The 117,548-nt window shown below is 36.6% G+C and overlaps 1 protein-coding gene across 1 annotated transcript; it reads right to left on the reverse strand.

Moving 5' to 3' along the window:
* Positions 1 to 49,055: 49,055 nt before the first annotated feature.
* Positions 49,056 to 114,788, reverse strand: LOC108364517 (protein rhomboid-like). The gene is made up of 4 exons (XM_017618219.1): positions 114,653 to 114,788; positions 60,672 to 61,634; positions 49,860 to 50,319; positions 49,056 to 49,594 (listed from the first exon to the last, which is right to left on the reverse strand). Exons 2-4 carry the CDS (start codon positions 61,377 to 61,379, stop codon positions 49,257 to 49,259), a joined length of 1,506 nt encoding a protein of 501 aa, XP_017473708.1. The 5' UTR covers positions 61,380 to 61,634; positions 114,653 to 114,788; the 3' UTR covers positions 49,056 to 49,256.
* Between the last annotated feature and the right edge of the window lie 2,760 nt (positions 114,789 to 117,548).

Consider the following 117,548-nt stretch of genomic DNA (forward strand, 5'->3'; position numbering starts at 1 on the left):
TCATCCGCATCACTACACCCATCAGATACGGTTTTTGTAAAGAATTTTAAACTACATGGCACCTAGCTTTAAATGGGAACGAAAGTTTCGCACAACAATTGAGGACACGGACGGATGTAAAATGGTAACGGGTGTGGGGGCCAGGATTTACTGCCGGGAACTGAATGTCAGGCGGGCAGTAAGTTAGCTGACCATTGCAGCATATTTCAAGAAGTAGTTTTTGCAATGAGGCTAGCAGCAGAGCTAGCCTACACCGAAACGACAATCAACTCAAAAGTAGACCTATACGTAGACAGATGTAGTTTTGGTTTAACGTGGGAACCTACTGCAATTTAATGCAGTCTTAGCTCCACGGAGTCCAAAACTCAACAGATTAATTTTTGCCTTAATCATTGCCCTGAAATGCAAGCATCTCAGTTCCAATGGCAGTGTGGGGTGACACACTTACCGCCTTGGTGAAGCCGAAGCTTACCTAAAGCCGCTGCCAATCTTTGGGTCATGGCACCCGGTTGCAATGCAACTCCACATCGAACTCTTTTGAGTTCTCCAGCATTTTGGTATTAAACCACAACCACCACGTTACTCCCCGAAGGGCCGCAACCAAAGAGTAGGCCATAGTAAATATAGGATACTATGGGGGCCCCTACTCCCCGTGGTACCTTTTTAAAGTCTTAAGTATGACTTCGAAAGCCGCAGCTCTTCTACCAATTGAGCCTCATGCCCGACTCAGGATTGGTAGCCTTTAACTGGGGTACCCGGGATTGTGACACCCGTAGCCTCGCAATGCGAAACCCCCCTGGGCTCGTTGGTACGGCAATCTTCACATCGGAAACTGCGTAAGCACATGTCCTACACAGGTTCCCATGCGAAGCATCCCTGTTAGTTCATGCCGACATGGAAACCCCTTAGGGCAACCATGTCACCACTTAAGATCTAGCCCCGCGTCAAGGACACCAACGTTCCGCTAGATAGCTATACGTAGACAGTAGGGCGGCATTAAGGCAGTTACCTCATGTGGTATTTCATCCATAAATGTCCTTCGCTGCCGTGAAACCATTGACAAGCTTGCCGCCGACAAAAGGCTGCATATCTATTAGGTGCCCGGCCACAAGGGAATAGAGGGTAATGAAATAGCAGATGAGACTGCCAAGAACTATACCATTCTAACTCTCGAACAGACAAACTATATTCGTAGACCACTTCAATAGTTGTACAACGAATGTAATGAGTTAATCATTTGCAAACACCAAAAATTGTGTGCTTCTTGTTATGGGTACAAAAGAAAAATTGCAGAGCTATTAGCAGATTGCTTATGAAGCATATCCTGGTGGCTGTTCATTCACCAAAAATGGGTATCACTAAAGTGCGCAGCTGCAGGAAGTGTCGTGAGCGGGAGACTAGGGAAACCTTGGAGCATCTTCTCTGCCGATGTCCTGCACTATAGAAAACGCGACTAAAACGCTTGCGAGCCTACCAATTCGAGAAGTTAGAGTACATCTCAAAAATAGAGCTGAAATCTCCATTTGGAAGCGCTGAGGACCTACCGTTCTATGCGCCAAAGGCCAAAAAGGAGTTCTCATCCGAGGCTTTTTTTTTGCTTAATTCCTTATCAACAGAGGCGAGACTTCTAATTAACTTCCTGTGGATTAATAATGGTTTTTCATTTTCACTTCTTCTTCAACCTGCATACATTTTATACAGAGCGTAAATAATGTCTTTGTGCCGCATGTGATTTTCTACCTCGCTCAAAAGCTAACAAAGAAAGAATCAGTCAAACAACGGAATAATCAACAATCAGCCGGCAACAAACGGCTGCGCTTTTGACTTGAGCGTGGACACGGCCTTGACTCGGTCGCGTTAACTCGTAGGCAAGACATGTCACCACTATATTTGCCATTTTATTTTTTTTCTACATTTTATTATTTTTTGTACCTACATACATAGAATGTATCCACAGCTACAATGTAGCCTAGCAAAAGTTCTGAATTGTCGAGTATTTAATAAATAATTTGCATAAAATTTTTTGCGTGTTGGCTTGCCGTTTGGTTTACTTTTGCTTTGTTTGGCGGTCATTGGTGGATAGTTCGCCCAATTGTGTTGGCGTCGTTGTTGTGTTTGCTGCTGCTGTTGCTAACGACAAATTTGGTAATTGCTCAAGCGTACAACTAATAAGAAATTCAAAAAGTAGAAAATATGACTTTTAATAAAATTTATGGTAGCACCATGATTGCACCGAAAATGGAATGATTTGAATAATAATGCTTCGTCCACGTTCTTTAACGTATACATACATATGTATGTATGTATGTATGTACATTAGGGTGTTCCTAAATAAGTTAAGGCGGAATTTTAATGCTCTCACCCCCTAGGATGGTTCTATATCGAAAAAAGTATAACAAAGTTTTCCGATCGAATTATATTGCGTTTCGAGAATTTTATACCATTTCTACGAAAAGTGGGTTTTCCCCATTAAAAATACATCGGAAACTTTGAGCGCTTTGAGTGACCTCTAAATATTTTTTGATTTCAAAGTAAAAAATAGGAGTATATTTTCTTCGGTATAGAACAATCCTAGGTGCTGAGAGCATAAAAATTCCGACTTTACTTTTTCACATGCATTTTTGAACCACCCTATGAAAAATTGTCGCGTAAAATTTGGTAGGTCAAGTGGATAGAAGACGAAAGGGTGTTGAAGTGTAGTTAAAAATAAATTTGGTGAAATAAATTTGCTGATGTGGGTCTTGTGACGCTTTCATTATGTATTGATTAAAAAATTATGGAAATATGGGCAATATGCTTACACTTGTACTTACATACGTATGTATATTGGGGTGGTCCAAAAGAAGTAAAGTGGGAATTTTCATGCTATCACCACCTGGGATTGTTCTATATCGAAAAAAGTATACCCCTTTATTTGCAAATCAAAAAAGTATTTAGAGGTATCTCAAAGCGCTCAAAGTTGTCCACGTATTTTATGTGGGAAAAAACAATGTTTCGTAGAAATTGTATCGAATTCTTGAAAATCAATATTTTTAGTTCGGAAAACTCTGGTTCGCTTCTGGAGACTTACAATAGCAATACCCAATTAATTATTTTACCAATTTTTAATACTAACGATTTTTTTTATCTATCCCACCATTGCATTTTCTGGGATTTTCTGGGGCTTTTGGCGGACTTATAATATATAGTTACTATGAAAAATTTATTAAATAAATAATAGGGTATTATTATTCGGAATCTCCTGAAGAGAAACAAAGTTTTTCGATAGAATTGTATTGCTTTTCGAGTATTATATACCATTTCTACGAAAAGTGGTTTTTCCCCATATAAAAATACATGGAAAACTTTGAGCGCTTTGAGCGACCTCTAAATATTTTTTGATTTCAAAATAAAAAAATAGGGGTATAGTTTTTTCGATATAGAACAATCCTAGGGGGTCATAGCGTAAACATTCTGACTTTACTTTTTCACATGCATTTTTGGCCCATCCTAATGAATATCCATGTGTGCTTGTTACACGTTGAAATTCGCAAGCTTGGATTTTTGAATTTTGCGTCATGTGGGTTTCAAATGTATGTTGTAGACCTTATAAATAATTTCTCACTCCTTATTTCGTTCAAAAGTAACGGCTATTTGCGCGTACTCTAATGATGGTACTTATACAATTTTAATTTTACAGCTCTTATAAAATATATTTACACATTTTTGTGGCTGCGTTCTAAATAAAAATAAACTTGACGTTGATATATTTTCTTGGATGATAAGAGTGCGACCTGACGATCTATAGACCTCTCAACGCTTTGTCTATTCATATATTTTCCAGAAAGTATTTGCGCGCATCCTTAGCTTAACACTCAAGGAATGGTTGCATTGAGCTGATCTGTAAACATGATAAAGATTCTTGAATCGTATTGCTATTTATGAAGATGGCTTCTTTCGTAAGGCTGCCCGTGAAAATCCTGAAAGCCCAGTTAGTATAGACTTGACTTAACTTTATTTAACTTACCGTAAGAAATCATCAATGATTAGGTACTCAACACGTCAACTTAAGCCAGGAGCGTAAATATTTTATTTTTGTATTTTGTTTTTGAGTTATTTAACAGTTTTCCGCCTAAAATGCCACATCAAACAAGTAAGAAAGTCTAAGTTCGGGCGGAGCCGAACATTAAATACCTGGCGCAAGTATTAAATATATGTTTTTTCACCTTTCCGAAACCTACCGCTAGATGGTAAGCCGGGGTGTATCAATTTTGAGTAAATTAGCGTCCTTAAATTTCGAAGTATTGCAGTTTCAAGCATTTCTGAAATTTACCGTTATATGAAAAGCGGCCGTAATTTTAGTCCGATTCCAGTAATTTTCAACGTTTTGCTCTTATGTGGCACGGACAATAAAAATACCGAGTTTGGTACAAATTAGTAGAACGGTTACCGAGATACATATATGTGATCATAAGTAGGCAGTGCCCCGCCCATTTTCCAAAATTTTACCATAAACGTATTTCTTGGTAAAGAATTGTTGCAAGCATCAATTTTGAATAAATTAGCTTCAATATTTAATGATTTATCGAAGATTTTGTATTTCTCTAAATTACCGTTATATGGGATGTGGGCGTGGTTATTGTCCGATTTTAAAAAGTTTCGGCGGTTTTTTATGCTGTACCAAGGCCAACAACTGTGCCAAGTTTGGAAGAAATTGGTGCAGCGGTTACCAAGATATACACATGTAACCATAAGTGGGCGTGGCTACGCCCATTTTCCAAAAATTTATAATATTCTTATTTTTCGTCTAAAAATTATTGTAAATATCAATTTTGAGTGAATTATCTTCAGTAGTTACTAAAATATCGCAGTTTTCGTATTTCTGGAAATTACCGTTATATGGGAAGTGGGCGTGGTTACAGTCCGATTTCGCCCATTTTCAATACCAACCTACCTTGGATTGAGGGAAACCTACATACCAAATTTCGTTGAGATAACTCAATTTTTGCTCGAGTTATCGTGTACACGGACGGACGGACAGACGGACAGACGGACGGACAGACGGACAGACGGACGGACAGACAGACATGGCTTAATCGACTTCTCTATTCATTCTGAGCATTTATGTATACATTTGTCTATATCTATCTCGATTCGTTTTGGCTGTTACAAACAAGTGCGCTCGGGTATAAAAAATGCATGCAAAAAAAATGTTTGTGTTCACTTATTTCGGAGAAATACCAAAAACGAAAATCTGGCAAGCCTGATTCTCTCACTGCTCTCAATTTCCATAAGGTAGTAACTTAAGAATCTAAAATCTCCAGGTTCTTAAGCTGCTTCTATTAAGTTTTTAAGTTTTTACTAACCGGCAACACAGTTTATCTTAAAACAGGTTGGCCAAAATCTTAAGTTAAATTAAGTTACGGAAATTAAGTCTAGACCAACTGAGATTTTAGCTTCTAAGCTCTCCTCTGATCTCGTTTGGTCTTACTGCAAGGTATAGCTCAGACACTGTGTTTAGGCCGTCAGCCTAAAGATTTTCATTTTTTTATGACCTGCCCTAGTGTTGGCATATAGGCGTATGCACACACATATACATATGCACACCAATTATGATTAACTCGCGCCGTTAACTGACGTTTCCCGCCGGATAATAGCCTATCGTTAAGTTTCCCCTCAATATCGGTTGTTGTCCGGCGGTCCCGATTTAAAATCCCGCAAATCCTAAAGATCACTTCGGTTCAGAAGATCAACGCGAGCAGACCAGCAGCTACCAGGCCACTGTCACTAAGGTAACACCATTGTTGTTTGTACCAATATTTATTGAAATCTGACTCTGAATATTTAAATTAAACAATTACTAAAAAACAAATATTTCGCTTTGGTTTTTTTTTATTTCCATCCACTATCACCTGCACCGGAGCGTTATTCCCGATACGCGCCCCCGTGCAACTTCACACTGTTTGCCGTCATATGCAATTTTGTTCCGCCTGAAAAAATTTCGAGAATTTCCCCATAGACTGATATAGCCTCATCCTGAGGCCATGGAAGTTTGCTGCAATACCTTCAAGCTTTCCCATAATACTAGTTCATGAGATGCTTCCTTTGCCAACGTCGTCAGTTGCAACGTTTAAGACAGGAGTACACAAAGTTGCCTGCTCTAAGGTAAGATGTAGTGACTCGAGCTCGAACATAAATGTTTGGTCGAGTTCCTTCTACGGTGCTATGTGCGTTTTTGCTTTCATTTACCTTTAATAATTGAAACGTTAGGATATAACTTTAACCGGCGAAATATTAAAATATGTATCATCACATAACTGTTAGGGAGCAACTTTTTTACGAAAAAGCTTATAACTGTCTATATATACTGTCCCTATAGTCTACTCTCGACCATTACCATACATTATACTAGTGAACCCGCATGGCGTTAAAACGACCAAAACTTAATTTGAACAACTTAAAAAATATTCCAAATGTCAGTCAGAGTTATAAGAGATCCGAGTGCCAGTGAAGAGCAGTCCGCCAATTTCATGTTTTTAATTTCATTAAATTTCAAATCGTCCTGTACCGATGAAAAAAGTTCTTAATTAAAAACAATAAAAACTCTACCACACATCTGCAGGTAAGGTCTTTATTTTTACCTCTCGTTTTTGAAATTCCCTTTCAAAAGTACAGATCTTTTATCCTAAACAAAAAATCTCTTCGCGTGTTACACACATATATAGATTCTATCATGTATTAGATATAGTGGCAGAATTTTAATTTTTTTATTTAATTCTTTTTCGCATTTATTTTAATTTGTTTGAAAAACTTTGATACCAGTGATTAATTTTTTTTTTATTTGGTACACACCAACATCTTTAAATTCCTACAATCATATGTTTAATATTTCACAGTTTTAGTTTTTTTGGTTTTCAACTGCAATTATTTAAGTTGTTTTCACTTATGTACATATCGTCGTTTAAAGTGCAAAACCGCGTATCAACAAAATGCAAAACCGCGTATGTGAAGTTGTAGAAATTATTTTCTAGAGCATAAAAACACTCATATTTCAAACTGGTTTTCTCTTTTATAAAGCAATCGCATTTCTGGATAGTATATTTCAGGACGAATGGATATGGATTAAGCCAAGAGCTTGTGTGAGCAAATCCAATTTTTTGCAGCCAATGTCAGTTACGATACGCGGTTTTGTACTTTAAACGACGATATGTACATACATTCCGAGGCATCATTCTAAATTTGCATTTTTATAAAAACAATTATTTTTTCTAGTTAAATTTAAGTTTGCCTTGCTGCATATATACATATCTATATAACATTTAACTGCAAGCTGATTCATTCATTTAATTATTTAAAATAAGTATTGTCTGCATGCAAATTTTGCTCGGCTAACTTTTATTATTTTCTGCAATTTAAGCAACTTCAGATAAATGTAAAAAGAAATTAAAAAAATAAATAGTTTTAACTGTAAATGTGAGCTCAATGTTTAAATATGCGTCGGCATTTAAAAATATGCATGCATGATGCGGCAGACTGTGATAAGAATAATACATACATACATATGTATGTATTGAATCATGATGCAAATGCATAGAAAAATTTTTTAAACTATAAGTGCATACATAATGAAAATACATACATAAGTGCATGTTTTTTAAGGGTTAGTCTTTTGTGATTTGTAAATTATATTTCGCATATAAACACAAACAAAATAAACGGTTGAGTAACTCCACATGCGCGACGTACATGGGGCGTATGAGCAATATTTTTTAAAATGGTGAATGAGGGAGAGTTTCAGGATCCACACACAGCCATATTAAATTTATTACTTAAAAATTTATTCCATGTGTTTATTTTTTTTTTTGTTTTTTAAATAATAGTGGAATCGCTTGGAACACAATTATTTTATAGCAGAATTGTTAAGACTAAGACAGTTATTAATCTTTAATTTTAAACTAACTTAAGGAGATGCATTTGCAAGTATACAGCTATCGACAAAAGTAAGAAAGTTTATTTTTTTTATGTATCACAATTATAGCGCATAGTGCGGCCTTCAAATTTAAAATATCTTCTGTGTGAGGAAAAACTATTATTTTTATACGGGAGCATACATATTAAAATTGCTTAACACACTAAACTTTGCAAAAGTAAAGTCAACACCGTTGATAAGTGTCTAAATATTTAATTTAATTTCTTGCTAACATCTTTTGATATTTATTTTATAAGTTTTCTGAAAGGTCTTCTATCTAAAACTTTTGATTTGGATTTGTATTTAACCGTTTCAAATTTTTGGCATAGAAAAATACGACTCTTATGTGTGACTCGGCCTCGGAGGGGGCTGCTCTAGGAAGGTACACTCCGGGCCACCCCGGACGGGCCCAGGCAGAGATCCAATGGCACGTAAACAGAAACGGAGGAAGAAACCCTGGAGCTACTAATGGATACACACATTCCTGGTGCTACCACTGATAAGCCAGAGGCTCTATGAAATGCAGAGGAGATGAACAGAATAGCCCTTATACAGGAAATCCCTCCAAGGAGAAGATATCCTGGGCTACTGAAAATTTCAAGCCATAAAAAACCACAGGACCAGACGAGCTCACTCCTACTCAGCAGGAAAAAAACATTAGAATGCCGTAAAAGGTGGCTGCATACTATAAAATAAGGAGTTCTCACTCTCAAGCACATACCGATCAACTAGAGGGAATCAAAAGTCATATTTTTTCCCAAGTCAGGGAACACATCCCACGCTAAGCCAAAGAACTTAAGAAACAACGGAACGGCTTTTAGAGCTCCATATTAGGGGGAAGGTAACGGACAAGGTGATGGCAACACTGCACGTCTATACCAAGGTTAAGTGCACAGAAACAGCGCCCCATGAGAACGTGGTGCATATAGAAAAATCACTATCCCTCAAGAAATACTGTCTTTTAGCATGCCTCGACATAGAGGGTGCTTTCGAAAATATCTTACCCTCATCAATAACAACAGCGCTGGCGGATCTGGGTGTCGATTCGCTACGGGTGACACCTGAATACCAATTGCTAAGATACAGAGTAGTTCAGGCCGAACTGGTAGAGATATAGATGAGTAGATTTGTCAGTAAGGGTACGACACAAGGTTGTGTGCTATCTCCACTCCTATGGGTCTTTGCAGCAAACCAACTGCTCAGAGACATGGAGGAGGAGCGGCGCTGCAATGTTATTGCGTATGCTGACGACCTCGCATTAGTCGTAAGTGGAAAATTTTGGCAAACATTATGTGAAGTTTTGCAGGAAATACTAAGGAGGCATGCGAGAACTAGCGGATTCTATTCAATTCTACACTGATAGATACCAATTGGATAGCAAGGTCGGGTGGAGTATACTCGGAACAATTAGTAGTAGAAAAGACATTCCGCCTTCCGGACCACTGTAGCGTCTTTCAAGCAGTCATAGAAGAGGCTACCGAGTGCTTAAGGACAGGAGCATTAGGGTACAACAACATGTACATATGTACATCTTTTAAGACCGCCAAGCGGTTTTAAAACTCTGGATGCTGTCACATGCAAGCTGGAAAGTGTAGTGAGCTTACGTGATGGCAGACAGTTCTCTCTTCACCTGGTATGGTTGCCGGAACACAGATGCATACCAGGCAAAGAGATGGCGGATGAGCTCCTAAAATATTTTTAAGTTAAAAAAGAAAAATGTGAAAATCTTTTATGCTTTTGGCTTCGTCTAAGTATGTTGTATTTTATTGAAATAGATTACATCTAGTGTACCATGCAAAAATTGTATACACTCAACGAAGCGGGCGAGGGAAAATTAGTATGGTTATAAAAGAGAGGTCTCATATTGGCAGCCAATACACAGAGAAACATATATAGGTATATATCCATTTATTGATACAAAAAAATCGTTGGATTATCAGCGGCATTAAGCAGCTTTTCACATACAGTACGTGTTGCATGCATCACTCTTGAGTCGGCACGTTCTCACTTGCAGAAAGCAACAAAGTAGCTGTTAAGTGAACTTTCAAATATATATATATATATATATATATATATATACATAAATAGATACATATATGCTACATACAGCATTTTTAACTTGACTTATATTGAGTGATTGCTGCAGTTGTGCCGACCACAAAGTAAGACGTGCGACAGTGTGATGGACGTGTTGCTGCTGCATTTGCTGTAGCGGCTGCTGTTGGAGCCGTTGCTGCAGACGAGCTTGACGTTTAGGAGGAGGCAAGTAGCTACTGCTTTCATAAGTGTATACTAGATACATTGTATACATATGGATGTAACGTTTTTACTATAGAAATATATATGTATGTATGTGTGTGTGCATGTACATAAGTAAGTTTAGCGCACGTTCGTGGCACGCACGCAACCAACACCTCTGTTGGCAACAATTTATGCGGCACGAAGCAGTCTATTAAATATTTCTTATAAATTTTTGAAAATTTCTTATTTCACCACGCCAACTTTCAGCTGCTGCATTCCTTTTATTTATGAAATGTTTTTGTTAGTTTTTTTTTTTTGTACGCAGCATCATTGAACTCGCATGTGCATCTGCATTTGCTATGCATTGTTGCTATTTTAGTGTGTTTACATCGTTGTTGTTGTTTGAGTTGCATTGTTGCTGTAATAAGTTCAAAAAATTTCTACTTGAATGCGTATGCATTGTTCTTGTGTTTGTTGTTGCTATTCAACTTGTAATGGCTGTTATTGCCTAAACAATTTGTTGATATTAAACATTGACTGTGGCAATAACCGCAGGCAGCAGCATTGAAAACAAAAAACAACAAAAAAAAATGTAGCAAATGCACTGGTATTGTTTGAAAAACACTTTCCAATGAATTTTTCGTGCTTATCGCGAAGTCAACACATCTGTTGCATTCCACAAAGAATGTGTTGAAAAAATATGTAAACATAATATTTCTTTAAAACATAGATATGTAGGTTTAAACGTTATGGTGATCCAAAAATGCATGCGAAAAAGGAAAGTCGTAATTTTAATGTTCTCACACCCTAGGATTGTTCTATACTGAAAAAGTAGACCCCTGTTTATCTTTTATTATTAAATCAAAAAGTACTTAGAGGTCGCTCAAAACTTTCCACCCAATTTTCGTGGAAACGGTATAGAATTTTTGAAAATCAATAGTTTTCGAAGAGAAATTTTTTTTTCTCTTCAGAAAACTTTCACTAATAATACGCAGTTATTTACTTAGAGCTACAAGGAAGCGCAATAAAAAAATCAGAAAATTAAAAAATTACAGAATATTGAAATTAAACAAAAAAAAGTGAAACAAATTTTTTTTTATTTTTGACCACCCTAATATACATATGTACATAGTACATATACGTTTCATATGGGTCAATCCATATCAAATCGAGCATTTTTTATTTGGATGCATTTTGGTCAGGTCTTTTATCATATAACCAATTTATGCAAAAGAAAGAAATCAAAAGTTCATAATTTCACAATTTTCGGATTTTGCAATTTTACTATGTATTCCCAAAACCTATTTAAATTTCAAAGCTGATTCCGTTCTCGTTTTAAAGGTGGCATTAGGGGCTAGATATATAAAAAATATATTTAAAAAATTTCAAAAAATAAAAAAATAATATATAAATTCGAAATATAAATATAATTTCGAAATTTAAAAAATCGTAAAGACAAAAAAATTTAAACATTGTTGACAAAATTTTTTTATACAATACCTCAAACTGATCTTAAAAACTACTGGAATTTTCAAGCAGGCGTGGTTTTAAAGAAGTTAATTTTTGAATTAAAAAAAAATTTTGCAAACTCTAAACTAAATTTTAAAATTAGCAAAAAGCTATTTTTTCGAATTTAAAAAATGTATGTCTTTAAGCAAATAACCGTCTTGAAAAAATTCAGCATTTTTTAGATCAGTTGGAGGTATTCGTAATTTTTTTATTTTGTGATTTTTTTTTTATTGCGCTTTCTCTGTGGCTCTAAATATCACCTGTAAAACGCGACCGGAACTATTTTTTTTTAAGTACAACAGTTTTTAAGCTATTCAAAAAATTAACCTTGCAAATTCCCGGAAATTGTAAAATTTAGAATTTTGCATAACTTTGAGAAAAAAGGGATTTTCGAAGTTCGAATCAAAATTCATCCACATCAACAATTAGTCGATTTGGCATGGACTGACCCATATATGTACATACTTACATACATATTTATATATCAGAAGATAAATATGTACTTATAAAAAATGACAGATTTTTATTTTTGAATTAATATGAATTCTTTTTTTATGTTAATAGCTAAGATAATATTCATTCAAAACAAAAACGCTTCTTTTTCCAATTAATTGCAAACGCACTGATGTGAACCAATTTATCACTTGTACATACAAAACTTCCCTTTGCTTGCAAGCAGTTTCTTTATTGCAATTGCTTTGGCATTTACCTCATTGTTTATTATTGTTTACACACATACATAGTGCCATGCATATTGCCATGTGTGCGGGCAATGCGCCAATAATGGCCACAAATCCAATATTAACTATTTATCGTCAAATGCTTGCAGCATCCAGTTTAAACAACAACAACAACAATAACAATAACAATAACAATATCAAGAATAATCAAAACATGCAAACGAAGAAACAGTATTGAACTCAACTCAGCGCAACTCAACACAAATTAACTGCAACACTCAGCGTAGCGCAACGAAGTGATAATAAACATAGACATCAACCCGGCTATATGCACTTGCCACGCCATGTGGCTGCATCAATGCAATATAAATATAATACGATCAGAAGATACAAGACTAGCACAACACCGCAGCATGGTAAACATTCGTTGTTTGTTGTTGTTGCATCATCCACATCATCCAAATTGTGGCACTTGTGGCAGTATGCCCCAAGGTGGTCGTCGTATTTGCCAAATCAAAAATTTCAAAAAATTCAAAATAAACTTGCCACACTTGAGATTGGCATCTGTGTGTTGTTGAGTTAATTTAGCGGAGATAGCAGCAAAATTTTGATGGAACAATGCAAAAGCAATGCAGTGCAGTTTGTGGCAATGAGGAACATTTTTTAATTATGAAATTTACCTTATTAAGAATAGAAAGAAAGAAAATTTGTTACACATATACATATATGTATTTAAACAACCTTCGTAGTTTGTTCCCATACATTTTACAACTAGGGAAGATTGGGAAGGCTGCCTAGCGTCGGTAAGTAGTCGGCGGCAGATGGCTCAGAAAAAAGGAGTCGACTTGCTACTTGCTGCCTACTGGTAGGGGCTTGGCTTATGTAATTGATACTCGAGGTAAGGAATTAGATTTTTGCTTTCCAACGCACACTATCAAAAAGCTTGGCTGGTAGCACTGCTAGAAGCATTTTCCGTCAAGGATAGCGGTACGACCGAATATATCAATATGGATCCCACCACTGATTCGATGATCGAAGAACCTACTTAGGCGAGGCCCAGGTTTCCGTTTGTTAACCCCCGAATGGCTGAATGTGAAGTAAGAACCGGGATACTGCCTGAGAATAGCACTAATAACTTATCTATTTTCGCCCCAGTTAACCCTGAAAATCTTAACTTGTGGCCGTGCGATCAAAGGCGTGCGGCATAAATGGAACCATAAGCTCTGGAAATGTTCCGATACCAACGTGAGGCGTGAGTCTCTCTGCCAAGAAGGGGCCACAGAATCGACTCCTTTCAGGATTATTAAATGGATGGTATCAAACACTTGACGTGAGCAGCGTTGGGAAAGCCAGGGGACTAAAGAAGTCGTATATGGCCCGCAAAGCACATTGCACACAATAAATAAACCATCAAGCAAAATACTGTCTAAATCCGATTAGGCAATAGAAATTATCAGAAAACCAGATTGCTCATGTACCGATTCTAGCCAGGAATTCTTGAAAATCTTTATGTTTTAGAATGCAGCAAAATTTTGATTCACTTAACCCTTACCTACTGTGCTTGAAAAAATACTCATAACTACTGATGTTGGTCTGTGAGACCACACAAATTTTATTGTTAAGTAAGAAATGTATAATATAGAGTGTTTCACCAAAACGGTTTTTAGTGAAATATTTACCCTTTTGACTTTACAAAAAAAAAATAAAAGTTTCGAACTTATTTTTTTAATTCACTCAAATTTAATTTAAATTTTATTAGCAATATTTTCAAACAATATGTTAAGAAAAAATACAAAATAGCAAAAAATTTATTCATACATATATTTAAAACGAAAAATACAGTTTTAATATAAAAATACATACTTCAATTTTACAGAAGTAAATAATAAGGAATTTTTCTGGGCTTTTGTTATGCATATCGTGTAAATTCAAATACAGTTAAAATTAATTTTTTAATAAATTTTCTTTTAAGTTATAGAAATTATTTCAAATATTAGTACTGCTCGAAATTCCTGGCAAATTCCTGACATATTTGATTTGATAGGTAGGAGATATAAAAAAGACAATTGAAAAATAGCCGGTCTCACAGACCACGAGCAAGTAATTGAAATGCGATTACTACCGCACTTCCCGCCGCAAACGTTTGCTCGCTACCGGAATTAACTCATTACTGTCTTGGTAAAAGCTATTCGTAGTAAGAAAACTTTTTTAATCTAAAAATTTTGTCTTGGTCTGATGGACCAACAACAGTACTTGAGGGTTAAAGGCGATAATTTTCGAGACCGGATATGTTACGATCCACCCTCAAAAAAATCGTGCGAGTCATATTCATAGAAGGATTCACTTTTCAATGCTTTTGAATTGGTAATTTTTTATCACGATTACATTTTAATTACGATTGATTAGGTTAGAACAGGAATACTGAGGCTTAAAAACAACAATGCCCCAGCAGCCGGTAATATAACGCCTGCGCTGTTATTGAAGCATACGACTAAAACCGGTTTGACGCCTATACATACCAGATGTTAAACGAAATTCTGTCCGAAGATTGGCACCTTGGCCTAACCGACAAGAACGGCTATCCTGCTGTTCGCGCGATTTACCGCTTGATGCGCCCTCCTGAACGACTTCATGAACCAAGGTATTGCGCCTTATTCGTGACTGACTACATTGACCAAATTTTCGCCGTGCGCTAAATCCTACAATAGAACTTTCTTAAGACGTTCAACATCTTTTTGTAAGTTTTGTAGGAGCCTTTGACAGCACGGAGGCAAGCTAATTATACGAAGGCTTGTCGAAATTTTGGAACCTGAGAAACTAATACGGATATGGCAAGCGAAGTACAGCAATAGTTTTAGGAAGCACCTCTCCGAGACCTTTGAAACTAAAAAGTGAATGTTTGTTTGTTATACGATTTCAGGGAATAGATATATTCTCTTTCAGAGAAAATGTGTCAAAGATTCTCTGGAAATGTTTCGCAAATATGACTCTACGATTTTTATATTGTCCATTTATTAAATTTTTTGGCTCAGCGTTAAGTGGGAATTAGCAGAGCTTACATAAATGTATTAGTTGCAACCACTTGAAACCGCTGTGACTTAGGGATTTGTATTTAAGTATTGCGGAAGCAATAAGCGGCTATGCAAATTAATGTCACTTAAGTAGCAGAATACGCTGTGCAGATGAGTGCGATAGCGGCTACCTAGACGCATTACATCATTTTAATTATTTATATCAAGTAATGGCAACATTTAACTAAGGCGAATATCCAGCTAATGCATCCCACTCAACGAAAGTGGCCGGAAGTTAGTTAAGTTCATATTACAATGCATGCATATATACACACATACATACGTACATGCTCGTACATATGAATATATGTGTGTATGGTGGTATAATACTTGCATAAATATGCCCTGCGAGCAGAAAAACGTAAAAGTTTCCGGACAGTGGGGTCTCTAACATTTTCCTTATTCGGAAACGTACTGAAAACGATTGCAATTATCATTCATTTTCGTATCCGAAAACGTTCAGAAAACAGTGCACTTTGGTACCCGGAAACGTAGGGAAAACGACATCTTAATTACGTATTCGGATATTCTTATATTCAAGCTGAACATTTGACAGCTGAACATAGTCGGCAGTGGCTGATCGTGCAGAGGAGCGAGCCTTTATTTGTTAGCTTTCAGAAGGTATCGGGTTCGAATGCCGTCAAGAGCTTCCTAAGCTTTTTTCGAGCTATGAAAAAACATCTGTGAAGTGCAGAAGGAAAGCGAACGAAGAATTAAAACAGAAAAATTTGTAGATGTTTTTGCCGCACACTTTAGTGGTAAAATGGATCGATCGTCAAACACACAAAAAACCCGCATTTTATATACCCATTCCATTTTTGGTTTATTTGCTGGCTGGGTATTTATCAAATACATATTTACATACTTATGCTTCGTAGCAGCAATTCGCTTAATATAAAATAGCCGACATCATAGCCTCTACTTTAGAAATTCACTTTCAGTCTCCATCCATCAGCTGAGCTTATCTTAAACTTAAGCTTAGCTTAATAATTGCAATTGTTGTTTTCCTTACAATCGCACAGATTTCTTGCGTTGGTCTATTTTCATTTACGTGCATACATACAAATGTACATCTTGACAACTTTAAATAAAACTATGTGGAGAATAATATCCGCTTAAAAGATTCTGTTTCAAATGCTTTGCTGCTAAGCTAAGCTTAATGTAGCTTCAACTACGCCCACACAATTTCCCAGGACGTTAGTGCAGCAAAGTGTGGTAGGTAGAGAGAAAGAGAAGAAATGATGATGTAACTGGTAAGGCAAAAAAATTTAACTTAAGGCAAAGCGCGCTGATGAGCAATTCAGGTTCTTTCAACATGCATTTGTATATACATAAGTATGTATGTGTGTACGCATTTGTACGTAGGCGCAGATCTCGTGACAGGCCTTTGCTGCCTTCGGTCCAAGTTGAATGAGTGTAAATATATATGGTACATATTTATGCCATTACATAGAAAGTAAGAGCAAATCATAGTGGTTTGTTTAAAACTGAAATTATATTTGCCATTTCTTTAATAAATTCAACAGCGCTTCAAATATTTTGGAATGTATTCCTGAACCCTTCTCAAAAATTGGCTATTGACCAATTCTATCTGAAATCATGCAAGCCGACTGCATGAAAATCTCTTAAAAAACAAAAATAACCTAACTTCCTTATATATCGAGATATAGGAATATAGAATTATGTGACATTTGGCCTCGAATAAATTTTTTTGTAGATGTAGAGTCGATGGGATCTTTTAAAATTTAATTTATAATGGCATGTTATCAAATTTCAGCTCAATGCGAATTATTTATTTTTATTTCTCTTAAAACTCTTAAAAAACAAAAATATCCTAAATGCCATATATACCGAATGCCGCGATACCTGTGGCAAGCTATCTTCAAAAAAAATATTTAGCCAAAAAAATATGGTTTTTTTTTTAGTTCATTTTTAACTTTTTATGAAAAGTGCAAAAAAGCGGCAGATCGAAAGAATATGACCCATAACATCGAATAGATATACAATTATTTTCAAATGCCAGTAAAAATACGAATTATAACCAAAAAAAAATTCGATTTTTGAGAATGGAAATTTGATGACATCGACAAATAAAAAGTACGTAAGCGCTTATTTTCCGAGTAGATTAATATACTAAAATTTCAAGTGATTCGGAGAGATTGGTGCAGTCGGCTTGGAACTAGTCCATGAACCTTCCAAACACAGATCCTGCGAGTAATAAAATGTTTTTGAGAAAAATAAGCTGTCGACACCCACTTATGACCAAGTAGGTATAACGCGGTAACTGTTCGATCAATTTGTACCAAACTTGGTACGATTATTTCGCTTGCCACACGAAAGCAGAACTTGGAAAATTATTGAAATCGGACTAAAATTATTCCCACTTTTCATATAACGGTAAATTTCAGAGATTCTTGAAACTTCAATATATCGAAATTTAAGGACGCTAATTTACTCAAAATTGATACTAGCAACGAATCATTGAAAAGAAGCAACATTATTATAAAATTTTGGAATGTGAGCGTGTTTCCGCCCACATCTAACTATACAAGTTTATCTCATTAAGTGTAACTGAACATACTATCGAAAGTGATGGAAATAGTGGTAAAGCCACTCTTCTTACCATATAGCGGTAGTTTTCAGAAAGGTCAAAAACTATATTTAATACTTGCGCCGGGTATTTAATGTTCGGCTCCACCCGAACTTAGGCCTTTTTTACTTGTTTTTTTTTTTAATAATTAATAATTTTTTTTTGTGAATATCTAACTTTATCAGCTTAAAGAATTACCTATTCCTAGTAGTGAATCCAAAAAATTTTATTTTTTTTTTTTTAATTCCAAAAAAAATTTCCAATTCAACAAACTTTCGTACAATATTTCAAGCTTTTTTAAAAATTCAAAAAAATCAATAATAGTTGTCTTACAAAGAAAATACGGGCAGGAATTTCATTCAACCCTGTTTGTGCGAAATATTTTATTTTTATCAGTATTTTTCTTTTAATCAATCTATGTTGAAATAAAAGTTGAGAAAAAATTTGTGACGATAAAATAAATATAAAATATAAAAAATAAATAAAAAATAAAATTTAACTCAGTTCATACGACATACCTTCATAACCAACAGTACCGATACAAGTAGCCATCGATACTTTAGGCCCGATATTTTTCAAGAATCGATACTACTTCCAAGTAAAAGTATCGATACCTGCACGGCATTTATGCAATATCGCTACGGCCAGCAACCCATACGAGCTTATTTCGCTAAGTATTCTGATGTTTTAGAGAGGGATGTCACACGCTTCCCCAGCAATTTTCAAGCATATCATGACAGACAAAAGGACCTTAATCGCCACCTAACTTTCGGCTTATACATACATACATATGTAAACAAACATAGCGATCGTACATATTTTGCATAAAAAGTAGAGATACAGAAGGCCACTTCAACGCCGTTGAAACCCAGCAAAGTAGTCAGAACAACATATCAAATTAAATTCTTGTATAAAAAGACAAGTGACAAACCCTGAACCATGAGATTCAATCGGAAGCCCCTAAAACTCAGGGTTAAAAATCCAACCAAAAAATATAGAGTTTGACGGCATGACCAAGCAATATACGATTTGCATAGCGACAAATTATTGCCAATGAGAAATGCATCAAAATTTCGTCAAAATGCGCAAATTGTATCCTAGTCAGCTACCAGGGGGCGCTGCATCTTAGTAGCACTTCAATTCTTTAGTATTTCTTTTCACTTTTCTCTGCATTCATAATACGGAAAGATATGATGGAATTCCTCTTTAGACGTATGTAGGTACCTCTGAGTGCAATTGTACATATTCCTAGCACCTACCGCCTTGGCAACATTTATTTGTTTTTAATTTCTTAAGCCAAAAAAAAGGTGCCAGCGTCGCCACATCTAATACAATGGACCAGCCGCTGCTGTGGTGGGTGCTACCTATTAAGCATAACAAATTGGCTGTAAACACTTAAAAGTCCATTTAAGAAGTTAATTCAAACAAGCAATGCAAAGAGGATTACTGTATAAATAAGTGTGCATACATACAATGAGCAGACAAAGGCAGGATGCCGCGCTTGCCATGCACCACCAGCAGCACGTCACTTCGTCACAGTGGCGCCTCTAACTCAATGCTCTATGTATGATTTTTTGGTCGATGCGGTAGTTGTTGGCTAATTAATAGACTCTTGACGTGCAACAGGGACAAAGTCAATAATTGAGGAACAAAGTCAAAAGATTGCACATGTGTTTCCAGAGACACACGGTTGCGAAAAGTCAATGGCGAAGCGACGCTTCCAGACGTACAGAAATGCAATTGAACATATGTACATACATATTTACACACAGTAATACACGTAGCGGAGTGCATTTCAGTGGCCACGACCACTTAATCTTAAGCGTAACTAAAGCGTTTAAAAGGTTGCCAAGTTGCAATTGGCAGTGATGTGCATTACTTACTTATACATACATATGTATGTATGTACACTGCCGGAAAGAAGTATTGGCACAGCGAATTTTGCACAATATATGCACCTATTTCTATTCTAATATTTTTGCGCAAATTTTTTTTTTTTAATATGGTTCGTTCTACAACAAAAAATATGAAAATATAATTTCTAAACTTTGTGCAAACCTCGCGAAAATTCAATAAATTTTCATACAAAATTTCAACTTTTTAATCAGATTTCTTCGAATTTTCTTGAGTATGCATCCCATTAAATTCTAGTATAAAAAATGCAAGCTCGGAGTTAGTCAAAAATCACATTGATCTTTGAGAATTTTTTTTGTTGAAGGTGTTTTGCATTTTTTCCATATAAAGTATTTTCGAAACATTTTTTTCTATGGAGGAGACTGCTTGAAAAAAATGCCAAAAATTAAATACTAAAAAATCTGCTTAAAAAGTTGAACATTTGCATGAAAATTTGCTGAGTTTTCGTGAGTTTTGCACAAAGTTTAAAAATTATATTTTCATTTTTTTGTTGTAGAACAAGCCATATTTAAAAAAAAATATTGGCGGAAAAATATTACGAAAAAAATGTTTGCATATATTATAAAAAAGCAGCTGTGCCAATACTTTTTGCCGACAGTGTACATGTTAGCTGTGATGTTTGCCAATTTAAGGATCATATCAAAATGCAACATACAATTAAGGATTTGTGCAGCTAAGTACAAATCTATGTACAATCGTCTTTCTCACCTTTTCTTGCTTGTAATTGTTAATATTTTTTAGTAGAAAGGTGTAATTAATCTGCACAGAGTCACTTTGCTTGACCATAACTAAATTTCATATACATATGTATCTATGTATGTACCTACTCAAATTGTTGTTGGTTTAAGCGATATCATCAGAACATTTAGAAATGATCTGACTTAGTGACTTAACATGCAACATCAGTGGCATACATACATCTTGGGACACACCGCGTCTTATATATATACAAATATGTAATAGCATCAGCAAGAAACATCAGCTCCTCGTCCGGACACCACTGCCAATAGCAATGACATGAACAACGACGACTTACATAGCAGCTAAATGCAGTGGTGCGACACTGACTAGGGGCAGCACTTGCTTTTGGCAGTGCTGAGTGCGTTGGAGGAGGAAAATCACAAGCTCACTTAATTGCCGCATCAAGACTTAAATTACACATATTCACAAGGTATGAACATTTGCAATCCAAGTGAATCTCTGCTCTAATCCTCGCTTCTCTTCATTATTTGAAATTCGTGTTGTTTTTCTTTTGCTTTGCCACGCTTTCATTTGCGTTAGCCAATTACCAATTTTCTTTTATGTATTTTCATTACTTCTTTTTCTACACTGATTTTTAGACTTGTTTCGCCACTGATGGCGTTAATTGGCTTTGAGGTGTAATGCGACGGACATTAGGAACAGCGCCTCTTTGATGCCACGATGGTGATATATTTAGTTACAGGTAGACTGACATTGGCATACGCACTGTAATGGGCATGAAATTTGCAAGTGTACTCACTATACATATGCGTGTACTTATAAAGGATATTTTATTGAGAAAATATTCGGAAGTCTTCGTAAATCTATTTTCTGGACGGAATAATCGAAAATTCTCGCGATAGCTAATAAAATCTATGAGGCTAAGATATTGAAAATGGCCTACATATGAACCTACCTATCTACAGGTGAACAGTCGCACAAGTTGACTGTAGTCCAATTCTCGAAGCCTCCCAGTAATTTTTTAGCGAAATATTTACCCAGTTTCTGGTTAGGGACCGAGGAATACCTGATTCTATCCCTCTCTCGCAAAATGGCCATATGCCTCATTATCAGATACTCCCGAGGGAACAAGTTTATTATGCTTTCCGAACAGGAGATGGTTTAGCCGCGAGGGATTTAAATTTTATTGGTTCTGACGACCGCTGAGGCCAATAAAGACTTTTGTCTGTCGGCAACACTTTTACGTGGGACACTTGTTTTAAAAGGTCTGGGTCCTAAGTCACAAATTCGTTAAATTTTGGCGAATTTAAAATTTGGCGAAAAAATCAAACTTAAAGCTTTAAAGCAGCATTTTATGCTCAAATACCTACTTTTTTTTTGAACAAGTTAAATAAAATGGAAAGTTAATGTGATTAGTATAATCTTTCAAAAACGCTTAATAACTGTACCGAAATTCTTTCCACATGATCTAACTTAACAAAATTTCATTTACGAATGAACTCGTACATAAAGCGCATAAGCACTTAAGTGAGCAAAACTTCTACTAAATAGTAGACCACACAAGATAGAAGTTTCCGAAAGTAGAGTAAGTAGATAAATTGAATGCACTACGGAATAGAAAATGTTACAAATGGAGCAATTTAAGTACGTCAAGCACCACATAAGTATGCACATATGTGTGTGTACAAGTACGTGCATAAGAATGTTTAACCAGCTAACAGCACAACGCATGAAGGATGCTTGAAAGATTGACTAGCGTGTAGGAGCCAACCAACGTTATTGGCATATATGTATGTAGTCGTATTGACCGAAGTCAATGAGTTTGTTCAAATTGAAAAGTCAAACAAAGAAAAATACGTCAATCAGTGTTGTGAGGCAATCAGGCAGTTAAGCAGTCACTCAGTAGTAGTAGGTGAGGCATAGTACGAGTATGAAAGCATGGTAGACAACGTGAGGCTATAACGAAGGAAGGAAGGAACTTGTAGGGAATTCAGCATAATTCAGCGAAGCATTTGCGGATCCTCATAAGTATCAACCGCACACTAGCGCTTTTATTTTCCCAGTAAAGAAAATGGTTTACACTTTTACAATATGGAATCTATAAGTATAGACAGTGTACCAATTACTTCTTGTCGCTATTTGGAAAGATGCTTTATAATAATAATAATGGATTGGCACTTACACAATATTTTAGTGTTTGGCCGAGCTTCTACTCCGAATTTGTGCCGTGCGCCTTGATGTTGACACACAAAGGGCAGGGAACTACAGTTTCGTGTCGCCTCCAAACGGCGTTTTTTTATTATTTTTTTTTTTGTTGGTCGGAAGCTTTACTTGATCCCAGGTCCTGTGCAAAGCTGCTTTACTTCCTCTAAAATAGCTAAACGAGCTGGCATTCAACTATACAACAAAGATGATTTGGATTCCGGGACATGGATATATACCCGATTATTACGAGGCGGATGAATTGACCAGACGGACATTGAATAACTCAGTGGGAGGGGATATATTAATAAAAAAAAAATATTTATTGGTGCAAAAAACATGGGTAGGCACTGTGTCCAAAAGTAAAGTTCATTTACCACCTCTGCATGATTGTAAGGCTCCGGATGCATTGTTCGGAGGATGCATTAGACTAGGCCGAGCACCCTTTGTAGTGCCATCAAATTATAACTTAAGAAAGTTTTATTACATTGCAACTGAGAAGTTTATGTACAAAAATTTCACATGCGGTGTTAGCAGCCGCGCGTGTAAACAGACATGCTTCTCACTGGTTCAAATACCTCACATAAAGTGGGTGTATATGTATACCGATGATGGGCACCACCTTGCCCCCGGCCAAAGCTCTTTTAAGCTTTCTATACATTTCGTATAGGCGCGTGCAGAGTAAAAGTTCTCTCTGCCCATCGCTGATGTATGCGCTTTTATCTAACAAAATATGACTTAAAACCTACTACATCGAACTGACAAACAGAAGATATAATGTCATACCAACATGTGGGGTAGCACGTCAGATCTGGCACAGACTCGACAAAAATAAGTTCAGCGCCCTGGTTTTCTTGGAGCGACTTCAACTCAGAACAGTTTTTGGCCATTGCCTTATGAGAACAAACGTAGGAAGAGTGAACTTTCAAACAAAGTATCTGTGTTGAAGCTGTGGAGATGAAGAATGGATCGAAAGTGTTAAGCACTCTCTTTGCCACTGTACGGGAATAACGAATCCTTTCCCACTGGCTTCCAGACAAAAATAGCAAACCGACAAAATCTATGATATTTATATTTAATTTAATTTTTATTTTGTACCAAAATTCTAAACCTCATATACTCATTTTCAATAATTTCGATTCAATATTTACTGAAATATCTTAGTTTTTGCATTTTTTCTAGAATACCATTATATGTGAAGTGGGCGTGGTTACAGTCCGATTTCCCCCGTTTTCAATATTAAGCTACCTTGGGTAACCTACACACCAAATTTCGTAGAGATTTCTCAATTTTTTCTCTAGTTATCGTATACACAAACAGACGGACAGACAGGCATGCCTTAATCGACTTCTCTATTCATTCTGAGCATTTATATACACATTTGTCTATATCTATCTCGATTCGTTTTGGTTGCTACAAACAACTGGTACGCGCTCGCTTATAAAAGTTGCCATGATTGCGAAAAATTACCAATCAATTTTCGTCTCGAATTTTCTCCATGAAAACTCAGAGCACCATCGGATAGGCCGTACAAAATTCTATAGAAATCGCAGTTTTCGATTTTTTTTTCACCATTTTTTGTCTGCTTCCCAGCTTGTCGAAAAGTAGCTTGTTTTGCCCCGCTCAGCGCCTTGGGACATTTGACGTGAACTCACCCATATGTAATTGTTTGGCTGAGGAAGAGCGGGAGACCAGGTTTAGAATTTATGTATCGGGTTAGAGAAGTAGAGGAGGTAGGGATTACCCACGATTGAGAGAATACAAAGGTTGCGCCGATCTCAGACCGCTATTCCTCTCTTAACGAATTTGACAGAATCGTTGTTAGCATGACGTCACACTGGTGCAACTTCTTTACATTTTTCTTGCAACATTTTTTCTTCTTCTTCCATTTTTGCCCACGTTTTGGCATTTCTCTCTCACAATTGCACCAGTGTGACGTCACACAAAAGTTATTCTCAAAAATCCTCTCTGATCGGCGCAATCTTGTATTCTATCATTCTTGGGGATTACCCTTGCTACGAGTATTTATGTATCGAGCTCAATGAGCCCATATGGTTTATATGTGCACATCAAGTCAACCACGCACTCCATATGCCTAAAATAAGAGAGAGGGATAGAGAGAGATATGGGGACAGGCCGATGCGGCCGTACCGAAAGATGTCACCCTTTTACCATGTATCAATTGGGGGAGTCCATTGGAGGAGTCATCATACTCTAGCTGCCGTAGACTGCTGTGCAATGTGCTGTGATTTATTCAGGGATGCACTCATGCAGAGCCCCTGTGTGGTTTGTAAACTGTAGCTTGCTACCATGGCAAAAATTACTGCGGTAGAGGAGTTTAGGCGATGCTTAAAGCACCGTGTGATAGCCAAGCTGGAAATGCTAGCGAGTTATCACTTCATTAAAATGAGCGACGAGATATTTGAGAATTGCATCAATTTTAGAACGAGCGAATTGCTTTTAAACACATGTGTGTGTGTTTGTTCGCTTTTTTCATGGCATAAATGTAGTCGGCGATTTGCCATTGCCTGCCGAAGAGTTTATAATTTAGACGTTGCTTGGACTAGTGACCGAACCCTGAACCTACCGAATGGAAGTTGTAGTACTGCGCTAATTTAAGCAGTGAGCAGAGGTGGACAAAATTAGCGATCAGTGAGAACATTGTCTAAGGCTATTATGTGCTGGCAGCAGCTTCTGCTGAATCATTATCGAAAGGCTCTGCCCTTAGTCGACATTCATCGACAGTCAATTCATACATACCCTAAAACATTAAAAAACATTTTCTATTCAAACTTTTTGACTCTCTTCAAATTCTCGGTTCACTGGGTGTGCGCATACAAGTAGATATGTACCTATGTATGTATATCTAAAACTTATTGACGTTTTAATGCAAGCATGTATGTAAACACTGCTTTTGAATGATATTAAGTTGTAGGTACTTCAAGGTTAAGTTGGGAGGCAACATCTACTACAGCCATTTGATGATTGGGAAGCCCTTTGAGGACAAGACATTGCAATTTTGCACGTTTGATGCGACATTGATGATTTAATCCAGACAATTTACCAAGATGCGATAGTTACTTTTAGTATGTTGCAAGTTGCTATGCATGTATGTACGTAAGTAAAAATATACATATGTATAAAATGTGCCCACACTTAGCTCGCGCTGGCAGCCGAGCTCTACGCCTAACGAAAGCGAAATAAAGTGGAATGCAGCTTTTATTGTAATCGCTTAAATCCTCGTTAAATCATCATTAAGACAGCGTAAACGACTAGCAGTAGCATAAGTATACATATATGTATGAATGTGCGTATGTGAGACCTACAAGTAGGTCCGTGGATTGGAAACATTGTGCTGCACCACATTTGACAATATTTCGCGTGTGACACTAAAAGCGGCAATCAAGCGCACCACAGCCTAAATTCTTCGACTTTCCTTCAAGTCATTCATTGGATTACCTCACCCTTTTCAGTGGATCAGTTCCTTAGCCGTTTTGGTATCGTTTAATCATGGGTAGCACAGTGCGTGCACTCTCTGTTGGCGGTGGTGGTGGTGGTGGTGATGGCGGTAGCTCGCTCGTTGAATGACTACTTCAGTGGCTGACTAACTACTTGCAGTTCTTCAATGGCTCTAAATGATTGAATTTAGTGGCAGTTATCGTTGTACATAGTTTGCCTTGTCCTTTTTTCACATGTTCGAGTGCGCAGTTGTTGTATCCAAAACGAAACACAATAACCGCCTTCGAAGCCATTAATTTAATGAAGACTTTTGTCCGCCACTGATGCTGCCCAAATGCTGAATGCTGATGGTAAGAGCCGAGCCGATTTTTTATTTTTATTTGGCCGTTTTTTTTCTGCATGATGATGAACTACAGCTTGAAAAGTGCGTACTCAGGCGCAAGCGTAGTGGCGTACAAAAAATGTGGCACACACACAATTGAGTTCATATATTTCATGGGCAAATTGTCCTGTAAATCTACGTATAATGCGACGCAGTATTGCAAATACTACTCCTGCTCAGTAGGGGCGACCATGTCTTCGGAGAGCACAAAAATAATTTGAAGATAAATTTTGGACAACGTTTTAGGTAATTATTTGTTATATTTTCATATGGCACAGAATCACGATGTCGAACAAAGAATAGAAATATTGGGGGGCTTTCGAAAGAACTATTCTCCGCAAGATCTGTGACCCTGTTCGCGTGTGCGACGAGTACCGAAAAGATGCATTGACAAACTGTGGGAGTTGTTTAATGACATGGACATAATCAAAACCGCATAAAAATTCAAACGGTTTGCGCTGGCTAGAACTTGTTTTACGCATGCATGACGACGCTGCGGTAAAAGGATCCTTGGATTCGGCGCTCATGGATGGACAACGAGATAAAAGGCGCCCACGAACACAATGGAAGGACCAAAGTGCAGAAGGACCTGTCTGCACTCTGAGTACGCCAAAATTGTCTCTCCACAATGGGCTGTTAATTTTTAGAGACATTTTAAGTATCATACTGAGCAAGTTATCTAAAATATAAACTCTGATCGATGCTTTTATATTCTCTTTCAAAAGCGATAGACCGTTGTGATTTTCTAATTCGCTTGGCTATCTAAATTTGTTTACTAAGTGGTGAATACATCGTCAGAAAAATGTATAAGTTCCACTCCGTAAGGTATACCGAAAACCCTGTGGTACGTGTAACGTTCCGAATTATTCGCCCCCACTAAACAGGAACTGACATATTTCGAAGGTCTAACATAATTTAGTTTCAGCTTACGAATACGTACCTGATGACCGGCCTGAAGACAGCACAGCTTTTGTTTTGACCCACCTTTTGTCCTCCATTGCTTACCAAGCCATCCATACGTCTAGATGCTATGAAACTCGTCCTGACATTAATTAGATTGTTTAGTAGTTTTATGATGGTATAGTAGATTGCCAATTGCATAAGCCTGTTAAATGTTAGAACTTATCCAAGTGGAAGCTACAAATCTCATCAAACTTTTTGCATCATTGGTCACGTAAAGGGACTTTCGAGAACGAATTTTTAACCTGCAGCAATAAAAATGATCAGACACCAGCAACGAGATAAAGCCAGCGTTCCCCCAGTGGACAGCCATCCCGATGTGTTTGACTCCCATTCAGACAGCTTGATAATGAGCACATTTGAATCCCTAGTGTGGGTAAGAGAAATGCTATTACCTGATTCATGTTTATTTCACACAATATTGCCTGCTAGGCTTAAAGGTTTCCTAGAGTGGGAAGTTAAGCTGATTTGGCTCCATCTTTGATACGGACAAGGTACCGTGGACGGTAGAGTCCTTCGAACTCTTCAGAGCAGCGTATTGTGTTGGGATTTTTCCAGAACTACTATAAAGAATATCGAGACACAATCGATTGAAACTGCGCGCTTACACTCCCTTTTGTCACACGCAATATGCTTATATCAAAGGGAATTCAACGGATTCGATCTTACAGTATCTGGTAAATAAGATCCCAAGCGCTTTCGAGGCCTAGGATATCGCTCTGTGTACCTTACTGGATATCGAGGCGGCTTTCGAAGTCTTACCAGAGACTTAAACTTGGTTTTGGAAGTCTTACCAGAGACTTAAACTTGGTACCATGGAGAGCTGGATGAGCAAGGCGCGCAAGACAAGCACAATGTACGCCGGCAAAACGAAGAGAAATAAGTTTAATGAAAAGAAAAAAAATAGTGAAATGGTGTATAATGGTGAAATATTGAAGAAAAATGCAATGAAACTGTGAAAATTCCTCCAGTTTGGAGACATCAGGTGTGCATTAGAACAAGTTTTGTAAGTCTGCCCTGTGCGAGTTGTGTACGTTGAGCGAGTCTAGCTGGTCGAGCAAGTCTGGCTGATGAGCATTACCCTAGTCTGTTCATGGTGCGGCCCTTCGGGGAGTCTCCCTTGACTTGACTTGACTAGACTTGATCCCAGATAAGTACACAGGTAGACAGATGGTATACGGATGGATAACAGAGAAGGTGAAGGTCGCTATGATGACGATGAGTTCACACTCATCCTTACCTTATACCTTAGATATACCTTAGATACCTTAGAGCCTTTTGGGACCTGAACTCACAGTTACTGAGGGGACGTAGATAGGCCAGGCTGTTTAGATACCCTTTAAGCATAAAGTATATCGTCACCTAAAATTCAAAATAACGTAACAAAAGCGTCACTGAAATGGAAAAAGTCGTGACTAATTATATTTTTTTCATAAAACGATGTGAGGAGTGTAATTAGTTGAAATCCATCATAGAAATCAAAAAGTGAATTTTGAATTTTTTATAAGTTACGACTTTTTGCATTTCAGTGATGCTGTTGTTACGTTATTTGGCATTTCAGGTGACGATATTATTTTTGTAAATAGAAATCACTTCAGGTTACTTTCGGAGTACCTCACTGGTTACAACCGGCTGCGATTTGACATGTACCGAATAGGTGTGTTCACAGAGTCGGAATGCAGGCTGACGATGACGATGAGACTTGAGAACACATTCTCCGTTACCGTCCGAGTTTGGACAGACAGAGACTGATCCATTCTATAGCTCCAATAGACGAACCCTTTGTAATAAAGAATTCGTCTACCAAGTAACAGTTTCTTTTGTACTGTTGTAAATAAATAAAATGTTTTGAACAGTAACTGCTAAGCTAACGAAAAAATCAGCATCATACTTCCTCTTCCGAAGCGTTATTGAAAGGTTGAGGATGTCTTTATCTATTCTACCAACCTAGTCACAGCTGTTACTTAACCACTATTAATCCAACCTCTGTCCAATAATTGACTTGAGTGTACATCTTTAGCAGCATATTTTTAAATTTATTTCATTTTCAATCATGAAGGGTATAACATGTATGAATGTACATTTCTCTACTACTACATACGTCAATAATTTGTGGTCGCTCAAAATAATTGACCACCACCAAAGTTAGTTGGTGCAGCAGCAATAGCCACAGCATCAATACGCCCAGCATCCGATTCATCAGCTAACCGTCAAACCAGCCATCTGCTGCTGATGCCTGGTGCTTGCAAAAAGTTTATCTCCAACCATTTTGGTGCGCAATTTCGCTCTCATTTGATTTGTGGCTGCATTTGTTTGCCATTTAATTGACTCTTCAAGCGAATGCAAATGCCGCAAACGAGTTTAGGGCTTGAAAGGGCACTTACATTCTATGTAGACTGGCAATAAGTAGAAGCCGGAGAAATAATGCTAACGCAAAAATTTTTTTGCTTTCAAAAAGTTTTGAAAAAAAAATACAATGCGCTGCATACAAACTCACGAATATAACGATAACCCGATGTACGTGTATTTTAGTTTTTACATATTCGATGTAAATTCTTTTAACTCGCATAGACAGAAACATACATACTCGTACATATGCATGTACATACATGTCCTCTGAAATAATCTAAAGTGTGTAGAGAAAAGTGAAACACATTTAGGACTCATAATTTCGTATCCAAAAAAAATGGAAATAGCGGAGCTTCATGAAGCTTTGATGGACCAAAGGCGGAAGTTTACCCAAAAGGGCGCACGAGAATATTCTGTCATGTCCCGGACCACTCACAGGAAACCGATTCGGACACTGTTTAAGATCAGTCAACACAAAGCAGACGAACCGTGCTAAGATGTAGTCAGTCACGCTACTAATTAATGAAAATCGCGAAGATTTTTGAAATTCGGTAATTGTGTGAACTAATGGGAAAATCACCTGAGAGACTAATAAAACTCCGGTACGGAAGCTCTTATCAGTCCGGACGGTACTTTAGGCTCGGTAGGCAATTGAAAAGCCGTCTCTGTAAACTCATGAAAATCACGGCTCTAAAAATCTCTCATTATGCTCGTGTATTTACATGACACCTTGGTTTGCTTTAGAGAGAACGATTCTGCGCAAACACCAATCAAGTGTTCGATGGCGAACACCCTAATCCCAGAGAGTCCTCATTAAAATGCATTTGCCATTGGCACCTTAAGTAACGCCAGCATCCCCGATATTACCCCTGAGGAAATACGTGAGGCAGCTGGAAATATCGCCGTGAAAAAATCATCAGGATCTGATGCTATCTAGCGCTCAAAACCGCAATGCTCCACTATCCACGAGCTTTTGCTACAGTTTATAACTCCTACATCAAGCAAAGCTTATTCCCAGCATGCTGGAAGTTCCAGCTTTTAGTTCTACTGCTAAAAGCCAACAAGCCCCAGATGATCCCTCTGCGTAACAGCCACTCTACATGATCGGCACAGCGGGTAAAGTATCAGAGCGCATAGCTAAGGTCAAGGATATCGGAACGAGGTCAATAGAAGGAAAGCGGTGGAAGGGCGGCAGCATAGGGTATTGCCTAATAATTACACTGTATGTTAAAAATGCATTCAACGCCGGTAAAATGTAGAACGATGTGCGAAAGTAATTGTTGCTGCCATCGCTGATTGGCTTACATCGATGTCACGCGTTGGCTAAGCAGAAAACAGAGCTTCTTTTTAATAAACAAACAGAGCAGACACTTAAGTGCCTAGCCCGTATCTAATCAAGGAACGCTCTCAAGAGTTAGGGTAAACACATAGTGGAGCGACGAGAAAAGCTTCAAATACAAACGTGTATGTACGCTTTGCTCTTCACTATGCGCTCACCAATTGAGGCATATACGTTTAAAATCGTCGCTTTGTTCGATGCTCTTTGCTCCCCGCTCCACTATGTTTTTAGCCTTATGCTCAATACAAGAGGGCCAAGGTGGTGCATATACGTAAAATGCAAGTAACGAGATTATTATTATGAGTAACGATTCGGTACTTCGAGTCATGGGTTATATCCGTAACTCAGTAACGAATACGTACAATTAGCAACAGCTCTATTAAGCAATACGTTTTCTAAAAATTAAACAGAATTCAAATACATATATATTTTTATTTTAAAACAATAAAAACTAAAAATTAAAAGAAAGAATTGACAAAAGAGGTTTCCACAAATTAAGTGACGACTGAAAGAATATTAATTTAAAAAAATTAAATAAATAATGATTAAAAACATGAATAAAATGACTTACTAAAAATTAAATGAAATAAGGAAGTGAGGTTGCTTAATGAACCTCTGGACTTCGACCGTCAATTCGTAGAGATGCCTCCTGACGTGCCTCCTCTGCAAGCAGCTGTCTGTTTAGGTGACCACGTCTGTGGCTCCCAACCAGAAATTGCTTGCAGATCATTGTGTTATGCAGGTGGTGTTCTGGCGACATCAGAAGGCATCCAGTCGCTGTCCTGAGTGCAGTATTTTGAGTCGTCGCTAATTTAATTATAAAAATGTGGTTGATTCCGCAACAAAAATCCCCAAAAATCAGAGTTTCAAACCTTATACAAAAGTAAAGAAAATTCTGCAAATTTTCAACCAAAAATTGTACTTTTTATTTACACTCTTTACAGAAAAGTTGAGTACGCAGTTTTTTAGTAGATTCAGTTTCAGTATAACAAAGTGCAAGTTTGAGGTAGCTAGGACTTAACATTGATTTTTAGCAATTTTTTTTTATTTTTTGTTAAAGGGGGTAAATAGTGCAATATTTGATTGAAATTTAGCAGAATTTTTATAAAAAATTAGCGAAAAATAAAATATTTTAAAAATAGTTGCCCGTGTTGTAAAAAATTAGCTGTACCTAAACTTTATTGACTGACTGTATATTTTTTTAATAATAAAATATAAAAATTAAAAGAAAATTTAATTTAAAAAGAAAACAATTTATGAAAAAAGAAAAAAATTCGCTGCCGGAGGCCTCGAGCTCGGATCTCTCGAATAGCGTGCCACTGATTTGCTCAATCGTCGTGGCGGCCGTTAGAGCGGCGCGTGAGCAAAATGATGTACAAGGCATTCTGCCAAAAAATCTTTCCACCATGAAAGTTTTCAAGGAATTTTTTTGAAGACTTTCGTGCCAGAATAAGCAAAATCTTTCAAAAAATCTTGCCTACTGTCTTTCAGTAGTCTTACAAAAGACTTTCAACTATCTTAGCGAAAATTGCATCACATGACCATTACAGACGTTGGTTGTAAGCGACAGCTGCTCAAATTAGTTGACTTCACCAACCGGTTTAGAGAGTAGAGTACTCCTAGTAAGCCCACTATATAGAAGAGAACTAGTGACTGGATATTCTTCCGATGCCTGTGTATTGTCACTTGTTGCAAAATTGTTTGCGTCATTTTTTATTAGCGTGAGTCTATTTCAGTGACTGCAACTGTACTCCCTTTCTGCTTTTCAAGTTTTTTCGCACATTTTTTCCGCACTGAATTAATTTTTTCACTTGAAATACGCAACGGCTGCTGCCGCTTAAGTACATACGAGTACATTACGTATGCTGTTGCATGCCACAGGATCAAACCGATAATTTGGCTAATTCAGTGCTGAGCTGAAAATGGTAGCGATCTTCGCCGCAAAACTTCACTCTTCAACACCAAATTCATGGCAGATAACTGCGGTTTGCTTAATTTTCTTTTAAGTTTTTTTTCTGGTTTTTGTTTCGGCTGCTTTCTGAAGTTCGCTTAGCACGCGGCTGGCAGACGTTTCGCCCAACACTCCTAATAATGGTTTAAGCGTACAATGCACTTATTTTTTTGTTGCTCCATATGCATTTCATTCTGCAAATGAATGCGGTCGATCGAATTTTGGGGTACGCAATCAGCCTCATTTCATTATCTGCGCGAGCTTTTTTTTTTTTGGGGCAGCTTTAGTTTATTTGTTACCATACAAATTGGACGATTATGTTTATGTATGCACACATGGCCCCAGCATGGATGCAATATTCATTATACAGATATTCAATTTCATATAGTACATACATCCATACAAATATATTTGTGTTTCAGTGCAATAAAATTATGCAACATTATTTCAAATTAAATTGCGATTTTATTTCAGCGCTGCAACTTGAAACTTTTTCAATATACATAAATGCAAGTAATGCAAGTGTACCTATCTTCATTGTTGGTAAAGCGTGCATATGTACATACATATGTACTAATAGCATAAACAGACCGCAATATTTATCCGGTTTAGCGACGCAGTTGATTTGATCAAATGTATACCCTGACAGACGACAGTATTGCAGACTAAGCGAGCCGCGAGGTCGTGGGCTCCAATCCGACGGCCAGCAACATTTTTATTAAATTTTTTTTGGTTCCTTCAACTATCCTTTCGTTTTTTTTTGTAATTTTTAATAAAATTAAACTTCAAATAATTAAATTGACTTATAAAAATAATTAAGTAAAATAACATAAAGAATTAAATTAAAGTAAAAGCGTAAAATAAAATAAAATTAAATTATAAATACTAAAACAGAACTAGTGCTCAAAGTAGCCATCACATCTGATTTCTACTGAGTTACTGAACACATTTCTGAAGACTCAGTTTCAGGGACGCAAAACTCATTTGCTAACTAACAGCGGACAACAGCCGGCCGTCTTGGCAGTGCTGTCATCGAAAATAGCCCTGATCCTCACTAAGTTTGATTAGTAGTTGTAAAACTTAATCCGGAACAACTGAAGTTAATTCCCTAGGTACTTAATTCCGAATTAACGAGTTGATTCGGTTCAACGCTGCCGTCTGTCTATGTTATAATATGTCATGTTTACATGGAGATAAGTTTGCATATTTATTAAACCCATTATCGAATATTTAATTTTCATTTTTCATTTTCGTTAACAACCAGCGTTGCCGCTTTTGTAATTTTTAACCAAAATTGGTTTTTTTTCTTTATTTATCAAATTTGGTAATTTATTTTTCAATTTATTAACTTTTTCGATTCGGTGCTTCATGTCACATAAGTCAATACAAGTGATTCCACGTTAAATATGTTCTCGTTCAAAAAGCTCCAGCATTCAGTGGGGGACTTCACGCCATCTATGTGTAAGTCGAAAACTTTCAGGTCTGCCTTCAAGCGTTAAAATTTTTAGATATTTTCGGCCACTTGTTTACATACAGTGTTCGAAAAAATTAAAGCCGCACCATATTTTGACAAGTTTTAACATATTATTTTTTTTTTGTAATCTAATTTTGGTTATTTTTTTTATAAAAATTTATTTATTTTTTTTTTAAGAACCAGTGTAAGTCCAATTTTAAAATTTTGTTCAATATTTAATAAAATTCAACAAACTTTCATAAAAATTGCGAGCTTTTTTTAATTAGATTCCCTAGAAAAATTCAGGGTATGCAATTTTGTAGCCGATTGAACTCTAGAAGAATAAAGTACAAGTCGCTAAAAATTACCGCTGGTTTTTTTAGAAAAGCCTCATAAAAAAGTCCAAGTCGGTTGATCTCAGTGGTCAAATGACATCCTCACTACGAGAAATTATGTTCCTGATAATCCTCTGTTGCAATGAACAGTATCCATCACACTGCATGATCAGATGCATTAGGTTTGAAATCCTTTCCAAGCGTTTCTGGTGTTGTGGCTTTCAGCGTAAACTCAGTTGTAAAAATTTTAGCTGAATGGAGCGCTGATTGCCTGAAAAGATTGGTGTCTTTGGATATATGTTTGTACAGACATATGTATGTTTGTACTGTTCTGCTCATAAAATTATTTGGTAATTTTTGGTTGAATTTGGTAACTTTTTCTGGTAATTTTATTAAACAAGAATTCAAAAAAACGTTGTGGCAACACTGTTTACAACCAGGAAATAATACAAATCATGATAAAAACATAGTAAGGTAAAACCGTTCTCTCAACTCGTCGGCCATGATTTTTTTGTTTGAAGTTTGTCAACATTTTAAAATCATATAAAACTGGGAGTAAAAAAAAAATTGATCAAAGTTATTGTTGTTTGTATTTGTGTGTAAAATTTTAAAATTAAATTGCTTGCAAACGTCAAGAATTTGAAAAATTCCTCTCAGCGGTTCTACCTTCCCATTTTTTTATCATGTTAAAAATGACAAAAAATAGCATTTACGCATTTGCTAGTACTTGCACAAGCTTCTCCTCCAATTTTTGGGTCACAGAGGGGGAGCGACCTTAAAATGAATGTTTTCTTACACTTATTTGAAACGGACAATTAATATGACACACGCCCTTAAAAGAAAAGTCCCCAATAAAATTTTTACCCTCTTATGTTCTTGAAAAACTAAAAACTTATATTTTTAATACGCTTCCGCTTCAGCGTGTGTGCACTGCGTGATCATCCCAATACAAGTTCTGAACCAAAGGAAAAAAATCTGAGGGTTTGCGTATCGAACTTCTGAGAAAAAAATCACTTCTTATTTTCTGGAATACCCTAATGTACATGCAAACATTCTGATATATGCAACAGGTATTTGTGCATCAAAAACTAAAGCCTTATGTTCCATTTATATAAAATACCACGCAAATTGTTATGCAAAAATTACGCAAATTAATTTAATTTATTTGAATATTATCACAACTTTTGTGGTTGAAATGCGAGTGTTTTATTGGCGCACTTAACGCGTTTGTACATAAATTTGATAAATATTTCATTTAAGTTTGCATTATCAGCGAAAACGTAAATAACGTGAAATGAAATAAAACAAAATATTTGTTTTGCACAAAAAAATAACCAAATTCCACACATAAGGCAAATAAGCGTAACTACGATAAATTTTTTTATTTAACGCACAAATAAACGAGTTTATTTTAAATTTTTCATTTATACTTACATACATATGCGGGGGACCTAAACTCTTAAGCTGGACCCAGTTAATTTATGCTGCACCTGTCTGGTGGAAGAAAGCAGAAGTGAAGTCTACGCAGACTAAGCTCGGTAAGCTACACCGACCGCGGCTCTCGAGGTGCTTCTTGACCTTCCTCCCCTACTCATTTTAATCAAAAAAGAGGCTCTACTGCTCACAGAAGGACACAATGGTGAGAAATAAGTTAAAATAAATGAAGGAAAATGGTGACAAAGAAGTCAAAATAAATGAAGGTAAATGTTGAGAGAAGTAGTGAGAAAAGAAGTATGCAAGTTGAGTAAATCGAGCCGTTGCGAAAATTGAGAGAGCGAGCAACCACTTCTGGTTCGAAGAGGGTGCTCACGTGCGAGTAAGATCTGTGAGACGAGCATGATGGTATCAAGTGTGTATGTTGAGGAGAAGTTGTTTCTGGTGAGGGAGACAGCAAGTGCGTTGAAAGGGAGATGAATGTGTAGTGAAGTAGTGGGACTCGGCCACTAGGGGAGTATCGTGGTGGCTATGGGTTAAACCGAAATGTGAGTAGAACCAGCAATGGTTCAAGAGTGGAGTAGCATTGTAAGGCAGAGGTTTAGATGGGCATCGAGCCCTACCAAGACGGTTAGTGTGTCCACCACACACTGCCAATTGGTACTGAAGTGCTTGCACTTAAGGGCGCTGATCAAGGCATTTGAATTGCTCCGTCGTGAAAATTAGCACCGTTTTCGCTCATTATTAACAGAAATTTTACAGTAAAATTAACAAAGATCAGGTCACTATAACCTATTTATTGCCTCCATACAACTGATTGTTCATATATGGGGTTTTACTGTGAAAATGCTTCATTTGGACAACCGATAAATTACGCAAGCTTTTAGCTGCTTTTTTTTTGTAAGCGAGCGACAAACGAACGCTCAACTCGGGTAAAATTTCCTTTTAGATTCCTAAGCACCTGTGCTCATGATACAAAAAAGAAAGTAGTTCCATAGTCACTTTTTCGTCGCCATATTAACAACCTGACAATTAAGCAGATTGTGACATTTCGTACTACCATATCCAATGCCTAAAATCCTTAGAATTGTATTATTAATTTTTTGTTTATTTAAAGCATTTTCTTCTTGGAATCGATATTTGAACATGCAAAAGGTCTTTTGTTGGGTATGGTTCGGTTATTTGTACAATGATTTTGCGTTATTGTGTCCACGCCAGCAATGAAAGGATTAAATTTGGTTCGTTAATAAATTCGGTGTGAAATATGCACTTTTTTGTAAAAAATACTGTGTAGTCGGAGTTGGGCAGATAAGGGTTATTTTTTCTAAGCCCGGCCGAAGACCTCCAACGCGAAAAGGTATTCTGCGCGTAAATCCTGTGGTTGGCGTAACCCGAGTTTATATTTTCTGGCAAAATGCTAATTTTATCCCACTTTCAAATGGGTCCCCAGCGGTCAGAGAGGTGAAGGGTGATTTGCCTTAAAGTTTGGACCGTTCTCTTTCTAATGGGTGGAGTCATATTGAAAAGTAAACTATATTTAAGAGATTCGCAAGCCACCATAGTAACTATTATGAAATTTTACACCATATTTGGTTGTGGTTTCAAGTCCTCTAAACATTTGTTAACCGTTCAAAACTTTACGACACGCGACAATACGACACTTACGACACCTTGTGAACCACCTAAATATGCATTAAATTCACACCGAAATGTGTATATCAGAAACAATTGCCTTCGGTATAGAAAACGGTAATAGTCCTGGCTAGATACATTGTAAAATAATCAAGTGACAAAGAGGCACTAACAAATTTTTAAATACTTACATATACATATGTACATATGTTCACCAAAATTTAATTATTCTAAGAATAAAGTCTTTGGGAAGTGATCATCGTATTTAGTGTAAAATTTAAACATTTTTAAGATAAGATTTTAATTACTTTTAAACAGTAAATGTTATTAAAACTATTTTATACATAATCCCAAATTTATGATATAAAAAAATCCCCTCTACCAAAAAACTTAAATTGGGTAACACCGCTTCGAATTTTTAACAATTGAGCAATTGTCAAAAATCTGCTTTTTAGTCAAAAAGTTGTTTATTGAAACTACCTTCTTTTTTGTGACATGCCTCTGATGGTAGGTGGCAAGAAACATGTGATTAGTTATTATTATTATTATTATTATTATTAGTTCAACGGGATTTAGACACAAAAAACAATACAAATTAGTAATCATGCGAGGTATTTGCGTAATATATATACTTATTTAAAATATAAATCATGCATATACGAAAACAAAAATTTCCCTCTCCACTTTCGCATTAACAATTCACAATAGAGCAGTTTTTTCACTAAACAACACTACTTTTCAGGTCGCGTATATTTTAACCGACCTGGCTGAACCCGGATACATAGCCGAGTTTGTCTTGTTGCTTTGCGTGTATTTCGTCATTTAAGCGAGTATTCTCCCTGCAAACCATTTTTTCAGAGTATTCTGAGTTGTAGAGAAATTTTGAAGAATTCATAAAGATCACATCCGATTTTTTGCCGAATTTTCTAAAATGAAATAAACTGTGCACACTTCGATTCGTTTACGACCACTTCATATAATTTTCTTTGAAGATTCGTAAAAAAATCGTTAAAGATATGAGATTCTCCTAAAGATTTCGTTAAGATTTTGGGAACTTTGGTTTGCAGGGCTTTTGTAGCTCGGTTGCAAAAGAATGAACCTATTTTATAAATAATAATATAAAGTCTTCTGAGAAATTCGTCAAAAACTATGCTGTCTAAACTTTATCTCTTATACGACTGATTGTTCAGATACCAGTTTTTGCGATATACATATCTCCTTTATGTAGGAATCTATAACCCATTAAATTGTATTAACGGTTTACATAGCGATCACACAGCAGTGAAAATCACTTAGATTGGTGCTATATAAGGATATACCTTCCATACCTCTGATTGTATAGATATGATTATATATATATATATATATACAGATTACTGCATTTGAAAAAATGTATATGTATATTCACAGCATACATAGATAGAGGAGATATATATATATATATATATAAGTAAAATTTTCAGATGCGCATGAAAGGTATGAAGCCTTCGGCATAGCCGAAGACAGCGCTGCTCTTACTTGTTTATTTTGACTTCAGCGCTACGTAGCGGTTTCATATTTTGCAAATCTATGCCGTACTAGGACTTTCCGCTGGTAAAGTGCATATGTTTATACTTTGGAATTTATATGTAAAGCAATATGGATATAGTTGGGGTTAAAAGAACTTAGGTTGGCATGTGGCGGGATTTCAACCCGCGCCTTCGGTGATGTCATTTAACACACTTACCTCTACATAAGCAACCCGTTATTTAAGTACAAAGTGTTCATTATTTATCAAAAAAATTACATCAATAATCAGATTGAATTTTGTGAATCGGTATCGATATTTGGAATATCGAGTCTTTTTATCCCGATATTAAGGGGTACCCGATATTTTTACAGCGATACTTTAAATGAGTACTATATCGATACTTTCGATTCGATATCGTGCCCCTATCAACGATATTTCAGACAAGGTGTACATGTCTCTTAACGAACTGTATTTAAGTTACTTTGACCATGCTCGAAAAGATTTCTCTGTACTCGGTTCAACTAAATGAGGGAACTTAGAGAAGGAGATAGAATAAGAAAGGGTTTCTTGAAAAGTTATTTGGCTACATTTCAAATGTACCTTAAATGACGTGCTTGTGCCGAGTGTAACTTAAAATTTAAAAAGTGCAGAAAAAAGTAAAATTTAACCACATCCATCACTGATCTCCAATGTTTAATAAACTGCACTCTTATCTATTGAATTGCATGACATTCATGGCGTTAATTTTATAGATGAATTATCGTTAATTTCGAATCATATTTGCATTTTTACCATATTCAGTTGATAACACATTAAACTAAATGCATATGCACAAAAAATTGTATTAAGAAAAAATGTCGTTTATCATTTATTAAAATTCAGTCAGGAACACACATTTAAATAAACATTTCTTTCCACTGGCTTATGACTATTTGCATTCATTACAAGTTTTTATTTAATATTTATTTAATCCATTTCACAGCTAGTAGCATAAAGAAATCACGTATATGTACTTAAATATGTATATAAATACATACTTATGTATGTACACAAAAATGGCGTTTCATTAACTACATTTGTATAATATGTTTGTTTAATTTATCGCGATTTTGTTGAATCGAATTTATGTCTGCCATAGATGGTAGAGCAAGAATTCTCTTTGAAATCGTCTTATTCTTGATTGGCGCTGTGACTGCCTATACACTTCTAGCTGAGCCAAACAAAACACGCCAGTCGATTCTCTTCTGTGTCAACTAACGCCAATGGAAATGCCTTGGGAAGCCAAGTTCTTCTCCATCTGGTCTATTCAACATAGAGGCGGTCTTCTTCTTCCTCCGTTACCAGCATCGCGATCTGCGACTGCCCGTGCTTATGCATGGACGAAGGCGATCAAAACAGGAAACCCCGTTGGAGCTTTTGAAATAACTCTTCTACGTGAGCTTTATGGCCCTGCTCAGAGAACCAAATGCAGAGGAACATGTCTGCGCTTGGAAATATTAGCTGATGCAACTTGACAAGGGAGATATGCAATTTTTTCTTATCTTGGGGTTCAAACCGACAGACGAAAATAGTCACTAACGGCAATGCATCTACCAACGCTCTTACACGATGTGTATTTGCATATGTAAATGCTACTTTTTTGTATCTACTTGTATGTACCGTATATTGCAACATGTCAGAAAAGTAGCATTTACATCTGAAAATACATATCGTGTAAGAGCGCTCTAATGAAAAATCTAGAAATGGGATACCTGCGGCGTGACGGCGATGCTAGCGACTATGAAGCGTCAAAGGTCACTAAAGGGGGAAATATTCATCATTAAAAAACCACGCACGAGGGTGACTCCAACGTTTTTCAAAACCCAAAATTTAACTGGCTCTATGATCGCAGCAGAGAAAACGACATCATCACCGACGAAGAGTGGAAACGTGTTCCGGCTGTTAGCTCCGCTGTCTTTCTAAGGTTGGTCAGGTGTGAAAGTGCCGGATGGCACCATGGTCTGTATAAGCTCATAAGATGCGCAGACGAACGGTCGGCGTCTCTCTGTAAGAAGACAGTTCCCTTGGTGGGCGAGGTGTGGAAGGGTGCCAAGCTAGTGGCCGTGGACAAAGCGGAAATTCGAAGAAATACTTCGGTACTGCAATGCAACCTTCCCGGCGCATAACTGGTGGGAGAGGATCGAGTAACCCTATCTGCAAGCACTGGTACGAAGTGCCTCGGTGCTCTCAGCGATACCAAGGGAGTCATAAGCTATTGCTTCGGAAAGGTGGTTCTTAGGATCCAGGAGCATCAGAGGAAAGTAGGGAGGTTGTTGACTCCGTGAATAGGGATCGTGGCTCGGCTCGGGAGCCTTACCGGTGAGGTCGACATCGCAGATGAGAGCGCATATCTAGCGCTCATGAAGGTAATTCTGGAGAATAGAGATTCCTCCGATTAATTTCCAACATTCAAAAGTGGCATCCGCCAATCTTTTGATATTTCACCTAAAGTTGTCTACTGGCTCAACAAGACCGTAGCCTACCATGTTTTATGGGGTCCTATTCTGGCTAAACTCACTTGAAAAGGCTAAGTAGCTGGAGCAAGTGCCACGGGCTGCTCTGATTGATATTAGTGGGCTGAACGAAGTGCTTGTGGACATCGCAGGCACCGCGGCGCGAAGAGCTATGACACTCAGGACATTCCAAGGGCTTCGATTTTATCCATGGTCGCACGGATTACTGCGCCACCGAAATGGCTCCAGGGGCCTTTTCTCCACCCAGCTTCGCCCAAGTGCGGACCTTCTGGAGAGCGGGAGCAGTGAATTTGATCACGGATGGCAGAGTTGGTGGAGGAGTCTTCTGTCGAGGGCTTTCTATCAGTACTAAGTTCAGTCGTCCGGATCGCTGCAGTGTATTTCAGGCAGAAATGGCTGATTTAAGGAGGCGATTGAGTAACAGCTCAGGATGCGATGACAGTCAGAGGGATGAGCATTTATTTTGTTAGCCAAGTGGACAGGGGGAGATCGGGGGCACTCCTCACACTTAAATAGCCATAGCTTTCACTTTTGTTGGGGGTTTTAACGGGTCACTGTCCATTCGATATTCACGCAGTAAGGCTAAACATATTACCTGATCCTGTATGTAGCAGTTGCCTGAAAAAGGACGAGGTGCAGTCAACACAACACTACCCTCTTAGGTGCCAACGTTTGCGAGGCTAAGGTCAAAGTACTTCAGGCTCTCGCATTCTTAATAGCTGCGAGCAGCTCTGGGGAATTGAGATATGCTGAATACGTAATTACATAATCGGTTCGAGGCGTTTTATGAATTAAGTATTGGGTGCCGTTCAGAATGTGGTATAACAAAAGACAATATCCTAATTGTCAAAGTGCATGCCTGCCATCTGGGACTGTCAACTAACCTAATCTCACCTAACCAGCCTTTTTGCTGAGAAATATTGGTTTTCATTTATTTTGATAACCATTGGCAGATTTTACTACCATAAATACTTCAATATGTACGTAGCTCCTCTTTGCGACGACCGCATAACCTGACCTAACATATGTATGTGCATATGTATGTATGTATGTGCTATATTACTATATTTATTTATTTTTTTAAAGTTTTGCATTCCTGCAAATAAATTCCTATCTTTGGCTATTAATTACATTTTGCCACTCTCACTAACAGAATTATTGATTAAGCGCAAATTATTTTATTTATTTATTTACTTATTCATTTGTGCACTTACAAACATATGTATGTACATACGTACAGAATCACATACAAGTGATTATTACCAACATGTTTATGTCAATGCCATTCTAAATATTTTCTTAAAATGGTTGAGCATTTATTCTGTATATTCTTGTTTTACATCTAAATCTACGCACATAAAGAAAATACACCCTTTGCGCTTAATCATAGATATGTATGTACATTAGACTGTCCCAAGAATATATGGAAAAAAATTTGTTTGAAAATTTTGATATGCATACCCTCCATATTTGTGCTTTTTAGCGAAATTTTCGATATGCTTGCGAAATTTTCGATATGTTTTCCATACTTGAACGCATTTTAAGTAAATCTGCATCTCTACATTTTTAATAGAACGGCAAAATTTTTCCCAAGGACTTCGATAAAATTAATCAAACTATAATATCAGTTGCAATTTTTATCCTTCAATATCCTTATATATATTAATAGGATTTAAATTAAAAACTAAGACTCTTCAAAATGAATTTGTAATTAAAAATCTTGAAGGATAAAATTTTTAAAGGACATTTTTGACATGCTCCAAAAAGATAACGGGAAACAAAAGTTATAATTAATCTTGCTTCGAATTCTTCTTTCAATTGATATCCATATTTTGTGTAAACTTTTGAAAATATATTATAATTTAGGGTCCCTTGGAAAAAATCCTGACTGCCTGGTAAAAACTAAAAACTCAGATTTACTAAATATTATGCCCTTATACTGTAGGGAGTAAAGTAATACCGCCTTATATAGAAGTAAAGTTAGTAAATTAACAAAACACTCGAACTGCACAAAGATTATTCTCGGCACGGGTTGCCGTGGTCCAAATTGCATAAAATTTTATTTGGATCGTTTTTGATACAAAACCAATAAAATGAGGTGGTATGCTCTAAACAAAAACCACTTTGGTTTTTTGGGACAGTCTAATGAACCTACATATTTGCATTTTTGCACAACTTAATCAAATTTTTTGAATTCCATTCAGTTTTTGACAGATACTTACACCAACAACTCGTACCACAGCCCTGTCGGAACTAACTGATTTGTCTCAGAAATTAATCAATTGACAAAGTAGTTGGAAGCAAACTATTTATGCAGTTTATGCACTTTAAAGTAGTTGAAACATATGCAGTATCGGATAATTAACTTGGTTCCAAGACATCGCCGCGTTAATAAAGTTTGTTGCTTACAAGAAAAAAGGAAAAATTCAAGCTAGAGATAGGCTCGAGATATGGGGACCCGCGGGACCCACTGTACTGATTTCAAAATAGCCGCGATTGGCGGTATCGGGAAGGTCTTTAAAAATTTTGCGGGCGGGACGGGACCAAAATCCTTTCTCCCGCAGAATCCGCAAATTCAGAAAATCTTCCAGCAAAAAAAAATAATAATCGGAAAACGTCAAATTTTTGATTATTTAAAATTAGTTTTAAAGACATGTGAATTAAACTTAGCGATAAATTTCGGGACCCACGGTACCCGCGGTAAAATTCTGAAAAACATCGGTATGGGCGGGTTCGGGACTTAAAAATTGAATTTCGGGATGGGCTTGATCGGGATTGAAATTTTCGTTGCGTGCCCATCTCTATTTCCAACTATTTGTGGTTGGTAAAACAGTACTTTTTAATTTGCTTTCAAAGCAATTGAATTTCCGACAGGGAACAAATTACTTCATATTTTGGGTTCAAGCTACATTCAAACAAATTTCATATGCATTTCGAAAAGACAGTATTGAGTATGTAATACAAGTTCATAAAGAGGTGTTTATTTATGCAAAATATTTTAATATTTTTCCTATCAAAATAAAATAAATACTTAGTAATTAAATTATAACTGTAAAATAACTTAACAAGTATGTATTTGCATAACATAATACTACAGCATTTTAGAGTGCGGAGAAATGTGTATCTATATACATTTAAAGCGCAAGCTATTCGGTTTATCGTCCAACCGAATTATTCGTATTCAAGCACTTTTTTTTAGAACCAAATATATGTATGTATGTTTAATGGGCAGATAGATTTTAAACACTACTTAAGAAAACGGCCATAATTCGGCTACAGCTGGACGGTTAAGGTATTCGAAAATTCAAATAATTACGGATATTCGCTTAAACGAAAGGCGATGCTCTACCACTTCTACGAACCCTTAATGACTCGACGAACCGACAGTGCTGCTTCATCGCTACTCGCCTAATACTGAACTGGCAGTTTGCCTTTGACAGTATTTAATACGAAAACTGATTGTGAACCCAGTCAGTTTCGGGCACATTGATTAGGATATATCTGATTTTGAGCAAGCGAATATTGGGAGGTAGTTTAAGCAAACGTCTTGAACCCCCTTCGAAATGGCTCTTGATTTACTCTTCCCCGTGTTCAAATTCCGTCAATTTCAATAAGTACTGACCTGGATTCTTATAAAAAAAAAAGAAATAAAGCCCGCGGGCGTTATTGCAGGCAACATGCAAATTAAATATTTTTTTGTTTTTATCTGGATTATGCACTTCACAATTCCAATTACAAGGGCAATGAAATAATATAATTTGCTCCCAAATTCTTTCGATATAGATTCCTTGTCGAAAGCTATTTTTAACCATTTACTGAATGAAATGTTCTAGTAACTTATTGTTTCTATGTAAGTTGTAGCAGACTGTGTTGATATCCAGAGAGGGTCAGGGTTGGTTGTTGCAGGCAACACGCAAATTAAATATATTTTTTTTTTATCTGGATTATGCACTTCACGGATGCTTTTTCTGAACGAAGGCGGTCATTTTAATATGCGCATAGTTGAATTGAATATTTATGACAATACTTTCGTTGACGGTTATAGAAAGATCAGCTACGTTTCTGATTTATTTTAATATTTTTTCCCCCATTGTATAATATACCTATGAATTTGTACCTCAAAGGGCGCTCCAACTGGCGTCGTTGATGGTACACACAATAGTGCCCCTACTGACGTCCCTGATGGTACCCTTACTGGAATCTCGGTTTCGATTGATGAGCAATACCACCAGGCTTCGATGGGCAATAGCACCAGCTTATTAGAATAGGAAAGGACATCACCGAGGCATTTAATACCAAACATGGTTTCAGACGGGGTGCCTCTTTTTCGTGTGATTTCTTTAATGTGATGTTTGGAGAAGATAATATCATCGATACTAAGAAGCGCTATGAATTTAGTTAGAGAAGAAAGACGCTTGGTTCTGGTGGTGAATGGGAACAAAACGAGACTTCATTAGAACCAGTGTCAACACCAAGAATAATGTGTTACTTAAAATCCAACAGAGAATCACGCTTTCCAACAAATGCCACTTTGGACCGAGTAGGGAATTGAGAAGTAAAGTTCACTCGTCATACAAAAATCACACTAAGCAGGGACGTACTGGTGTATGGTGCATGAGCAAATAAATGCTCTTTGGATGATTTACCGACCCTTAGGCGTTGAACATGTTGTAAGAGTAGTTACGGCCGCTCTAACCCTGAAAGTTTTCAGCGCGGTATCCTCAATCTGGCAATGGAATGGCAAGATGGAGAAAGACTTGGCTACCTTCTTAGTTTCTTATTGGCGCCAGCTAGTGACAAATAGGAAGACTTGGATGTCGTTTGAGCTCGGCTACCATCGGTTAACCGGCTATGCTGAGAACTGTAACTTCGGCTCACACGGACGGTGTTTTAAAGGTTCGCTATGTTAAGATTTCGAGGTTTCAAAAGATAGCATATGTATGCTAATGCAGCTTCTTCAATACACAGCAAACCCCGGAAAAGGTACAGAGGAGTCCACGAAGTTCAAAATACATAGAGTACTAGAGAACTATCCATTCTTTCTTATTTGGAAGTGCAGTCAACAAAGGACGGAGCTTGGACAACCTTTTTTACTGAAAATTTTTCCCTTCAACCTTAGGCAATGGAATCATTAGATATGATTTATAATATTTGTATTTACCTAGGATTGAAATTTCATAGTTGTAAGGCGACTGTACTAAATAGAATATGAACAACTTTTAAAATGTATTTTGAGAACTATTTACTGAAGGCAATTTTCCAAAACAAAAAAAAAAATAAATAAATAAACAAGTAATTTTTAGCAAAAAAAAAACCGACTTCAACTCTCATATAAAAAAAAAAATATATATATATATATCTCATGATCCACTGATCGGATCTTAACCAGATTAGTATGGGACCACCTCTGAGACACTACCTTTCCGATGCAAATTATCGAAATCGGTTGACGTGGTCCAAAGTTATGCGGTAACATACATAAAAAAAAAATATTCCGACGAACTGATAACCTCCTCCTTTTTTGGAAGTCGGTTAATAAATAAATAAAAGCTCAAACTTTTGGGAGCAGGAACGAGTGAAAAAAATATTTCTTTGACTCACCCGTTAACTCTTGACATACTATTTGTTTGATATACATCTTAAGGCATCTAGAAACAAGTGCCGATTGACATCCAATGTATGCGGTACGCGTTCATTTGACTTGTGCCTCGAATGCGATCAAAATGGAAAATATAGTCAAGTATGGCCAGTGATGCTAGACATTCTCTGTTAAAAATCCCACGAAAATGGGGAAAAAATCCCTCAATTACCCACATCTTGAAAATTTATCCCACAAAATTCCCAACGAATTTAAACATACCCATGTTTCAGTAGTAAAGAAGTAAAATTCATATAAAATAATAATAATAGTTTGGCGCTTACACATATGTGCTTTTCCTCCAAACTGTGGCGGTCCCCTTGATGTTGTCACACAAAGGGGAGGGACCTACAGTTTTACGCCGACTCCGAATGGCAAGTGTATTTTTATGAGAAGCCGAGGGCCGACCGAGAATTTTTTGGTGACTTTAAAATTGAAGCACATTCATGTGCTATTTAACATTTCATCAAATAATTTGTTCCGCTTTTTACATGAAATACCAGTTACAACTGAAAAGATTCTTTCTTACTCAGCGCTTGAATTGGTTAACGTAAGAAAATTTTCGAAATTGGCCTTATACTTTTTAACAATTATATACCATTTCACTCCACATCACATCTTCAGAACGATTAATTACGTAAGAATGTCGAATATTCTTGAATTTTGATCAATTATGCAACAATAACTGCGTCAAAAGAAAATCCCTTATTTATATGAAATGTCCCTTTTTTCCCTTTTAATAATTTTTGATGCAAAATATCCCTCAAATAGGGAAATTACCCACAATCTGGCATCACTGAGTATGGCAAGTAACGTTAAAGACTGCTTATTTCGGTTTATAGAATTGTTATTGACATGTATTATCCAAAAGTAAATATTTTTTATAGTTTCTTTGAAACTTGATTTTTATTTAATTACTTTAGTTTAATTTCTAACTTTGCAGAATTCGCCAAGTTTTCCTTACGTGTGACTTCCCAAAAATGTAACGTTAAAGACCACCTAAAACCTCATTTATCTCTTAAACAACAAAAGATAGGAAACAAGTGTATAGGGGTATTCTCTGAGTCATGCAAAGCCCTTGCACGGTGCACGGATTGCACGGTTTGCAAAGCTGTCCCATACGAAAACCAGTTTTTACCGTGCAATCCGTGCAATCTGTGCACCATGCAAGGACTTTGCAAGACTCAGAGAATACCCCTTATGTATTTAAAATGTAGCTTTTGGGGTTTGTTATCAGGATAAATGAAAAACTTTCGGTTTTTACACAACGTTTCAGAAATATACGTGCGACTGTAATGTTAAAGACAAAAATGTTGACCAAATAAAAACGTATAGTAACTTTAAACATGCATATGTATTACCAAATAGCTCTTTGATTACAAATAATAAACTAACGTAATTATTAAGCTACATATTGTCTTATTACATAAGCTTTGGTATGAGCTTATGAAATGCCCAAATTATGAAGTAAATGTTGCGTAACCGTTTCACTCTCCTCCTCGAGCCGTTGCCCAGTGACCGTGTTGACGAGGTTGAACGCAATCGCGAATATCGTAAAAGCCAAATAGACGCCCAATGCCAGCCACCACAAATGTTTCGACTGCACAGCTTTCGAATTGTCGAAATTCTTCAAAACCAGCAAACCCATTGTGAAGCCCGCCAACGCGCCAGTCAAGTGCGCAACATACGATACTGACGGTAATAGTGTTTTGGCCTCTGAATATGCGACTTTACTGCTGTAATGGTATTTGGTGTAGACTGCATAGCACAGGTCACAGGAAACTGTTGAAATAAAAGTGAAACCAAAAACAGATAAATTAATTAAAAAATGTGTTAAAATGATTTATTGCATATCCGCGTTAATGGTTTGCAATTTTGCAAAGACACCAATTAAATATGGCTTGTTTCGCAAATTTGAAAATTATTTTGCTGCGTTCACATTAAATTTGCATTATTGTAATTTTAAATACAGAGTCAGCACATTAAACACTAATGACCTTCATAGTCCACAATCATAACGAATTCCAACGGTAATTTCATCACTTACCTAGTACAATGAGCCGCGCCAGCTGCAGCATGCCATAGCGCATTTGAGCAAAATTGAGCAGAATATTCGCTAAATGTGCGGCCAATAGCGCGTAAACGCCACCGCTTGCGCCCACCAAATACACCTGCGAGTCAACGACACTGGTGCCCAGCGAGCCGGCAAATACGCCCGCCAAATAGATGATGGCAACACGCGTCGAACCGTGCACCACCTCTAAGGGCAGCCCATACGCCAGCTGTACGACTACATTGAAGCTCAGGTGGAACCAATTTGCGTGCAACAACATGTACGAGACGTAACGCCACATCTCTAGGCGACGATCTGGCCGATAGATAAGCGACGACTCACTCGCTACGAATTGCTTGTTGACGTCGATTTCGGTGAATGTCCCCCTCGGCACCATCGCCGCTGCTGCCCCTAACAGTTGGACTGTCATGTAATCGTAGATGAAGACGATAATCTGAAATGTGAGGAAAAAGAAGTAGTAGAAGAAGAGGAAGCTCAAATGAATGAAGGCGGAAAACGAAGATGCAATAAATGTTGAAATTGAAGATGACTGCTGTTTGTTTGCATGGAAATATTGTTGGGAAATCTCTGTTGAATGTGGGAAATTCATTGTGTTACGCAAAGTGCATGCTTATTGTCTAAATATAAAGTACGGTTATGCAATTTTAGTTGTCGGGAGCAGAGCGTTGAATGAGCTTGACTTCGGTAGTGTTTGAATTAGGAAATCTGAAGAATTGCATAAATTGGCAAACTGCCACGCCCCACTACACTAGATGGCGGCCTTAAATGGGCCGACAGACCCGCCCACCAGTCCATTTATAAGAACCAAATTTTATTAGCGTAGTGGGCGAGGAAATTCACTTCATTCCTAAGCAAAGGTACTGCATGGCAAATTTCAGTAAAATCGGATCTCAATTATTTCTTTTTGCCACTGCTTATATATTGTTTAATTAATTTTTTAATCTCACTCTACATAAAGTCATTGAAAATGCTTTAAATCATATAAATGTTCTCAACTCTGAAAGGACGGAAAATGATGAAACCTATCGAACTTGGCATTAAAGATGAAACAAACTCAACGAAAACCGAACATTCGATTACCAGCGTTGAGTCCGGGAAATGTCTGTTCGAATTTGTACCTAAAAATAGGTTTCATACAACCAGACTGGTACCCTCTCTGCCACACAGGCACACATAGGGACGAATCAAGAATATAGGACGACAAAAATATTTACTCCATATATATTTAACAGATTTCAATGGAAGTTGGTGTTTAGGGCTTTTTGTTATCACTGATTTCGAAATATGGCGGACGATTTTTTTTAAATTATTGATTTTTATGAAACTCGGTATCCAGGGGCATTCGTCGTTGCTGATTTCGAAACTGATATTAAATTTTCAAAATCCAAAATTGCGGATCCAATAAGACGGACGATTTTTTTTAAAATAATTATAGATTGTTATGAAACTTGATATCAAAGAACTCTCTTTTTTTCAGCCACACCCTCAATCGACAATACCACGATCACAGATATCACATATGTATAAATTTTAGTTTCGATTGAAGTTGGTTAAGGCACGTCGTAAAGAGGTCAAAGGCCCAAAGCCTCTATGAACACTCAAAAAGTTAAAAATATTTTTTTCATTTAATAGCCAAAATCGATACTACTAAAGTCAAAGATATCGCATGTAGATTTTGGTCCCAATTGCAGTCGTTAAAGACGTTTTCAAAGGGTAATCTGGGCCGCCTTAACCGACTTCAGTCGGGGTCAAAATTTATATGCGATATCTTCCACTAAAGTAGTATCGATATTGGGTATTAGGTGAAAAAAAAATTGATTTTAATTTTTTGAGTCTCCATAGAGGAATCTTAACTTTTCCCCCTATGCGACACGCCTTAACGGTATCCAATCGGGACCAAAATTTATATGTGATATTTTCGACTATAGTAGCATCGCCGTAGGGGTTGAGCCTTAGGAAATCTGATGTAAAAATTGGCTTCCTACATTTAAGGACCACCCGAATGTATATAATGGAAATCAGGCAATTAGAAAAGTATGACCTATTTAGGCACACAATAGGAAGGCAAAAATGCCTTAGCTAGTCGGCCAAACACTTAAACTTAATTTAGATCTCTATATTACGATACCGCTTTCAGAAAATCCGTATCGGGACAAAATTTTAGGTTATTTTGTGTGGATATTGTATGAAAAAAATTCAAACTTTAACAGGGAAAAAATTTAAAAAAATAACAAATTTTTGTAAATTTTTTCATTTGCATTAAAGCCTTTCTTTTACGAAAAAAGCAAGCTACCAACGAAGAAAATAGGTGGATAAATAAAAGAGTGGCGAAGAGGCGAATGAAAATGAGAAATTATTTTTTTTTATGATAAATGTGTGAGCAGGAAAGACGACAATATGTCGTATGGCATACTCGTAGTACATGACGGATCGACTTGCACAAACTGTGTATCTCCTGCAACTAGACCAAAAAAGCAACTTACATCTTCGGTCGAATGTGATGTTATTTCCAGAAGGCGTGTAAAAAATTAGGTCTAACGCGGCCACAGTACGAGCCGATTCACTCCTTACCCCCCAACACTCTTCATAGCCTTATATGAAATGAGGGAAAAATATACAAACGCCAGCTTTGCGTGTTGATTTACCCTATATTAAACTCTTTTGTGGGCATTTCTAAGATCTACGCTAATAATCCGCAATCTAGCGATGCCCTTAAAATCAATATAACCTCGGCTATCGCTCAAATTCAGCCGCATACAAGTACCGAGGGAGTAACGAAATCAAGTCCGACGTAGATGTCGAAACTGACTACCTCACGTCATGCTGGGATTTTAGCTTTAAGTTTTTCATACACTTTCCAACACGGAAGGATTGGGAAGGTGGCCTCCTGTCAGTAAATGATGGTATTCCCATCTACATTATTGCCTCAAAGTTGGAAAAAGGAGTCGGCTAGAGTCTGTACTCAAAGGACCTCTAAATAAGAAGAATATCTTTGCTATAGAAGGGGCGGCTTGTCTCAAACGGTAATTAAGTTTCTGTCAGGGAACGTTACTGCAATCGTTGACAGCCAGGTGGCATTGAAAATATTAAGCCCCAGAGTTGTAAGGCCGAAAGCATATCGGAAATGTCGTGCAACGATGGCTTCACTGAGTCACGTTAAAACCTCTCTCTGTTAGGTTCCTGGGCGTAGCACTATATGTAAGGGAACGAAAAGGCAGATGATATGACTTGATACGGTTCGTAAATGAAAATTAGCGAAACGGATGACTCCCTACTACCACCGATGTCTTTTCTGCAAAGGGGGATTGCAGAATATACCACAGCTGTAAATAATGACCTCTCGATCAATCGGGACGACTGTAATAACTTAAGATCGCTCTGGCCGAGACTCAATAAAAGTTGTAATGAGGAACTATTGACATTAAACAAATCTGCGGGAAGGGCCCTTACCAGAAAGAAAGAGGAGAGGAAAGAAATAAGAGGCTCATCGTTACATCCTTCGATTTCCTTAAAAAATATATATATATATCGCTCATTCCGATACGCTGACTTAAAAAGGAGTTATGAAATTTCAAAATTCTGAAATTTTTTTTCTGTGTTATTTATATGGAGATAGAAACTCGGTATGAGCGACCTCGAAATCTTAATATGTATTAAGGGCTGGGCTTTTGACAGGCATCTTTTTTCACTGCCCCGAAAAGGTTTCACGGGTAATTTTGAAGAAAAAAAATTCCGATTTTTTTTTATAACCAGTCTAATATAATTATGTACATACATACATAAATTGTACAAATCTTCCTTGATAACGCATTATAAGTTTTGTTGTTGATGAATGCTTACTAGAATCCACTACTTTGTAAATTTGTTTAACCTCTTGGTATTACAAGAAAGCAGATAACCGAAATGAGAAGTATAAAACTTCTTTTTGCAATAAATACTTCATCAAATTAATCTCTATTGATTAATGATCTACTATACTCATATAATAAAATTGGTATAAAAGCAAACTGGAATCTCTCAACTGGCGAATTTCAATTATTTTCTTATTTCTTTTCGCATTAAAGGTTATACTCGTATAGCATGTGCATATGTACATATGTATATATGTATATATATACGAGGGTGAATTGAAAAAGAATTGGGTTTGGTAGCATGCTAAGTGCTAGGCCGAGCTTCTCCTCCTTATAACATAAATGGATAGACGTATGTACCTTTTTATGCCGCTTCCGAACGGCAAATGGAAAAGCTTTTTGATAGCAAAAATACACTCAAAGGGGGGAAGGGCAATCAATATGTATGTTCTGAGGAAACGAGCTAAAGGTTTTGTAAGCTGGAGGAGGAAATTTAATTTTTGTAGATGGTACCTCAGCCTGCAGTATGCTTTCAGGTACCCGGTGTGAGTTCTTAAACCCTCACTGCTAAGGTTTGACAATCGCTCAGACATTTCATTTGGATTGCCTTTTGCCGTTTGTCCTTTGCCAATGGGGTTGAAATTTGCGAGTCCTTCCATCTCCTTTGGAGCTTTACTGTATATCCTCTGAATGGGCCACAGAAAGGCTGAGGGCCGATCAAGCCCGGTCCAAGCCAGGAATACAACACAATGTAACTTTGTCATTGGTTCCTAGTTTTTCCAGATTAAACCGATAACTTTTCGGTGTCTAACCTGGTTTAAGCGATTATTTTTGCGAAGAAGAGGAGAAATGGCAAATGTGAAAGTAAATAAAAAAGGACGCTAACAAGGGAAAGAGGTTTTTAAAGGTATTTTTAACAAAATATTAAGTCAAAATAAATAGCACTGAGAAGAAATTGAAATTCGGCTTGAGTTGGGAGGAAAGCACAACAAATTTAACAGCTAATAACCTGCGACTTGGCGCTGTAAATGAGCTGATTATCAATTAAAATTACCAAAAGTAACGAATTGCAAAGCATCACGTTTTTCCCCCCGACCGCTTGACATGAAATGACCCTTTTATCGTGGTCGAAATACACACATACCTATCGTCTTACTTTCGATACCTATATCGATAACGATATCAAAAAAAAAATACTTCGATACAATTTTCGAGAAATCTATTTTAAATGATATCAATAAAATATCCTTCTCGTAGTAGAAATGTAACCAGGAAAGTCTTAATCACATTTTTCCAAAAACAAAAAATTATTTAAGTAGAATAATTTGTGCCACCCTCGTATGTAGGCCTTTTGCTATGAGCTTCTCTCAGACATCAAATATTAAAACGCATCGAAATAGCGAGATGTAAAAGGCGTATAAATTTATCAAATGCGAAAATTCGCAATGGATGAAAGCGTATTTTCCCCGAACAATTTCCTGATTACAAAATAAAGCGTAGAAAAGTGATGAAAAATGAATGGCACATCATAAAAGGAGCGTAGTGCAACCCCCCACAATTGAAATCGTAAAGTTGCATGCCATCACGTCATCATGCCACCACCATCACACCCAGCATGAACAGCAAGGGAATACGAGTACGACAAGACGACTTGTCTGCAAAATTGCAAAAAAGGAGTTGGAGTCGAAACGCGTCTTGGCGAGACACCATGTCAGACATTAGCGTTTTGGATTGCCTTGTGTCGCGGGGCAAGTATGCAGGGAAACTCAAACTAGCAGTTTTGTCATCGAAGAGAGCGACGAGGAGCGCGGTGGACACAGTTTTTGAAAGAATTGTTTATTGTATTAGCGGAAGAATCGCTTTAACTACGCATACAAACACGTACTAACGCTGGGGTCAATTTCAAATTTCATTTCCACCATGTATTTATGTACTTGTACAGTCAGCGTCAAAAATGTGAATACCCTGACGTTTTGACGATATTTTGCATACAAAATGTTTCTAATTTTTTTTTATAAAGATACAGTTCATTTAATAGCAAAACCCAGCAGAATCATTTTTTTTCAATTCCACATAGAACTCGAGACAATTAAAGAAATATAAAAAAACTTTCATCAAAATGTTTCCAACTTTTCAATTCGATATCTTATACGAGTTTTGGGTATTAATTTTTGTGGCCCATTAAATTTTAACGCTTGAACAAAATCTATTTTTATATGGAAGGAAATGTGCAACACCCTCGGCAAAAAAAAATATATCTCAAAAATCTATGGTAATTTTTAGAAACTTGAGACTTGTACCTTATTATACAAGAATTTAATGGGCTACAAACCCGTATAATAAAAATTTTTCTAAGAAATCGGAATGAAAAGTTGAAATTTTGATGCATTTCTTTTGTATTTCTTTAATTTTCCCGAGTTCTGTGTGAAAGTGAAAAAAATTGATTCTGCTTGTTTTTGCTGTTGGATGAAAAAAATAATAAAACTTTGGTATGGAAAATATAAAAAAAGAAAATCGTCAAAACGTCAGGGTATTCATATTTTTGACGCTTACTGTATATGCAGTCGGTTAGAGCGACAGATAGTTGAGCCAACAAATGGCCCCTTGGCCCCAACTACTCAAAGAAATATAACAGCACTTACTATTTCCATTGGGCAGACAAGTGCTAGACTATGAAATGTAATATTAACTCGTATAAACATAGACATTTGCACCCCTTTTACGCACTAAACTATGTATGTATACATACATATATTCACTTACAATGTACAGATGGACTGACGGACGGACGTACAGTTGGATGAATGGATGTGCTTGCATTACTACTACGTATCTATAGTTTTCGCTTCGGGGCGTACTGCACATTTGAATGGCCCTGTAAAATTGTACGTTTTTGCGTGTATTATTGCCACTACAACGGCAGTTACCAAGCCATTGTGGGTCACAACCAGTGTTGCCACACATGAGCTTTTCCTACCAAAACTGGTAGGTTTTTATCCATTTGGTAGGTTGGTAGGCTAGAATGGATTTTGGTAGGTTCTGCGACAATAATAGTTATTAGCGAAAAAAACGGAAAATATGTATCTTTAAACAGTTTTAGCAACCTTGCTTACACGAACATTTCACCGGTGCATTCAGCTGTAAAACTCTACAGAACCACTTGGGTGCCCACAATGGCGTAACGTTGTGGTGGGTTCCGGTATATGAAGGGTACCTTTAAAGGATACATTGCAGAACTACTTAGGGGCTGGAAAGAATCTCAAATTGCTGCCCACTAGCGGAAGTCAAAAGGAATGAGACCAATTAAAGAGATTCATAAGTCCCTGAAGGAGGAATTCGGAAAGACTTCATGAACTTACCCCGGTATAGTCTTAGAACTCTTACTGGCATCCTGACAGGACACTGCAAGTTCAGGTACAATTTGAATAAAATAGGGCTTTCTCTATAGACGGATTGCAGGTTTTGTGGGCTGGGTTTAGCACAACAGATCTTCTCAGGTCACAGCTGGAGTATTCCTGACGTAATAATAATAACAATAATAATAATATGTAGGTATGTATGTGTAAAGAGAGATTTGTATAAGCCTATGCAGAAAAATTAATTGTTATACATACACAGTTAATTTTTTTGTTTTGTTTTTTTTTTTTTGTACCAGCTGCGTTTTAGTTTTACTAAATGTTTTATTATCTACATTTTTAATAAACTTGATATTGGAAAAAATATTAAAAACTAACAAAAAAAAATTCATGGGTTTTGGTTGGATTTGGCAGGAAATTTCGGTAGGCAAAAAAAAGTGTGTCCGTGGCAACACTGGTCACAGCACAGACTACGACAGATATTACTTGGAATACTTCAGCCGCTACACAAGCAGCCCACCTCCCCAAATGACTTTTTCATTTTGCCCATTTTTGCACAATGGCTCTGATGAAATATGAGCTCACTGGAGTTAGCTGCCAACATTTGTTTATTTATGTGCATATATGTGTATGTATATATGTATTTGGTTTGTTTTCTTTTTTTGCAAAGTGTTGTGGAGCAACTTTGAAAGTTCAATTCAAATAAACCGTACTACATAGAGTGTCTGGTTGCCCTTCTCTGCAACATATTCACGCCCTGCACCGCCCAAAAGGCAATTTCAACGCACCGCACCGACCGTAGCACTGAAGTTCAATGACGCTGCTGCGGTAACTTCGCAATTGCCGTTATTAGGAGATAGTTTTAATAAACTAAAAGGCACTTCTTTTAAACTAAGTTTAGCCGAAACGAATACTTTCTGAAAATTGTTTAACTTTTTCTTTTATTAGAACGTTGACGTAATCGTTTCAATGTGAATTTTGCGAGTTAAATTTTTATAAAGTTTTTAACTTCTTAAACTGAATTTCAAATTGAAAACCAGTAAAGGAATGCATAGAGTTTCCTCTCCTACTGTCTTTAAATAGACAAAATCCCCGAAAGAAATAACAGTGCAATTCTGGCTAAAATAGTTGCCAGTCTTTTGTAAGACAATTGAAAGACAGTTTGAAAGATTTTGTTTATTCTTTTATTGTGGCACGATAGTCTTGCAAAACAAGCCAAAATTCATGAAGAAATGCTTTTGAGCATGTTCCAAATGGAGATGTATGTATGTATATCCCACCTTGCCACTTGAGAATATTTTTGGGTACCTACCAAAAAGCCTACCGAATCAGTTTTCAAGCTACCAAAAATTGTTGTTACTAATAAAATGAGATTTTACTAAATTAAATTATAGGTTTATTCTTTAACAAAACCTGTGTAAATCCAGTTTCCAACTTTGTGCAATATTAACAAACAATCAACAAACTTTCGCACAAATTTCGAGCTTTTTTAAAAATTCTAAAAAATCAACCGTAATTTTAAGCCATTTCAAACTTGTACTTTATTCTACTAGAATTCAATGGGCTACAAAACTCCATACTCAGAATCTAATTAAGAATTCGAAATTTTTACGAAAATTTGTTGATTTTTTTTTTTTTAATTGCATACATTTTTAAGGCTGTGTCATTTGATTGCTACATTTGTACAGATTTGTGCATTTTTATATTAGGCTATCGGTACAAAATAAAAAAATTTGGACAATTTTTCTTTGTAGTCAAAGTTCTGGTACAATACAGCAATCTTGTATTCAAAAATTTCAACAAATTATTTTCGTGATTGGGATAAAGAAAAATATTGGGATGTTCACCCAGTTGGGATACGATTTGCACCAACTTTCGGCAAATACCCAATCGTGTGACACTACCTTAAAACATGTATTTGTACGGATGTTGTTAAATAATGAACTATATAAAACTAACCAAAATTAAATAACAACAAATATTTTGTTTTAAAACTTGTCAAAATTTTTTGCGACTATAATTTTTTCGACTACTGTACATAAGTTGACTATGATTACTCGGCCGTGCTATCATAGCAGCACAATGCCACTAATATTTGACTTACAAACAAAATAGTATGGGCAGGAATTTCAAAATCTCCACCCCGTTTGTGTGAAATATTTTATTTTTATCAGTATTTTTCTTTTAATCAATCTATGTTGAATTAAAAGTGAAAATAAAAATTATTTTATGTTTTGGCCTCTAGAAAAAAGCTAATGTTTTTTTAATAGGGCTGCCACCTGTTAATAAAATTACTATATTCAATAATAATAAGCGTAGGCAACGGTTATGTACCATCACTGTCCAACTAAAAGACTTAGCCTCTACATGTGCAATAATGTATTATTTTTCTGAGTAAGGTTGCCACCAATTAAAAAGTCAAAAGATTTTCGCCGTTCGTTGGATTACGAAATGATACACCAAATGAAAGGCCCTGGCCTTCGCATGTACAAAAGCTTAAGTTTTTTTGAATAGGGTTGCCACCTATTTAAAAATTACTATCTTCTATACGTAGGATAAACAGATTTATACGAGATTTCCTAAGTATAATTTGCATCGATAGAAATATTATCTTTAGTACTTTAAATTCTTCTAGAGTTACCACCTGTCAAAAAATTATTAGATCCGCACTTTTCGTTGGATTATAAGAAATGAGGTGTCAAATAAAAGGGCTCAGCTTTTAGATGTTCAATAATGGATTACTTTTTGCGTAGGGTTGCCACTTTTTAAAAAAACATAAGATCTTCACCGCTTGTTGGTCCAAAAGCTGAGGTACGAAGTGAAAGGATGCGGTCTCAGCATGTGCAATAAGTTTTTATTTTTTGTTTGAGTGGGGTTGCCACCGTTTTAAAAATTATGTATGTATAATACGCGAGGGCATTTTTGTTAATGGCGAAGCCTCGCGCATACGAGGCCGGCTAGTACTATATAGAGTAACATTTTACGAACAAACTGATTTCTTCACAAATGTTTAAAGATAGGCTTGACACAGCCAACACATATCTCTATACTCGTATTACTGCTACCCCACGCAGCCTGCTTCCAGCGCAAAGCTAGAGATGTTAAATGCATAGTGTAGACTTACGGTAGGTTTAATTAAGGCATTTTTTGGCAGAGAGAAAAATTTCTTGTGTAGGTATGGCTGCAAGTGAATTCGGCCAGCAGCTCGATATCAGCACCCGAAGCATTATTACCAGGCGAACAAACAAAAAAAAAAACAACTTGTAGTTTTGAGCAGTGAGTTCCGCCAAACCTGGTGCTGGTCGAAATGGGAAGCATGAAGTTTGAACGTTCGTATTTAATTTTCGTCCTTGCTGTAGCATTAATTATTTTATTTTTTGTTTTTTTTTACACTACTCGCTTTGTTCAAACATTGGCCGTACCAGCAACAAGCTCGGCAGATGCGCCGGAATAAATGAATTTTTAAAGCAAACGCAATGCAAAAAATCCATGTCTACCATACATATGTATGTCCAAAATGAAAAGCGCCTGCAAAAAAATCTCAGCATCAAATTAAAACGTAATTTTCGCAAACTCACCTCCAGCAGTGACACCAGTATAATAAATAGTGGCGGCGGCCAACAACAGCGTTGATAGTCAGCCAAAGGCTCTTTGTGGCCGTGCCCCTCCATCATTGCAACAGGCTCTATCCCCAAAGCGACCAGCGAGCAGACAGTGCGACATGTGCTCTGAGTTGTCGCCAGCGTTTCCGGTCCAACAGTAGCTACGGCTGCTGCAGGCGGTTCACAGGTCGTCGATGCTGCCGCTGATGCTGGAGCTAGCGGCATATGCAATTGTGCGGCGGCATTCGTGGTGCATAGGGTGGATGGAACGCGCAGCACTATAGCCGCATCGGGCAATGAGCTCAAAGAGACGCCCGAATTGCACGGTGCCTGTGGCTGCAGAATCGTTGGAACAGTAGCGCCGGGAGTAATTCCATTTGCAAACGGTTTATCGGGTGCATTTGCACGCGCGTCAATGCCAGCAATGTCTAACAATGAGGATGAATTGAATCTCTTTGGTTGCGAATGTATCTGTGACTTTGGCTTCCTGTGCTGGTTGAGTTGCTGTTGCAGCTGTTCCTGTCGCTGTGCTGCAGGTGAAGTTGACATTGACTTTAATACTGTTGCAACACCACCAGCCATGTGGGCTGTCTCTGTCTCCTTCAGGCGCTGCGAATCTGCTTGTGCTGCCATCGCGCTGATATGTGTTTTTGATGATTTAACGCATCGTGCGTACGTCTGCATTCATTTGCTATGTTGCATTTATCGTCTTTGTATGTATCAAAAGCACTACACGCAAGCCCCTTGGAATTTGTCTCTTCCACATTGACGCGCCAGCACCGACTGGTCGTAAAGCGCCGCTAACTAAGTATGTATATATTGCAAAAGCCTTGCCACGTACAGCGCACGTCCTTGCCGCCGCTTGCTCTACACAGTCTGTGCTCCCTTTGTACCAGTGAATGAAGTCGGCAACAATTTATTTATGCCCACTCGGAGTGTCTACAAAAATAAAAACCAAAGCAGATAGTAAAATGAAAAAAAGGAAATTAGTTTATTTGGCTCAAGGTTACTTCCGTACGAAAATAAAGCGCATTGCAACGCCAAGGCGCATCGTCATGCCCCGTGGAATTCGCGCGTTGGCATATGCGCCGCGCACACACATACACACAATTGCACACGTGCATATGTACATCTACACACTCAATCAGATGAGCATTAGTTGCAACATTTTTCTATAAATCAAAGCAAACGTCTGGAAATGCAAAAGTCCTCTGTTATTTGCGACAAACAAAGTGCAAAACGTGTCAACGTTGTCGCCAGTGTCTTGAATACCGCGCACTCCACGCCAGCGTTGCGCACTGTGGCAATGGTGTCAAGACGGCTGCCAATAATAGAGACATAAAAATGCATTCACATACATGCATGTATGTATATACGTAAATATGTAAGTATGAGCGCTGTAGACGCGCGCCAGACCGCCTTCGAGCTCATAGCAGCCATCCAACCAGTTAGTTAGTAGACATGTGTGCGGATGCGACGCGGCTAGACGAAGCGTTAAGCACCGGCAGCGACTTGGAACGGCTGGTGGCACAGTGGTCAACAATTGAGCGTTTTTAGGCAAATTCATCGTACATCGACAATTTAAGGGGCGACAAATGAGGTAATGAGAATTTAGTTGGCTATGAAAAATAGTCCCATGGCGGAGCGCTGAACTTCGCAAAAAAAAAAACATATTCCAGAATGCTTCCCAACAAAGCATTAAAACCCCGATCAGCCTAGCTCTGGACTGCTTCGTTGACCTAACTGACCCAATGCAATTTCGAGCTGGGGAGCTCTGAGGAAATGAAAGCTATAATTTGACGTGCGAGGAATAAAAATATATTCCCCGTTATTTTTGTTCATCTCGCTACGTGCTTGGCGTCAGTTTATTATCGTTTTTTTTATAAATATCCTAACTTTGCTGCGTTTCTGAGTTGCTTTGGAATAATTAGCTAGGTATTGGCATCCGGCGGCAATAGAATTGATTACCTGTGCTCAAAAGTAAATGGTTACCTCTCCGAACTTTCTCGCATCTTCACTGCACGAAGTCTAACCCTCCCTCATACGAAATCCTCAGCAACTATATTTACCACCGATACGAAGTCGGTCGGACTACAGCGGAGTTTTCAAGGCAACGGCGTAGCAATTCTGACTGTAAATAACCGAGAAATCCTTGGAATAACATTCGACAGCACTCTTTCTCGGCGTACACAACCGCAATTACCGAGAATGTACAGAGCCGCAACAAAGTCCTCAAATGGTTCCCCGGTAGCAGTTGTGGCAAAGATAAAGAAACATTGTTGACAACATATAAGGCAATTGGCCGGCCGGATCTAAATTATTTATCACCCGTGTGGTCGCCGGGGACCAGTAGGACACAGTGGATGAAGAAACGATTTTATATGGATTTTACTTATGGAAGGTACTTGGCAAATCTATTTACGAGTCCTGATGTGAGCAATATACCCAAAATGAAGGTCCCACCAATTATGTTGTAACTTTAAGACACACCATATTGGCAAGCCTCTACTGTCCAAACATTTAATAATTCCTACACTTAAGACTGGTGCATTGTTCAAGTTTTAGGGACTTGCAGCCAATACCACCAAGACAACCATGGTATTTCTAAGTCAAAAAGCCTTTCGGCAGTCCGTAGACGTGAAATATTCTGGAGTATATCTGGATAGGAAACTGACATGAAAGACTCTTTTAAGAGGAAATATGTATAACGGCAGTATGCCTTGTGATGCTGAATGGCACCTGGAGGTAAACTTCAGGTTATCTTACATGGGCACTAATGCGACAAGGTTTCTATCGCAGGGTTTTGCAATCTCAGAGAAACCAAACCGGATTTTGATTATGCGGATTCCATATTAAAGTAAAGCTGGGAAAACGCATGTACAACATCAGGTATTATCCAGGATTTTCAATTATTTTAGTACTAGGACAGTGCGATCTTCGGGCAAGCGAACTGGCTGATGAGCTCTCGAACTGAATCTGGGACATTGTAGACAAAAGATTTATTCCTCAAGTTGAAGACATGCATTGCGAACGTTGTATCGTCGACAACCAATACTTTTGTCGTGCCTCGAGAATAATTGCAACAAGGGTCATAACTATGTTTTTCCGCCAGCTTTCGCCAATCCAAAACTTCTTTGCCAACGAAAATCCAGATTACATACATACTATATTCCAACTCTGCCAAGATGACTATGAGGCAGAACATGCGGTATAGAAACATTACGAGGTCGGGTCTCATTAAGCCAGAGAAAGTAAGAAACACTTTAAAAAGCTTTCGGGAACAAAATTTTCATTTATTTAAAAATTTTAAGAAAAGGATATTTCACGGAAGAAAGCGCAAAATAAATTTGTATTGGCAATCGTCCGGAACTTGCAGGATTTAGGGTTGCAAAGATAAATAAATCATTTTTTGGCAAAATTTTTCGCTGAATTCAAGTTGCGCTTTGACTCAATCTGAGAAGCGATGACGAAGACAATGGCCATATTTATAGTATAGTTTAATATGACCATCGCTCCCAGAACAGTCGTGTTTACATTACCGGCGCGACCCTTACTCTAATAAAATTTCCCAAAAACTCTTTGCTGTTACAACAACAACAACAAGGTTCATGTTCCGTAATTTTTATTTCTGTAGGTATAGTTCATAATCTAGCCCACTGTTAATGCGTTGCTATATCTAAAAACGAGACAAGAACTTATTCGCCTCCAATGTGTCCATAACAGCAACGAACCGGGTATAAGAAAAAACTATTAAAAAAACACACACACATGGCAACAAAGGCGCGCGTCAGCGTGGAGAAAAACAAAATGTAAAGTTTTGTAAAAAGAATAAAATATAACTTGAAAGGATGGAAACGAGCGCAGGAGCCGACATAGAAAAATGTTTTTGGCAAGCGAAAAGGACTGCAGTAAGTAAGACAATGCACAGACTTATATATTCACAATTGCCGCGATGAGATACAAAGTAGCCTATCTTTAAAAACATTAAAAATTATAAGACAATACTACCAACGGTTTTTATAACACTTTTAGGGTAAATTCAAATAAATTTCATTGCAGTTACCTTTTGATTACTATTACATCATAAGTAATTTAGTCGGGGAATGATCGGGCTATTAGCCGCACCTTTCTAGTTAAGAGTTTTTAGGTCACATCTCTATTTTTTTGCTAAGTTTAGTTAGCGTACTTTGGCTACCATGCCCTCAATTGTGTAAGTAATGTCTAACATATCTGCTGTGAGCACATCCAGTAGTCATAATTGGACGAGTACATTCGGGATTAGTTCCTACCCATACGTTTCGAGACTGTTTTGAAATTTGTACTTTTAGGGTTCTCTAAAATGAAACGCCAGCAACACCACCATGAATTAAATTTAAATTTTATGCTATGTGATCGCATATGTCAAGCTGAGAAATGCATAGAATAGCTCAGAAAATATCAACATATACATATGTGCTTCCCATTGGATGGGTACCATCACAAACTGAACTATTCCTAAACTGTTCTGCAGCCGATACAATTTAATGCAGCCTACATCCATTGTTACTTGGCAAGACTTGTTTTAGCCAAGCATTGTGTTCGAGACCGTCAGCAGTGAGGGGGTTGTCTCAATGCAAACAACGTCATTGCCAAATTTGTATCCTTCAGTGCAATTAAATGTGCTAAAGAGGAGGCGGGGGTAGACGAAGTGTATGTAGTACAAAGTTTTACCATTTTTGAATAAAGAATATTTAGAATATGCTGCTAGTTTGCAAATTTGGCATCTCTACAGCAGTTTTGGTTATTTACGAGCACTTCTAGCACATATACAAATATAAATGGCCTAGGAAATATTTAACCTCAACATAACTCAATTAAATACATACATACATATGTATGTACAGAGTGAAAGATGTTTTCTCATTGTTACTTGGCTAGAAATGGTTGGTTACAGAACAGGTTGGTTCCTTAACACTTCGTTTTTGACCAAATTTTAATCAGTGTTTACACAAAGACAGGGAGCGCCAGTGTCATACCCATGCAAGCTTTTGTGCTGCGCAGTTTCCAGACTGTTGCACTATTAAGGCCACCTCCCTTAGAGCCATTAACTTGGTTTAGAAAATGCTGCACTTCTCCGGGAGCCACATTCCAAACTTTAATGAGAGAGCTTTAAAGTAAATTCTGCTACTAACCTTATTGTCATGATTTTACCCATCTTTTCGAAGACTGGGCTGGTGTAGCACAGCCTATTTTAAGCCTGCGGGATGGTGCCCACAATTGTTGAGTGACCGAACCTAAAATCTATCTTAATGTGAGCCGCATTCAATCTGGTTACGTTGCAACTGACCTGAAAGTTACGATAAAGGTCGGTAGGAAGAAAATTGAATAAAGTTGGCATTGAAATACTTGGGGCAGCGCTTGGTTACCTTTCCAATGTACTTCTAAAAGTAAACGTTTCTAGAGTCGGCCACCATCCGGTGATCCCATAGAAGAGGATTAGTCGGAAAACCGTTGTGTACAGCAGGGAAGTATATGTAATTTCAGACCCCACTGCTGCTTTACAGGCGTAGAGGGAAGTTATGGATTTTCTGGATCGTTCCGTAAGGTTCCGTTTCCTCTATAAACAGTGTAAGGCTCAGACCAATTAGAGAGGGTAGCATAAAAGCTTTATCTTATATTTTCCCGTGCATGGCACCATTTCGATATTGGTGGAATTGAGCTTGAGTCCACTTTCCCTTAACCAGCTATTCTGACAGAGAGTGCTCTGAAAAAGTTCATAAGCTATAAAGTTTCCAAGATAGAAGGGGACTAGGTTAGAATGGCGGCGAAAACCTTAAGCCCCCGTGAGTACAATCCAACGTGGTCGATCAAATTGGCCATGTTGTGGAACTCATATGCTCCTAGCAAGGGCGCTTGAATGATCTGCATCAAAGCTTTAATAAAGTGCCGTATTTTTTTTTAAATTAATGATGTCTTTCATGTAATTTTCGGAAAATTTGTATGCCGTTTTTATGAAGACTTCAGTGATTTTTTAATTTCATAACCAAATTCCATTTCAGAGAAATCACTGTAACATTTTTATCCATATCATTGAGATATTAATTCATTCACATGCCATTATTATTAATTGAAAAATTTTTCTGAAATTTTTGGGACCTGAACGGGTTAGTTTTTGAAAATGCTTAACGCGGACGAATATGCCTTTTATTTTATAACTTCAAAATGTATATTCAACAAGAAAATGCTTTACGAAATTGTATCAAACTGCACTAAAAATTGAATTATATATGTAAGTATTTATAAAAATTCTTTAAAAAAAGATGTATGCAAACTTCTAACATTTATATACATATGTATTTCTATTTTTTGACTAATTTCAAATAGATATTGGCAAAATTTCTAAAATTTATGTTTTTTCATGTATTTCAGACCAATTTCTGGAGAAAAAGTTTAGTGTTTTAATATTTTTTCATGAAAAAAACGCGATTCTGAAGAGTATTTTTTGGCATTGCGACGGACTTGCCTAACAAGGTGCTCTTTCGGAAATTGCATAAATAGAATATGTGCTAATGTATAGTTCTACATACGGCGGGCAGAGAAGTTCTGGACTAAAAAAAAATAAATAGTGATCCAGTAGAGAACTTACCGGTTCGGTTCTTACAAGAACCGAAAAATTGGTACAACGGAAGAACCCAATCTCGATTCCAAAAGACCCGAAAAAAGTAGTTCCCAATGAACCGAAACTCGATTCCAAAAGACCCGAAAACGGATCCTACAGAACCGAAAATCGGCCACGAATGCACTATGGGCAAAAATTGATTGTTTTTGTTTCTTCGGCAAATTTGCTTAGAATTACACGTAGATTTCGCCTATGCTATACGTGCATAGTCAAAAAAATCTCCAATATAAATTAACCCGCCCTAATATAAATACAAGTACTATATATTCCGGTTAGCAAGTGAATATAAAAAAGAACAACCAACATATGTAAATCCGTTTGTAAAATCAATACAATCACGTAGACGGAAATTTGAAAATACTTCCTCAGGATTGCCTACCGGTTTTGGCTTCAACTTTTGCCCCAAAACCACTAACACGCACATACATACATACCTACATACATACATACGTGCATGTGTATGTACTTAAGGATGCACACAAATGTGTCCTGTGCGATACAGCAATTTCCCGGTTGCGTTACCAGTCGTAAAACCGGTAATAGCGGAGCTGTCGCTGTTTACAGGCACACACACAATGGTTGAATGCATCATTAAGGACTTGTAAGTTTAAGCAAACAGGAACAAACGAAAAAATAAACGACGAAGCATTACAAAAAAGGCAAGGAATAATGAAGCAAAGCAAAAAAGTGCACGTAGCAGGGCAAAGGTAAAAAATAAAAATCATAAAAAAGGACATCAAATATTTAGACGTCAATACATATGCATGTGGATTTCTATGTATGTATGTGCGTATGTGCATATGTGCAAACAAGAGGACAGGTGTTTCACTCAGTTGTTGTTTGAACTGGTTTACGTTGCTACCACTTCCACATCCCCCTCCACTACTGCTACGAGTATTTCCACTGTGGCTCGTTCAACCGTTTTCTTATACACAATTTGAAGCGCCTCAATTTACCTTCTCTTGTTTAATTTAGTTTTGTTTTTTCGTATTAAACATTGTTTTCTGCACGTGTCACAAAATATTTGGAAAACTTTTATTTATTTATCGTGTATGTATGTAGGAGTCTTTATCGGCAATGCAACAAACCAAATAACTGCGTCCTGTGCCAACAAGCAAATGTGGTCGACTGAATCATTAGCCCTTTTGCTACTTTATACTTTTACAGTTAGTTTTATCATACAACACACACATATTGTACTTACTTGCATACCTAAAACCACGGCTACCATAATGACCCTCAACCCTGTTTTTTTTTTGGTTTGTTTGTTTGGCTTTTAGTTGTTTTGTGTCAATGGCTGTTGACTTATTCATGAAATCGTTGAATTTTAATACCAAATCGATTAGGTCAATTATAGGGGAAATTGAAAATCGGGAAGGTAGGCACTTGCATAAATTCCTAATGAGAGTTTCATTGCAAATGAGGGTTTGTTACTGTTTTTAGGTCATACCGGTGCTACGACATTGCCGGATCTATTGTGCTTACCCTTAAGTAGTCCCTCACACCTTAGGCTATTTATTTATCAAGTTCGGCACTTTGGAGATTCTTCAACAGAGAAACAATCGTAATTAGTGAACCCGCATGGCTTTAAAACGCCCAAAATTTTTGTTCAAAAACCTACAAACTATTCAAAATATTAGTCCGAATCGTAAGCGAAGCGAGTGCCATATTTCATCTAAATCCGTGTAACCGTTTCTGAGTGAAGGGTGGCCCCGAATTGTGTCGGCTTTAATATCATCAAATTTCAAATCACGCTGTGCCGATAAAAAAGTTCCCACTTCAAAAAAAAAAATTATATTATCACACATCTACAGGACCTTGGTCTTTATGCACTTTGGCCCCTCATATTTGAAATTCGAAAGAAACGTGCAAATCTAATGACCTTCACAAAAAATTCATCTCTTGTTTAATATATACTTAGTTAGATCGGTATGAACTTTCGAAAAGGTGGCAAGCCTTATCAAAGAGATTTTCAAACTTACATATTTTAATATTTCCTAAAACTTGTGGATAAGTTAACTAAATTCGACTTTTCAAGCAAGTGAAAATCCTTTTTAAAAGTATTTTCAAACTAAAATCTTCTTAAATCTCTTTCGTCTAAGATTGTGATACATACATATTTCCATAAAATGAATAATTAAGTTGAATTTGATTTTTCGAGCACGTGGCAATCCTACGAAATAAAGGTCATAAAAAAACCTTTCCAAACCCGTTTCGATTGATATGTATATTTTAGTAATTCGTCTAACTTACTAAATAATTTGAACGGAACTTTTTAAGCAAGCTGGCAACCCTATTCAAGTAAAAGATCTCTTGACACTTTTTCGTTTCACACCCGAATTTTAATTTATTAATAATAATTTATTAATTAATAATTTGTATATAAGTTAATTAAATTCAACTTCTCAAACAGGTGGCATCATAAACATTTAACCTAATTTTTGGAGATAATCATATTTTTCAAAATCCTTTAAAAAACAAACCCTGACGTCATAGAGAAAAACTAAGTACGCAATTTTACTATAATTTACCCACAGTTTCGCGAATATATTAATTTTTTGTGTGTAAAATTTACTGTCGCACGGTGTTATACATAAAAGTAAAATAATACATGTACATTTTCTATGCTTCAATTCATAAAAACCTAAATTGATTGCTTGAAATACACAGAGTGATACAATGTGATTATATGAACATAAAATGCGAAAATGTGAAAAATATTTGAGATTTCACACGCGTACTTCGTGCAAAATTAATTCGTGCCGCACGTTGCGATTGGTGGTTGTATTGTTTTGTTGCTCTTTTCAGCTGATTACATACTTTTATTGCTTACAATAACTACAAATATACTTTTGTACATTAGGCGGGGTCATGAGAAAAGCTTCTAATAAGCCATCGTAACTTCAAAGCTTGATTGGATTTTAACGTCATAAAATGTTTGTCAATGACAGGTCCTATCATGCAGGATAGAGATTTGCTAAGAATTTTGTATGTGGAGATCGATTTTTAAAGGTTCTATTTCATTGAAAAGATTTTTTTTTTAACTATATATCCCTTTAAGATCATGGTCCCTTTAATTACATCCTTCGACTAGTAAAATCCATAACCTCAATTCCACAGGCTGAACGCTAAATCCGCAAAAAGAAGAAAGGTTTATTATAAATTTTTTACGATACTAAATCGACCTGTAGCACTCAAAAATTTATAAATTTTAATGAATTCATGAAGTTAGTCGACTTTGTTTGATTTTAGGAGGTGGAAAGGACTGAATGTTTCACGATGTAAAAATTCTCTTGTAAGTACCTTTAAAACCAGAGACCATAACGGTTATAGCTTTTATTATATAAATTACTTTATATATCTACTAACTACACAGTTAAAAAATGCGCACACGAATATTAAAGTAAACACGAAAATAGTGACTGTCATTACAATTGGAATTACGATTATCCGCTACATTTACTGCGTTAATCAATCTCACTGTCATTACCACCATTGTCTTTATCTACATTTTTATCTCTATATATAACTAGATTTTTATCTTTACCTTTATTTTGATCCTTTATCTTTATCTTTGTGACATACTATGAATTTTCACACTGTTAAAAAAAGTTGATGGTGTTTTCAAGTTTTCTGAAAATTTGTTTAACCTTTTAAAGCAAACGACATACAATAATACGACACCGCTGTGAATATCCTATTTATCTTTCTATCAACAAAGTAGACACATATGTGTATTAAAAACTTGTGAGAAAATCATAGAATTGAACACCTGCTTGGGAACGGTTTTTTTGGATCTGGCATTCGGTTTCCACCCGAATTTTCGTCTGGCTTAAAGGCTTTCTGAGGATTCACCCTAGTCCTCTAATAATCGCCACTTAAGCCCCATCTGTCACCCACTTTCGAGCTCAGTACTAGTCTGGGGATTTTTTCCGGTTTCGGGGTAGTAACAACACTGCGATATCTTTTGCACCATCAAAAATTCTATGGGTCCTAAAGCCACTCCTGGAGGGCTAAAAAGGACGCATCTTGAAATTTCTAGCCTGATTATATATGGTGTAACCAAAATCATTGCCAGCTGTTGGACTACATATAATACGGAGTTTAAATGAGGAGATTTTTAGGCAACTTTTAGTTGAAAGCAAAAATCGCCTGGTGTTAACGGCCTTTCAACTAATCGCTTCCAATGAAGTTGGAGGCAGCCAACTTTTGATTCAACTATTCGCCTTTAAAATTGCTTGAGAAATCGCCTCATGTGAATACCGTTTAAGTCTTATTTTCTGAGCAAAAAATAATTAAAAAATAAACAGTTAATATTGAAATTGGAGTTTTTAAATAAAACTCAAAAAAAAAAAATCAGTTGCCCTGAGGTTAGTTCAAGTAACAAGGAGTATGTTGAATTATTCCTTATGCATGCAGCATTTTTCTTTCAGCATTATTTTTATGAGTTGAAAGTTAAAAAACAATCAATTATTTGCAGTCCCTGTTTAAAACTAGGTGTAATAAAATTATATTTTCCCTCGTATGGGGACCGACCCGGTCTAATGTATACTCATATATGCATGTATGAGGTGCATCAAAATGCATATATGCATACATATATATGTGTTCAGTGAGATATTTTAAAGTTTATCAATTAGCAACGCTTTTCCTTTTTCTTTCTATCTACTTAATTTTCTACAATTTTCCTACATATTTTTAAAAAGTTTTCCCAGCGGTTTCAGCAACAATGGCGTTTGGCGTTTTCTACATATGTTTTTATATATGTACGCATCTACATACATATACATATACATAATAAAAACACATTCATCAGTGCATCTCAACGCGCTCCGCATCACAAGTCACTGGCATCAGCAGCTGTAACAACAATCCAGCAGCAGCAGCAACACAGCAACAGTAATGTGTTAGCGGCAACATAACAGTCGGTTAATAAAATTAAAAAATTTTCATTAAAGAAATTACTCGAAATTAAGCGTATTAAAATATCAAGCAACCAACGAAGTATGCAAGCGGCAAAAGCGCGGCGCGAAGAAGCTGTCTTGGATATTCATCAAACGTAAAATATGCGGAATAAACGCTCCAGTTGAACCGCGACTTTGTTGACATTTATTTTTTTTTTTTTGATGAAGCAATGCGCTGACTCCACGGCTGGATGGCTTGAATGGGTTGGATAGCTGGCGGGCTAGTTGCCGGCTGGGCGTGCATTGTATTCGTATGTGTGTATATAAGCTGGCTGCTGCGTGTGGCATGAAACCAATCAGCGATGTGCCACTTTTGCTACTCGTAGCTGCGACCATGTTGGCAATGTGAACGAACGATGCCAAGTGATAACAGCGACCGATGCCATTCAAGTATTTTGTTGATATGTCGTTTAATACATATTTTTCTTTATAGCGTTACGGTAGATAATGTGCTGATCGCGTTACGTTGACACTGGTAATGATGATGACTGCCATTGCTTCGAATGTTACTATTATTTACTTATTGCTGCTGTTTCACTGAAGGCACGCATTGTTGCATATTTCTACGTGCAGCGCGTGTGCATACATATGTACTTACATGCATACATACATATGTACAAAGATGGGGTATGAGAACGCTCACGGTACCTACGACTTTTTAATTTGTATGTCATCTGAAAACAGATGGTTCCCCTATACAGAACTTTCGGTAACCTAAACTTTTACTCTCGTATTAGGTGAGCCTCCACTGCTCCATTTCTTTTCCTTTTTTCCGAATGATACGGTTTTAACGAGTTATTTTAACCAGGGGCTATAACGGTTATGATCTTTATAATAAACATCACAATTTTATAGTTAAAATTAGATTTCTATATTTCCGATCAAATTCAACCTTTATTTTATCATTATTTCTTCGATAATTTTTATACCCGAGCGCACTTGTGCACAAGGGTATATTAACTTTGTTCGCATAACGGTTGTTTATAACAGCCAAAACGAATCAAGAATCAAGATAGATATGGACAAATATATACATAAATGCTCAGAATGGAAAGAGAAATCGATTAAGCCATGTCTTTCTGTCCGGCCGTCCGTCTGTCCGTGTACACGATAACTCGAGCAAAAATCGAAATTTGGTATCCCGGTTGCCCTTTATCCAAGGTAGGTTGGTATTGAAAATGGGCGAAATCGGACTGCAACCACGCCCATTTCCTATATAACGGTATTTTCGAAAAATGAAAAAACTACAATATTTCAGTAAATATTGGATGCAATAAAAGCAATGCGTTTGAAAATTATACAAATCGGACTAAAATTACTCCCGCTTTCCGTATAACGGTAAATTTCGGAAATACGAAAACTCCGATATTTCAATAACTGAGGACGCTAATTTACTCCAAGTTAATAGTCACAACAATCTCCTAACAATAAATAAGACTGCTATAGACTTTTAGTAATTGGGCGTGGCACCGCCTACTTTATGACTACAAAGGTGTATCTCGATAACCACTTAATCGATCTGTACCTAAATAGGTTCAATTATATCATTAATTCTAAGAAAGTTGAAACGACGATACATGATACTTTCGCCGGGTATATAAAGTTCCGTTTCGCCTGAACTTATACTTCTTTACTTGTTTGTCGTTATTTTTGATTTTTATTTTTCGATCATATTACAATCAGTGTTCCCAATAGAAGAAATTTGTAGGTACAAAAGAGTTTACCAGATCGGTTTCCGAACTACCAAAACTAAAAACCCAACCCTGCTCCGTTTCCCTCCTTCTGTGGAACAACCTCCATGTATTACTTCACGGAGGGGGCGTGGCCTGTTGCCTTTCTATGAAGATGTGCGGAGTTGTTCCGCTTGATATAATTTACAAGTCTTCTGTTGAATCCAGCATGATACTCACAAGGTTATCAACGTTAAATGGCCTCCCCACCTTTATGCTCAATTCCTCCCTTTGGGCTACGATCTACGGACAAGTGCAGTATGGGTCGTCTTCGTCAGTAAATCTGTGCAAGTATGCTTTAAAACAGCCATGTCCGGTTATTATTTGGATCAGATGGAAATCAACCTCTGAATATCTCCTGTCAAGCCATTTGTTTAAGTCTACAAGTCCAGCGACCGTTACTTGTGTGGTCTCAGCGGCCTTGCCACTGCTGCATACACTTCCGACTCACCTTTTCTTTCTCGTACTTATCCGTAGTTGCAACTATTAGACCTTGTATTAGTACTGCTGCCTATGCCTTCTCTGATGTTGTACATTTTTCTAGCTTACCGGGCGTACGATTTCGTCTTCATTTGTGTGGACCAAACTGGCGCTCCATACAACAGAATGCTTCTCAGCACTTTTACACCCAGCAGTCGCGTACTTGCTTAGGACTCCTGGCGTTTAGCATTAGCCTTGACAGCCCCGCTGCAACTTTTTCCGCCTTTCCGTCTGCAATTTTAATATGCGTCTTAAATGTGAGCTTAGTGTCGGAAGGGATGTCTAGACAATTTAGAGTCTCCGTGGAGGTTATTTCGCTGCCGCAATAAGAAGAGAGAGCCCGAAAAATACGTGCGTGCGAAGAGCTTGAGATACTGGCCGATAGGAAGAACGCCCGAAAATTCTACCAGAGGGTTAGGCGACTTACGGAAGGTTTCAAGAACGGGGCAAACTCCTGTAAGAACAACAATGACGACCAGAATATACTTAAATTGTGGAGGGAATACTTTTCCACCCTAGTGAATGGTAGCAACGCGGAAATTAGTGGAGAAGACGAACCCGAACCCCCAGTCGATGGCGACGGAGTCCATGTTCTACCACCTGACTATGACGAGGAACGAATAGCGATAGCGCGCTTGAAGAACAACAAAGTTGCTGGAGCTGACAGCCTGCCAACTGAGCTATTCCAGTATGGCGGCGAGGAGTTGATAAGGTGCATGCATCAACTCTTGTGCAGAATATGGTCAGATGAACGCATGCCCGACGACTGGAATTTAAGTGTGCTCTGCTTAATCCACAAGAAATGTGACCCCGCCATTCGCGCCAACTACCGCGGGATCAGCCTTCTAAGCATAGGTTACAAGGTCTTATCGAGCGTATTGTGTGAAAGACTGAAGCCCACCGTCAATGAACTGATTGGGCCTTATCAGTGTGGCTTTAGACCTGGCAAATCCACCATAGACCAGGTATTCACAATACGCCAAATCTTGGAAAAGACCCGCGAGAAAAGGATCGACACTCACCACCTATTTGTCGACTTTAAANGTACCATCAGCTCCGTAAGAATAAGACCTCTCCGAGCCGTTCGCCACCAAATAGGGCTTCCGACAGGGTGACTCTCTTTCATGAGGCTTCTTGAATCTGATGTTGGAGAAGATAATAAGAGCCGCAGAACTGAACTGCTCATGTACAATACTTTACACGAGCCTACAATTGATGGCGTATGCGGACGACATCGATATTATCGGTAAAAACAAGGGCTACGTCTGTTCTGCCTTCTCGGGATTGGATAGAGAAGCAAAGCGAATGGGTCTGGTGGTGAACGAGGACAAAACGAAGTATCTCCTGTCAGCACACAAACAGTCAGAGCATACGCGTCTTGGCACCCACGTCACTGTTGACNGAGAATAAAAACGAATCGGTCTGGTGGTGAACGAGGACAAAACGAAGAATCTCGTGTCATCACACAAACAGTCAGAGCATACGCGTCTTGGCACCCACGCCACTGTTGACAGTTACAAGTTTGAAAAAGTAGACAACTTCGTTTAATTGGGAACCAGTATTCACACCAATAATAATGTCAGACTTGAAATCCAACGGAGAATCACTCTTGCCAACAAGTGCTACTTTGGGCTGAGTAGGCAATTGAGAAGTACAAGGATCACACTCTATAAGTCATATAAGTTCCTGGGGCAATACATATTCTATATACATAGGTCTAAATATAAGTATCGCTTTCACCACTAGCTAGTAGCTACTTATCAATATTTTTTATGCGTAAACATCTTTACTCGCGGTGTGCGTAAAATGTGCGTTAACCCAGCAGAGAATCTGTAACTGCTGTTGCTGTTGCAAGTGGTGGTAGTATTTGCTAAGAGAACCCCACAATGCAAATATATTTTTTTTTTTGTGATTTAAATCCACAACTTTTCGGCTCGCTAAGTTCGCAATACTGCCGTTTGTCTCCGTACATTTTATGTAGATCCGATCAACTGCGCTGTTAATCTGAATTAAAGTTGCCGTCTGTCTATGCTGTAAAACACATACATATATACATATTTTAACCCCGTTGTCATGCTTCAAATTTTGGTTATTCCAATTGTGTTCGCTTTAATGTACATACTTACAATAAGAAAAAGCCTCGACCAAAGAAAATTGTCAAATGCAGAAATTTTTTCGGCTTCATCCCACAAATTTCTCCCCCACCTATGAAAACACTTTTTCGAAACTCTTTCATACCTCTATTAACTTTAAGCTCGAATTGTCAAAGTGGTGTTTTACTTAGTTGCTGTTGTGTTGTTGTTGTTTAGAAACTTTTAACTTTTATTTGAGTTTTATCTTCACATTCTCTTCGCCACAATCGTTGCTGCACTTTTTTTGTTTACTTTCTTTACTTTCTTTCTTTTTTCGAATAGCTTTAATTGTGTGACATTTTCTTCACACAGCTCAACCGTTATGGCTATTAAAATTTCTGGTTGGTAATTGTGAAATTACAAAAATATTCATTTATGTATGTATGTATGAATGTGTGCTTGTTTACCAACTGAAATTTGGCTACCATCAAAACATTGGTAATATTGCGTATTAAAGAAGACAGAACTACAGTGTCACTACAAAGGCTAAAAAAATAATTATAAAATTTCTTTCAGTGGCATAATTGAAACCAAACTGAGTGCTAGTATCAGTGACACAAATGAATGAAAGGAAGAAAGAAATGTAAAAAAAAAAACAACCACCTATCAATGTAAAAAAGTGAAAACATTCTGAGTGCATGAGTAAATAACTTAGCCAAAGGCACTACACTTTCAGAGCCTATTAATTTTTCCCCCCCACAACTTTAAGTTAAGCGATCGCTCATTTAAAAGTACTCTCACTGTTCATCATCTTTTCCCATGAATTTCTTTGTTGCCTAGATAACACAGATCTGATCATTTTCAGCGAAATTATAGAGAAAGTTGATCTCTTTGATGAGTTGTTCTGCGAAATGTTTACTCCAAAAACAGCCAACAAAAGCTGCTAGGTTTTGCCCATGGGTCTCACGAGGGCCTAAATCTTTAGAAAACCTGTAAGGGCAATACATTTCTAAGGAGGATTGATTTGAGGTCTGCAGATAAGGGATCTTACGCGACTAGGAGTGGAGAATGTCCACAGGCTTTCCACGAATATCCTACTTCTACTATTCGTGCAAAGTTTGGGGGAGGAGTTAGGGATCTACATAGATAGAAAAAAGACAAAACATATAACCTTAAGCAAAATCAGATGTTTGTGTATACATGTGTATGTAAATTGGTTATGAGATAAACTAGATATGTAGCGTAAGTTTCACTTCTCCAGTGTGGCCCAGGCACACTTACTTTTTTTAAATTTAATTTTTAGAAAACTCATTGCTAAAAGACAAAGGGAATAACGCTAAGGCCGGTTTTCTGAAGTAATCTTTAACTTTAAAGCTCACTTTATATTAAAAGGTTGGCTTAAAAATGTCTAAAGATAAGCATTTCCATATATTTTATTGGTTATAAACCAATTTAAAACCGATAATAAAAGCCCTTACTTTAGACACAATCATAAATTTTAATGCATCCATTAAATATTAAGTGGGCTTTAAAATTGCAGGTTACTTGAGAAAAGGGCCCTAAGACCTCCTTGTTAGCAGATCTTTCAATTAGTCTTGCGAAAAACCGAAAAGAGCTTTCAAGATAGTTACCAGAATTGACAACTGTATCTATTACGAAAGACGTTTGTCTTTCGAAAGACTTTGGTGAGTTGAAAGACAGTTGTCAGAATTGCCCTGTTGTTATTTTGCATTACCTGTGATAATACAAAACTTTATCAAAATCAATTAATGTTTTAAGAAAAACAGGGGGTTTTTTAAAAGCAAATTTAACAATGACTTCGATTAAAATAGAAAGACACAATTTTGTCGACTAATATATATTTAATAAAATGGGACATTTTTTGTAATACATCAGAGTTTTCGCGACGTGGATCGACCAGGTGTTTTTACAGAAACTGGCGCCTGATTGTCCCGGGTTTTCGGCGGCCATATTTGACGATATTGATGTTAATTTTGCGCCACCAAAACATAAAATACATATTGCACATGAATAGCTCCTTTTTTCGAGTACTTGTATGTACTGTTCTAGAATTGCATACCCTTGGCGTAGTCACCACAATGACACCAGGATTAAACCTTGCGTAGTTTATTGAATTTAAAGTTTGCATTTCTTGTTCTAATATGCACGCAATATGTGTTGTCTTTACTATTAAGCTAGTCGGTTTAAAGCTTTGCAGTTGAACCGCAAATACATACATATATGTACATATGTATGCACGTTTGTACTTAATTCCATAAAAAATTCAACAACTTTGCTCTAATTTCATTACGAAAATTACGAAACAACCAACAAACTTGCAAGCATTTAATTATTTAAGTACTTCTACATAAAAGACACACAGACTACATGTGCTACATACATACTTACTATGTACATATTTATTTACATTTCTCTTAAATTCTCCGCAGGTCAACGCATACGCACGCATGCGCAATACGCGCAGAGTTATAAGCGTTTTAAACACCAACAACATACGAAACAACTGTGAAAACAATCGTGCAAATGTGGGACGCTGTATAGCGCGTGTGGGCTGCAATTTGTTGCCACACGTTATACAAAGGTATGTACATAAGTGCAGACATATGTAGGCTTACTACCTAAAAAACTTAACCATGTATGTAGCTATGTAAACTTAACTATGAAAATAAATAGTCGTATGCGTAAGCTAAAACTACAAGAAGTGCTAGCTTGCTCTGTCGGCGTACTTTTGAACATACATATATATGTATGTGTACATACAGTGACGAACAATAGTATTGACACAGAGAAATTTTCGCAATATATGCAAAGTTTTTCATTCTAACTTCTTTTCGCTAATTTTTAATTAAAACATGGTTCATACTTAACCAAAAAACATAAAAATAAAATCTCTAAGCTTTGTGCAAAACTAAGGAAAATTCAATAAATTTGCAAACTAATTTGCAACTTTTTATTAAGATTTTCCAGAAAAATTCTAAGCATGCAGTGTTATATATCCCATTCAATTTTAATATAGCAAAGTACAGATTTGTAGTTGCTAAAAAAATGCGTTGAGCTTTGTAAAATTGTTTTCACGCAGGTCTACAAAGTATGTTCGATTTTTTTTTTTTGTATGAAAGAAAATAATAAGTTATGTTTTTTTGCTGTGGTATGAACTATAATTAGAAATTAGAAAAAAAAAATTTGCATTATTGCGAAAAATTCTCTGTGTCAATACTTTTGTTCGTCACGGTATGCGCGTATGTATGTTTGTAAAAATAATGAAAGTTTATTTTCTCAACGCTTAGCAGAGTAACAACAGCAACAACCAGCAGCAATCAACTTTCGTAGCTGTGCACTTGTTCGGCACTACATATATATGCTTACACTATCATGTCCCGAATGCGAACCTTAGTTGTTCATTTGTATGTTTGTAGTTATAAGTCCATATGCTGTTTCTTCTTCACATATGCACATATGTATCAACAAACAATAATGCAACCGCTATGTTGGGTGGCACTTTCTTTTGGTTTGCTTTTCCTTTCATCACTTAGGTAAGTGTGCAACAACAGCAACAATTAACGCTTTAATAGCATCAACAATTAAAATTGGAATGAAAATACAAAACATATAGAAACTACATAGTATTATATCTGTAATGCATTTGCTTGAAAAATATTTTTTTTCTGAATTTCGTTACAATTAACAAAGTCACATTTGTTATTTTCCACCCACAAACATATCACGACAACAAAAACCCTTTCTTGGCTTTGTAAGAGCACATTAGTGTTAGTTGTAGACATTTTTTTTTTTGCATTTGAAGCATTATGAAATAATTAAGCTTGCATTTACGCTTTTATTGTAATCGTAGGGATGTACATTAGGGTGGTTCGAAAAACGTGTTAAAAGTTTAAGCTCTCACCCCGTACGATTTTTTTCAATGGAATAAAAAAATCTCCGTATTTTTTTCTAAAAAGTTTCCAAATGTTATGCTCTCACCCATACAATTTTTCTTAATGGAAAATAATACCCGCATTCAAAAAAATATATATATTTATAACTGCCTCAAAGCCCATGAAGCTTTCCATGTATATAGAGAAATAAAATACTTTTTCGTAGGAATGGTAAATATATAACTCTTGAAAGTCGATGTCTTTTGATCGGAAACCCGCGTTTCTCTTCAATCTGGCCCAGTGTTGCCACAGACATTTTTTTGTTTCCTACCAAAACGTTCTACCAAACTCCACCAAACCTACCAAACATTTTTTTGACTTTTTAATATTTTTGTTCAATGTCAAATTTATTAAAAATATAGATAACTTAACCTTTAGTAAAGCTAAGACACAGCTAAGTAGTACAATAAAAACAAATTAACTGCGTATAACAACTCATTTTACTGTACAGACTTATGCGACCTAAGAAGATCTATTGTGTTAAACCCGAATTGTAATCACTCCAACCTTAGGCTATTAGAAAATCAAAGCACTTTGAACTACGCCATATTCTCCAAAGCGTATCAGTGATTCATGCTTCGTCGGCAGGCACTTGGAATATACTATGGGACTTCCTCCACCAGCCCACAAAACCTGCAGTCCGTCTCTACAGAAAGCTCCATTTGATTCAAATGGTACCTTAACTTGCATGTCAAGTAGCCAGTAAGAGTTCTAAGTTCAAAGAGACTTTCGGAGTCCCTTCTGGGAGGAGTTGTGAATCTCTTTCATTCTTTTATTAGCTTTGCCTTCAGCCAGTGAGCAACAGTGAGAATCTTCCCAACTCCTAAGTAGTTGTATTCTTTAGATGTACCGGAATGCAAGCGCATTTCGGCTCCATGCTTTGCGAGACAATTATAAATACAATTACATATAAATTTATTCCCCAAATTGAGAGATCGGAATGTCGAAACTCGAACTGAAATAACCAAGCACAAAATCAACAAAGCCGAACAGATCGACGGTTTGCCAGCTTAGCTGTTCAAAAATTCTGCACCAGTACGGTCGGAAGAAGGCATGCCTGCCGATTGGAACTACAGGCTACCCTGCCTAATACCCTGCCATATTGTCATCTAAGGGAAGACGGACTCATCATTATATTTAGTTCAGAACTTTTCTTACATGTGGTTGTTTTTGTGTTTCTCTCTGGGAGAGCAAGTGAAATGAATTCTGAACGCTTTTGAGTTGTTAACTCAACTTCAACTTTAGTTCAGAACTATAACGAAGAATCCGCTTTTATTTTTTCAAACAAAGAAAACTTGGCAACAAAAATATTTAACTTTATTTTTGTATCTATAAGCCTTTGCAATTCCAAGTAGATAACCACCACGCCCGCTTTCAATTTCATATTTTCTTCTCATATCCGACATTTATCTATACGTCCAAACTATATCTAAACATGCAAGCTGTCTTATATCAAAACTTGGAGTTCACACATAAATGCAGTCATATAATTATCACCTGTATGCATGTACTTAACTACGTAAATACCGACGAATGTACATATGTATGTCTATATTTATATCTAGAAATATTCGCATTCGAATCAAATATACATAAACTTGTTCTACGCGCATGCGTATCAACATGACCACTTAGGTACATACATATTTTCCTCATAATTGCATGCTAATGGCCCCTCTTACTTTCTAAAGATGCGTATGCTTTCCAACTAAACTGTAATTAACAGACTCATCAGTTTAATTATGCACTACACAACTGCTACGCGGACCTAGCATTTCAGGCAGAGCGTATACTTCAGGTGGAAGGGTATTTACATATGTACATATGTATATTAGGGTGCATCAGTCACCATCTAAAAAAATCGGTACGATTTTTGTATCGGCTATATAACATTTATGATATTTTTTGTAAAAAATCACCTCAGATAATAGAATAATTTAAGCTTTAAAGGTCGGAATCAAAATGCTGGACATTGTCCCAGAAATCCGTACAGTGCATATACTTTTTAAAGTTTTCAAGATTTGGATAGCTTTAAAAAATATTTTGGAAATAAACAAAAAACAAGATTTCGATATGTATTAAGTAAATTCCTTACTCTAAAATTTATGTGGCAACACTATTCCGAAATACGCTGAAATGAATGCTGCGTGTCTTGAGCGTATATGTAAATACTGTGTATACATAAAAAAATGTTGATTGAAATTAACAAAATAAAAATTTGTATTACATAGCAACGTGGCAACTCTGATGGAAAATATTTTCTGACCAAAGCTCTCAACAATACCTTTCATTGGATATCCATATTGCGATGTTTTAGATAAATTATGTAGAATCGAAAATAAGTGGCAACCTTACACTATTATCCTAAGATATAACATTTTGTATATAGGAAAAGCGTTGTTTAAGAACCTTCTCTTGGTACCCATGAATAGTAATACATATTTTACTTTTTTTTAAACAAAAAATTAAATAATTTTGCGATTTAAAATAGGTGGCAACCTTATTAAAAACATTTTTGAATTAAGAGTCTTAAAATACCTTCCATTTGATACCGATATTATGAAGTTTTAATTAATTTGTAACTAATTTCGAGTAGGTGGCAACCTTATACGAGTCTTCTCGGAGATAATGCCTACTCAGATAACTTTAAAATCTTAAACATTATCGGTGTACAAAATTTCATATATATATACAAGAATTGCTCGTTTAGTGTAATAAGATTTTATAATTTCGACGGAAAACCCGCAACTATTTTGGTGATGCACCCTAATTTGTATGTATTCTAAGTATTTTTTAATGCAAAATACTTACGAGCTAAGATATGCTTGAGCAGACATGTTTTGTGCGAAAATATTTGTTAGATTTACACAAATGGTCAAACTCATACCTGGAAATCGCTGCTCTATTCTGACGACGACGGCTTTTGCTTTTTGCCGTAACTTAATTATGCTCAAAGTAATGGTACGAGACATATCGTAAGACTAGTTTCAGTTAAGTTTTCATAGAACGGCAAAAATTATGCCATCACCAAGTAGATGATAGTTTTTAGGAAAAGGGTTTCTTACTAGTCTGGCCAAGGCACTGATCTCTAAATCTTGAAACAAAGTATGAGTCTTAAGGAGAACCCATCCATGAATGTACATGGGCTGCAGCGATTTTTAAATCTAAACTGGTATCGGATACTTTTGTAGATAACGGGCCTTATGTATAAAAACTAAGCAGTTGCTTTTTCTTAAATTGAGTAAAAAGTGTTATCTTTTTTGAAAAAAAAAACATTTGCTTAGGTTTTATACATAAAGGCCCAATATGTAGTATGGACCTCTAACTGACAAAGCGAGTTTCCAACTTTTTTCTCCTAGTCACTTACTGCAACGGCAAAAGAAATTCTACTCGAGTCCTCTACTAGATAAGAACACCCTCTCAATTTCACGATAGTTGAGATTCCTGTAGCTCCTATTGAAGCTCAAAAGCAAAGCCATCATTTCCTTTTCTGATGCATTAAGGCTCAACAAATTCGTAGCCGATTTGTCGGTAATTCATGACTGTTAAGGCGTACTGGTAGAGTTATGCTGGATTTTTACTATTCATTAAATGGCAAAAATTTAAATAACAAAGTTCGGCATTAACCAATCGTGTCAGTACGTTCGAACAAAAAAGGTCAAATTCATTTCCAATTCAATGCCTAGTGGAATTTCGGCATTATGCTGTGTCGTCGAGCTATATATGCCTATAATTCTAAACGGCATATTTCGGAGTCTACATAAGTTCATATGTACATTCTTTACAGACGGTAGACTTCTGAATGGTAGTCACTCTCATCCCATCTTTCAATTATAAGGATCATCTGGGCACAAAAGGGAGAGAGGGGTTATCCAGTTTGCCAGGCCTCCAGTCAATATTGAATGTTTTCTGATAGAGGAGAGCAATATTACTTCTTCATTGTCAAACTGTGCATCCCTTATGTCTAGAAAAATAACACGAGGCGTACATATTTTCTTCCAGAGATCCTCATAATCGAAACATCTTTCAGCAGGGCCTTTGGATAACCCAAGTTTAACTTCCTTTGCTTTCGAAACTCCAGAAAGACTTTCAGACCTCTACCTTAGGTGCTGACTGAGCTTATGCCGCTCTACATTCATATGTTTATCTTAAAGGAAAATCAAGAGATTCGACCTTACAGTATCTGATTAGCAAGATCGAAAGGTGCATCGAGCCTGAGGAGGTTGCTTCGTGTGCCTTCTTAGACATAGCGGGGGCTTTCGATAATATTGCCAATGGTTTTGTCTCGAGATTTTATGTGCAAAAAGGCATTGAGCGCTTTACTGTTGGTTGAATTGATCCCACGCTTGGTGAACGTATGTAACATGACAACATCTCTGATCAACACTTACAGGAGCCAGAAGGGACCTTCAGAAAGGTGTTCTTTTTCCTGTTCTAGGGTATTTTTTTTTTATAAGACTTCATAAGTGCCGTGACATAGCCTCAAGTGGCATAACTCCAATTTTAAAATTTGGGATTATGTCACTCCTTGTATAGTGACATAAAGTAAATTTTATATAAATATATAAATGTTGTAACTTTGTTAACATAACGGTTGTTTGTAACAGGCAAAACGAATCGAGATAGATATAGACAAAATGACATAAATGATCACAATAAAAAAAGAAACTATTTATATTAAAACAAGCGGCGCAGGCGAAAATTTCGAATCGAAAATCGCGCAAAAGCCAGTACTCTTTGATACTAAAGAAATAATTTAATTATAACTAGAGCTACACCCTAAAATTTCAAACCAGCTGCATAATAGCCTAGCCTTCCCAATTAACACATTTGACGACAATAGCGCTTTGGACTTAACTGAGGACACCACTGAATTTCTGGAGTTCAGCTTACAGGAGTCAGAAGCTGTTTCACGGCATTCAGCTGCAACAAAAGCAACAACAACAACATCTGGTGGTCAATGCTTTTAATTGCCCACAAAATGACGGCTGGTTTCTATTAAAAAATTCCTAAACAAATATTCTACTCTACTCCCATAGTGCGTTATGCTAATTACATAACTTCACTTTCTTGTTAATTTTTCACATTGAAAACATAGTATTTGTTGTATTCATAACAACGGATATGTAGAAGAACCTAAAGAAACGTAACATAACAGAGCACTTTAAACTACTATTTCAACTCGTCTATGATTTGTTGTGGGAATTTCTTTGCAAATTTATTACCTCAACAATTTTTCCGTATATTTTATACATATTTTTATATGTATTCATAGGCACGCAACAGAAGTCCACCGCTCTGGGAAATTATTTATTTACTTACACACGCAAGTGAGGAGGAGGTGCATACATGCATAGGAAAATAAGTAAGCGCTCCTATTTTATGCAGCCAAAGGTTATTAACTGCACTAGACGTAAAAACAAAAGCTACCAAAGAGTAAAAACAAAAACAAAAACAAAAAACTAAATTTATGCGTTTGCAATTATTAATGCCAGTTTCCGAGTTCGCAGTAGTAGGAAAGTGCTGCAAACAAAGGCATTTAATTGAATTAAAGAGAGTCAGAGGTTACTACAGCAAGTTGCAAAGAATGGAAATGAAAGCAAAAACTCCGCGTTGAGAATTAATTTTCTTCAAGAAGAAAAGTGAAGTGACCGATATAAGCAGCGAAGTGAAATGCAAGAGAGAAGTGCAGAGTAGGAACGTTTATAGGAAATTTTGTATCGATGGCACGTAAATATTGTATAGACTACTTAGTATGTATGTTTTTTTTTGTTAATGAAATTGCATTGCAAATCATGAATTGTTGATGTGGAAAATTATTGAGAAATTACAACGAATCGATAGAGAAATCGAATTGATCGCTAAACATTTAATCATAAAAATTACATTTGCTTGCGCGTACATTAGGTTGGCTCATATTTTGTGAGTTTCTATGTGGTTCTGCTATATATATGTGTATGTATGTACAAATACGCACAACAATTTTTTTAATTTTAATTGATTACTTGACTCCTAGCACCCCTCGCCCACCCTAGAACTCAGTGTTTGATAAATTTATAGTAAAGCTCTAAAAATTTATTACGTCGACATATGGGTATCAAATGATATAATAAAAGGAGAAAATTTTGATTTTTAATTTTGTGGCCCATGGAGCACGCCACACAGTGGGACGTCCCCACATAATCAGCGGCCAAAAGTAGTAACTGTACACCAAATACGCTGAAATTTCGTATATGCTCTATTCTACACTTAGGAATGAAAAAATATGGAATATGGTATATGTAGGTACTAGCGTTGCCGAATGTCCCGAATTTGCCGGAACGTCTGGTATTTTGCATTGAATTTGAAATGTTTCGCCGGGACAGGATTTTTCCCGTATTTTCGACAATTTCATTATTGTTTTCAAACTTGTAAACTTCTATTCAACATGGTCAGGGTTTCACGCGGCTATTGTGAGTTAATGACCTACTACAAGCATTATTGCATGCAACTCTGTAAGAGAAATATAGCTAAAAATTACCGTTGATATTTTAGAATTTTTTTTTTTTTTTTTTGTAGAGGGTTTGCGAATTTTCTTCCATATAGTGCATGAACAAAACTGACTTTTACACCCTTTTTATTTCCAGGTAGTTTTACGCTAGTGATGAGTAAACATAATCGACTAGTTTTTTTTCTTGTCCATTCTTTATTAAAGTTAGTACTATGTAATTAAAAAAAAAAAAAATCCGGTTTCCAGGGGACATATTGAAAGAACTGGTGCTCATAATCATGCTCGCAATTGGGTGGAGGTCGATGCGGAATTGGTAATAGAAGAAGGGAAAAAGATGGTCAAAATGGATTCGAGAACAATTTCTAATGTTGTTTCACTCATCAGCAGAAGAGTTGATAATGCAACTGCGGTACGTCTTCCTGATCCAGATATTATGAAACGAACGCTACGCCCTTATCGGACAAAAAATAATCCTCTTCCATCCAATCCGAACTCTATCAATGAATTGACAATTTCCGATGAGTTTGCTTGTACATTGAAAGGTGACAAGTTTCTATTGAGGAGGTGTAGCACAATGCTTTTTCAGTCATTTCTCCATCTGGAAACGTATGAAGCTCAATTTGAAAGAGTAGTATCGAAATACGATAAAGAGCTAGTTTGGAGTTTTTGGAACTGGTAGCTCAAAATGATTTTTCAAATACACTATGATTTTGACGTATATTTACATATGGGCATTCCCAATCTGGCGTCAGGTGACTTTTATATGACCAAATGTAAAAAAAAAATTAAAAGTCTAAATTTTAAAAAGGTTTTTTATATTTGCATTTATACTAAATGACCAGTAAAAAAAATTACAATTATTGGTACTAGAGATTTAAAAATATTAGTAGATAAACATATGCGTTGGCCTGACGCTACAAAAAACAGAGGTGGACTTTGACTTGGGCTTCGAAATTCCTTGAATTGTGCAAGACTACTTGTCTAAAATAAATTTTTTAAATGTAAAAATCTGTTTAGCTTTTTGTTTAAGCAGCTAAAGTATCCAACCTTATGTTGCATGATCTTACGTTACGAAAATTTCCATTGGAAAAATTTTGCTAGGTAATATTGTTTTTGAACGAATTTTTAACATGCAGAAAACTTGCATTTTATGTCGAATATAATTTTTATTTTGACATCAGCGCCACACAGCGGTTTCATTTTTTTTCTTCAAATTTATGTCTTCCTAAGTTTCAACGAAATATGCAAAATTTTAAACAAATCAGTGCATATATAGGGTCGAGAACCTGATGCCACCTGGTGAGACTATTTTTCGCAAAAATGTTTCGGCTTACATAACCAGTGTATATTATAAAATGAAGCTTAGTTGGCCCATAAATAAATTAGATATATGACCTATTTTTGTCGCCGTGGACCCTGAAAAATTATGTAAACATAAGACAATATAATATGCATAAATTTCTGCCGGGATGAGTTTGCATTGGAACGACTTTTTTGTGTTGAATTTTCCGGAATGAATTTGTATTGGGATGAGTTTGCATTGAGTTAACTTTATTTGGGTTTACTTTGGCGTGATGAAGTTTTTTGGAATTAGTTCTCTGGAACGAATTTACCTAGAACCATGAATCTGACGTCCTCCATGCGGAAAAGTAGAAGTTGGTAGTTTTTGCTGACTTTAATAGGAACAGAGGGGCTTGAATGTTGCATTTCGCAGAGCTTTGCTGTCCATCACAGCACAAAAAAAACCTAGCCTTATTTACCCCTCATTATTATCAAATTATTATGTTTTTTTTTAATTTATTTTAATAAATTTTTTATTATTTTAGTCTTGGACACGGCCATGCAAATGCATCTGAAATTTTATTCATTATACATACATAACTTTCATACATATGTGTACATATGCAGGTATACATATGTATATACTTTTAAACAGCATACGTATGTATGTATGTATGTATGTACTTTTAATTAATATGGTATGTTTGGCAAATACACACATATATGTATATGTACTTAAGTATTTATTTTGCTATTCAGTGTTAATGAAGCGAGAATTCGAAAAGTGCTTTTGTGCTTTGCTGATATATAAATTTAATGAAAAATAATAAAAATTAATTACACCACAAAGCCTTTGGCAAAAAGCAGTTGTCACTCACTGATTACTGAAATTAACTGTTACTCATTTACTTGTGTAAATAATTCAGTTCAATCATATTACACAATAATCACTTATGTATGTATGTAAAAAATTCGTATGAAATTGAAGCTTTCTACACGCATACATACGCACTTAATATATGCTTATGTAATTGAACTATTTTGATAGTGAAAATCATAAAAAATTATTAAAACTAGTGAACCAGCATTGCATTAATACTCCATAATTGAATTTAAATTTTTAAACAGGTGGCAATGCTTTTCAAAACCCAACATAAACATTTCATGTGTTTCCGAAGGCAAGAGAGGTCTCACACTGTGTCGGTTTTTCATTTCATCAAATTTCAAAAAAAAAACTCCAACTCAAAAAAATAAAACCTTCCTGAAGAGAAACAAAGTTTTCCGATCGAAAATTACTGATTTTCAAGAATTCTATACCATTCCATAAGATAAATTTTTTTCCATATGCAATACATGGAAAACTTTGAGCGTCACCGAAATATGTTTTGATTCCAAAAAAAATAAAAATAAATAAAAAGTGGTAAACATTTTTTCGGCCCAGAATAATCCTAGGGCTGAGTTCTTTGAAAATTCCGAGCTTACTTTTTTTTTGGGCCACCCTAATATGTACATAGTTAGATAGGTAGGTACCTACTATCAAAAATATTTTCTAACTCAATTTTTCTTTAAACTGCTTCTTTTGACACTCATACTAACTTGTGTATAAGTTAAACAAGTCCGACCATTCAAACAAGTGGCAACCCTCTTTAAAAGTATTTTCAAACAAAAACCTTTTTAATATAGCTTTGTACCAGGATTATGTTTATTAGGAATGGAGATGGAGGGACCTACAATTTTATTGATTTTATGTCAAGCTTTACAAGTCACAAATACACTCGGAGGTTTGCCATTGCTCGAACCATGGATCGAACACAGTTCCAACGGAATGGCAGTACACACCTCAAACCACTCAGCCACAGTGGCCGCTATCGTCAATTTTATACATGCATATATATATGTACTAGTATAAGAATAAATTGTTATTTTGATTGACAATTTCATTACGGATTAAATGTTCTCTCAATCTATAAATCGTAATTTTTTTTTATCAAACAGCAGGGTTAAATGGATGAAATATGCAAGTTAAGCGAAAAGGAAAATTTAAAAAAATTAAAAAAAGCTTTAATATTCTACTTTATTGACTGTCCACTCTTTATACTTATGTATGTATATAACAATAAAGGTATCTAGCTTAAATGGGCATTTACATATAAGCTGCCAACATTCAATAACTTAAACAAGCTCTAAAGCAAGTGACTTGACAAGTACACATATTTATATGCATGTAAATATCTATGCACGTCTATTTATGTTTTTGGAATGTTAAAGAATGTTAAACAAAAAATCAAAGAAAAAATTAAACCAAAAAGTAAGTTGGAAAGAAGGAAAGTGAACTAAACAGAAAGACTCGAAATTCACAGTTAACTCAATTAACTAACTTTACACGGACGGTTTTTGGTATTTTTGTTAATGCACTGAGAAAAAACAATGAATAATCAAGTAGTATTTAAGGTAAAGGCGAACATATCATTCCAGCTAGAATTGAGTATCAACCACGAAACTGCGAGTACATTTAAATTAGAGAATGCGCTACTAGAACCCAACAATGCGACAGAAACAAGTTGATTGGCTTTTCGATCGTTACATATACTGACCCCAAACCGCAAAAAAAAACTTAAGCGATAATTTCTCAAAATTATTTATTTTATTTTTTATGCTGAAATGCCCCGAAGCATAGATTTATGAGCAAATGTCACGAGTTGTTACATTTTTCGATTAAATAAAACGTGTTTTTGGTCGAAAATGGAGCACACTTCTCTCAGAAAATGCATTATCTTCAGTTTTGTACCAGCAATAAGATTCCAAAGCGATATTGTATTTAGATGAAAATTTAAAAAAGATATATGTATTTACTAAAAAATTTAAAATTAACCACTCGTGCTCATAGTATACCTGTAGTAGCGTATGTAACGTATACGCCCTGTAGCAACATACGTAGTCATCGCACGCCTACTTAAAAAACATATTTTTTAAAAGTAATTAAATACTGGCGTGGAAGATTTTTACGCATTTTTCATTATGCAGATATGTTTAGACCATCAGTCTAAATATTCCCACAAAATAATGTCCAGCCCTAATATTCTGACACGTTAGGGATCCGCCCTAATGTAGGCATATGTAGACACAAATACATACATATACATATACGCGCTAACAGTAATATTCCGGCCGTTAACTATTATATCCCGCCGAACAGTGAACTTTCGTTAAGTTTCCCCTTGAAGCGATAGCTAACTGTCTGGCGGTCTAAAGTAAAATTCGGTAAATCCTTTACTTCACTTCTTTTTGGAAGATCAAAGCGGAAGCATCGCAGCTACCAGGCCTCTTCACCACAGGTAATCTCATTGTCACGAGAAGCAAATATTCTTAGTTGTAATAATTTGACGCCAATAAATATTAAAAAATACTAATCCAATTGCGTTTTATATCTTTTCTATTATCATCAATAAAACCACGGATGCGCTCATTCGAAATCCCTGCGGCGCAACTGGGTCTCTTCAGATATGTATATATTATTACTTCATGAAAATAACAATTTTATAATGAATTTCGAGTGTGCCAATGAAAATTGTAGTAATGGAATTTTAGTTTCTCAAATCATAGTTATCTTTTACTCAATGTAATTTTTTTTTTTTGGTGGCACACTAGTTTTATTACACTAGGTACGTTCATTTTGGCAAGAAGAACATTTTCACCGTTAAGTTTTAACATTTTGAAGTATCTTAAATGACTAACATTAAAAAAAAATCATAAAATTTCAAAAATTGCAAAATAGCTGCGACAGATATTCTACATGCTGTCATTTTTTTTTTTGAATTTCATGGTAAACTCTTGAAACTTCACAGATATGTTGTATATGATGCTAACGTCCATTGCCTCTTATATGAAGATTTTTTTATCGAACAAACCGAATTTTTTAGTTTCATACAATTCGTCACCTCTAAATAAATGAAGTTGTTCACATTTTTCTGGTTATCAGGTTATGTGGTTATGTTTTTTATTCATGACTTCATACAGCATACATAAGCATTTCTCTGTGTGAAAACTATATAAAATTAAACCGGTTTATCCGGGTTTTTCTTAATTTCAAAATTAGGAACCGTTTTTTTTTTTTAATTGCAATTTTTCGAATAACTCCAAAACCGGTTTTGGAAAAAAGACGAATAATCGAACAGCCTTGTCTACACCAGGAGAAAATCAGTCTGTCATATTCTCAATTTCGAAACAAAAAATCATAATTTTTTTCAAAATCCCTTTAAAATTTTCTTACTGCATCTTTCTAGTCATGTCTTCTAAACACATAAACACACACACACGCATATGTATGTATATACTACAATGTATATTGTGTGAAATATCTGCATTAGCTGCTAATGTTTCAAAGCTTCAACAACGGTAATCTGTCTTCTTGTTTAAGCGCCAATGCTTCCATTTCGCTCGTGCTCATAATCAGCTGAGCGTAAATAATTGACGCACTGTTAAGCAGCAGCACCGCCGCCACCGCCGCGGCGACGTGACCATGGCGTACATACTTGCTGAAAGCTGTGGCTAAGCTTAGCCGCTAATTCGTTACTAACTACAAGTAACTAAAAATAGTAACTGAAAATATTTAGCAGTTACACGTATTTGCCCCAGACTTAGACAGCAGAGAGTGTGTGAGTGAGTGAGTGGTACTCGTATGCCACCAACAGTTGCCGGAGTGATGTAAGCAATTCAAGATGCATACTTAGCTTAGTTGACTATATATAGACGTATATATGTGCATTAGGGTGGTCCAAAAAAATAATCATGTGATTAAGTAGAGTCGGAATTTTTATGCTCTCACCCACTAGGATTCTTCCATACCGAAAAATTCGTTTTTTTTTATTTTGAAAAAAAAAAATATTTAGAGGTCGCTCAAAGCGCTCAAAGTTTTCCATGTATTTTATATGGGGAAAAACAAGGTTTCGTAAAAAATTTATGAAGTTCTTAAAAATCGATATTTTTCGATCGGAAAACTCTGTTCCTCTGCAGGAGATTCCCAATAATGATAATCGATAATACCATTATTTTCATAATAACTATAATTTATAGGTCCGCCAAAAACCCCCAAGAACCCCGAAAAATGCAATAGGGGAACCAATAAAAAAGAGTTAGTATTAAAAAATGTTAAAATAAACAAGTGGATATTCCTATTGAAAGTCTCCTGAAGAGAGCCTTTCGGTCGAAAAATATTGATTTTCAAGAATCCTATACTGTTTCTACGAAAAGTTGTTTTTTCCCCATATAAAATACTTCCAAAGTGTAAGCGCTTTGAGCGACCTCTAAATATTTTTTGATTTCAAAAAAAAGAGATATACTTTTTTCGCTATAGAACAATCTCAGGGGGTGTGAGCATTTATGTTCCGACTTTACCTTTTTTTTTTGACAACCCTAACGTATGTACATACACACATGCCGCAAGTTTCATACACTTTGCTAGTTTGCTAAAGAAACTGGAGTACAAAATACCCGTTCTATTAGCCATACGCTAATAAAATCGCATAACAACAACATCAAGAATTATATACAAATACCGCAATCACAGCAACAACTCAAAACAGCAACAGCGTCAAAGTCTAAAAGTCATTGAAACTGACGTTATTGCTGCTTTTGCTTCTGTTTCTGACACTGCCATTAGAATGGTTAGCGTTGAAGTTATGGTAATTTTTAGTTAGAGCTTTGCTTTGCACATACTGCCGGTATGGTACGAGAACATATTAGCATTGTTGCCATTGGCCATGTGCGCACTTGCAATCATAATAGAAAATTGATAATCGTATGCGGTGCGACGTGCAAACTTCGACACCCAGCTCTGCGTGGCCATAACTGAACCAAGTGGCATCGGCCAGCTGATCGATTGGCAAGTTCAATGTGCGCTATCGATGATCAAAGAATTACAGACATTCTTACACATCTGCTTCTAGGCAAAGACACACTAAAAGCTTAAACAGCCGGCGACGTCAATCCGGATTAACTCGTTCAGTTTAATATAACAAAGAGCAGGTTTGGAGTAGCTACAAATTACCGTTGATTTTTGTAATTTTTTTTACTGACCCTCTTAGGGTACGTTCACACAGAAATCGGAGCCAAGCCGAGCGAAGCCGTTCCGAGCAGAGTGAAGCTTTCAAATTGCTGTAGCTATATACAGCGAGCTTTTTCATAAGCTTTTTGGAGTTGAAAGCAAAGCAGTTTTTGATTTTGAATTTTCTATTTATTTTTTCCACTTCATGACGCTACTGCAAACAAAATAGCAAAGTATTCAAATGAAAACGAATTTTACAACTAATCTTTTGAATAAAATTGAGCAAATATTTTTGTCGCTTTTATCTGGCGATACATACGTTTTGTTGTTTGCAGCCGAGTCCATGAGAGAAGCTCCGCTTCGCTTTGTTCAGTGTAACACCAGCACCTTCGCTTTGTTTCGCCTAGTTTCGCTCGGCGCCGCTCGACTTTCTGTGTGAACGCGCCCTTACACATTTCTTCCGGATTGTGTTTTATTTTTAATTTTCTACAAAATTTTTGTTAGAGAATAAACCATGATACAAAAAAAAGAAGGTACTTTCAATAAACAACTTTGGACGGCCTTGCCACTTTGATAATAATAAAACCATAAATCGGAGTATTTTCCTTACCACATTTGTACCAATGTAATAATATTTCAAATCAAAAACCGTTCCGTGCTTGGTATTTTTTTAACCTACGTAGGTTACACTATTTTTATTAAAAATATATAAAATATAGACTATTAAGGAAGACTTCATCGTAATTGTTTTTTTTTATAATAAAAACCACCCGCGCATGATGCTGTTATTTTTTCGTTTTCTTATTTTGAATGCAATCTTGCGATTTTAATTCTAAAGAAGGTTCTTCCCAAATTGACTTTTAATTTTCTTTGATTTACTTTTAAATTTCTCATCAGTTTTTGCAAAAAATTTGGTTTTGTGATTAGCGTATCACCATCAACCTCCACAAATTTTGAATTTAAAGTTTCTAATGTATGCAAAAATCCTGAAGTCGGCGTGAACAGACCGCCCTTCGATAAACCACAAACATACCGTCGTATAGAGTACAAGCTTTGTAATTATAAAATTTTAGCATTAATTAATTTTTGCTATTTTCTCACTTCAAATATTTTTGTTTTGAGTTGTAAACAATATAATTTCATTTTCGAAATTTTGATTAAACCTTTTTTTTTAATAAATTTATATATTGTTAACTACACCGCGTATCAACAAAATACAAAGCTGCGTATGTGAGGCGGCATAAATTATTTTTTAGAGAGTAAAAAACCTCATATTTCAAAATCGTTATATTTTTTTATAAACGAATCGCATTTCTGTTTAGCACATTTCAGGACGAATGAATAAAGCTTGAGCCAGGAGCTTGTGTGAACAAATCCAATTTTTGGCAATATTTAAAAAAAAAAGTTACGCGAATTTGCAGAAATCGGTCGTCAACACTATTTTCGAAATTATTTAGCCGGCATAATTTTCAAGTCGATCATACTCTACATATTTGAATGTACTGATAAAATCTTCTGCTTAAAAAAATATTTCTAGTGATCAGGTGGCATCAATCTGATGAAATGTCATAATTTTATTTAAAGTCAAATGGCTAACAACACAACGAATGTCATTAAATGGAACTATCTTCCTTTTTTGAATCATGGAATAAACTGAATTTTGATTGAACAATAATGGAAATTCATGAAAGAAAATTTACAAAGAAAAAAAAAAACAGTTGAAAGACATTGTGCCTATTCAAGTGCATGAGAGCGCATGTACATCAGGGTGGTCAAAAAAAAATTATGTCGAAATGTTATAGCTTTCACCCCTAATATTGTTCTATACCAAAAAAATATACCCTGTTTCTATTTAGAAGTCAAAAAAAAATATGTAGATGTCGCTCAAAGCGCTAAAAGTTTTCCATGCATTTTATATAAGAAAAAATGTTTACATATGTAAAAATGCTAAAAAATTATTGAAAATCAATATTTCCGATCGAAAATATCTGTTTTTATTTAGTAGACTTGCAATAAAGATTTCTGGGTCCTTTGAAAGGGCGTACTTTGGCTTTAATCAGTTCAATTTTATCACAAATTCAGCTTTAGTGTCGTTGGACCATGTCAAAATCGAATTTTTCAGTCACTGTTTGTAACTTATTAACTAAATTAATTTATAGTCTTCAAAACTTATCCATAAATCAATAGCAGATATTGATTTTTATCAAAATTTATCTAAACCATTATCTGCATATATATCTGTTCATAGCATATTATTATTATATTATTCTAGCAGATCAAAAATAGTTCAAATATAAGTTCATTATGCATGTAGTATTGTAATAAGTATGTACTGGTTTCCTTGTACTGACATAGATTCTACATAAATCCAAAGAGGTACACCTGCAATTGGTAACAGCATTTGATACGAAAACAGCTGATGAAGCCAAATGTGTTTGTTTCACATTTTTATGAACTTAACGGATTTAAAAGTTCTCCGTCTTTAACAAAAACAGCAATAAAATCCAGTTTTCGCGCTGCACCCACAATTTCTACTAGCACACTTGGCTTTTCATAACGTCAATGTCGCACAGTGTAACATTCTCATATAGTGAGTAGCCAAAAGTAGAAAGAAGTGTTGGAGATCAATAACATTTTCTTCGAAGCGTTTTTAGGAATAGTATAATGAAAAAAATTAAAAATTGTAGGAAAATGTACTCGTAAACTCAAGTTTGAAAGCTATCTGTTTGCATAAATAAGATAGAACTAAACAGCAGAAAATAATATTTACTTTACTTAAATGTAAAATTATTAAGAGAGACAAATCGATATGATGTTCAAAAAGCGTAGTAGTAGTATATATACGGTGACCGTTCGTCCGGATTTTGGCGGGACAGTACCGATTTTAAGAAATTTGTCCAGCTGAATATATTTTAAAAGTCGGGACGTAAAAGTCATATTTGTACCGATTAAGTGCCGATTTTCTGTGTTTTCTTTTTTAATTTTGGACCACCTTTACCGATTTCTATAATAATTTTTTTTTAAGGAAAGGTGGTACCTCAGAGTTGGACCCATACTAATTTGGTTTAGGTTCGATCATTGTATTATTAAGAAATTAACGTTTATCTTAAATTTTTATATTAGAATTGAAGTCGGTTTTGTGTTTTGCTTAAAAATCACTTCATAATTATTTGTTCAGTTTTTTTTGTTTTTTTATTGAAATGATTCTTGAATTTAGTGAAATTATAAATTATACTAATTCCCCTCCCTTTGGAGTGCAATGGGGTATAGTCATTGCGCTGGGTATGCAGTTACAGTTGCATGGCTATACTCAATCCCGACTCTTGCGTCCTCGTTCGCGCACTCTGGGCAACGTGAGCAACCCATGTGCGAGATGCGGTAACCAATCCGAGTGGAGCCTTGGGTCACGGCAGAAAGAGAGGGAGCTTCGGTGGGGCCACTCTGACTTATTCGGTTTAAGGGCTCACTGAAGTCTGCAGCGTCTGTTCACCAGTAGGTGCGGCTGCAAGCGGGTGTCTGCTTGGAGCAAGCGGCTCGCTATATAAACGTGTATTTGGTTGCGAAACCACCCCCGTCCCAGCAATGGGTTGTGCGCTGGGCTTGGGACCCGCCACGTAAAAACCACTTCCAGTGAAGAAGCAAGGCAAAGCCTCGGATGAGACCCCCCCTTATGATGACGACCACGGCAAACGTTTAAAGGACTACGATTTGAGGGCATGCACCTGGAATGTCCGGACCCTTAATGGGGAAGGTGCCTCTGCCCGGCTGGTTGATGTCCTCGTAAGGACAAAAGCTGACATCACCGCCATCCAAGAAATGCGTTGGACGGGGCAAGGCAAACAATGTCTGGGGCCTTGCGACGTCTACTACAGCTGCCATGTAAAGGAGCGCAAATTCGGAGTTGGATTTGTGGTGGGAGAGAGACTCCGTCGCCGAGTACTGTCGTTCACCCCGGTGGACGAGCGTCTAGCCACAATCCGCATCAAAGCGAGATTCTTCAACATCTCGCTCATCTGCGCCCATGCCCCGACGGAAGAGAAGGATGAGGCATCCAAGGATCTCTTCTATGAGCGCTTGGAGCGCACGTACGAGCGCTGCCCCCGTCATGATATCAAAATCGTGCTTGGCGACTTCAATGCCAGGGTGGGCAAAGAAGGGATCTTTGGAACCACCGTCGGAAAATTCAGCCTCCACGACGAAACGTCCGACAACGGATTGAGGCTGATCGACTTCGCCGGGGCCCGAAACATGGTAGTATGCAGTACTAGGTTCAAGCATAAAAAGATCCATCAAGCTACCTGGCTGTCTCCGGATCGAAAAACGAGAAACCAAATCGATCATGTTGTGATAGACGGAAGGCACGCTTCCAGTGTTTTAGACGTACGCACACTCCGAGGCCCAAACATCGACTCGGACCACTATCTTGTTGCAGCCAAGATACGCACCCGCCTCTGTGCAGCAAAAAATGTGCGCCCAAATATGCAAGGAAAGCTTAACGTCGAAAAGCTGCAATCACAACAGACAGCCAGCGCTTTCGCTACTCGACTCTCACACCTGCTCTCAGAGAGCACTCTTCAACAAACCGACATATGCGAGCAGTGGAACCACATTTCCCGCTCATTAAGTACCGCCGCCGAAGAAGTAGTCGGATTTCAGCGAGCCCGAAAGAACAACTGGTACGATGAGGAGTGTCAGGAAGCTGCAGAGAAAAAAGATGCCGCCTACAGGGCCACGCTGCGATCGGGCGCAACGCGCGCTATGTGGGACCGCTATAGGGATCTGAAGAGGGAAGCGAGACGTATTTGCCGCAACAAGAAGAGAGAGGCAGAAATACGTGAGTGCGAAGAGCTTGAAATGCTGGCCGACAGGAGGAATGCCCGAAAATTTTACCAGAGAGTTAGGCGACTTACGGAAGGTTTAAAGACCGGGGCGCACTCCTGTAAGAACAATAATGGCGACCTAGTAACTGATGTCCAGAGCGTACTTAAATTATGGAGGGAACACTTTTCCGCCCTACTAAATGGCAGCAGCACAGAAAGTTGTGGAGAAGAAGAACCCGAGCCCGCAGTCGATGATGACGGAGTCGACGTTCCACCGCCTGACTATGACGAGGTACGTATAGCAATAACGCGGCTGAAAAACAACAAAGCCGCTGGAGCTGACAGCCTGCCAGCTGAGCTATTCAAGTACGGCGGCGAGGAGTTGATAAGGTGCATGCATCAACTCTTGTGCAGAATATGGTCAGATGAACGCATGCCCGACGACTGGAATTTAAGTGTGCTCTGCCCAATCCACAAGAAAGGTGACCCCGCCATTCGCGCCAACTACCGCGGGATCAGCCTTCTAAGCATAGGTTACAAGGTCTTATCGAGCGTATTGTGTGAAAGACTGAAGCCCACCGTCAATGAACTGATTGGGCCTTATCAGTGTGGCTTTAGACCTGGCAAATCCACCATAGACCAGGTATTCACAATACGCCAAATCTTGGAAAAGACCCGCGAGAAAAGGATCGACACTCACCACCTATTTGTCGACTTTAAAGCCGCTTTTGACAGCACTAAAAGGAGTTGCCTATACGCCGCTATGTCTGAATTTGGCATCCCCTCAAAACTCATACGGCTGTGTAAAATGACGTTGAGCAATACCACCAGCTCCGTCAGAATTGGAAAAGACCTCTCCGAGCCGTTCGCCACAAAACGGGGTTTCAGACAGGGCGTCTCCCTGTCATGTGACTTCTTTAATCTGATGTTGGAGAAGATAATAAGAGCTGCAGAACTGAACCGCTCAGGAACAATTTACTACAAGAGCGTGCAATTGCTGGCTTATGCCGATGACATCGACATCATCGGTAACAAAAACCGCGAAGTCTGTTCTGCCTTTTCCAAGTTGGATAGGGAAGCAAAGCGCATGGGTCTGGTGGTAAACGAGGACAAGACGAAGTATCTCCTGTCATCAAACAAACAGTCAGCACATTCGCGCCTTGGCACCCACGTCACTGTTGACAGTTACAATTTCGAGAAAGTAGAGAATTTCGTTTACTTGGGAACCAGCATTAACACCGATAATAATGTCAGCATTGAAATCCAACGTAGAATCACTCTTGCCAACAAGTGCTACTTTGGACTGAGTAGGCAATTCAGGAGTAAAGTCCTCTCTCGACGTACGAAAACCACGCTCTATAAGTCACTCATCATGCCCGTGCTGGTATATGGCGCAGAAGCATGGACAATGACAACATCCGATGAGGCGGCTCTTGGAGTGTTTGAGAGAAAGATTTTGCGGAAGATTTACGGGCCTTTACGCGTTGGCGACGGCGAGTACCGCAGACGATGGAACGATGAGCTGTATGAGCTTTACAACGATATGGACATAGTGCAGCGAATTAAAATACAGCGGCTCCGCTGGCTTGGTCATGTCGTTCGAATGGACACCGACGCTCCAGCTCTGAAAGTATTCAACTCGGAACCCGCTGGTGGTAGCAGAGGAAGAGGGAGGCCCCCACTGCGATGGAAAGATCAGGTGGAGAAGGACTTGGCTTCACTTGGCGTTTCCAATTGGCGTCAGTTGGCACAGAGGAGAAACGACTGGCGTGCTTTGCTGAACTCGGCCAAAATCGCTTAGGCGGTTACAGCGCCAAAAAAGAAGAAGAAGAAGAAGAAGAATTCCCTCAAAGTGGCGAAAATATAAATCCTTTGGCGAATACTTTATGTTTAAATATTATTTTACTATGAAAGTATAGCTCGTCATCCAACAAACATCATGTACGTCAAAGTTTGAAACTTTACACAAAAATTAGAAAAATTCGACAGATATTTATCAAAATTTTGAGCTCTTTCATTAGATTTCTCAGCGCCATTCTGAGTATGCAGTTTTGTAGCCCATTCATTTCAAAGTGAGAACTCTAGGTAGCTTGGACTTATCGTAGATGTTTTGGTAATTTTTTTTTTTGTGGAAGTTGTTGCTAATTTTCTCTATACAAAAAATTTTTGAACATACTTTGTATGGAGGAAATTGCGCGAAAAAAAATTTCCGAAAATCAACGGTTAGACCAAGCTACTACAATTTTGCACTTTTTTATACAAAAATTTAATGCGCTACAAAACTGCATACTCAAAAAAATTCTGGAAAATCTAATTAAAATATTTAAAATTTTGATCAGCATTTGTTTAAATTCGTCGAATTTTTATGAATGTTTTACAAAGTTTCAAATTTGTATTGACATATTTTTTTAGATTGTAAGTTATATTTTCATTTTTCTGTCGATTGGCATTAAAAACTTACCGAATTTGCCAACTTCATTTTTACTATTTTTAGCCACACTAGCTACACTGTGTGTTGCGACACGATACGGATTTCTTATACGTATTCGCGGGTGGCGATTCTTAGGTAATTTCCACATTAGACATGCATACTGCTTAAGATATAAATAAATGAATAAATGGAATATGTGTAGGTACATATGTATGTCAGCGTTATTGACGTGACATTGGCGGAGACGGAGGCGGATGTGGCGATTGATTGAGTCACATTCTGCACATTCGTTTGTCTACGCTTTAGCGGATTGTTATTAGAAATACAATCCCCCACGTTTATCGGAGTTCGCAATAGGAAATTTTTTAAATATGTACCAGCAACATATGTATGTATGTATGTATCTTTGTAAAATAGTGGGCGATCAAATTTTTATATTGGAACTAATTTTTTGTATGTACCATATCTATTTACCATTGAATATCGAAATATGCTCAATTAGCGTGAAAATAGTTTGCTATTTCTAAACATTTTTTTTGTAATTTGCATTGAACATTTATTAAAGATTGAAAGAAAAATTGATTGAGATAAAGAAAAACTCCACAATATCATAGCAAATATGCGGCAAAGCAGATGAAAAACGCTTTACATGAGAGCAATTTGAAGAATGCGGTATGTATAGAAACATAACGCAGGTCAGCAACAGCAGCAGCAGCAGCAACAACAATAGGCGCTGCAACAACAGACTGAGTTGCGAATTATTGCAGAGAGGAGTGAAGAAGAACATACACAAATATTTATCACAAATATGTAGTAGAATATGCATAGGTTGAAAAAAAAACGTGGAATTGCAATTAAGCTCCATAAAGCAGGGAGTGAATAAATTGGCCAGTGAAAAACAATACCCATGGCAGTGGCAAAAAAAAAACATCAGTGTTGGTACTTTTTTTTTGGAAATTTTAATAAATGTATGAAAAATGGACAGCGAACTAATAAAACAACAATTTAGGAAGTCTTAGTTCGGGCGAAACCGGCGAACTTTTTAAATCGTTATTTTTACCTGTTACTGTTATATGGAAAGTAGGTGCAACTGTTGTCCAATTTCGAAAATTTCCAACTCATTGCTTTTTTGTATCAAGGGACCAAGTTTGGTAGAATTGATACTAATTTAACGCAGTTTTCGTATTTCTTTAATCTGCCGTCATATGGGAGGTGTGCTTGGTTACTATCCGATTTCAAAAATGTGCAACACTTTTCTATATTGGACCAAATGCAACAACTGTACAAAGTTTAATACAAATTTATGGTTTTGAATTTGTGAATGAGCGGATGCTGCGACACGTTGCACTAATATTAGCCTTATTTTTGTGACCGCCTCGATGGAGAAGAGCAAATACGATGATACCAAAGAGTATCTATATAAATGCTTGGAATAAGCACGTTAGCACGATTTCAAAAATGCGCTTGCTGACTTTAGCTCTAGGGTAGGCAAAGAAAGCAAATTTCGTCCAACCGTCCGAAAATTCAGCCTTAATGCAATACCTGCATCCAGTGGTCAAACAACAAAAAAAAAAACAACATCGACATGTTCGCTAACTTGTTACGTTTCGTCCAATCGTAACGAGCAGCCGTCCGAACATAAATATCTTCTCTTCGCACTGCAAGAGCGGAAGTGATTGATTACTTAGTACCACCCACTCAGAAAGAATTGGTATGACGAAGAGTGCCGAATTTAGAACGTTGAAGCTTTCCAAACGGAAGGAGCGAGTGGCAAAAATACTTGATTGCGAAGAGCTTGAAATGCTGGAAGGCAAAAATAAGGCTCAAATATTCTCTCAGAAGATAAGGCAGCCTTCAAGTCCTGTATTGGTTCTTGGCAAGAGACGTCCAAATCACGCTTTATGGATTTATGGACTTTTCCACGAAGGGCAACAAAGATAGCGCCTTTCATGACAAAGACTAATGTACACAGACGAAGCTAAGGTCGCTTCACTGGGTCATATTTACAACAGCAAAGCCTATGAAGCCGACCGAATATCGACTGACTCGTGTCGTATGTTAAGCTGCTAAGCTATGGAGTTAAGACAAAATAACAAGTAATTTTTAGCAAAAAAAAAACCTTACTTTAAAAAAAATATATATATATCTATATATTTCATGATCCAATGATCGGATCTAAACCAAATTAGTATGGGACCACCTCTGAGACACTACCTTTCCGTTGCATTATTGAAATCGGTTGACGTGGTGCAAAGTTATGCGGTAACATACATAAAANTCCTCCTTTTTTGGAAGTCGGTTAAAAATAGGCGCCTCTGAGTAGGGGTATTTTGTCTGACAGCGCTGAGTTAGTAAAAAGTAAGGATAGTTCAACCAGTTAATATAGTCTTTCGCACGGAGCCATTGATAAAGTCAAACTCAACAACAGTGCGGTGTGTGCAGCATTTTTCAGCTTAGGAAATAAGGAACGGATATTGGTCTGGAGGTGATCGAGGACGAGACAAAATATTTCCTAGCGAACTTCGCGATTTTTCATTTGGGCTAAGTGATCTTTCCAAAAATATTCCACACTTCCAATGGACTGCCAGAGAAGTAATCTACTCGTACTTATCAAATAAACTTAAAGCACTCATTGCGCATACATACATATGTACTTACAAACAGAGTTTCTTATTTCATTGACAGCAACAATAACAAACTATTTGTGATCACAGCAGCTTTGTATGAATGATATGAGAAATATGTAAATAAATACCTGATTTCTTGAATGAATTTCAAAGTGGAATGTAAAATCACACCTGCTTCTTCTGTTCATGCCGCGGCGCCGGTGATTATGAAATTCATACAAAATGATTCACTGAGGAATGCAAATTTAAGTCGATTTAAAAGCAAGGTGACGCGATGATGATGATGCTGATGGTGATTAAGACTCTAAAGTGTAAGGTGCAATGCGAAAAATGATGCGCATTGTGGCACTCAAAGCGGTGAAGAAAGCAAATTCCCAATGTTTACAGCGCAAAGTATTTACATACATACATACATACATGCGTACATACATACATACATACATACATACATACATGCGTACGTATTTATGTATTAGCAAATGTAAACAAATACCGGTTCAACGATGACGCTGGGGCGTATTAGTAATATGTATTTACTTGCATATGTACTACCTAAACATAGTATGTATGCACATTAGGGTGGTAAAAAACAACGTAAAGTCGGAATTTTAGTGCTCTTACACCCTGGGACGGTTTTATACCCAAAAAAATATACCCCTGTTTTTTTTATGTGGAAAAAAACGTTTCGTAAAAATGGTACAGAATTCTTGCAAAATCAATATTTTTTATTTTTTATATTTTAGCTTAGCTTCAGGAGACTTCCAGTAATAATACCAAATTATTAATTTAACCATTTTTTAATGTTAACTATTATTTATAGGTCTACAAAAAAACGCAATGGGGGCACCCATAAAAAATCGTTAAGATTAAAAAACTACAAAATAAACAATTGGATATTGTTATTGTAAGTCTCCGATCAAAAAATATTGTTTAATAAGAATTCTATACCATTAGCACGAGAAATTGTTTTTTTCATATAAAATACGTGGAAAACTAAGAGCGACCTCTAAATATGTTTTGATTTAAAAAAAAGGGTCTGTTTTTTGATATAGGACACTCCTATTGGGTGAGAGCATTAAAATTCGGACTTTATTTTCTCACATGTATTTATTTTTTTTTTTTGATCACCCTAATGTACATGCATACACGCAGCAGTGAAAAATTCAAAAACGTGTGAATACTTTCGAAGTTCGAACACCTTGGCATGAATAGCGCGAAAAAGTATGTTTTATATACAATAGACGTCCATACTTACAAAAATAAATATTTGTATAAAATATGTGCTACAATTTTGATAAATGGATAATGACGCAGAAAAACAAATAAACTTACACTTATTAGAGTACATAACTGGAAACATTTTGTGGATTTATAGTCGGCATTTAGCCATAGGTGCGTAGTACGTACATATGTATGTATGTATGTTAGTCGCTTTCGATTATGGCATTGCGAATGACGTTAGTCAGATATGACTGAGCAGCGAAAACCCCCCAGCTAGTTATTTAATTTGTGCTATGAATCAGTCGAAATTGGAATTTAAATAATGGATTTGTTAATGCAGTTATAAATAGAAAGGGCACTAAGAAAGAGATAAAGAAAGAAATATTTAGGTGTTGGGCACTTGCGCATAAAAATTACACTTGTAAAACTCTGTTTACCTTATCGTGAGAGTGAGGTTGAGGCCACAAAATCAGCGGTGAGAGGATTAAAAATAAAACTTATGATATGCTATTGAAGTGGGCACGCAATGGGCGGGCTGTGAGCGGCATTTCTGAATGGTTTAGTGAGAGTCAGACCGAATGCAAGACTCTTCTTTCTTGTGAAATCAAATCGTCATCATTGGTTGTCGAGTTCTTAGAAAAACTAGATACCTTGGCCGCAAACCACAGGATCTTTCTAGGCTGGCTTCCGTGGCTACAAAGGCAAATAACTAAACGAAGAGGCAGAAATGTCTGCCAGGAAGTCTGCAGTAATAACATCAATAGGCCCTGATACCTTCATTGCAATAGGTCAACACACCATCAGAAAATAAGTAACTCAGAGTGCATTTAAACGTAAAATGTGAAGAACAATAGCCTACAATTCTAAAGTGGTACCTCTGCGATCGATCTCGATGCAAACAAACCTTAGTTTATATATAACCTTTTTCCTTCAAACAGTCCTATCAAGACAGTTATCACGTGGGCTTGCTGAAAGACGAGAAGAGTTATGTTACTCCGGTAAGCTGCTTGAGGCCTTTCTTAAGTTCCTGAAAGCACTTACTTATTCTTGGAGCTACTGTAAACCTTGGAAACCATTTGCGCAGATTAATACCTACAACAAGTGTCTGTAAACCAGGCAGTTTATTCGGTTTGGAGACTGTCTTCTCTGTCCAAAGCGGGTAAAATAAGCTTTCGGTTCTAGATAGGACCATGCCAAATTTGGTAGATCTGCTATACACGGTTAATCTGGTAAAACCTAAGTCATTTCGTTAATTACTCCGGAAAAGAGGGTTATTCCATATTCAACCACCACGTCAATTTTGTGCCCATATTAACTCCGGCCGCTGTCACTGAGTGATTAGAGAAACTTACTACCCCTTTAATATCCCTAACTCCCTTTTTAATTTTGTAAATTACAAGCGCCTACACCAAAGAGTTAGAGCACCTTCCTGTGGAGTGGCTCAGTTTGTCTTCTTTGAAATCGTCACTGAACTCCACTCAGCGATCACAGTCTGGCAATTTAAAAGATTTCCAAGGGACAACTAACTGCAACTGAATCCAGACCATCGAATAAGGCCTCTATAGAATCATTATTGAAAGCTTTGCATATGTCGAGAAAAACTCCAATTTTAATTCCCCTTTTCTGTTTTCAACACCACATTTTTTTACGAGGAGGAAACATCGAAAACCAAACCCCGTCAATGTGGGAATTTAGCCCGAACTAAACCTTCTATCGTCTAAGTGCCAATCCCCCGGTACTGCCGTCAGGTATTTCATCGGGAGGTGGTTTGAGCGCGGAGCTCCAGGCTCGTTACAATCCTCTATGTTATTTTAAAATAACATATGAAAACGTACCTTACTCGGGTCCAGCGTTCCAGCGTTGTTGCCATTTCTGCAAGGATATAGTCTTCTCTTCCTGAAATCTCTTCCGTGGAGCCCCTCATAAAGAAGGCGATGTGATTTGACCTGTATTGATCCTGTCCAGATGTAAGAGCATCGATGTTTGGCAGCATTCGTGAAAGTGTATCATAAATCTTCAACGCTCTATGTAACACACATATCCTGCATGCGATCCAAAGCTCAATCTGTCATCTATTATAACCCCAAAGTATTTCAGCTGGCGCACCGATCTGACTGTATGGCCATCCACATTGAATGAGTCCACCTCTTGCGTTTTTTGGCTGCTAATAAGAACCGTTTCAGTTTTTTCAACATATATAAGCCTATAGCGGCTATTCATCGCCATCGCCATGTACGCATTTGGTTCAATATCCTTCACGTATTTAGCCACCACAACCAGCGCTATGTCGTCACTGATTCCAATAATTTCAGTTTCGGTTGGAAGCGGAAGTTTGAGCACACCATTGTACATAATATTCCACACTCTTACACCGAGCACTTAACCTTGAGGTACTTTAGAGAACAGATTGGTCCGGTTATTACAGGAACCGAAAAATGGTTCTAACGGAACTGAAACTTGACGCCAAAAGAACGGAAAAACGATTCCGGATGAACCGAAGCTCAATTTCCAAAGAACCGAAACACTGTTCCGGAAGAACCGAAGCTCGATTTCAAAATAACCGAAAAACGCTTCCTGAAGAACCGAAACTCAATTTCAAAGGAACCGAAAACCGGTTCCGGAAGAACCAAAACTCGATTTTAATAGAACCGAAAACCGGTTCTGGAAGAACCGAAATCGGATTTCAAAAGAACTGAAAACCGGTTCTGAACTGAAACTCGATTCCAGAAGAACCAAAACTCGATTCCAAAAGAACCGAAAAGCGGTTCCAAAAGAATCGAAAGTCGATCCAAAATAACCGAAAAATTGTTCCGGAAGAACCTAAACTCGATTTCAAAGGAACCGAAAACCGGTTCCAGAAGAACCGAAACTCGATTTCAAATGGCCTCAGAATTATCAAAAAAAAGTTAGCGAATGCGCTATGGAAAAAAATTTGATTGTTTTGGTATAAAGTCGAATTATTAAAAATTTTTAACATTGATGAATGAATGTAAAATATGTATTAATTTAACTTCTTTACTTTACTTTACAAACTCTTTAAAATCTTTTGTTAGTTAAATAACCAAAGATAGTTTTTAGACACCCCAATAGATTTCCAAAAATTTACCATAAGCCAAAAAAACGAATCATGTTTTGCATAAGACTAAATCACTAAAACCTTGCTAACTGTTTTCGTAATCTACTTGAGAGGTGTATTGTTGTTGTCGTTGTTGTTATTATTACGCATGCTGCTACATATCAACTTGCTGTTTCTTGTTTTATTGTTTTCGCAACCATAAAACAAACTCATTTAACCTACAAAATTAAGAGCACCTCACATTAAAAATATTTTTATAGCTGATGTTGTTATTTTTGTAGTCTTGTTTTATAAAGCCGGTGGGAATGAGCGTGTGTACATACTTAATACATATGTAGTAAAAGCACGAAAATAAGTAGCTACATATACGCAGCTAAGAAGTGCGGCATTAACACAGCAATATCACATGCCTACTCGAAGGGAGGCAATGTGTCGACAGGTATGCATGTATGTACATATGTTTGTGCATTTGTAAAATTACACTAAGCACAAAAAATGCTTGCTTGTCGCCACAAAAAAAAATAGCGAAAATCAAGGATGAAGCGGAGTTGCTTTATTGCTGTGGGGAGCACTGGAGCACATTCAGCACAAAGCATTCAAATCAAATATGTACATATGTATGTAGTATTTACATGGTAGGCGCACATACAAGTACTCTATACATTGCACAGATATAAACAATACTTAGGCCCCAACAACAAACGAATATGAACTCAAAACATACAAAGACAAAGCAGTTTTGCTAAAAGTGGCTGGCAAGATGAAACATGAACGTACATGTCGACGAGCAGCGAAGGCGGCAACAATAAAAACAGCTACAACAACAAAAAAGAAATAGCATCAACAATTCCATTCAATATGAGTGCAACAAATTCATTCATAAAATAAAATGAAAGACGAAACTCTCTGAGCCAAAACAATGTAGCAGCCACGGCGGCAAACAATAACAATAACAGGCAGCTGATGACCCAGCCAAACAGACGACTCATCCGGGATGACTCCTGTATGAATCGCATAGGAGCAAGCGAGTAATATCACTTGATCGCTTTATTTGGAATTAATTATTGCCTTTTGTTAGAGCATGTCCTATGAGGAAACAAATTCTAGGTACCTTTTAGTACCCGAACGTGTATGAAAAGGGCGTAGTCACTTTTAAAAAATAAAAATAAAAATTTGCGCCAACTGAAATTCGAACCGGGGATCTCAGGTTTGCTGAGTCGGGGACCAATTGATCCACAACTAAACTTGCTAGGGATGAGCCGGCTACTAATTGATCACCACTAATATCCGTGTGAGATTAGTTGCGACAAATCAATACCCAAATGTATCCGAAGGAGACTAATCCTGGAGTACTCTTTTTAAAGATAGGGCGTAAATTTTTTTTGCAGGGCAATACCTGAGTATTTATATTCATATATGTACATCCATACGAGGGGAGGCTGAAAAGTTTTGAACCTAAGCTATCAAAATTGCTGATAGAAATGTGTAAAAATTTTATTTTCCTACATAATCTCTTTCTACTTCAATGCACTTAATTTCTTCTTCACTCGAAAATCTTCGTCCTCGGTGGATTTTCTTCAGATTGGAGAAGAGAAAATAATCACTTGGAGCCAGGTCTGAACTGTCCAGTCCAGTCTCTATCAGGGCACACCTTGCAACTCGGGCAGTGTACACGGGTGCATTGTCTTGCTGAAAGAGAACTCTACTTTCACTCCGAGACAGAATTGTCCATTGTGAGTGCCCTCTTGTGAGTGAGTGTCAGGAGGAGACACGTACCTATATCGAAAGAGTATATTTAAGTCATTATTTTACTGGACTCATTCCCTTTAATATTGCTATGTCCAGGAACCCAGCATAGAGTTGAAACGGCTCAGTGACGTCAGCGTGGTGCGACATCTCCATACAATTCCCGATTTCACTATTCTAGATCCTATTGCGTTTAGAGCTGCCTGGCTGTCCACAAAAATAGTGGCTTTGTCTTCTGTAACTCTACTACAAAGTAGAAGACTAGCCGCCCTCGCTATATCGTAGATCTCCGCTTGGAAGACACTGCAGTCGTTCGGTAAGCGAAAGGACCGGTAGATCCTTCGAGTACACACCGGCTCCACTTTTTAACCGGCAGTGTAGATGGATATACCTACCTCTACTAATGGGTATATTCGTTTTGAAGTCCCAAACAGGCGTAATGTAATCAGTGCTGACTTCTATGTCAGCTTTAATTCCATTTGGCCGACCCCTTTTCATTTCATTCAATATTACTGTTTGTCTAACGGAGTAAGCATTTTCGGCGCTGATCGCGCTCACACCTTTTTCGTGTGCAAATGACTATGCAAAATGTCGCCGATTCTTTCTTTTCATTAGCTGCCACAACTTGATTCGCCGAACTACTAGAGCAAGTTTTTAAAATTTTCCAATATGTATTTTCTTCAGTAACGGCAGTGTTTGGATGCTCTGACCTGAGACGTCTTCCAGCGACTCCGCGCCATGCTTGCATTCTCGGCACCAACGTTTCATGGTGGCAAATGAAGGTCCAGCCTCTCCATACACTATGGACATCTCTTCAAATATTTCCGTCGGCGATTTGTTCTGCTTTGTAAGGAATTTGATGACAGTTATTTACTGAAACCGTTATGGTATTAACGACATGAAGTTCGGTTTTTATTACTACCAAGGATATTAGCAACTAGTGGCACGCAGTGTCCTTCTAAAGCTACTTAGGCTCAAAACTTTTTAGCCTTCCCTCGTAAGTATGTATGTATGTGCCATGCACGGCCGCTCATACTAAGTTGCATATATATATACATATGTACATATGTATGTATGTATGTGTTAATGTCATAATAAAAATGAACTCATAATTCCATTTATAGTTCTAATAAAAATATGCCTTATACAGTGAAGCAATATTACAAGAAATTTTGGAGACAATTAATTGAGTCAAAAGTTGGTTGCCTCCCAACTTCATTCGTAGTAATTTGTCGTTAGAAATTGATGCGAAATCTCCTCACTTCCATCCAAACCGCAAACATGTAACAAATTCAGATATGGAGAAACAAATTTTTCTCACGGCCTACGGAATTCGCTCTCTGACTAAAATGTATACCTGCACAGTCAATCGAGAATGATTGTTTAAATAGCTTCGCGTTGAATCCGCCAATACTTAGAATGTTTGATTTTGTCATGGTAAATACACCGCTGATCTATTTAAAGTGTAAAAAAAGTAATTTGTATGAATATTGGTTAGTTAAACTAAAACCATTGTTGTTCTATTTGGCTCTGTTGCGACCATAGCTTTCAACTAGAGATGCAGCTACGGCAATAGGGGCCCCGCTCTACATGCATCCATAAAACTTCGGAACTTTGTACCATACCCTGATTAGCCAATTCACATCAGTCATGAAGTTTTCTGCATAATCACTGAGCACTGGAACACAAGTTAGCCTGACTTGGAAGCATTTAAAAACTGCAGGGAAAGAGGTTAGGCATTCCCCTACTAGTTTCGATCGCATCACAAACTATCCCTGAGCTCTGAATGTCGCTTGGGTTCAAAGCAAATATTTACTCTTCTAATCGGTATTAGACTTGTACATACGTGACCAATCAACAACTTCGTTTCCTCAGATATTAAGTCGAAATTTCCAAAGATTACCGAATGCTCATAAACTGGGTTAAATGAGAAACCACTGCTTCTTAGCCTGATAGGGCAGCGGACATTGGCGCTAAGCATGGCGTTAACGGCTAGAGTATGTTTGATTCGGTGTGCCCCACCAACCGAATTAGTTAGCAAAGAACTTGACATATCAAGTTCGCGAGTACAAAATCGTGTTATTGGAAAACTTCCAAAAAGAAACTTCCCATTTTGAGTTCACTTCTAAACTCGGTCAGCTCAATCACTCAAATCGAATTCACAACAAAACGATGTTAAACACCCACATTCTCTACGCTTATTGGCAGTTATTCAGTCAAATGAATCATCACAGTGGAAAGAACGTATGGGTAAATCCATGTCAAATCGACAAAGCTAACGTTTTTTGATTTAGGTGATTCGAATTTTTTTTTTAATACATATTATAAAACGAAGATCTACCAAAGGAAAGATATTAAAAAAAAATTAAAGCCATGTAAAATTCTAAATTTTCAAGTTTAGTTTTCAAATATGTATTTCAAAAACTATTATACATAGTTACAAAAATAATTCTGGTCTCGTTTTAAAGGTGATATTTTGGGCTATATAAAAAAATGTTAAAAAAAAAAAATAATGAAAAAAATTAAAAAATTTTGAAAATTAAAAATCGTAAACGAAGAAACCTGTAAAAATTTGTTTGCTAATTTTTATTAGACAATACCTTCAACTTTAAAAGATGTTGACATTTTCAAAAAGGCAATGTTTTTTAATATATGGATTTTTGAACTATAATTTTTTTTTTTTGAAAACTCCAAATAAAGTTATGTTAAGGAATTTTTATTTAGTTTAAATTTATTTTGGATCCAAATTTTGCAAATGTTTTTTTTTTCAAATTTCAAAGCTCTTAAAAAAAAACTGGAAAACCTCTGGATTCTCTACGATCAGTGAAAGTATTATGTATAAAAAATTGTGGCAAAAATGAATACAAAAAAAAAATGTATTAAAAAAAGCATGCTATATTTAAACAAATACGCATGTGAAAGAGCACCAACCCAACTCATATTAACATCTTTAAAAAACTGGAAAACTTCACTATGTTCTACGATCAGTGAGAGGTGTCGTATATTATTTTTTTTTTAATTTTGTATTTTTATACCCGAGCGCACTTGTGCACAACGATATATTAATTTTGTTCACATAACGGTTGTTTGTAACAGCCAAAACGAATCGAGATAGATATAGACAAATGTATACATAAATGATCAGGATGAAAAAAGAAATCGATTAAGCCATGTCTGTCTGTCCGTCCGTCTGTCCGTCTGTCCGTCTGTCCGTGTACACGATAACTCGAGCAAAAATTGAGATATCTCAACGAAATTTGGTATGTAGGTTTCCCTTAATCCAAGGTAGGTTGGTATTGAAAATGGGCGAAATCGGACTTTAACCACGCCCACTTCCCATATAACGGTAATTTCCAGAAATACGAAAACTGCGATATTTTAGTAACTACTGAAGATAATTCACTCAAAATTGATATTTACAATAATTTTTAGACGAAAAATAAGAATATTATAAATTTTTGGAAAATGGGCGTAGCCACGCCCACTTATGGTTACATGTGTATATCTTGGTAACCGCTGCACCAATTTCTTCCAAACTTGGCACAGTTGTTGGCCTTGGTACAGCATAAAAAATCGCCGAAACTTTTTAAAATCGGACAATAACCACGCCCACATCCCATATAACGGTAATTTAGAGAAATACAAAATCTTCGATAAATCAGTAAATATTGAAGCTAATTTATTCAAAATTGATGCTTGCAACAATTCTTTACCAAGAAATACGTTTATGGTAAAATTTTGGAAAATGGGCGTGGCACCGCCCACTTATGATCACATATAAGTATATCGGTAACCGTTCTACCAATTTGTACCAAACTCGGTGTGGTTATTGTACTTGCCACATGTAAGCAAAACGTTGAAAATTATTGAAATCGGACTAAAATAACGGCCGCTTCTCATATAACGGTAAATTTCAGAAATGCTTGAAACTTCAATATTTCGAAATTGAAGGACGCTAATTTACTCAAAATTTTTACCATCTAGCGGAAGGTTTCGGAAAGGTAAAAAAACATATATTTAATACTTGCGCCGGGTATTTAATGTTCGGCTCCGCCCGAACTTAGACTTTCTTACTTGTTTTTTTTTAATTTTGTATTTTTTTTTTTAATATATATTTTTTTTACAGGCCCCAAAATCCCGCTTTAAAACCAGAACCATTTTTGTAACTTAACTAGTCTTTGAGTTACTCAAAAAAATAAAAATTTGCGAAATCCCGAAAAATGTGAAATTGTGAACTTGCGGATAAATTTTTTCCCGTACACTATATCATAAAAGAAAAGTTCTGACCAAAATGCATGCCCATCAAAAATGGTCGATGTGACATGGATTTATCCGGAGTATGTATGTATGTATGTATATACTTACCAAATTTTTTCGGAATGTTGCACAGCCATATACGTAAGTATGCGTGAGTAGTTAGATTTATGTATCAATCTTGTTGGCAAGTTGTTGACGTTGAACTTTATTTAATATTTTTAATACTGATTTTAATTTCATTTAACCTTTTATTGTTTTTGATTCTTTATAAAAAACGTTTTATTTTTGCATTTTGATCATTTATACATATGTAGTAACGAAATATGTTCCACATTTGGAATAATTTTGTTACTAAGCTAAAATGACATATCTATATATGCAAAAACCAAACAAAAAAAAAAAACACCTAGAAAGCATTAGCATACAAAAATACCACGATATGAACTTATTCAAGTATTAAATCAGATATGGCAAGTAAATTGATTTTGAAATATATTCGCTAACTTTTCGGCAATCGATTTGCAAACTTTTACTTTTAAGTTAATGAAGAAAATATCTAAATTACTTGCAAAAGTTTACACATCATTTTATGATGAGCACTGCCTTTTCCAAATTCAGTTTATATACATACATACATATGTAACTTGCCACGCCTGTTGGCACCTTAGGCATCTTATTTATATACGTATTTAATTTTTTCGCTCACATTATTTTATTTAACTTTCAGGCATGATTTCATGCATTTTGTATTCTTGTTTATTTTAACTTGGCAACGCTTCCCAGATGTGACGTCGCCGCTGCTGCCGCCAATGAATTTATGGTGGCCTGATATGTATGCCACAGGCACAGGCACAGCCTCAGCCTCAGCCATTGCCAATAGCACAAAAGTGCGCCGAATTTTCATGTATCGCGAATTTGTAAACCAAATTTTTGGCTAATTCATTTAAATATTTGAACTAGAAAGTGTTTTTAACGAGTGACAAATACCAACAAGACAGCAATAAAAATGTTAAAAATATATCACGCAGAAAGAAATGTTTTTTTTTTTTTGTTGCTTCTTTTTCTTGGCAATACACACGGCTATAAATATGAAGATAAATTTGTATGTAAATATGTTTGTATGTATGTATGTTCAGTGAATACTAGTGCTTATATTTTGTGAACATTTGACGCGCTGCATCTATCAGTTATCACGCGATGTTGTTGACAGATGCTCCTCGCATTAGCTTTTGGGTGGGCACATGTGTCTACATGTCTGTGCACAACATATACGGCCGTACATCCATACATACATACATATGTAGTTGGATATATGTATTTTAGGAACAAATCCGACTTTTTTTACTTTTTTTTGTCAGTTTTTATTTGTATTTCATTTGATTTTAATATTGTAAATTATTTTACTTCATGCATATCTATGTAGACACGGATTTTAATTAAAAGTAATTTGACTCTTTCATTTCGAGTATTTAATTGGATAAGGTTTCAAACGTTGTATTTTGTATTGTATAAGTTGCTTTTAAATTTAATTTCTTTTAACTATTATTATTTTATTTGTGTTGGATTTTTTATTATTGTATTCTGATTATTTTAAATTTTAATATTTTTACAGACTTCAATTTTATGTTATGCTCTTTTACTGAATTTATTTTTTATTTTTATTTACTTTTTGCTAGCCTTTTCCCACGGATAAAAACCCCCGTCAAAACCTTCCATTTTCGAGGTAGTGAGAAAATGGAAATTGGATATACATATTTGTTTCAAGAGTATTGACTTAGAAAACATTGATTTTAATTCGTTTTATAACCATTGGAAGCGTCTTGCAATAAACAGCCTATTCTTATCGCAATAATTTTCCACTTTGATAGAAATCAGGAGACATATTTTAGGTGTTTCATCGAGGTCTATCTGGATGTGTTTTGTTGAAATAAGTCTGAAAATATGTTTTGACACATGTCGTCACTAGACACGAATACAGGCGCGAATTCAAAAGCTGCCCGCGAAAAAAAGACACATAAAAAACTTCAGCGAAGGAAGACTCTTAACATAGTTGACTGGGAAGAAAGACCCGTTAACTTATTTTCGCAGTCAACTATGTTTCCGGGTGTAACAGTAGCGCGCCTTTATTCGTGTCTAGTGATTAGGTGTTTCTCAGTCGTTTTCTGAAATGTCGCATTCTTATCGCCTGGTCAATAGAATGTAACTATTTTGCGCTAATCTGCGCCAAGCAGCTATTTCGATTCATTAAACCCTCGGTAAGTTACAGCTGTTAATGGCAAATGATGCAAATTGGCGAACTTTCAAGCTCGCTTCATTATCATTTAACTGCAATATGTATCAGACTGCCAGACGAAAAGGATTTTAGAAAGATTAAGATCGAAAACACTTTTACTTTTCAAGAGGGTTGCCACCATCTTGAAAAGACGAATGTATGTAGTTAGATTATGCGTATATCATATAGAGTATTATAATATGGGGTCAAGTAAAAGTATTTTAAGACAACTTTAGTTTCAATATATAGGATATTTTTTAAGTATTTTAAAAAGGTTGTCATCTGTTTTATTTTATTTTTCCTTTTTTTTTAAATAAGTACTTTAAGGGCCGTTTTCTGAAGTAACCTTTAACTTTAACGCTCACTTTATATTTAAAGGTTGGATTAAAAATAAAGCTATGTATAAAGTTAAGCATTTCTGTTATCGGTTTTTGACGAATATATGTTTCTTGGTTATAAACCAATTTAAAACCGATAATAAAATGATTTACTTTAGACACAATGATAAATTTTAATGCAACCTTTAAATATAAAGTGAGCTTTAAAGATACAGTTTACTTGAGAAAACGGCCCTAAAAGTGTTGTTATCTGTTTTATTTTATTTTATTTTATTTTTTTTAATTATTTCATATCATTTCATTTCAATTGATTCCGTTTCATTTTATTTTCCTTTTTTTTATTTCATTTTATTTTGTTTTATTTTATTTTATTTTATTTTATTTTACTTTATTT

This window comes from Rhagoletis zephyria, unplaced genomic scaffold (assembly GCF_001687245.7).
Source record: "Rhagoletis zephyria isolate East Lansing unplaced genomic scaffold, Rhagoletis_zephyria_1.1 Rzeph_scaffold_01580, whole genome shotgun sequence".
In the NCBI taxonomy this organism is placed as follows: Eukaryota; Metazoa; Arthropoda; class Insecta; order Diptera; family Tephritidae; genus Rhagoletis; species Rhagoletis zephyria.

What these genes read in the sequence shown, in the direction of transcription:
- LOC108364517 (XM_017618219.1), bottom strand. Translation starts at nt 61,379, where the DNA reads ATGCAGACGTACGCACGATGCGTTAAATCATCAAAAACACATATCAGC. An exon ending in TACTGGTGTCACTGCTGGAG is followed by an intron (nt 50,320 to 60,671) that starts GTGAGTTTGCGA and finishes CTCACATTTCAG; the next exon opens with ATTATCGTCTTCATCTACGA. An exon ending in GGCGCGGCTCATTGTACTAG is followed by an intron (nt 49,595 to 49,859) that starts GTAAGTGATGAA and finishes TTATTTCAACAG; the next exon opens with TTTCCTGTGACCTGTGCTAT.